Source organism: Falco peregrinus, chromosome Z (genome assembly GCF_023634155.1).
Source record: "Falco peregrinus isolate bFalPer1 chromosome Z, bFalPer1.pri, whole genome shotgun sequence".
Taxonomy (NCBI): Eukaryota; Metazoa; Chordata; class Aves; order Falconiformes; family Falconidae; genus Falco; species Falco peregrinus.
In genome coordinates, this window is record NC_073739.1 from 50591279 (window position 1) to 50721873 (window position 130595).

Here is a 130595-nt window from a genome sequence, read left to right on the forward strand (position 1 = left end):
CAGAGGCAGTCCCTACCCAACCTGCAGCAAAATCTCGTCACTGAACAGCGGGACCCAAACCTGCCATTACAGGAGGAGCTTCTGAACATGGTGGCTACGTGACAAGAGGAAGGAAACACACACATGTCTGTTCTGCAGGTCTTTGTTTTTTTAGAAAAAATACCTTTAACGTGGCTATTACATCAACTAAAAGGAGTGAAAATGCAAGTAAATAAATAAATAAATAAATAAAAATACGTATTTTCCTACAGTGAGAAGGGAAGGCCCTTGGATATAATTCAGTGATTATAAATTGCTGCCCTATCATTAAGTAATAGAATCCTCACTCAGATATACCATTCCTGTTTCCTTGTGTGAACAAACATTGTTATGTATATGTGACATTTCAGGTTTTGTTTTGTGGTTGTTTTTTTTTTTGGTGGGGAGGAGGAATGGGTTGCATTCAGGCATTTTCATTCCCTGATGACTTGGACATATAACAACCATCTGTTCAGATGGTTCAATCCAGAACATGTTGTTTTCAGAGCAATGAAAGAATAACAAAATGAATAGACAAAAAATCTAACATATTTTCTGGGAAGCATAACTTTGAAAACTTTTGTTAGTAGGGCAAAGAAATTTTCTGTAAGGTGGAGTTAGACCTTTTTCCTTTGCTTTTTCTGGTAAAAGCAGAACAGTATATGAAGAAAAAGCACAAGGAAAGGATTCACTACATAAATAATATGTTGAAGATGCTGTTAGCTCTAGTTACTAGAGGATTTACAGGTAAACCGCTCCATTACTTGAAGCTAATAAAAGAACCACATGACAACTGTTAATAGGACCAAAGGCTTCAAAGGGAAAAAAGAGCCAATTAAAAATCAACCCTATTAAATGGCAGGAATGCACCAACATCCTTAAGGGTTTATTTAACAAGACATTCTACAAGAAGAGGTGATCAGTCCTTCCCAATATACCACAGAAGCATCAAGCATCCTGTTAGTATCGGGGGGGTGGGGGAGTGTGATGGCACATGAATGTATTTTATTTTCTAAACAAATACTATAACTTCATGTGGCTTTTTGTATCTTAAAAAAAATTGAGGGTTTGATAAGAAGAATTGGAGGTCATTTCTGACTTTTGTGACTTTGGAATTCTCTGAAACATGTGCTTTCACAACAGGATCGGAGAAGGAACATCAAAATGCTTCCACTGAAAATAAATGAGATGAAATGTAATGATAAACAGGAAGAAGCTTAGAGATAAGGCTGGGATAAGTGCAGAGAATATCTTGCTGAAATAGCAGCAAACCCCTTGGCAGTAAAGGAGAGGAGAGAAGGAAAGAAAACTGAAAAGAAACGAGACATAATATACCAGGATAAATAAACGTACCATCTGCTGTAAGACAGAAAAGTATTAATCATCTGGCCTGATGGAAGGAGTAATAGCTGGGGCCCCTTAAGCACCTGCTAGAAGATGCTCTTGGTTGAATGAATGAGCAAAGAAGGGTATGAACGGAAAAAAAAAACAAAGGGAATTTTTCCATGGAATAGAATGAAATGGAATGGAATGGAATGTCAGAGAGTAGGGTGGGATGGGATAGGATGGGATGGGATATGCATGTTAGGAAGACAGAATACAGATCAATAAAGATACCATGAGAAAGAGGAGTTTAGGTGATGGAATGCCTACCTGTACTTCCAAATATAATGAAGTATCCATTGGGTCTTTGGCTTTGCTGTCTAGAATCATGGGAAACTTCATTACTTTTAAAATTCCTGAGAGATAATAAATGTTGTTGTGTTTTGCTGTTAGTTTTTTTTGTTTGCTTTTTTGTTGTTTTTGTTTACTGTTGTTCTTTACTCTGCATGGCTTACTGATTTCCTGATGCTATTGAGTCTGACCCAATACTCTGATGTTTTGCTTCAAGGTCTGTATTTATGTGGTATATTAGGTGTTCTCTGTTAAGGCATGTGTATAACGCAGTGTAAGCAACCTGCTCTGACCTTGAGCCTGGCTGTACTTTCAGCAGTAGGTGGATCAGGTGACCTCCTGAGGTCACTTCAAACCTGAAGTATTCTGTGACTTACCTTATTACACTGCGGTGAAAAGTTGGGCGCTGGCTGTGGATACATCCAGTTTAAATTGTGTCAGCCTAAGAATAGCTTGACTCCCCCTGGAGCAGGAAAGATGTGGTATGTAAGTGTTGGGGGGTATGCCTGCTTCTAGGGCTAAAAAAAATTAACTAGTTGTTCTGAGTGACACCTTTTAGAGTTCTCCCTTAAGAAGGTGATAAAGGCGCACAGAAAAGAATCCAAATATATCCCATAAATTAGAGGTGGCACCTGCAGAAGCGTTGCTGGAAACTAGTATGCAAATAACATCTGCGTAGATACATTGGTAAAAGCACTAGAGGCTTACTGAAAGCTAGATGCATTAATTGCATTATGCTTTCACCGAGGATCACTTATACAACCTGTCTTAGGTACTCAGAAACCAGTCACATGGCAATTGAGGTAAACCACCTCACCTTGTCCAAAGTTCACTATTGTCCTTCCCCTGACTTTGGGAAAGAGGCAGGGCTTACCTGAGAAGAGGAAGCTTTTTTTATGGATATTATCCATGGTCCTGTTTATGCTGAAAAGTCTGGTAACTGCCTAATCATGCCTCTTCTAGTCTTGGGCACGTGAACTAGCAGTTCTGTATGTCTTTTCACCACTACAGTATTTGCTGCATGCTGGTATGGTGAGTGAAGGTAAATATGGATGGCTGACTGAAAGAAATGGTGGCTCTACTTCAAGGTGGTTACAGCTTTTAAGTATGGAAACATGATCTGGGAGTTTGAAACCACTGCAGCTCTCTAAAAGTGCCTAACAGAAGGTGAAAGTCTAAGTATTTAAACAAAAATATTGCACTTCACTTCCAAATAAAGTTCTTGAGAGGTCTGACAAACACGATTTAGATGAAGCAGCTTATTGAGGGTAGAAAACATTCACTCCTAACTGTGATAGCTCAGTACTTTAAGCTTTATTTGATGTCCATATCTGTAGCCTTTGCAGTACATCAATATTCTATGCCATAATACTGCCTCCATGCATGCCAAGACGTGTCTTGGAGAGGCTGCTTTCTTTTGTATCTTACATAAAAAGTGTACGTTGGTGTGTTTGGTTCAGCTATGTATGCCCTTTTGTTGGGGCCTGATGCCAGAGAACATATTTTGAGGACACTGATTCTCCTTTTTTTAGTGACTTTAACTGTTGCATTTGTGTGGGTAGGTGGGCTGCTCTGTGGCTTGCAAACCTTTCCTCATAGCTGCATATGCTGGGACTGAGAGTTAATATTCCTTTTAGAGAATAAGGTAACATCTGAGATGACATGTTACAGGGCTGGGCAGTGGCAAAGGACCGCAAGTGCACATATGTGTGTGCACACATGCAGGAATGGGACAGCCAACAAGAAAAAGATCTTATAATCAATCTTGGCCTTCTCATACAACTACATGTATGCATCAATGCACTCTCATGTGTTTTAACTCTAAAGGGGTTACTACTGTTGCTATAGTAATCTCTGAAATAATGTTTGTGAGCCACAGGCTAGCTCAGCTTGTGGGAAGAAACAATATTTTGATACTGGTCAAGAAGAGGTGTTGCTTCATCTTAATTGGCAAAATTAGTGTTGGCTAAAAAAATTAATTGCCTGGAGGTTACAGTATGGCTGTTATAACCTATATGGAAATACACCCTCATCAGGTTTTCTCTCTTGGCTGTACACCTTGCTTTTGTTGTAGGTTTTTTGTGAATTAGTACCTCTGCTAAGTTACTGTGATTTTTTTTCTTAGCTGTCTTCTAACTAGCGAAGCTGCAAGAAATTTCAGTCTCTTGGTCTTGAAATATATTCCTCAGACATGGTGATTCTTCCTCAGGAAATCTTTCACAGTGCATTTATGTGGGCAGATTCACATGCAGTTTGTGCTGCTCAGAGTACTCATTGTTCTAATAGGTAGTTTATGAAACGGTACTTCTGGAACTAGTTGGGACTTGGTTTCTGTCTTGCTCACTTGCCTTACCTCCCATCAGGGAATCTGTTAATTGTTTAATGATTGTTATCTACAGTTCTGTTTGGGTGAGTCTGAGACAGTATAACCCTACTGAAAAGTAGCTGCAGGAGTGCTAAGGCAACTTGCTAGGCTTCCTTTACAGTGGGCCTGTTCTCAAGGACTGTTTTCTAGTCCTCAGGGAAACTGAATCAGTAACAAGTGTTTATACTGAAGTTGATTTTATTCCTCTATATTATCTGATCATGAGGGGCAGTATAGGACTTTTCATCCTTGTCAATCTGTATTTGATTACAGAAGCTCAAATTAAAAATTGTTTCTTTTTCCTCATGGTCCCATGCATTCTTACAGTGAAGCAAATTCCAAGTGAGTAGCAGCTATACTGCAAAAGGAAACACTAGCAGAGCTATCAAATATCCAGGTAGCGTTAACATAACAAGTAAAGGCTTTGCAGACAGGGGGTGGGGGTGGGGGGGAAGGGAAATGTAGGCAGGCCATTCCTGGGTGGGAATTCTACATAGCTATGCCAGCCAGAGGGGAATGGACTCTCAAGGTCTTGCCTCCTCTGTCAGATATCAGTAAAAAAAAAAAAAAAAAAAAAAAAAAAAAAGGAAAAAAAATATCATCCTTTCAACACATCCACTGGAATGCCCTCTGGAAGATTAGTAATCGGCTCATAATCTTCCTAATTCTTACTGCAAAGATACCTGCATTCAAATGGATAGGAACTAGAGCTGCATGGGAACAGCAGCATGCTCCTCTTCTCACAGGATTAAGACCTATAGATTCTTGTCCATGTTCCTTCAGAATCTGTGTTTTCTGTCTTGTTTGGGTTTTTAAACAAATGGAAAATGGTAAGAGGAAGAGGAATTTGCAAATCTTTAATGCTTACATTTCAAGGGAGAGGGGGAAGAATGATTAAACTGATTAAAGAAAATCGGGGCAAGTGGTAGGGTGGGGTGGCTTTGAGATGCCTTTTTGACTATTATTATAATGGCTTAAATGGGAGCATGCCCTGTGGCAGCCTGTCAAAGACCATGCAAAACTCAGTGATGGCTCTGCTATTCACAGGGCTTTTATTCAGACTTCAGTAGCAATTTTCAAGCCTTAGCTACCTGGGCCAGGAATGGTATGATGTACTTATCTCTACCATCATTATTTTAGCATGTATCTTTTTTCTAACCAGAGAAAGGTCAGTGATTGTTATATCCTTAAATCTGCCCAAAAGAATATAAATAAGCTAAAGAACTTGGTGGGGAGGAAAGATTATACAACAATATAAACGAAATCTATCAAGAGCTAATCATGACAAAGTGGTGTTGTGCTAGACCTTGGTCTTGAATTTGCTAAATATATTAACTGAAACTCTGACTCATGCAGTTATGTCTCCTACTGATTAGAGTAAGTACTTGTGACTACAAACTCTGCACATTGGTGTGATTTCCTCAGCATAACTCTAAAAGCGCTGGTGCTATACTCCATTAACAGTTTCTGCAAGAACATACGGGATCAGGCTAATTTTTTATTCTTTCCAGCTAGAACTGGCAGTGTGGAACTGCCTAGATGTGTGGCTGCTACAGAATGGTGTAATTTGCTCTCATCTTTTAGGACTATATTTCTAGAACTTGGAAACTTTATGGGTTAGCTATCCTACTCATACAGTATGTGCCTTATAGTATTCTGTTACAGAATAACACTGGTTAAAACTTCTTGAAATGCAGTTAGTCTGCTGCTCTAAGCAAAAGAACATCTCAAACGGATTGCCTTTGGACCTGAAAAACAGAAAGGGAGTCATGTCTTCAACAGAGCATGATAACTTGTGTAATCCTCGTGAGCAGTATAAAATTCTGATGTAGTGGTAATGTCAGTTTCAGGTGGAGCTGTGTGGGCAGATGTGACTGTGCTGTGAGTCAAATACAAAGCATGTATGTGCCTGTCTACTGCATTTGCCCTACTGGTGTGTTTCACGTGCTTCAGATCAGTCCCAGAGAAGCATATTAGTATCACTGGACTATCTTCCAACAAGTTGTTGGTGAAGAAACATACTCAAATGCAATGGGAGTATGGAAGAACAGTGTGTCTGTGATGCCTTAACTGATAAGAGTGCAATATTGCAGGACAGATGAAGATGTTAGTTTCCCCTCCCCCTTTTACTTAGCTTGGCAGGGTAAAAATAGCAGATCAAATACAGCAGTACAGTCTGTGTAAGACTAATGGGGACACACTGAAGTTCCTAGCCTACACTGAGAGGCTGTACCTCTGCCTCTTCTGAGACTGAAGGACCTTTCTTTCTCACATCTAGACTGCAATCCCGAATCTCGCAAAAGAGCTCTTAGTCTGTATTTGCCTCCTGGTTAGCTGAATCTGTTCAGGTCTTTCTTTCATCCCTCTGGTTCTAATCAAAGCTAGTATATCAAAACTACATGTATTTTTTAAGAGAGGCTGTAATGGACAAGCAACCTGTAGGAAGTGGAGATGGGCACTATGCCCCCTACTTTTTAGCGGAACTTGACCTCAGCTGGCAGGATAGGAAGGAGTGGAAATCGGTGATTTTTAGCAAAAAGCATGATGATACTGTGAACTAACAGGAGGATGAGGCACGGTGGCGGAATCTAACAGTACTCAGAGCTGGCTGCTTTGCAAACTTTCTCCCCGAGCGGTCGTCAGCGCGCTGGTGCAGCAGCACCGCAGGGCGCTGAAGGACTGGCTGGAGGTGCCAGGTTTCTCCTGGACTTCGTGTAGCGAGTGCCCGGAGCGGGCCGACAGCAGCGGGCGCGGCGGGTCCCCGCGCAGGGCTGCCGCCGAGCCCCCGGACGAGCTCCGCGGCGGGCGCAGGGCACAGCCAGCGCCCCCGGGCCCTGCGGCAGCCGGTGGGTCAGCGAGCAGGCTGGGAGCGTAGCGCACCGCCTCGGCAGCACCGATCCGGCCCTCGGGTGCCGGGGGGGCCGCAGGGACGCTAAGGGACCGCAGCAGTGCCTGAGGGAAGCTGCGCTGCTCTCGGGCCGGCGCGGCGGGCGGCCGCGGGCGGCCGGACGCGGGGCGGCGGGAAGGAGCGCGGCCGCACTGAGGAAGGAGGCCTCTGCGGGAGTTCGGGACGATGCTCCGCTCGCCCCGCAGGCCGAGCCGGCCGGCCTCACCTTCCGGCCGACCCGGGGGGCTGGGGGAGCGCCAGGGGCACCCCTCCCCGCCCCGGCCCCGGGTCGGCGCTGTGGGCCGGCCGGCCGGCGCTAAGCGCCAAGAGGCGGCCGGGGTGCCGCGCGAGCGACAGGGCGCGACCGGCGGGGCGGGGCCCGCGATGCAAACGAGGGGGCGCGGCCAGCGGAGCGGTGGGGCGGCCGGGGCGGGGAGGAGGTGGCGAGCGCGGCCCCGCACGGACGAGGCGGGAGGCGCCGGGGCCGGGCCGGGTCGGGTCGGGCCGAGCGGGGGCGGCCGGGAAGTGCGGGGGGCGGGGACCGTCGCCGGGCGGTAGGGAGCGGGACGGGGCGCGGCGGCAGCAGCAGTCATCCCGGCGCACAAGGCAACGGAGCGGGAACATGGCGAGCGTAGGAAACGGCACGGAGGAGAGCGGCGGCGGCGAGGAGGTAACCGGTGGACAGCCGGCGGGAGGGCTCCGGGCGGGCGGGCAGCGGTCGGTCATGCCCTGCCGGCGCGGCGGCGGGGGGAGGTGCGGGCGGGGACCCTGCTCCGCCGGCATCCCCATCGCCACCTGCCGCCGCGCCGGGGCCGGGCGGGCGGGCAGCCCCCTCCCCGCGGGTCAGGCCCGGCCGCCGGTGGGGCAAGGGGCCGCCGGGACTTGGGGAAAGTTTTCCCGGCGACGGGGTCGCAGGGAGCCCCTTTCCAGCCCCCCGCTGTGATTTTTCTCCCCTCATCCGCCTCGTCCTCTTCCCATTTTTTCTTTCACCCCAGCTCCGCGTCATCGCCGCGCTGCTCCGTGCGAGTTCGCCGCGCCGCCTCTCCGGTGCGCGTTCCTGCCCGGCGGCGGGCGGCGCATCCCCCGCGCAGGGCAGTGGCAGCGCAGGGGCAGCGCAGCGCAGGTGTGCGGGCAGCACCGCTGCCTGCTGCGCGGGTGGTTCGGCGCGGCTGCGGCCGCGGGATTCGCTGCGTGGCCCGGGCCGGTCGGCCGGCAGGCGTTACTGCCGGGGTGGCCGGGGGGGCTGCGGCGCCTCGTCGTGGGCGCAGTGTGCGCCGTCCTGCCGCGGGAGGGCTGGGCAGTCCGTGTGCCCGGGAAGTGGAATCGGGCAGAACCGCACTTGATGTGAGGTGCGTTATAGGCTGGAGTTCGTAATTTCGCTGTTGCTTTGTTAAAGGTCTCTTAAACAGCCCAAGCACGAATTCCTTAAAGTGATCACCTGAACTTTTACGTTTCCTTTGTATCCTATTGGTACCGAAAGACGCGGTGGCAGAACTCGTTGACAGCACCCCTGGGAAGGCTGGTGATAGTAAGGGGTCTCCTAGACTAGCTTTGGAAAAAGGTACTACTGCAAAACTGGAGGCAGTTTTAACTGGATGGTGCTTTTGAACACAGTAGATTGCAGTCCTGGCATACACATGTGGGAATATTGACTTGATTTCTGGCTGTGTAATCTAAAATGAACGAATTTAGCTTTGTGTACATTCAGCAGCTTCTTCAAAAGATTTGTAAGGCACGCCTGCAGCCAAACTTTGCTGAAGGCTTATGAATCATATGGTTACATCATAGTTGGGTTTTTGTTTTTTGTTGTTTTGTTTTCTTTTTTTAAACCATGTTGGGATGATTTTTGAAAACAGGGATGTAGTAAGTGCCCCGTTTCTGAAGTAAGGCAGTGTTTTATACAACAGGGCAACAGACAAATACACGTGTGGGACTTGGTATGAGGTGTAGTTCATTTGAGTCCTCATGTTTTGTATTTGGCAGTTGCAGAAGATGTTTCTGGAAGAGATGATAAAAACCAGCTTGTTCTTTTTCATGGTTGGAAGGTTGGGTTATATTGAGAAGTTTTATTTTGGAGCGTGCTATAGAAATTGCTGCTTCCTGAGGTTATGGTGTGGAGGCACAAGGGGAAGAGGATGTGAAATGCTTGAATTTTGCTGTATACTGAAGTGAATCAGTGCAAAATCATAGTGTGATCTCTGCAGAGCTGAGTATTTTGTTCAGATATAAAGAGTAGTACCAGTGAGAACAAGGTACTAAGAAGCTTGCTGTTTTCAGGAAGCAAGTAGTTGGAATTCACAGTTGTTACAACAGGTATTTAGCAACTTACAGCCCAGCTGCCCTGTGTGAACAATACGGAAGAATATTCTTCACTGAGTTTGCTATTGAGTGTCAGTGCTTTGTTAGAAAAAAAGAAGCTGCCATGCAAACAATTTGAAAGGTAGGCATAAAAGTACCTGAAAAAGGCTTAATTTAAGCAATAGACTGCAAAAAGTGCAAAGCTTTCTCCAATGAGCTCGAAAGACTTCGTGATCCTTGCAGAGACCTGTGCTTGATTTGCTGGAGTCTGAAACAGACCGGAATTATTAATGGAATGAGTGCTTGGATTTTTCCTGGTGAGATCCCAGAGTGCAGGAGGGGAGGGTGAACAGTGGCTTGATATTGGGGTGAGTCACTGCTTCTGTAACAGAAGTCTAGACCACTGTAAGCTGGGTTTGCCTATGGGTTTACCACATCTGTTTACTCAAGCTGGATGTGATTTCAGCACTTCATGCATGAGGTAGTTGGTTTTAAGTGTTTTAGGTGGGGTTTTTGTAAGTGTTAGCGGCGGTTATGGTGTTGGGGAACTGAAGCTGGGGAATGTTACTATTAGCTTTGCTCTTAAAGAGCTGTGTGCATCTAAATAATGTTTACATGAAGTATGGCAGATGGGAACTCTGCTTCCTGATTTTAAAAGTGTACATGCTTAGTACTATATGAACATAGCTTTCAGCACATAATTTTGCTTTGCAGGGACTTGGGAATACTCATCCCTGAAGCTTTGAAGGACATGCTAAGCTAAACCTTGAAGTTGTTTCCTGCTTAACAGGATATTGACCAGGAAGAACCCTGCTTCCAAAGTCCAAGGTTAAGGTAGCAGGTAGCTGGCCCCTGCTGTAGTCCCTGATGAGTAAAATTTCTGGTTTTCCTTATACTTCTTTCAGCTCAAGGAAGTGTCAGATAGTTTGTTTGTTTATATTTAATTTTTTTACTGATTTATGCCTCATTGTCCTCCAGCTTGGCTTTCCAGTGGGCATGGTGAGGAAGTGGTGTGAAGTGTAAATAAGTCTTTGGGTTTTTCCCCTCAGCTAATACAGCGTGGTAGTCCAGTGTTTAGGCATGATGTTTTGTTCTTTTTTTTTTTTTAAAAAAAACAACAACAAAACCAAACACCAACAGAAGTTGGAAACCTAAGCCTAAGAGGCTCTATTATTGAGATGGTGTTAGGGGTATGCTCATCTGGGAAAACAAGTGGTTATTAAACTTGGGATTTTCCTGAGCAGTGTTGCTTCCTGGGTGTTAGTGTGTGTGGTCATCCTCTACTAGGAAGCAGTTTCCTAGGTGCTATGTGATCAGAGTGAAAGTGGCCATCTGTGGTGTGTCCAGTTGTGAACTCAAAATGTGAGGTGCCATTGGCACTTAAACCACTATATGACACTGAATTGACCTGCTAAAAGTACTCGTATTAGTAGGAACAGGTTGCAAATCTAGGACAGGTATGCTTAACTTTAATGGCAAAGGAGCACTTCCAGCAATTGCAGAGTCTTCAAGCAAAACTTTAAGCCCCCACTCCCTGCTGCCCTCCCCCCCACCCCGGTCTAAAGATTACTTAAAATAGTGGGCCAGATCTGCTTCACATTAAGTTCACTCTGTGCTGCCCTGGTTTTTCAAAGTCTTAAAGCCAGCTTAATTGGTTACTTGGGGATTCCCTATCCATTAAAAAAAACCTAGCAAACCCAACCTTGGCTTTTGTGCATGCGAGTGTTTTGGCCAGACAAAGGATCATGGTAAAGAAGTATCTAGATGCTAAAAAAAAATGCCTTGTTTGGCCGCACTGAGCCAGACTAAGGATTATACACAGATCTGAAAGTGATTTGGTGCCCTTGCTGTGGTTGACTTCAAGGCTTGTATTAAGGACAGCTTGGCCAATTCAGCTAATCTGTGCCTCAGCTCTAAAGTAACATTAAGGAAAATTTAGGTAATGAAGACCCGATAATGTGTGCTGTATTCTCTTGAACCGCCCAAGCGGGGACAAACACTGTACAGGCTGGCTTTATCAGCCTGGACAGTTTATCTCCAGAACTAATTCCAAAATGAAACCAGCACTGTCTTTAACTCAAAAGCTGTTTAGTACTGGTTAGTACTCCAAGTACTCAAGCTTTTCATCCACTGCTGCAACAGCTGCTGCACTTGTAATCAAAGAACTTGCTGCTGGTATGCTTCTTCCCACCAGTAGTTTAATATAATAATGTACTTTAGAATAAATTACAGAAGTGTGCAGCACTGGCTGTTCTTGCTCTCTTGTTTAGGAGGATTCTTCACCAGTTTTGTTTGGTAATTCCAGCCTGGAAGAAGAGTTTCAGTGGTGAGAAATGGTGGTAGCTGCACTGCCCTGGAGACTTTGGGAAGCTGGAAACAGGCCACTATGATGCATTTTTCACCTGAAAAAGTGAAGAATATGTGGGAATACTGAGTTGGGAAGGGGTAGTAAGGGCAATTCCTGTCATGAAGGATGATTGTTTTAAAACATCCTAATCTAATTTGTTTGGTTTTGTCTCTCTAGAGAAGTAGATCTTGCCCAACTGGAGAATGTAATATTTGAACTTTTATTGGCTTATTCCGAAGGCTTGTGCTTTGGCATTTAGCTCATCTGTGTTTCCTGTTCCTGTTTTGGCCCCATCCTACTGTCAAAGTACATCTGCCTCTAAGATGATGGGCATGCTATTCCAGCAGCACAGATGAGAAAAGGACCATGGGAAAACTGAGTGTGACTACTAATTTCTTCTTTATTAAATAACACTTTGTTGCTGTTTCTGCTTCTGAGGTTCTTTATTTTGAATAAAACTTTGTTTTACCCATGGGTGTACTTGTTGAGGTATTATTTTTCCATGCAACCACCTATTCAAGGTAAGATGTGTATTCTCAATTTTATATTACCTTATTTTCTGAGATACCTAATTTTTATTGTTCACTTTTTTCTATTTCTTATTTGCCTTTCTAGAGCTTGCTTCATACATCTGTTTGAGCCCCTTGGTTGTCTGTGACCAAATTTGAAAGCCAGGTAGACTGAGAAAAGAAAATGCGGCTTAAGTCTTTGTTGGTTTCCTGGAAGGGAAAAGGAAGTATATGTAACTGTTCCAATTAAACTTTCTTATTTTCTTATTTCATTACAATGATGAAACTAATTCACTTTAGTTAGTTAGTGTGCTGTTCCTCCTCACACTAAGGGATAAAAGGTACAGGGGATATGAAGAAAGGTGGAGTTACTGTGGAAAGCACCAGATGCCTCCTAGGGAGGCAGGGCTGACCGATAAACTTGTGAATTTGTCTGTTATGATTTGCTTTTACTTCTCTTTTCGATGTTTGGTTTTTTTATGTGTGGGGTTGTGTGAGGTGGTGATATTTATTTTGTATATAGATGGAAAAAAAGTAGAACAAAAACTAAGAGTCAATTTTTTTGTTTTTTTCCTTAAGGCTTTGTTTTTTCTTTGCATATGGAGAAGCTTCTATTCTGTTGTGGAAAGCAGCATCTAATATCTTTTGTGAAGTCTTTGCACTGAGCAGTGGAATTTACTGTCCTTATGGTTATAGCTGTCTTGGTAACTGTAGCTGAAAGCTTGCCATGCACTATATGGAAAGACAACTCTATTTCATGTGTAAACTTAAAGGGGTATAGATTCTTCTTGTAGTTACGGTAGATCTGTGTGAGAATTCAGACTTAGTGGAAGCATGTTTAGTTCTGCAAACAAGTTCTTCCCTTGTTGATATCTTGGTGCCAGTGTGTTTGCAACAAAACTCTAGACCTGATGGGCTTGTTGGAACTGCTGGAGGTCAATGACTTGTCTTGGGTAAGGGTTCCTGTTCTCACGGCAAAGAAGTTGCATGTTGAAAGAGAAAAGGAACACAATTGCTTCTTGGCAGACCATGGGTTATATAGCAGCATAGCCCAGGATGACTCAACGTATGAGTAGGTGATAAGCATGCATAGTCTTATGCCTCCTGTTTTGTTAAGTAAGTCTCCTATAGCTTACCTAACCAAAAGGACTTGCAATGACAAGGGAAATTTCAAATAAGTAATAGGGCTTTCTCTTCTTGCGTGGCACCGGCAGACAAGGTGGAGGTAAGATCATAGTTGCTGGGGGCAGGCTGGCAGGAGTACAGCCTGATAGACCACATCGATCTGGTGGGCAGTGGTTTTCACACATGCTGTTTCCTCTGGATTAATAGAAACAATATTATACTTGTAGGAGCAGACATGGTGGATCACTGCTCTCATTTTGAAAAGAGAGCAAAATCATGCAACTGAAGACCTGAGAACTGGCTTTCAGAGGTGGATTTCTGCTGCTGTTGATGTGTGTTCTGATTAGAGCCTGGGCATGTCCAAGACCTTTGTGCCATAGGCGGTCAGAAATGTGAGAATTTGTGTGTGAGTGCTAAAAACTTCTTCTGCTTTTCTAAGTTCTCTAAGGCTCAAAAAAATGTTTCAGGTGAGTCAGTAGCAAATAAATATCATGGACCTGTGTACTTATTCCCAAACAGCAGGTGCTAAAAGTAAGATTTTCTTATCAAGCCGGTGAAAACCTGCCTGTCATCTTATTCTGTCTAGACATCTTATTCTGTCTAGAGTAAGGAAGCAATGCTGCTACCACATAGTAACGCAGGATAGTCAATACCTCAGATCTTGTTAGCAGTGATACTTTTTGTTATGATGCAGTGAGTGTGTCATGTCTTTATTCCACTTCTCATGCATTTACTGTGCAATAGATTAGTAAATAAACTTTGCAAGCCAGTGTTCGGGTGTGCAGCATTGCTTTGATTTCTTCTTGTCTACAGGAGTCAGCATCGAGCGCACTCTTGCTATCCAGAAATCCTTTTGTTGGAGGATGTACAATGACAGTCTGTCATAAAAACAGAGGGTCTGGAAGAACCCTGTTTCTGAAGACAGTAATTTCTGTGTTTGGCACCAGCTGGCCGTACTGGTTTTTCTAGGAAGTGTGGTGTATAGTAGCTGAGTAGTAATACTTGGCTGTACCTAGTAGTAGGTGGCCAGAAGAAAGAAGAAATATTCACATTAGCTTTAGTTGAGGAAAGTGTGATTGTAAAGGTAGAATATGTCACACTGTCCTTTATTTTGACCAAGAAATTATGGACTAGGAAGATGTTTTATCTGGGTTCTCTACCTTAGCACTGTTGATAACGCAATGCAGTGGGGCAGCTAGCTAAACTTGTTCTCTGTGTTTTTGTGGTGTGTGTTTGTTTTTTTTTTTTTCTCCTTTTCTGCAAACTTAGGAAGCTTCCAGGGCTGGAACAAATTACTTTTTTTCATTTATATTTTCTTTTTTTTAAAGAAGTATGAATAGTAATTCACTGTTAAATGGCTACTCTAATGTCCTGAGGCAAAACCTGAGCTTGCTGTTGAAAATACGGCAGACATACAGAATTACCAGTTGTGGCTTTATTAAAGAGTCCTTTTTTAATTTTTTTTTAAGGTGAAGCAAATTTGTGCAGATCTTTAGGGATTTTATAGCTTACCTGGCTAGTTGCTGCTGAAGAAACGTGTCAAAAACTGAAATATTCCACATTCTGTACAAAACTTTCCCACTTGAATTTGAGGAGATAATTTTTCATGGGAACAGTTACAAATAATGACTGAAAAGAGTCATAGTATGTGAGGTGAAGCTTCAGTGCTTCTTGACTTATTTTTTAATAAACTGTAGCATAACTGAAGGCTTTGTGATACACAGTTTGTTAGGGCCTTCCCGGCAAGGAAAATGTTTTGAAAAGGAATCCTATTAACTGCATTGAGGGGGAGCTGGAGTGAGTGTGTTTGATCCATTTTTATCTAAACACTAGATTATTATATCCTTAAATCTTTATCACATGTTAGTCATGTTGATTATAATGTTCTTTGTCAAGGGAAATGTGAAAAGCATGGCAACTAAACATTGGAGACAAAGCAGTTTAGATAAATTTAAGTGTGTGACTTGGACCAAAAGAAGAACTTTAAGGTAAGACTCAGTGGCTTAAACGTAGTATTAAGGAGTATCTAAATCTGTGCCTTGTCCAGATGGAGAAATCTTCGCATGAAAAACACGCGCAGCTCTGGAAAATCCAGTTAAATGTATCTCCCTGTGTACTGCTACTTGACACCACTGAAGTAGCTGGCTCTGTTAAGCTGCGTTTTACTGAGCTTAAGAAAAGTCTCTTTAAAACCTTGAGAAAGAGAGATTCAGCAGCAGCTGAGTGTCTGTGTCTTTTAATGTAATTTGGATTAAAGAGCTATATATGGCTATAGCTCCCTCTATCAGTGGAAAATATGTGGTAGCTCATGGCCAGTCACTTCTGGAAGATGCAATGGTTAGTCTGGCAAAGAGCTGCGACTTCAGCTAAATGTGAACTATGTAAATTCAAGTCATGCTGAGTAGAAGGGATCACACAAGTTGTGTGGTTAAGTTTCAGAGTGAATGTATTTCTCAGTAAGTGAACACCAAAGGACTGTTAAGGCCCAAGTGAAATAAATTATGGTGGGCTGTTTACAAGTCCATTTTGCTTGTTTGAATGGTGGGATTTTGATCTTTCATTTGAGTTAACTGATATGTTTGGAGTGGAATTGTAAAGTAAATGAAAGTTGTCCCGGCTTTGTACTTTTTTTGTGAACTGGAAACAGAAGCACAGTCTCATGCCAGTGTCACAAATCAGGTCCCAACGGACCTCCTGCAAGTCATGCTCTATATTTATTCTCTTGTTCTGCAGTTCAGAGTTCTACCATGGAGGACTCCTTGTAACTGCTTTCTGAATTGGCACTTGTGATTTTGTACACTGGAGTAGTTGAAAAGTGAGCTTGCAGATTTAAGTAGTGATGTGCCTGAGTGAAGAGAAGGGATATTCTTGCCTCTAAGGGAAAGTAGGCAAGTAGTTACTGGAGAGCTTTTATAGCTCTGTGTCCATGGTGCCTTGCTTTTGGGATTTCATGCTGAATCAACTAAGTTGTTCAGCTTACAGATGTGTCGTCAAAGGTAACTGCACTGGCACAACTGAAGGAGTAGGGGAAGAAAAGTGTGGGGACAAGGACTAGAGACTGGGTGGTAGGAAGGTGCTTGTATGCTTTCTCTGAATGGTTTTAAGAGTTGCAAGTGTGGGATGTAGTTTATGGTACTTTTAAACTAGTTTCTCTGCAAAAAGCAGTCTCCCTTCGCTAATGGGATTTGAGCAGTTGCCTTTAATTCTGTCAGTGAGTGCATGTCCGTGTGGTGCAGCAGAGAAGGGAGCTCTCCTGACATCCCTCAAAGACCTCACTTTTCCAGTGTTGTTAACATTTTGGGTTCGTTTGAGTCGTGATTTTTATTTTTTGTTAAACCCACATAACTTCCCTGGTGTGTGTTGCTTTTTGTTTGTGGAAATCCTCTGCTGTTACAAGGACAGGTGGAGTGCGAGAAGGGGCAGCTGAAGTTAAGATTTTTGATGGCAGCCCAGGATACAGGGCTTGGTTTCTTAGTTGTCTCTGAAGCATGTTCCTCTTGTCCTTGACTGAAGCTGAGCACAGAAGTTTTGTTTGGTCTGTTGTGTTTATTTTAGCTTTGGTCAGTGTTAGGGGTAGTAGAGCATGTGGTTTTACACTGGGAAGGTAAACTTTGTATGAGTTTTGTATCTGTGTAGATCATACCTTACAGTAGCAGTTGGTTTCTTTGGATGACATAGGTGAGTTCTGGAAACTACTAAACTTACATTTTAATAGTTGCAGAAAGTGGTCTAAATTGTATCTTTCTTACATAGAAATTTTACCCTTTGGTCAGTGTTTTTTGCACAGTCTGAAGAAGTAATTAAATTATGTGAGATTTCAGAAAACTTTGCAACAGCCACCACAAATTAGAAAACTTTCTAGTATATGATGACTGTGGGCTATAGTGAAAATGGATATGGATACCAGGAACGGGCAGAGATCACTTGTGACATAAATAGTTCCCTGGCAGCCTAGAATAGTTGTCTGGCTGATACTTCTCTTTTCATAGTTTAAAAGAAGTAGTCTACGCCTTGTGTGACGAGTTTGGCTTTTCTGTTTTTGTGTCTGTGAGTGCTGACGGGAGGAAGTGGTGTGCAGAGGTTCTGTGCTTTAGATTGGACCCTGTGGTCATGTGGGCTTTCCTTTTGTGCAGCGTGAGTCATGACAGCCAGTTCACGGGACACTTGCTGCAGTGTGGGCTTGTTGTAAAGGAAGCAATGCTCTGGTTGCCTGTGAGTACACAATGCAAAGTGCCAAAAGAGGGCTATAACCTTTCGGGAAGAGGAGGAGGGAGTGTGTGTGCCTGAGCAGTTTCCTAGAGGCATTGACATTCTGTAACCTTGCATTTGGGGTAAAGTGACCCTTTGGGCAGAAGTGACAAATCTGGTAACAACTGTATATTTATTCTGTCCTTGTTGTTACACTCCAGCTAGAACTTCCAAAGGTTATAAATTCCTCATGACATCAGAAAGCTGTACAAGGAGTGTAGGGGATGTGGCAGGGGGTAACTGCACCTTTCTGTCAAGCTTTAATGTGTAGGTAAATGTTACAGCTTATATATGGGGAAACACATGCTGCTTTCAGTGCACCTGTGTAGTCTATTCAGTGTCTCTCTTCTGGATCCTGCAGCTGTCTTGCACTGCCTGAAGAAATACCATGCCCTGCTTGGGGATAGACTGGATGAAGAATTAAAGCAGGGGGAGCCTTGACTGAAGAAGGAAAGCTATAGACACATGACGCATTAACAAAACTTCGGGGGGACATTAATAGGTTAAGTGTAACTTTATGTTAATGAAATTTGAAGGCAGCTGTTACTTGTGAATCTTTGTTGTTTGTTTGTTTTTTTTAATGTAAGGGTTATCCTCATAACTTCAGATGAGTGTTTTCTGTTTATGCTTGCCTGTAAGTAGCCTAGGAAGAACTAACACTCTAGCTTACTGCCTGGTTAAGTCAAGACCCGATTGTGCTTAGTGTAATTTAACATGACACTTGGTCTGAATGTGACGCTATATTTCTGTGTTAGGTCTTTGTCTGTCTGACTTGCATTCTGGTGGAAAGACCACAAACTCTCTAGAACACATTTACAAATTGGCTAGGAATTAGTTAGCTTCATTACTAGTATAAAGTTAAGTTTCAGTAGCCTTAAGATGATGCTTTTCTATTAATGAAAAAAATCTGATTGTTTCTAGGAGAGATGGAAGATGACCTGTGTCTGTTTTTCTCTGGACAAAAGTTATTGCTTCAATCCTGTATTACATACACTTCTAACTGTAGATAATGTTGGCTTCTAAAGCTCTGCTGCTCTGTTACTGCAGTTAGTACAAGGAGCAGAAGATACCCATAGAGACTTTCAAATTCTGTAATGAGATCAACGTTATCGTAAATAGGGTTGTGGGAATTGCTGTTACTGCAACAAGGCCTTCTTTTAAAGGAAATGAACCAGTTAATAAAAATCACTTAAGTTGCTTTTCACTATAAAATAGAACTTTGTGGTGCTAAATGTGTAACAACTGCTGTTGCATTCTGTACAGATGAGTAACCAGCTGTGTAGTCAAGAGGATCTTTTAATCTGAGGGAGGTTAATACCCAAGATGATCATATTAATGTCCCTTTCATATTTTCCCTTTTTTTGATTAGTTATAGGCAAACCAGCAAACATAACTGGCCCTGAATCATCTTTAATATGTGGTCAACATGTTTTGTTCCCCAGCTTGAGGTCATCTCTGAAAAGTATTGGTATCAGCAGTTCCAAGGTGGTGTCTCTGTAATGAGATTTATTTAGGATTATTGATTACATTGTAATTGGTAAGCAATCTGGAACGCTGACAAAATAGCCCTTTAGGAAACTGTAATTTGTAAGAGTTTTGATGCTTTTGTCTGGATCCGTGTGTAGTAAGTGCATGGTGAACCTGTTGCATAATCAGCATATTTTTTTTTAGCAGCTTTAGGAATCTGTGGAAACAAGTAAGCATTGAGCATCTGTATTTGAAAATGCCTGGAAGAGTTCAGGACAACACAATGTGCTCTTCCTCTTAGCTGTTTATATTTTACCCTTTTTCTTTTACAGGGCGGTGGTTTCCACTGTCTGCTTCTTTCTTATGTTGAGTCAAGACTGACTCTCAATTTGTAATTGCAGCTTGACTTACACTTTACAGACTTTGTTTGATCCATCCTGATATGTGCAAGATTCTTCTTTTTTAAAAAATTACAAAATTAGTGATTGATTTATTTTGTTTTCAACATAGTACATTGCATTACCAAGTCAGGTATGTTGTGGGGTGAGGACAGAGAGACTAGAACTGAAGTTTTGCTGCTTCCTGCTAAAAGCTACCCATGCGTAACATTAACTTGATTGTGGTACTAAAGACCTCATCAAAGCTTGGAATCTGTTGTATGCTAACAGATCTTTGGAGAAGGGCTTGGGAAATTCAGTAAATGTATTTTAATCTCAACTGCAAATACCTCAGCACAGTTTTTTTTCTAGAAAACCACCACCAAACGCTGACAAATCTCTTAGTAACCACTTCTGTCAGTCCTGGGCATAACTCTTGTAATGATGAAAACATACTAGTAATTCTGATACACCTTTAAAATTTTATCTGATGACAAACTTATAGAAAGCACTGCTGCTCTACTTGCTTGCACTTTCATAGATGACTGTTTCTCTTCATGGTACAAGTACAGCTGATGATACACTTCAGAGACCTCACATTCTGTTCAGATGTGCTATTGGTATGTCACAACACTAAGATAAAACTCCAAGTTTATTATTACTATTTAAAAATAAATTATTTGAATTCTGGTCTTGGTAGGTACCAAGCAACAATAATAGAACCTGTCCCTGAAGTACATGAATGCTCTAGCAACAGCACCCCTTACTTTGATTATGCAGTTGTTTTTTTACAGTGGATTGCAGTCTATCTGACTTGAGCAATTCTTATTTTCCTGGTGTTTTTTTTTAAAACCCATAAAGCACATTGTTGTGTGAATGAGATCAAGGAAGTCTGTGGAAGTATGACAACTGAAGTTGCATTTAAGTAAGATCTTTAGAAAGCCTCCTTGTATAAGCCATGCAATTCTCCATGGTAGGTAAGACACCTGTTGTCCTGAAAAAAATTACACCAGAAGAATTCCAAAGCCTACAGCCATGGTATCAATCATTATGCCATCAAAGTATAGCTGATACCCTTTCATCTAGTGAAAGTGATGGCATTTGTTTCTTAGCACTGGAATTGGGGAAAAAAATCAGTGACTGACCCTTTGTTATAAAACGGCCAGGTATTTTGGAAAGACTGGATTCAGTTCAGGATAACTCTTAAAGTTTCATGACTTTTACAAAACCAGAGACAAGATGGTTTGTGTTTTTGTTTTATTTTTTATTATTAGTTTTTTCCCCACAATTTATAGATTCTTTTGAATTTCCCACACTTGTTTATTATGAGATTGTGTCTGGCCTGTCAAGAGATAAGCACATTTCCACATTGCTTGAAGGGTAATTGCTGTTACTTCTCTTCTTTACGTTTTGTCTGATGGCTTAAAACCTTTGAAATGGTCTAGATTTATGATCCATTTTAGCATTAGAAATTTGTGTTTGCTACCTTTTTTTTTTTTAACCTCCTAGTTCTTTAGCTCCCTATTTTTGAGCACTGGTTGGTTATAGTTTTTCGCTGTCTCTAATGTTGATCAGCGGGGTCAACAGCTCAGTTAAGTTGCAGCTAACGGTGCTCCCACTAAAAAGTACATATTTGATTGGGGGATGGGTTATTTCTTTGCCTTCTGTTCTGAATAAACCTGTTCTTGACATCTAAGGATTTCAGTTTTTTTAAGACTTAGTTTAGTAGCAAATACTTAGGCTTACTAATGAAGTTTATCAGGGCAAAAATAGAAGTTGTAGCACTGAAATAATGAAAGAAACACAAATGGAAGGTGTTTTTACTTGCCATGAAATAACCACTTTTGCCTGACTTATCAGTGGTCATGGTGGCAGCATATCTAATATGGAAGCAGGAAGCAGGTGAAATTAACTGTTCTTTCCATCCAAGGCCGTTTGCATGGAACAAGTGATTTAAGGAACTTCTTTTCTTTCTCATTGGCTTCTAGCTGGTTTTCCAGGAGAATCATTCTCAGCCAGCAAACAAAAAATTAGAGAGTTCGGCTGTTGTTGCTTTCAGGTCTACTATAGGTGGGTTTGTTTGTTGTGTTGTGTTTGTTTTTTTTAGTATCCCACAATATCATAATGCATAAGGTAACATAAATGAAAACTGTCAGGTTTTGCCTCATCATTTACATCAGGAACCTGACATGGGACTGAAGGTGGAAGATTAGATGAGACTGTTGAATAGATCTACCCTTGTGAAAGGGGAAGAATTGGGATCCTCCCAGCTCCAAAAAGAGCACAGATGTGTTACCTGGTGTTTGTGAAATGGATCTTCTGATCTTACAACAATGTTCTTCTTGCTTCCTAAAGGTAATGGGGTTTTTTTTGGTAGGTTGTGTTGACTCAAATGAGTCCAAGTGAGCCTCCTACCTCCTTGTGCAGTAGGATTGTATCTCTTAAAGAGATACCATATTTGTTAGCAGCAAACTATAGTGATCTTTAGTCTAGACTGAACTGAAGCTTCTGTGAAGGTTAGCCAGTCGTGGAAAGTTAAACTTTGTGAGAGATGGCTACTTCTGAGCTAGAATGGGTGAAATGTCACTAGCTGTGAAATATTAACTTTGCCAGAATTGATAAGACCAAGTTTTTTGTATTTGAGTCGTAGGGAGGCTAGTGACTTTAAAGTTGCTCGGGCCTTGGCTGCATGCAGCAAGTTGAGAGAGTAAACATTTGTTCTGTTTCTGAGCACTGTTACTGTCTGAAAGAACCCCCAGCTTGTGTCTCTGAAACCTCTCGTGTCTTTACCTCTTCTATTGAATGAAAAAATTAACTGAAGAGTCTATTTGGAAGCTGATAGGAGTTTGCTAAATGTTTGTTGCTAATCCATATGACTGGAAGTAGGAAAGTCTTTACCAGCTTTGTGTTTCAACAGTGGTATCTTACCCATGTCCAGTGTCCTGGAAATTACAGATGTACCTAGTACTTATGCGCTATGGTTATCTGTCAGAAGAATTAAGTCTAGAAAAATGTAACAATTGTCTTACCAACTTCATAAGACTTTATTATAAATAGCATACTAAAGTTCTTTTTTATTTTAATGAGGTTTTATGTAATTCCAGTGAAACAATTCAATGATGAAGTTTTTGTAAAAAGTTTAACTAGCTGGACACAAAGGTCTTATAAGACATGTCTGCTGCAAGAAGAATTAATTTGGTTGAGTAATCTTTCTTATGGCTAGAGAGGACCAGCTTACAGTGTCTTCCCTTACATGGTGTCTATTTTGAGAAGAGTGGTTGTGTATTGTTGCTACCTTCTCAGTCGTCTTAGTCACCTTCACATTATTCTCAATCATTCTTGATACAGTATGAAAAGGAAGATGTATCTAGCCAAGTTGCATCTGCTTGTATCTATTTTTCAGTTTAGAATTGCTTCACAATTGGTTTTGTCCAATGAAGTTGATCAAGAATAGCAACATATGCCATCTCCTCAGAGATTTTTCCATGAGGAGTGTACTTTGGTGCATTTGTACTGGACTTTGAACTCCTGAATGAGCATGTGATTTGTTTTCTGTGTTGGGATTTGTTTGTTTTCCTGATGCCGCTCAAACAAATACAAACCTGAGTGACACTCCTTTGGGCTCAGGGATGTCTGAGGGTGTGTGTGTGAGATGGAGAGAAAAGATGGTCAATTAGTTTAAAAATTAAGAAAAAAAGCTTTATTACAGCAATGAAGTTCTATGCTGCTACCCGATTCCTCTGCCTTTTAGAAGTGCTCTTTGTGCAAAAATGACTGCAGGTCAAATAGCAGGAAGGTGCCAGTGTAAACAGTAAGAGAAACCACCTTGGTGTTCAGCCAACTTTAACTGAAACTGTACTCTTGCTTTTTATGTGCAAAATGTTGGATATTTCAGTCATGAGGGAGAGGTATCATTTAAAACAGCACAAGCTCAGCCAGTTGTGTTCAGAACAAGTGAGACTGATGTCAGTTTACTAAAGTGTGGCTGCCTTGTGCCCCATCTTTAAAAGTAGTTTCAGAAAAGCATTCATCTTGTTGCTCCCTCTGTGTATCCAATCTGACCCACAATGACTGACATTGCTGAATGCAATTCCTTCAGTTGATGTTCATTCTCAGTCCTGACCTGGTTTATACAGTGTGGCTACTATGCTGTTTAAGACTTGTCCAGCTTGCACACAGCTGAAAGCCAAGTAGGAATTGTCCACTTTATCAAGTGGGCAATTTGATTAGTTGCATTTCGTTATGGCAGGTAGTTCCATTACAAACATCTGTTCTCTGTTAAAAAAAAAAGGTGGATTTTCTTTAAAGACTATGTTTTCCTATGTCTTCTGATAATTCTGAGGTGACCCGCTGCATTGAAAGGCCACTGCTTTCCAGACTGTGATGGAGAAACCCTTGTTTTGTGGGTATTGACATCTGATTTTTTAGCTAAGTGACACTGAAGTTGGATTACTAACTGATCAGCAACTCGTTACTTAACCAAATTTCTAGCAAAGCTGGATTCTACTTTCCCAACTCCTGTTTTCTTTTTGGGATATGGAGGGGTTTATCTGACCAGGTCACTGACATTAGTAAAGTTCTTGAATGTGGCTACGTGGGTAAGATTTGAGTAACTAAGTGTGAACTACTGAGCTTGATCTTTGGCTTTTGACAGCTAAGGTGGTTCATCTGCCATGGAAAACATCTAGCAAAACACAGCTCCTCCAAAACAGCCACCAATCAGCCTACTCAGCTCTCTGGAAAACCACTGATAATTTATGCAAATATTCTTGAGAATGATTTTTAAAAAGCCAATGGGTTATATTTGTAGTTCAAACCAATGAGTTTGAAATAATACATAAGCACAAAAATATGTGCATTTTTTTCTTTTAGATAAATTAATCTTGTATTTTAGCTTTTATGTAAGAATTGGTTATACTGAGGAGAACGGAAGTTGTGCATTTCAATTCGGTTCTTGCTGCCTCAAGGCTGTTTCTGTCTCTGGGAAGAGGAAATGGTTTTCCTCTTTTGTAACAGCTACATTGTCTCCTTCCCCTTTTGAACTCTGTGTTTTTCATGTGTTTCTAGGATACAAATCATTAAGACCAGGATCCAGTGTCACAGAGGCAAATAAAATGTGTGTAGGTGATGGAGAAGAAGGGTTTGGGAGTGCCTTCTTCCTCTACTCTCCCATGTTGTTTTGCTGCCAAGACAACATTGAAACACCTTTTCTGTCATATGTTTGGGGATTTTTGACAATAAGTGTTAAGACATAGTTTAATTCCCAGGTTACTTTTCTGTTCTGCTAGTTTATAAAGTGGACTAATCTTTTCTGCAAGAAATGGCTATGTCAAGTCTAATGAATTGGTAACTAAAAGTTGCAATTTTTAAACTCTTCATAGTAGAAAGTACTCGGTATTCTGAATAAGTATTAGGAAGTGAAAAGCATCTATGTTCGTGAAATGAAAAGAAATCTGAATGTTATTTTGCTCATCAGTGCTAATTCTTTACATGAATACTTCATTAATTAGCTCAAGATAAGTGGCATATTAGTTTCAGGGTTCTGCTGTACTGCTGAGAATTACATTCACTCTTAACACCTGGAAAAATATGCGGTCCTAGGTGATGTTTTCTCATGCCATTGTCGATTTAGGCAACAGTTGAATTCTGTCCTTATGTGACACATAAGGACATTGATCTGATGGTTAGGACATAGGAAAGGTGTCCATTACAGATTATGCTTCATAGCTCAAGTTCTTAGAATTACTTTTTGGTTTTGTTTGTGCTTGTTGTACCTGAAGTTTGTAGATGTGTGTAGACATGTTACCTTCTCTTACTGCAGATGAGTAATAAAAACAATTTTTCTTAGCTGAATGTATTTATTTTTAACTGAGCAGTATCTCAAGCTGAGCTTTCACAACTTCTAGATGAGTGAGCTTGCACTGTTCACCTCCATCATTCTTTTTGCGAAGAAGTCATTTCTGATATTTCGTGCTTCAGTGGAGTGGTTGGGGAGTGGGTGTTGGTTAAAGCAACAAGGTCAAATCCAGGTATGTGAAAAAGATACTTTGTTACAAGGAGAATGAGCATACTTTTGCTGGGAAAGCAGCATTTGGAAACTACTTGGAAAGGAATATATATGTGCATTACTGTTTTGATTCTATGAAGGGGATTCTGACAGTAAATTCGGTAGTGTAAAAGCATTGGTGGCTCAAGTTATAGCACATACAGTAATGTCAGAACTACAGAGAAATGCTCCTTGTGTAACAAAAACGGTCTTTCATGAAACTTGGCTGGTGTCAAACCTAGTAGTTTGTGCTTAGCTGAACTGATACGCTGTGTGCTTTTCAGACTCTTAATTTGGAGACATGAAAGACAGTGTCTGTGGTTGTTCTTGCTGGTGTGCTCCAGTAGTTAGCACTCTGCCTGAAAGATGTGAATTTGAGATAGCAGAAAACAGGCATGATGAAAACTAAAGTTTACAAGAATCCAAAGAGGTTTTGCCTGGTACTGATTTTGTTTCTGTGAGTTTGTTTGTATGAGCCAGAGAGAGTAAGTACTTCTGCTGTCCTGCTTTTGGTGAATCAAAGATTGGAATTTTAAGTAGCTTTTAAAGTAAATCATGTGTTATAGTTCTTAAACTATTTCATGGGATCTTTTCTGTTATCTTACATGTTTATTGATATTTAAGAAGGCTGAATTATAGGAAAGTACAAAATTTTACAGTTGAACACTAAAACTTGTTTTCTGCTGGTTGCAGATTAATTTAGGGATTATGTGCTGTCCTGGTTTCAGCTGAGATGGAGTTAATTTTCTTCTCAGTAGGTGGTGCTTGCTGTGTTTTGGATTTGGTGTGATAACAATGTTGATAAAACACAGATGTTTTTAGTTATTGCTAAGTAATGTTTATATTAAATCAAGGGCTTTTCAATTTCTCAGGCCCTGCCAGCCGGAGGGCTGAAGGGGCACAAGAAATTGGAAGGCGACACAGCCGGGACAGCTGACCTGAACCAGCCAAAGGGATATTCCATATGGTATGACATCATGCTGAATATATATAAGCTGGGGCAAGAAGAAGGAAGGGGGGACATTTGGCATTACGGCATTTGTCTTCCCAAGTAACAGTTATGTGTGATGGAGCCCTGCTTTCTTGGAGATGGCTGAGCACCTGCCTGCTGATGGGAAATGGTGAATTAATTCCTTGCTTTGCTTTGCCTGCATGTGCGACTTTTGCTTCCTCTATTAAACTGCCTTTATCTCAGCCCACAAGATTTTTTACTTTTATCCTTCCGATCCTCTCCCCCATGCCACTGTGGGGGGAGTGAGCAAGTGGTTGCATGCTGCTTAGTTGCCAGCCAGGGTTAAACCGCAACAAGTTAACAACAGGAGTTCATATTGAATTTATTGTCAAAATGACCTTTCTGTCTGTCTTAGGATTGTTGCTTTCCATAATACAACCTTAACCTGTGTGTTTGATTTCTTTGATTTTTACATGGGCATCTCCTTATTTGAGACTGACTTAACCATACCAATCTCTTAAAGGGAGTGTAATTTTTCTTATTCTGATGTGTGTTCCACTGATTCTTATGGGTGAACATTTCATTGGCGTTATGTTCATTCTGAGAGTATTGATTAAAAATTGCATTGAACAGAAAGAAGCCTTGGAGAAATTCTGTTAGAAACAATTGCTGTCTTCCACTGATAACTGCTTTTCCTCTTGGTTACTCAGCTAACTCTTAACATACTATATGTTTTATCAGATATCTCTTAGAAGCTAGATCAGCATAGCATGTAAAAAAAGGGCTTGTCAAGTCTGAAGAGTTTGTCTTTACAGTTCCTTCCATGAAGAGAGGTTTTTAATATTCTCAGATCATAATTTTTTGTTCCAACTGTGTCAACTCTGCTGCAATTATTTCTTAATTAAATACCATTTTTGTGGCTTTTTATTTTAGTGGGGTTTTTTGTCTTGTTTTGCTTTTTTCCTGAGATTGTTGTGATGTTAACCAGTTCACAGTAACTGAGGTCTTGCAGTTGCTTGTTGCTTGTTGTGATGGTAGCACTGGGCTGTTCTAGCAATTCTTTTGCTAAAGTTTCAGATTCTACTTGAAAGACTAAGAAAATCCCAGTATTTTTATAATGCAAATGGAAAATGCTGACAAGAAGTGTGTACTGGGAGTCAGCTTGCAAGGCTGGGGGATTTGCTAATTTTGTTGCTGTTTATTGGGGAGATTTTCCAGCCTCTGTTAGCAGTTCTCAATTAAGTCAACTAAGGGAAGAGATGGTATATTGTCCTCTTGTATCCTTGAGTAATATTCTTAGGATCTTGCATACTGCTATAAAATCCTCTGAAGTTTTAAATGCCCAGTGATTTTAAGTTGTTGCTTCTGTGGGCCTGGAGTTTAAAACTTTTAGCCACCAGTTTCTTTGATTTAATTTTTAATGTATTCCTGGCTAAGGCTAATAAATATTTATGATGTTGCATAGAACAAAAAAAAAGAGTATGTACCTCGACTTTGTTCAAAAAATATATATTTTTTTAAAAAAAATTCTGTCCCATTTTGGTAATAGAACTGTATGGTGGCTACTGACTTGCAGAAACTGTCTGGAAGCTGGTTCCATTGTACAAACAAAGTTCATATGGAAGGCCTCTCTTCCATAGTCTTGGTATGAGTCTAGTATGAGTGTTGTAAATCAGTTCCTCCTTACACCTCCCCCATTCTCTCCCCATGGTCAAACTTTTTTCCCTGTATTCAGTATTATCAAGGAAAGAGATTTAGTCCATATGCCCCCACGCACTGTGTAGACTGTTGCCGTTTCAGCTAGGTCTGGGCAGTTTTAGCCAGAGGTAGTAGAGCGCATCTCCCTGGCATTAGGAAACTGCTTCTGAGCTTGTCAACCAAGTTTAATTAAAAATCCCTTAATTCTTGTAAAATTAATCCCTGTACAGAATGAAGTTAACTCTTGGTGACTGGTCACAAGTGGTGCTCCCCAGGGCTGTCCTGGGGCCAGTCCTGTTTAATGTCTTCGTCAGTGATCTGGATGGGGGGACTGAGTGCACCCTCAGTAAGTTTGCAGGTGACACCAGGCTGGGGGGAGTGTTGCTGTCCTTAGGGCAGGCAGGCTGTGCAGAGGGACCTGGGCAGGCTGGACCGACGGGCCGAGGCCATTCCTGTGAGGTTCAACAGGGCTCAGTGCCGGGTCCTGCCCTTGGGTCACAGCAGCCCCACACGGCGCTACAGGCTGGGGCAGAGCGGCTGGAAAGGGCCTGGTGGGAAAGGGCCTGGGGGTGCTGGTCCACAGCCGGCTGAGCGTGAGCCAGCAGTGTGCCCAGGTGGCCAAGGCGGCCAGCAGCACCCTGGCTGGTACCAGACACAGTGTGGCCAGCAGGACCAGGGCAGCGATGGTCCCCCTGTACCGGGCACTGGTGAGGCCGCACCTCGAACGCTGTGTTCAGGTTTGGGCCCCTCACTGCAAGAGGGACATGGAGGTGCTGGAGCGTGGCCAGAGAAGGGCAACGGAGCTGGGGAAGGGTCAAGAGAACAAGGCTTATGAGCAGTGGCTGAGGGAACTGAAGCTGTTTAGTCTGGAGAAGAGGAGGCTCAGGGGGGACCTTAGTGCTCTCTGCAACTACCTGACAGGATGCTGTAGACAGGGGGGTGTCAGTCTCTTCTCCCAGGTAAGAAGTGTCTGGACAAGAGGGAATGGCCTCCACTTGGGCCAGGGGGAAGTTCAGATTGGGTCTTTGGAACAGTTTCTTCACTGAAAGGGTGGTCAAGCATTGGAACAGGCTGCCCAGGGAGGTGGTGGAATCACTATCCTTGGAGGTGTTTAGAAAACACATAGATGTGGGGCTTAGGGACATGGTTTAGAGGTGGACTTGGAAGTCCTGGGTCAGTGGCTGGACTTGATGATCCTAAAGGTCTTTTGCAACCTAAACAATTCCATGATTATATGGTAATTTTCATGTGAACACAGTGAAGGATGTGTTTTACTTCCTGTTGGTTTGAGAAATTTTGATCTCTTAGTGGAGCCTTTATGTAGAATCCAGCCACTGACTTCCAAATGGGCTGCGGTGCTTCCCACAGACAGGTGTAGGCAGAAAGTGTGCAGGGTGGCATGGCTGTTGATAGAGGCTGTGTTTGCTGTCTATCACCTTCACCTAGCATTCATTTTTTGAGGGGAAGGATGGTATGGGGCTGAATTACAGAAGACAAAAATAATTACATGTACCCATATTTGAACAGAAATTTGGATAAAAGTATCAGGATAAAAACGTCTCGGTGTATGTGTACTTGATAGATATGTAACTGTCTTCATAGATCCCCGTGCTTTGCAATATCTTAGTATGTGGGCTTTCCAGGGAAGGGAGTTACTGTTAAATTTATGGTTCTTCAAATCTTTTTTTTTTTTTTTTTTTTTTAAACTGTGCTCTATTTAGTACCTGCAAAACAAAGTTGTGGCTAGGCAGGTGTAAATGTGGTATAGCAACAGTATTTAATTTTGGTTAGTATTATTTCACCATCATGTGTGGTCTCGTTTGTCTGTTGATTCAATGTGCAGCCTTACTAATCTTATGTTGATACTTCTGAGATAAGGCTGCGCTTCACCCCAGCCTGCCCAATCCAGTATGGACTTCAAATCATGGCTAGTGTTTCTAGATACTATTTGACTTAGTTTTCTGAAGTTATGTTGTTATCAGTGGGGAGAATCTAGATCGTTAATAAATTGGTAATAATCAAGGCAAGCAGTTGTTCCACTTTCCACCACTGTATTACAGCAGTATAGTCACTGATGAACATGCTATAGTAGTTTAAAGGTCTCACTTGCATGTTGTTTTTCATGAGGCTTTGCAGGTGAATTGTGGTTGGCTGTGAGTGGTTTCCGCTTTTATTGCTAAAGAAACTGTGGTCAGTTTTTCTGCAGTAATACATTTATGTCACTGTCTGACTTTCTTGGATTTGCAATACATGAATTGTCTCCAAGTTGTGTAAACTTAATTCTTTTCACACCTGCTCACATCTTGAAAATGATGCATCGTAAAGATGTGAAACACTATAGTGATCTACCAGAAAAAATGAAGATGATCTAATTCAAGAAAACAGTAATTTGGAGACATTTTTACTTTGTCAAATCTTGTACCATTTTTTTCCTTAAATTTGCGGAAAAGTCTGAATCAGTTTGTCATGCCATCTAATGGAAGTTTTACTTACATTTGTGTGAAATTCTTGGATGGATGTTCTCTGGAACTGCAGCATTAGCCAGCATTGTATACTAAGAGACTGTTGTTTAAGTGATACTTTTGGTACCGATGTTAATGTTAATATATTTCTTTTGAGTAGAATGCCTGGAAAAAAAAGCTGTGTTACCCTTTTTGTGGATTTAATTGCAGTTTGTATTTTCTGAAGATTTCTGATGAAACAAGGACATCCTGGAGCAGGACCTCTGGGACTTGCTGCAGGATGGACCAGAGTCAGGTGAAGGAAATGAATGAAGGACTGTTAAAACCTCAGTCTCTGTCAAGTCTCCCCAGCCATGTAAATAAAGGAAATTGTATTCCTATGCTAATACTGCTGAAGTGTAGAGGTCACAAATATGGCTGATATAGTTGCACATGACTTTAGGCTTGAAAGAGTTTTTGTACGGCCTATCATCAGTTATTTATTTAAATTAAGTAACCTGCTTTTCTGTAGACTGAAATGAACAAGCGCCTCTAGAAATTTATGACATTTCAGCTGTAGCAGCTGGAAGTTGCAGTGTTGGGATGAGCAGTTTAGGATGGGAACTTTACTAGGCTTTAACCAAATGTGCAAGAATGTGTCTATCCATGTTTTTGGGCTGCTTCTGAACTGTGAAGAATGGATAAACTTTATCAATGACTTGATCATTTTTTTTATTGATATAACACATTATGCATACCTATACACATTTGTATATTATATACAGCTTGAAGTCTTCAGGGTGCTCTCTGTATTTTGTGTAACACTTCACTTTTTTTTTCTCCTCTTTCCCCCCCCCCCCCCCCCCCCTTCTTGAACAGTCTTGATTTGGAAGTAAATTTTAACAGACTGCTGGGGAAAAGTGAATATGTTCTGAGTATTTCTGAAACCTTTCATATTTCGGTATGGATGTGGTGAATCCCAGAACTTCATCTAGGAGGAGCTGTTCTGAGTACTTCAATTCAGTCTCTTCCCTTACATTTTAGGATTATAGAACTTTTTTTGCTGTAATAGGCATGGAATGGAGTAGAGGATGACTGCTTCTCTTTTAGTGCCTTCAACTTTCTTCTATATATAGGGAATCCGTGAGTGTGTAGAGCCAACTACAAACTTGTGTGAGACAGTTAAGGACATGAAAACAAGCTTATCAAGTTGATTGCCTTCTAATACATACCCATTTTGCATGTGGTGGGAATGGTAAAGCATGGAGAACTTGAGAAAAACTGCTTTTTTTTAGCCTGGAAGAAGTCACCTTCAGCAATGTTTTTACCTCTATTGACAGTCTCTTCAGAGGCTGTGATTATTCCCAAGAATACTAAGTTTATAGTTAATCTTCTAATGTTTAGACGTGTTTCACCAGTGTGAATAGCAGGGAGCAAAATTCAGTAGCAGCCAGGCAGAGGTGGCCCTTACCTAAACAGGCTGTGAGTTACCTCTCCCTTTCTTCTTGTATGTAGCTGCTGCTCTTGGGTTTGAAAGAGGTTCATGTCACAGATATTTTTACAACTTTATTGTTACTGTTCTTTGTAAGTTCCTGACAGTTAAACGTACTGTGACTTTTGCTTGTCAAGTTTGTTCTCTTAGGAAAAATGGAGGTGTGCTCAAAAAGCTGTCAGTGTGTTTTGTTTGTTTGTTTTTCTGAATATCTCCTCTTGTCTCTAGAAGTGGCTCCAGGAGGCAAACAGTTTTCAGAGAAGCACTCTTCTAGAAGACTGATGATTTCTGTCAGTGTCTGGGGGAGACATGAGTAACAAGGTTTCTGTCCAGGGTGTTTGTTCCTGTTGGTTTCTGTTCAGCTTTTCAAAACTCAGTTCAGCTCTACTGAGATCAGGCTTCATTTTATTGGCCTCTGAAGTTGATTACTGTGTTCTTCACGGTAGGTCTTGTTCTGCCCCCTATAGTATCGTCAGCCAGCAAATTTAGCTTGAAAGAGAGCATTTGGGCAGTCTGTTAATAACATTTATTTAAATATATTCATGTTACTCCTTGGTAGTGGCAGCTGGAGGCAATAAAGAACATGCAATTGCAGTGGTTTAAAACTGACATAATAGTATATTCTATCTGTGAAGGATGAAGTTTGTCCTTTTGCAATAGTTAGGTTTTTTTCTTCAGAATAAATTTTTTTCCTCAGTTAAAAATACAAGTAAAGTAATGTTTTCTGGAGGGTGGATCACGGTCCCATAGTGTACTGCTGAATTTTTCTTGTCCCAGAGAAACAGTATCTAATGCATCATTATAATGCTTGATATTTATCAGCTGCATTTTCTGGTGAGTTTGCTGAGAAATGCAAAATGAATGAAGCGAAGGTCTGTCTTCTGAAGTGTTGCTTGAATGTTAGCTTCAATCTCGTGTTATCATGCTTGAGGTAATTACCACCAAAACACTAATCCTCCACCTTACTGCCAGTGAGTCTAACAATATTCCAAGTGTGTGGGTTGTCTTAGCTGAGTGGACAGTCTTGAAGTAAGCTGCAGTTGGTGTTTTGAGAAGGCACTTAAAGTTGTTTCTTCTGTTAGTGTTGGTTTTGGTTTGAAAACTTCTTTTTGGAAGCTTTGATGCAAGCGCTGTAGTGCTTGTATTGGTGGTTACATACCTTGAGGATGCTCTGTGAGATTTGTATTGTCCTTTGCACACCAAGTCAGTGTTATTCCTGGGATATGTTACAATTTGGAACAATTTGTTCCATCATGCTTCCAGTTTTTATGATGGAAAGAGTAGCCATAAATGGGAAACAACTAAGTCCTTGAACAGAAACTAAGGTAGCAGTCTTTGGCTTGGAAAATGGATGATCTGGATAATAAACCAAAGATTTTTTCAGTGTCTTAAGTGTCAAGGAAAGAGCAAGTGTGAATAGATTCTTCACTGTGTTTCAGTTGAAAAGCTAGAGAATGTTAAACAAAGGTAGTAGGAGCCAGGTTCAAGTAGAAATTATTATTTGCACAAAATGGCTGGCAGACTTGTGAAATTCCTTGCTGAGGTCATTACCTCTTAAATAAGAAGTGTACATGGGATCACAGGGAGACTGGACCCGTACTTGCAACAGAGATCTACTGAAAATCACTAGATGGACAAACCACTTGAAGGCCTGGAATCCCCTGAGTTGCCATAAGGCTGCAAAGTGTGGGGTGAAGGGAAAGATGCAGGAGGGAGGGCTGTTTGCCCTGTTGCCTCTGCTATGCACTTCTACAGACCAGTTTTGGAAACTGGATAGAAAAAAAGATGATCCTTGAATTGAACCACTCTTATGTCTGTGTATCTCTAATTTGAAATTTGAACCTAGGTTTGAATCTAGGTGGAAAGATATATCTTCCAGATGTTGACCAAACTGGTCACATAACTCCTGCTAATGCATGAGCTGGCTGTATATGCATGTCATCTATAATGCATCCTGGACCTAGTATATATACTCTAGCCAACCTGCATATCAGCTATACACTTAAAACACTTCATTTTTTATTTTTTTTAATGTGTAGATACACTGGTCAGCTAGTCCATCCTGGATGCATCAGATGGGCTGCACGAACTCCTGAGGTATAAGTCTGCATTGCTCTCTGTGATTTACATGGTGGAATTTTTGGAGTCTGAAAAGGAAGAGGTCTTTGGTTTAAGTTAGCTGTAGTCAGATGTACTGGGCCTACAGGAAATGTGTGTGTCTGGGTAATGCTTTGCACTGAAAGCGTAACAATAAGCCAGTAGACTGTGAATGTTCTGATTATTACTGTACTATATTATTACTGTATAATATTACTACTACCACATTATTCTGTATTATAATATAATGTGTTATCTATACTAATATGCTATTATATATTTTATTATTATATAATACTATTAATTTATTACTGTAAGTTGCAGAATTAAGTGCTATCTGGTAATGATAACATTCTGCTGTGTTACAGAGTTTCAAATCACATGCACATTTGATTCAGTTTTCTTTTCTTTTGCAGGAAAATTTTGAAGATGCTTTTGAAAACATCCCCGTGTAAGTAGAGTTGTTTAAAATGTGTATGCTTTTATTAAAACTACTTATACAGCAATGAAATACCATATGCACACCATTCCAGGGAAGCATAATTTTATATGCGCTGACTACATTTGCATTTTCCAGCACATTTAAGATCCCCAGGAGCTGGGAAATGGAAGTGTAATTAGGTTGATACATGTGATGAAGTATTTGTCAACAAATGTGAAAGTTGTAAAGGATTAAAAATAGCATATTTAGTAACTTCTGGTCACATAGTGATAGCTCTGAACATCCTGCATGGTAAAAAAAAAAAAAAAAAGACAGCACAGCATTAGAGGAAAAGCTTTCTAAAACAGTTCTAGACCCAAGAGCAGTAGCTTTAGACTGAATTTAATTGCCAAAATATCCATGGCCTTGGCAAATTATACATTACAGGTTTGATAGACCCTGTATTTGTATCTTACCTAGAGTAGTAAGGTCTGTTCTCCATGTAAAACTTTAGTTGAAAAATTAAACTTAGCACTTCCTGAGGCTCAGAAGGAAGGAAATGAGAAGTTTTCAACATGAGTATATCAGATTCTTATGTTGATTACTTTTTCTTTCTTTGACTCTAGCATGTATGATCTCTGCTGTATGATCAGTTAACTTCTCTTTCTGGCACTTGTTTCTCTCAGGACAGGGAAGAAAGTGACTCTAATATTTACTTTATGAGAATATTTATCCAACACTCACTCCTATGAGGGTGGTGTTTTGTTGTTTTTATTGATAGCTGAGCTGGGCATGAACGTTTATTATTGGCATGCAGAGATTTGAGTTGTTCTTCCTGAATCTCTCTTCTGTGCTCATAGCTGTCATATAGAGACTTTTTATAGTGTAGAAGTTAGACTGGTGGTAGTTTATTCTGCCTGGTATTGCTTCTGTCTGTAATAATCATTATACAGAAGAGTAAATGCAGGATGATGGAGAGAATATTAGTGGGACAGAAATAGTGTAGTTTACTTGTCTCTAGCTGAACGTCTCTAACTGTGGTTGACGTCCTGGCCCGCTGGCCAAAAATGCAATGCATGTGCTGTTACATTGTTGCCTGATTCTGGTATATGCATATTCTAAAACTAACTTCCATTTGTTCGGGTTTGACAGCCTTTAGTTCAGCCTGTTTCAGTAACATAGGACCACCCACAGTTCTTGTTCAGATGGTCCTACACAAGCCGAAGAGATAGTACGACGTGAGTAACTACATTGGCTAAGCTCTTGCTCATCCTTGCAGATGTCCTCACGACCTGCTTACCTCTCCTGTCACCCAGCTGTACTTGTGCCCTCCTTGCTCCTGGATGGGCAACAGATGGCTTGATTTTTCAGCAGGCCAACAAAACAGAATATTCAGTATTACACTGTAGCCTTTCCCTCAGTGGGTATCCTTCAGGTATTTTTGCACTCTCTAAGTATTAATTTTAATTGTTTTTTGAGACCACTGTGTCTGTACCAAATCTGGCTGATTGAAACTGGCCAATAGGTTAAAATATTAAGAGTGTGATTGGACAGTGGACATAATTATGTATGTTGTTTCCTTTGAAAATGAGGTTCATAGAGAGGCAGTTCTGTTTGTGTATTTGAGCAGTAAGAGCAGGATAATCTCAGCTGGAATACTTGATGCTGATAACTTGCTCTATGTTTAGACAATTAGCAGCTCTGCAGTTACAGAAATTATATAGAAATGTGTGTATTCTTTTGTATCTGTGCAGGATTCTTCACTTGATTAGACTCTATTCTTTTGAAGGTACAGCTGTTTTTAAAAAGTATGGAAGGAACTGAACCTGCCTCACCCCCCTTGGGTCTTTTTGTGGAAGTCTTATCTTCCTTCAAACTCTTTTGAGTGTAGTTTTCGAATGACAGTGGTAGTTTGCCTGAGGGAAAGCCTTTCCCAAATCTAGTGCCACGTGGTTAATTCTAGACAGGGAAAGGTCAGGAATAATGGTAGCTTTTCTGTTAATAACAGAGTAGTATAGTAGTCATATTATTCAATGGTGACATTGAAACAAAGAACAATGATCTTGAACATTATCAACAGCAAAATCAAAAAGTTTCTTTTAAAATTCTCCAATGTATCAATGTTTCAGTCTCTTTTATTTTGGATAAGAAAGTCGCATCATTACAGCTCTGTGATGATATACATAGCATAGGTTTGAGTGGCTTATTGCAGTTTGCTTATACCCAATTGAATTTAATTAAAATGGACCTTTTTATAGAGAATTGTGTCTACAAAGACTGTTGATGTTTACTTATGAGATCATAGCTGGTTCAGATTTTGTCAGATAACTTGTTGGTTTAGAGAATTTGGAAAGAATGTGTGGGAACCATGTCTTGATAGTATTTCATACATCATTCTAATTCTTCATGTAAAACATGTATAGAGTAACACTGCTCTGTGTATTGCTCCAGTAAATGCTAGCAAATGGGTTTGCTAATCTAGCTTGGCTTTAACTGGCTTTGTTCCTTAAATATTATCACTTAACTGTAGATACCAGGTTGTGCAGGTTAGATGTTAAAAGGGTAACTAGTTACCTTAATAGGGTAAAATCCTGCCCTAAATCTCTAGTGCTGGCTGTTGTATATGAGGACAGGTCCAGGAGGAAATAAGTCTTTGCTCCGATTGTCTAAATGGATTAGATTCTTTATCTAGACTCTTGTGATCATCTACTCATGGTGGAAACTGTAGGTATACACATCAGCTTTGAAACAATTTTTGTAATAAGCCTAAAATACTTGCTTTGTAGAAATGTGGAAAGACCATTAAATGGAGTTCCACCTGTAAATGAAGTTCTTTACTCACTGGCTCTAAAGCCAAAGAAAGGTAGATTAGTCTGCCATTTTGCTTAAAGCAAGCAGTAGTATTTCACCCACTATCCTCTCTGTCAGGGAGTTACTAAGTTTTTGAAGTGTGGGCTTGGTAGTAACTTTTGATACAGCATCTTCAACCTTACAGAGAGGATAGGTGGGATATATGTGAAAACAGATTTGCCATTACATGGTTGTGTTAACTGAGAATTCGTTTCGGATTGGCGTATTGTGTTGTAAAAGGAACCAAATAACTGGAGACAAATGGTTTGTTCTGTTTTGGAAATTCAGGTGTCTGCCAGGAGGTTTTGTGATGATCAGCTACTTTTTACCAAATACTTCCCTATGTTTCCACTGGAGTGTCTGCTTGCTTTACATTTAAAAGGAAATCTGTTTCACAAAGTAACCTAATGCTGTTAACTGCCAAGCATCTACAGGTTCAAAGACATACATGGATGGAACAGATTTATGTGTGTATTGTTCTTTTATTTAATTTTTGCTAAAAATGCTTCATCCATACCTGAATTCTAATGTGGAAAAACTATGAACTTTAACTTCAGTTTTACTGAACAAGATAATTCTCAACTTCTATGACTTTTTTCCTGTGTATTTTTGCTACCTTAATTTCCTCCCAAATTATTCAGAAATTCTTTTTGTGGAATGCAGGGATCCAGGTTTTCTGTTGCCAAAGAATGATTTTTGTAAGTTATATCTTCTTTGGTTTTACAAGAAGATTAAAAGAGGTTTGAGTTCTCAAAAAATTTTTAATCACCACAACTTACTGACCTTGTCACTGCTGTTTTGATTTCTCTGTATTTTATCCTCTGAAGTTCTTAATTTGTTAGGAACTTGTATGAAATTTGGATTTCCTCCCACCTCATTTGACTTACTGTTCTTTAAAATATCATCTTTAGGTGACATGAATAAGTTACCAAGTTGTTATGCTTTTCCATGGTACTGTTTGTCACACGGTCTTTGTCTTTGAGATAAAGGCAAGATGGTGTTTTCAATTACTGCCCCATTATCAGAGGCTTGTGTAAATGAATAGCAACATTTAGAGTAACTGTATTATGTACCAATCATACAGTAGCTGCCTGGACATGTTTATAGCAAATGTTTCTTAGTTGTCTTTGGGAAGAAACATAGTAGTCTGCTTGACTGCTGCAGGCGGTTCATGTGCAGAGGAAGTCTTCCTATTGTGCTCTCTGTATAGAAATTTCTGACACCAGATCCTGAGTTATAGCATCAGTGGAAACAGAGTGAGATGTCATTTAAACACATAAAAAAAATGAATTAGTGAAAAGGTGGAAGCTAGAATTCTGTAGAAAAAGCAAACAGGTGATTTTTGATGAATAATGGAATTCTTGAGATTTTCCATCTTTATGAATTTCAAAAGAAAGAGACATATTTCATTGCTATATTATCATTACTCTTTTGCATTTCCTTTCCCTACCCATAGCTGGATACGGTTAATCCTTGATCCTACCAAAGCAGCTCTGTGTGGTATTACTAGGGTGACAGATTAAGGGCCCGAAGTGTTTAAGAAAGTTAGAGCAGGTTATCCTTGTAATCTCAGAAGTGTAGTTAAGATTTCAGTTTTACCTGCACACGTGTGTGTTTTGCTGGTGAATGAAATTGAACAGCTGAGGAAATGGTCCTAAATTCAAATCTGAATTTGGAGAGAAAAAAGTGCTTGTCTCCATAAGTTTGAACTCAAATTCTGACATTGTCTTAAGATGGTGAGAAACAGTTGTGACAGTTTAAATGATCATAATTTTATTTTCTTATGTTTGGTCCTCAAGGTCAAAGGAAAAAATCCAGTAAAGATATTTTTGTATCCAGTAAATAGTATTTTCATACCTACGTAAATACAATGCAGTAACTACATAAATATGGCACAGTCGCTACTTTATATTGCTAGTTTTAAGATTTGGAACTGCAGTAGTGAGACAACAGCCTAATCTCACTAATCCTTCTCTACTCCAAATTGTTCCTGGATTATAAATTGTTTGAATTTAAGGGGTTTTAAGTGGGCAATAATTATGTCAGTCCTAAACTCTTCCATATTTATTGCAACTACACTGTTTGCCTCTGGTGTAAGATTTCTGTGTGTGTTTGTATTTGAGTAGAAGCCTTCAGGCCACATTGTGCATATTTCTATATTGGTATCTTCTGTTGACTTTGAAATGTGCAATTCTACCTGTGTCCATAGCTGCTTAGAAAGCAAGGAGGGCAAAAAACAGGAGAGGGGGGAGGGAAAGAAATAAACCAAAACCCAACCCAAACCCAAACAGAAGATCTTGGGGGCATTCTACACAAAACTACCTGAAACACTGCATCTCTTCCACATAGGCATACATGCGAGCTGTTAGTGAAAGGCTAGTGCACAGAAAGGTGCCACAGCCTGGTTTTCTGTGATCCAGTGTTCACCAAAACAAGTTTGTCTTAATTGAGTTCAAGTATTTGGGTTGCTGCTTGTGGCTTGCTTTTTCATAAAAAATAAACTAACGCTGTGGCTGTAAACTCCCATAATAATAATATTTTTGGGGCGGGGATTCCTGGGGACTGCTGGAGCCTGTCAATTATCATTGTGGAATTTCGATGTTGTGCTGGAATACATGATCTGCTGATCATATCTGTTTTCTTCATGTTTCTTTCAGGAAATTAATGTTTATCCTGTGCTTTAATGTATGACTGCAAATAGTGTTACACAGTCTTTAACTTGAGAACTGCCTTTTCTGAGTGACTTCAGAGACTTTGAAAGGGATGTAGACTCTTAATGTTTTGGATTGGTGGTACAACCTTAAAGTCATTAGCGCTTTAGTTAAGAAAAAGATGAGCTCTAACTCATAGATTAAAAAACCAAAAACTTGTAGGTTATGACTTGCTCAGATACTGTGAAGGAAGGTTGTTTTTTGGGAGAAAGGATTGAAAACCAAGTTTGCCACATTCTTTATTTTAAACTACCAAATGAACAAAAACCTCTCTGGTCTTTAATAATGTTGTGTTTGAATAGTTGTTTTCTTTTTGTCCCACCCCACCACCCTGTCCCCAGTGGTTGAAAACTGTCTGAGAGCATTTTGGGAAACAATATGAGTGGAAGGTGGCCTGAGTGTGTATCAGTGGGTTTTTCTTTAAGACAATCTAGGGAAAATCTGTCGGCAAACACCAATACACATTCAAAAGAAAGCTTGCTTTTGTCAGTTTACTGGAAATGTGCTCCTGACACTTTCTCAGTTTTTACTGGGGAATACTTTCTGAGGCCTCAGTTGTGGACTATCTGCAATTTATGCTGAGTCAATTACAGAACATTGTATGTTTTGTGTGTGAACTGGGTCAACTTTTATGTGACTGCTCAACCTTGATTAAAACATGGTTTACCTTTCATTGCAAAAGAGATGAGAGAGATCCTGACCCTCTGACTCTCTCCCTGGCCAAAATTTTGTTAATAAGTGACAATACACATAAGCACTGCTTCCACGTCGCATGGTGGAGAATACTGGTATCTGAACTCCTTGGTCTTTACCACTGTCAGGGGGGGAGGTAGGAACATCCTGATTTTAAAGTTGCTGTTGTCCCTAAGTTGCCACTATCCATCTCACCTCTGTCCTGCAAACCCTGTCTTACCTGATCACAGCCCTTGGTTTCCCTGGGTGTTTTAGAAAGCACTGTGCAACTCTTTCCTAGTATGTTGCTTGCATTTTTCAAAAATAAATCATTTAAATGGCTTAGTTTGAAGTATTGCTGCTTTTATAGCTTAACACCCATCTGTAATGAGCAAATGCAAATGTGTAATTTCCTGCATTGTGTTTTAAAGGATTTTTTTAAAGTAAATCTCAGTTCATGACAATAAACATAGCTAGGGGTAGGTACTGTTAGCCCAGGTGGTACAGCTTTAAAGAATACTTTTTGAAGGTAATGGTGGAGGATATAGTTTAATTTTCTGCAGCTTAGCTACCATGTGCTGAGCTTTCCCACATCTCATCTGAAGAGATTAGACCAAGGGGATGAAACTATCTCTGTTGCAGCTGTTTTGCTTCTGACTCCATTTTTCCTACTGCTGCTGATACTCATGAACCTGTTTGTTAGCTGCCTTTGTGCTATTGATTTATTTTGGTCATGGGAGTCTAGCTAAAACCTTGGATTTCTGGGGAAAAAATGTCAAAGGGTTAATAAAAAAATATGTTGAATTGAGTAGTGTCAGATAATGAAAATCAAATATGAGCTAGTTTTTTCAGTGCAGCTTGCTACCAACTCTTGTATGTTTGATCTATTTTTACTGCAGTTGCATTGGTATGCTTTTCTGACTTAATGGGAGCATTTACTTTTTTTTTTTTTTGATATTCAGGAAATGCTGAGGTAACTCCCTTTAAATATAAATTACTTTGCATTCCTCATGTCTCCATTTTCTCCTTGCAGTTAGGAGTGATGGATTAGAATTAGGCTGCAGCACAGATTGGGAAAATCTCCCAGCATCCTCTTCCTGCAGAGGCATCAGCTTCCAGCATTGACTGTAGCTGCTGCCACTCTAACTGACATTTCTTTTGAATTCGGCTATGGAGAGTGCCTGTGATGCCAGCTGCTGGCTTGCGAACTTTTATCCTTTTATCCTTTTTGCTTGATCACTCATTAATGAAACCTCATGGATATTGAGAAATAAAAACAGAATCAGTTTTCTCTTTATGCTTTTCTACTGTGGGTTTTTTTTTTTTTTGTGTGTGTGTGTATGTGCGGTAGAAAAGAACAGAGTGAAAGCAGCAGCAGTTATACTTGCATAAGGACTGTATTTACATACCTGAAGTTAACTGAATTAATCCTGTAAGTATATGATCTCTGCCTACTAGTCCCTGAAATCATGAATGTGGTAGATTTATGGGGTTTTATCTGTGAAAATTTACTTTGGCAGGTATGTTGAACACTTAAATGACAAAAAAAAATAATTTTAGATTGACTTCCTTGAAGAGGAGGAGAAAGCTGTATATTCACAATGGATTTATGAAATAATTGTTTTTTTCCCTGCACTTTGCAGTGGTGAACAATGCTTGCAGAGAGCAGAAGCTTCTGTGCTGATGTCAGTGCTTTATCAGCTCGGATGCTGTAGGTTGTAGAATACTGCAAGGTGTGTATTTTGGGATGCCATTCTTTAAAATGTGGTTATTTAAGGACAGTGTTGGACTTGTAGTTATTTTCTCCATTTAGTATGTCTTCTACTCCTGGTAGCTGTGCCGATTTAACCATTTGAGGTTATATAATTTTTTAAACTTAAATAATTCATTTTATGGATGCAGTTCTGTGCTCTCTAAGTACTAAATATTAAGTATAATACAGTGTGCTTTTAGAGATTTTAGTAATTTAAGGTCTCCAACATCAAGTATAAGTTCACAGTGTAATAAATTCCAGTAATTGGGTTTGAAGTTTAGGAAGTGTCTTACTAGGATCACACTGTCCTAATTGTCTCTTTGGATCAGAGCCAATATTTGTTTGACGCAGTGTTAGTCCCATAAACATCTGGCCTGATCTGGTGTCCTACTTGATGCATGATTTAGTTCTTGTTTTTTCCATAGCAAGATAAGTGGAATTTTTTATTCATTTTGTGTAAAACTGTCAGTAAGCTGTCATTACTATTTATATGTGCTAGCTCTTTCAGGAGGAGTTCTTTCAACCTATTTTCTTGTCAGCATTTCTTATTTAGACCTACTTTCTAAGGGAAATGTTGAACAGATTATTTTTTTTTTCGTGAGGCTCTTTATCGCTGCATATTGTATATTAAGTTTCGGCAGAATTGTTCTCTGACATATTCAGGTGCTCATTTTTTTACACAGTATTGCCTGTATTGACCTTACCTATATTATTTGATATAAACTATCAGTCTGATAAGAGGTACTCAAACTTGGTAAACTCAGTTTACTTGAAGAGATCTAATGTTAAAACATAAGTCTAGAAATACTGTTGAACCACTGAGTTCTATTAATAAATCTGAGACGGGGCTGTGCATTTCCATTAGTATCCAGCAGAACAGTGTAAAGCAGACTTTTCTTCTACCTGCAAACCAACATTGACACTGCTTTGTTTTTTCTTGCCCCTCTGTCAAACTGTGGTCACTTCTAAATACCTGTGATCTGATTGTTTTGCTGACTGTTTTTAGGATTACACGTGTCTTGCAATGCTGTGTCAAATTGAAGTAGCTTGATACGCCTGAATAGGATTATTTCACAATCATTTTAATGATCAGATAACTGTACTTGCATATTCACATCGGTAAATAGTAACACAGGTACTTGTCATGCATTTTGGTCCCACAATATGGCTGATTCATTATGGAAAATTTGTATCTTGCTTCCTGTGCATGTGCAATGCAGTTTGCTGTTGAACTTAAAGAACTTGGTGTCAGATGAAGCTGCTGCTGTTTCTTTTTTCCATGAGGCTGTGAAAACATCTGACTTGCAATAAATTGATTATTGGCTTACTGAATCTGATTGTCAGTCCAAAACTGAAACATTCATGAATACTCGTGTTTCTTTCCTTTAAACAAAACAAAAATGGCTAGAAGTGTTTTTTTCAGAGGGCCTGGTTAGCCAGTACAGTGAGTTACTTTTGATGTTATTTCCTGTGGCACTTGGAACCTCAAACATTATTAACTTTGCCCTGGTTTTCCTCCACTGTGTCTATTCGGTTGCTTTGTGGCATCTGTAGAGAGCTCTGACCTCACATAATCAGCGAGGATACAGCAATCAGTATTTTCTTTTGGTGCTCAGATACTGCATTGGTAATAAATATATAGGTAAGCAAATTCCACTTTTTCAATAAGAAAGACCATCAGGAAAAGTTCCTTTCATCACCTCTGCCTACCCCTTCAGTCATGGACACAGAGTAAATGGAAGCAAAACCTTTTGATTACTTTCTTGTATTCCATTACTAGATTCTCATGAAGCAGCTCTGGACTGCTTTCTAACTAGAAGACAGATAGTGCTGTGCATGCCCCTGAAGTCTGGGATCACAAGTAAGACTTGCATGCAGAATGCAAAACAAAGAAACATTATCAATCTCCTGACAGGTGGTGGTCTGACACTTAAAGTTTAAGGTCAGATGAGACTTATTGGAAGGAATTTTTATTTGTATATAAAGGGGTTTTTGTGTGTTTGAGGGTGTTTTAATGCATTTCATTCATGAGACAGTATTACAAATACTTCTACAGCTGTGAGCAGTAATAAAAAACAAGACAAAGTTGTCTCCTGTATCTGAATATATATCTGTGAAGTTTAGAAAAGCTAAAATTAGAGCTTCATTTCCTAAAAAGGAAGAGAGGGCAAACACCCCTCCTAAAATGCCAGCAGCTTGTCCCCCTTCCCCCAGCCCTCAAAGCTCCGTTCCTCACAGATCAGAAGCTATTGGTCTTCTGTCTCCTTGTCATTAGGTTATATGTGTTTGTTAATGTTTAATGATTGATCAATTAAAATACTTTCCTTGTGAAATTCCAGTAGTCTATGAAAAGCTGTCAATTTGAACCTCTTTTGGCAATGCTGAGGTAGAGATAAAAACTGGAAAGTTATCAGCTCATTTTCATGCATGTAATTTTAATAATTGTTGGTTTTCAACAGCAGCAACTGCCTTTTTTCCCCTCCACTCACTCAGCTACCTCTTCCCTTCTTGTGTCCATTTTCCTGAGAGCTCCTACTCCTTTTCTACACTTTTCCGCTCTGTATCAGCATTTCTGCCACAGCTGTAAGATGAGGGACAAGAAAGAACTCAATTACCCCCCAAACCCCCAAAGAAAACCCACTGCCATGAAAAGCAACAATAAACAAAACCCCCCAAAACAATGAAACAGAAGACCCAACACTATTAAAATAAAAGGAAAATGCCCTAGTGGTGCAATTACTTGATCATGCAAAGGATAGTATAGGCAGATCCCTTGGTATTGCAACAATAATCCAGGAATACACTGATACAGATTTACAGGTAACTGACTAAATGGTGCTATCTCAGAGTCAGGTAATGTTGACAAGGAAGGTGCAGCCTCACTGAACTGAATTGCCTTGGAGCCTGGTGTTTCCATCCTGTGCAGCTATCAGTTCTGTGGGCGGATAGGTGTCTCCCAGTTCAAGTAAAAGCTAGTACCCAGGAAGGGCTTGGGGTAGGACCAAAGCAGTTTGCCTGCCTCAGCTGTAGAATGTGATTTTATATACAGCATGCAAGAAAGTCCAAAGGGAGAGGAAAAAGATGAAAATGTGTGTTACCCTAGCAGTTTTGCCAAAATACCAGTCAGTGTAAACTACTATAGTTTAAACTGAATGGCTATTTTAAGGGGGTGTGTAGCTGTTGTGTGGTTTGGAGTGGGTTTTTTTATTATGTATGTTCTTAAAAAACCTGCTTGTTGTTGAATGGGTCAAAATATAGTAAGCTTGTAGAGTAATTTCTGCCTGTTAGCAAATTTGGCTAGCACAGCACTGGATAGTTTTGCTGCCAGTTGGATTTCCTTAAATGAGTGTTTAGCACACAGACTACATACAGCATGTGTTGGTGAAGTTCTGAAACAGTGAAGACACTACGCCTTCAAAGGAATAAAGTCTGTCTTGCATCAGCATGAATTTTTTTTCAGTGCTTCCCAAAGCTGGTATTTCCACAGAGTATGTAAACCACGCAATTTTATTTATCTGAAATTCATGCTTCTTATAAAAAGGGATGTGTGCATAATGAATGCATAATTTGCTGTGGAGGTAAACTATGACTAATAGGTTTACCATATGGGTAAAAAGTCAGCATTTGCTATGCTGATCAGCTGTAGTTTGTACGCTTTCTATATTAATGATGATAGACTAGGATAGGAAGTAATTTATCTAAGTTGGAAATAATTTCAAACTTCTAACTGTACGGCTTAAGATTTTTTTCTGTTGTGTGATTATAAGTGTTGTTGAAGTCTTGGTTTTAGATTAAATGGCAAAAAGAGTTCGCAAAAAGTTTTCTGTTCATGGTAGAAAAAACTGTTGGTCACATGGTCTTATATCTTTCCCTGATTATCTTTAAACTAGTGCATTTTGTTCATAAACTGGAAGTGATTGGCAATTTAAAAATACCATGATCCCAGCCCTTTAATGTAAAGGATTTAACACGCTTGTTAGCTGCAAGAAATGTGTAAATATGAGAAAGGTTACTCAGTTCGGTTCCACCTTTCTGAATTGCTTTCCAGGTGGAAGGAATACACAGCATTCATACAGACAGAAGAAGAAAATCCAGCCTCATGGAGGATTGCCTGGTGCCCCTTGCTTTTTTAGAGCCTGAGTTCTGTACCTGGCCAGCAAGATACTGAAAGATGTGTGCCAGCACTAGCATAGTTTGGGATTGAGGAGTGTGTGCCATTACTTACTTGGGTCAGTAGTCCTCAGAGAAAATGATACATGCTCTGCTTTCATGAGGGTTCGTTAGATTCAAACTTGATACAGAATTTTTTCCTGAAAGTGGGGCATCTCTGCTTATATTTGTTTTAAAGCAAAACCAAACCGAACAGAAGTCCCTGACTTGTGAGTTTTAGAAGTAGTCCCTTGTAATAGGAAGAAAATCTAACATAACTAGAAAGCCACTCTCTTTACTTTTATGAATGTTTCCTAATGTTCACTGGAGGTAAGTCTGTGGATCTTAGTACCAAGCTGTCAGCCATCCTTCGCTGAACTCTCCTGAACATAAAATGTAGACCTAACAGAACATGTCAGTAGGATTTAGCAATAAGCTTATTTCATGTTAGCCTTCGCTTCATGTCACACCACTGGTGGTGATGAGTATTTGTAATGTGGAGTGGTGCCACCTGCTGCTCTGTGGTTGGTTGGTAGTACTCCTAAAAAGTGTCTCAGTGTTTATTTGATGAGATTTCTACTTGTCCTGCAACTTGGTGCCTGTGCAAAGGATTGATAAAAGTGACAGCAAATAACGCTGTCCCTTAGCAAGTGATCCAAACCAGATTTTGGTGCATGACGAAGTGGAAAAGTGAAGTATTAATGCTGGCTCATATATGAGTTGAGGGATAAGATGAGAAAGACTTCTTCTCAAATGGCTAACTCTAATGGTGAGGAGTACTGTGCTTTCAAAATATGAAGAAAATTATTTGCAGAGGTATTTCCAGATAGCAGAACCAATAGCTGAATTTTCTGTAGGCTGGCTTAGATATGATGGATACACATGGGTGTATGTTACCGTTAATGTGAAAGTAATTCCTATTGGAAATTACAAATCTTTGCAGTTGCTAGCTGTGCAAATAGAAAGAAGGCCAAATACAGTCCTATAATAGATTTTTCAAGGACATAACCATTTCGCAGAGGTAGCAGGCCACTATCTGTTTAACATTAAATAGGTACTAAGGATTGTAGTTCAGTGATGTTTCCTTAAACACACAAGGTAGTGGTGTTCCTTACATGTTACCATGGACAGGGACACTAGTTGCGTTTTCTGCTTGACGCTTACTGGAAGAATCTGACAGTGTGCAAAGGCAAGCAGTTGAATCACAAGAGGAATATCGGTGAAGGATAAAATAATTGAAGAAAACAATGATTCTGGGCTTTTCATTGTTATTTTATGGGTCTAGGCAGAAGGAAAGTGTCTCTGTCATAGTAAAGGATGACTGTCCTTTCCCTTCACAAAGACTGACAAGAAAGAAGTAGTAGTAGACTACTATGGGACTTCCTATACTTGAATAGAAAATGACTGGCAGGGATTAAGAGCTAAGAACCTGTTCACTACCAGTTTCCTTGTTCTTAAAGGATGATGCTTGAATATTGCAGAATTAAGAATGGAAGTATCCTTGTTCTAGTGACACACTGCTAATCTGAGGCTTAGTTCAAAGTTAAAAACACAGCAAGAAGGATGCCAGGGACAGAAAGTCTTCATGCTGCAGTGACACAAAGCATCTGGGTCATTTGAGTTTAACAAGTGATTGGTGGTGTGTTGGTGGCATTTTTAAAATGTTTTGGATCTCTGCTAAATAGTAAGACCAGCCAAGAGGACATCAAGTATGGCACGTAAAGCCATGCAAGACGTAAACATGAAGTGATGATTTAATGGTATCTCTGTGAGCTGTAAACTGTGACCTTTGATACTGTAGTCTGAGTACAACTTTTGATCTTGGCTGGGAGAAGGTCTTCCAGGGAGACAGTGGGTTCCAGCTCTCGCAGGACTCTGTTGAAGGCTTGAGTTTATTTCCCATGAAAGTGTTTTTTTAGATATAATGCATCTTGTTTTCTTCATCCTTATCATCAACATAGCATCCTCTTTGTATAGCCCCACTTTTCAGAAGACCTTGCATTCACTCCATTTGTTTGTCAGATGTGCATCTTAATGTGGGTATCTTAAAAACTAAACTTTTATTGCTAGTTTTGCATTTCTGTGGGTTTTTTCTCCTGTAAGTTTTGCTTTGCTCTCACTAATAACTGCAGATAATTTCTAACTGTAGCCCAGTGAGACTGCTGGTAGTAAGTACAGTAGCTGTACAAAACCAAGTAGCAGGCAATTAAATGTTGTTTATCAGATGAGGCTGATTATTTTGGCTGTGTTGTAAAAGAGAAACAAATGGTTTTAGAAGTTCAAAACCTAAATTCTGTAGTCCCTATTTATGCAAAGCGCTGCTTGCACGTTTAGGTCTACCTAATGTTAATAAAGCAATGTGGAACTCAGCCCTAAATATATAATTTAAAATGTTGAAAATATAGTTAGGTTAAAGGTAAACTTCTCTGCAATTCTTCTTTTCTGAGCTCCTGAATCCTCTTTCAAGAGTTGGTAGATCTTTGTGCCAGGGGTGATTGTATTAAAAGCTGACTAAACCTCCTGCAGATACAAAGACAGTAGCAAGCACCCAGTTAACTTTAGCTATATACCTGGTGTGAACAGAGCCCTGGTGTGAACAGATAGGTGTTATTGCCTTACTCAATACATACTTAAATTACTGTATTTTAAGTACTAGAGAAGTGACTTCCCCCCCTTGTTTCAGATGAGCAGTTATGCTCCCTTTTTAATTAATCTTTAGGGGGGAAAAGGAAAGTGGCTTAAGCTGTAAACAGCTTTGATGTTTTGGGTTACTACTGCGCTTGCTTTGTGTACACCCTGAGGATTGTCATCCTAATAGTGAATATTCCATTACATCTCAGGGTTTTCAAGTCAGTATTCTTACTCTTTGTTTCCACTGCAGCTCCAAGTAGCTGATTAGAACAGCCTACTTAAGGCTACTAATAACTTCTTTTATGAGCATTGTATCTGCACTGTATTGGAACAGCTTCATGAGTAGCTCAGCACCAAGCCCAAGATACATAAGCTATTGCTGGAATTCAAAAGATTATTCTTTTTTCATAAAAGAAGTTTGAAATAGTAGTGAGAAGATAACCTCTTCCCAACACACAGCATTTTTTCCAGTTATCCTTAAAGTACATACAGTAACACGATGATGTTTTATTCTCCTTATAATGTGACGTTATCTTTGTGTAACACCCAATATAGCACATTTTTCTTTTCCTTTTTTTCATTTAGAAGCTAACTGTATTCACTGGGTCTAAAACACGTAGCAGTTTCACTGGAGTAGTAGTAATTTAGTCTACTCCAGGATAAATTGATGCATATGCTCATCTGAGGTGATAAAATGTGTGAACTTCCTTTCGATTCTAGGAAACTGTGTGGAGGTAGGGAGGAAAAAAAAAGAGATTGCAAAAGTAGGACTGAGACAGAAGGAGAACATGAGTCAGAAAGTGTGAGTCAGCATTGCTGACTGAACTGTTCATCAGTTTGTTAACTTGCCGTAGAAATTGGTTTGTGATGTTTTGGGAGGAGAAATAAAAATGTGCTTTTTCCGAGCCTCTGCATAGAAATATGCGTTGTCTGCCAGTGAAGATAGCCAAGTTGCTTCTGAGTCAGTGTGCTCCTTTCTTCTGACTGTTCTGGTATCAGGTTATGAATCTGAGTTGGAGCGAATGCTTCTGATTGTGTACCTCTGCTGCAGGATGCAGGAAAATAGGAGAAAATACATGCAAAGAGTGAGTAACAGGAGTGAGACTCTTTGGAAGAGGCTATGATTCGCTAACTGGAAATAAAAGTCTCAGAAAACTGGCTTCCCAAGTTTTGTATCTGAAGTGGCAGAATACTCTTACAAGCTTGATGTAAGGAACAGTAAATGTATTAATGTAAAGAACACTTTGCATTGTCTGCAGGCTTTGATCACACATAAAGGCAGCAGCACAAGAACTAGTCTGAAACACTGGAAGAGAACATGACAGCACCATGTTGGAGAGATCTGCTGCTTACCCATCTAATAGGAAAAGTAGTTTTGGCAGGGTGCTAGGGCTGTGTTTTAAGGAACCTTATTTAAGTTTTCTGAATATCCATACATACCCTGGTGATGCTGGAGTTGGTGGTATGATGGCATTTGGGAGCCGGGTGGGTAACAGTCCTCTGTGATAACAGCTGAAAAGTCAGCATGCCTGTAGCTGTGTTATACAAAATAAAGATTAGATTTTTCCTTCCAAATGAAGTTCCAGCAGTTGCTGATTGCAGGGTAAGGAAATGTGCAGTTTTACAGCATACAAATACAGAAGTTGTGTTTATTTCCACTAAGATGAGGCGTACTGAAGCAGTGGGAAAAAGAACATTGCCCTTACATCTTGATCCTTACATTCAGAAGAATGGTACAGTGGTGGGATACTGTAATACTGTAATGTTTATCTGCTGTTACTTTTCACATGAAGTGGTAGGAAACTTTTTTTACTCTTTTACTCTGTAAGCTGAACCCAAATATTGTACAACTAAGTGAATAAAGTAGTCATCAGTTGTTAAATTACCTGTTGTTATGAATGACTTGCCTTCCCTCAGATTCTTCTATGAACTATGGGATTATACATCTCTTGCTTGTGCTTCTCTTCCCTGTCTTACTTCAGATGACTGTCCGTGATCCCTCCATACTCTGTGTAGCAGGTCATTGCCTCCCATTGGGTTTTTTCTGTTCCAATAGTTCACAGAGTTCTTGGCCCACCTCAAAGTTAGCAAGCGTGCCGTGACGAGAGAGGACCAGAAGGTTCATCTGTCCTTTGCAGTTTTAAAGATTTTCCCCCCTGCTGCCCACTTAATACAGCAACTGGGATTTGTATTGGAAGGCGTTGGGAACAGGGCACTGCTTCAGTGATGGTCACACAGTCATAGTTGTGGTGCGCCAGTTTGAAATAGTAAAACCTCATTCTTGATGTCTAGTAGATCTTAGCTCTGATTACTGTTGTTTTTTGTTTTTGTTTTTTGTTTTTTTTTTTTAAGAATATCACTGCAAATTTGGTATTTAAAAAAGAAAATCCCCCCCCTTTTTTTAACTACTTGAGAAATTATTTGCAAGCAGCTAGCTGTTTTTCCTAGCTGGGAAAGCAGAGCAAATAGAATGTGTAATCTAACCAGGCCTGGACTGAGAGAAACATGGTTTCCTGAAAAAGAAATGTGAAAAGAGGATATAGAAGCATGGGAACACACAGTGAGGGTGGTGGTGTGTTATTGAGGGACTAACGCAGGTCCTTGCTTGTGTACCAAAAAAATCTCCAGTCTCTAAATCTAGCTAAAAATTAGTAAATTAGTTATTTGAAAATGGTAGCAGATGGTATTCATGGAATTGGCTAATAAAACCTAGTGTTTTAAAAAACTTTCAGTCAGTATAAATGAGTTTGAGTTTTTTAATTTACATTTTTTAATTAACAGTTCCTTAGAGGGCACGCTATTTAAGACATTTGAAGAGGACATGTAGACATACATTTCTCTACTGCTTGTATAATGTAAATGTGTATAAATATTTTAATTTGAACAGATTTGTTTACATATTTGGAGTCTGAATGCACCAAAATACAATTGCTTTCTTCATATTCATTTTGATAAACATTTTAATTCTACTTTACCGAGTAGGAAGTGTAAGACCTTAAATATACTTATTTCTGATCATTGTTTTAATGGGAAGCCTTTAACCAGTTGAGCAGATTCAGCGTGAAGTGCTAAATCCATTCTTTTGCCAAATAGGTGGGATGCTTTGTAATCTCAAGTCTGGCTCCCTTGATCCAGACTCTGGAAAGAATTATACTTTGGGAGTATGAAAAGGTGCCGAAGCTGAGGCTTTGTCAGGCATCCAAACTAAATGCTCAGTCAGGTTATTTTGTTTTCTGGATTTATAAGCTAGAATGTGCAAAATACAAAATGAGTTTGCAGTTGGCCTACATCTGTTGGAGTTTTTTCCCTAAACTAATGTGGAAGATGTGAGGAGATCGAGATACTCTCTTTCCCTCCTGTGTGGCTTTCTTGGTCTATAGGTTCATTTTTCACGAAGAAATGGTGGAAGGTGTCTCTGTGTTAGAATTGGAAGGCAGTTTGCATTTTGGCCTGTAAGTCAGATGAGATGTGAACATGAGGTGATGATTTGCATTTACAATTCAATCTCTGATGTTCTAAGGTTTTAAAATTTTTTCAAGTGACATCTGAGAAGTCTGTCAATTTCAGTGCAAGAAGCATCTTAAAGATAAAAAGCTGTGTCCACTGAAACATGAAGAAAGTTCTTAACCCTATATGACCTACAGCAAATTGCTGCTTTCTGATAAAAATTCATATGCTTGGTATACTGCTTTCCTTTTCCCCTCATCAAGGAGAAGCCAAATGGAAAGCATTAATAAGGTATTTGGGAGACAAAGGAATAAGTAAAAAAATCAGAGAAATTAAGCAAACCAGATTAAAAGGGGAAGCCAACAATTGTGCATGATCCTGTTGATTTCATAGTGAAAATGGTGTCTCATTTTATAACCATCTTGGAACAATGCTACTACTTGCCCACCACCACCATTTTTCATTGTGAGGTGTGTTTCAGAAACTTTTGATGTATGTATCGTAGGGAAAATTTGAAAAATAAATGGATAGATTTACTCATATATACGTCTGTCACTGAGTAGCCTGGATTATCAACTGTCTTGAAAAGACCAACCACACAGGCCTATATACCAAAAGATTTAGGACTTTGAAAATAAATTTAAACAAAAGCAGAAATCCAAACCTCTAATTTTTTATACAGTTTAATTGTAACACTGTTTTGGCAGTCAGTGAAAAAGGACACAGACCTCTAGTTAAAGAAGTGGGTTTATCTTTAGTTACATTTAAGGCAATAGAATAATAAGTGAAATAATACAGCAGGAATAAAACAGTGCCTCTTCTCTGCTGGTGTGACAGTGGTACTTTTGTTGGACAACCAGAGATCAGGGCCGTAGGCTGCATTGAGAATATGACCTTTCCTGCAGTGTGAATGTGAAAGCTTAGCTGAGTGGCTGATGGTTACAGTTGAAGCAGAGCTGCAAACGCTTCAGCTTTTGAGAACTGTACATTTTAGCTTCATAAAAATACATGAATCTTAAAATTGTGTACATAATAATCAAGTTGGATCCCAGAATGGGAGAAAATAAAGGTATGTAAATGTTATTTAAAATTGCTGGTAACAGTCTAGTGGTAAAACTGCTGGATTTTGACTGCTAGGCAGTTCACTACTTCATAATGAAGGGCAGCATTTGCCTCTTGGTGTGTTCAACAATAAATATCTAGTAATTGCCAAGTATTGAGTTAAGAGATTTTAGTTTTCTACAGAAGGTGATTTTCTTCGAGAAGCCCCACCCAAAAATGACAGAATATGAAGCTGAGGAAAGATTTTGGGATCTCATCTAGCTTTATCCCAGTTTTCTGCCCCAAAATGGATGCAAAAACCAGAGCTAATGTTTTTAAAGCTTTCGGGTAATGGAGAGAGGAGGAGGGTAGGAGCATTGATGATTCTGTGTAAAAACCTCTCCAGTCCTATTTCATGTCCCCCTTTTTCTTGTTTTATTTGTGCGTGTTTGCATGTGTGACTGTCAGATTTAGAGCAGCAGCACTCCACTGTTGTTTCTCAAATTCCTCCTTCAGGGTTCTTCTGTTCTGGTCAGCACTTAAACATTCGTCTCATTGACGTGATTGTTGCTTACCACTCCTTAACTTTACTTGGATAAATGCACATTGTAGAGCCTAAACCTGTTGTTTTAAAGCTGTAGACAGACGCTCTTTTCCAGATCCAGCTGTTCACATTGAAGGATGTGTAGTTTCTGTCTATTTGCCGTTACCATGAATGTCTGATTTCTCACCAGTTCTGTCCATGGAGCAATTTCAGTGCTCCCAAGTCTTTCAGACCAAACTGGCCAAGGTAGTGGTTTTGTTTGATGGCTTCCTTTTAAGCAGGTTCAAGTGATTTTTTTTTTTTCTTGAAGTGAATTAGGAAAAACAAAAGCTTTTGGCATAGCTTCAGGCTTTTGACAGCTATTTTTGGCATAGCTGTTTGCAGAATGAGTTGTCTGTTTACTGCTTTCTTGGGCAAAAATAGTGTTTTGTCATCTCTCTTGAGATTTAGATCTGAATACAGAGTCTGAAACAGCATTTGTATTAATATTGAGAATTTAGAGCTTGGGCACAGTGGTAAGTTTTGAGTATTTGTGCTATATAAGCAATAGTAAAAATTACTCCATTGCATACTGATTTGTAAAACAAACAAAAAACCCCAACAAACAACAAAAACTCAAAGCCATAAACATCACTTAAATAAGCAAAGAGGGCATGCCCATGTAGCATGGATAAATTAAGCACGTGACTTGCTTTTGTAAAGCTAGATTTTAAAGATTAGTAATAAAATTGCTATATAATACAGAAGGCCTTTTTATAAGGGGAAAAAAATCTTTCAATTTTGTATTTATATTTACAGTTTGACTAAACTAAGAATCTTTTTCTAGGGCATCCAAGATGGATCTCAAGTGTGCTCTGGAAGAATGTTCAATGGCACTGAACTTATTTCTAAACAATAAGTTCTCTGAAGCCCTGGAACTGCTTCGTCCATGGTGAGGTCCTGTTACTTGCTGAAGTTACTATGAAGCGATAGGGTAAAGTATGCTGTCTGGTAGCTGCAGATTAATTTAAGGCCTCTGAAGATAGTAGTTTTAATTTATTCCCTTCTGTCCAAAAGCATTTCTTAGTATCATTAGGTTTTAGCAGTGCACTTGTTTCTCCTTAAGACTGTTGCAAAACCTGTTAATGAAGCACTGAATTGTTCTCTTGGTGTTTATCATTCAAGCTGTCTTCCCTTGTGCAGGGGGGAAAACAGCGGAGCAAGACCTTATCCAATGTATCTTTCGTCAGAGAATTTGTACAATGGAACTAGTTTTGACAAAACAACAAAACTGGAACAAAACTCCGGAATACTCTGTTGCTTTTTATGTTATGTTGGAGTCACAGTAGTGTCTATCACTGAAACCCACCTTTTGATCTTCTGACTAGTTCAGCCTGTTCCCCTGTTGTCTTTGCTCCACTGAGAAGAAAAGCATGGCAGTGCAGATGTAGGGAAATAAAGAATACGGAAGGGTTCATAGCGTAAACCTGTGTTACCTGTGACTGTGTGGTGAGGCAATGTGAGTGGCTGTTCTTTAGGACTGGGATCTGAATCCTGTCCGCTGCTCTTCTCCTGTCTGTCTCAAAGATGAGGTTGAGGGATGTGTCAGTGAGAGGTATCTGTAGCTTTTGTTAGTAGAGTGAGGTGGAGTTCTTGCTCTGCATTTTGGTGATAGTAAGACAGGATTAAGAATGGTGGGTTGGTGGTGTTAGGTCAGTAGTATGGACAAGTAGAAGAATACCATTAAATGAAACCTTGGGAGGATGGCACATCTACGATGTGTTCGCTTTTAGCGCTGTGGAGAGCTCAAGCATAGGGGAGGTAGGCAGGAGTAACAGCTTTTCAAATTAGCTATACTTAGACCCAAGCTGTCCTCTCTGAGCACTGTGAGTGTTATTTGTAATAAAGCAATGCTTTGAGAAAGGCCTGCACTTCTATATGATAAAAATATTTGAGTAGTATAACATACTATGTTCAACACGCAAGAATTATGCATACCTGTATTACTAAATACATGTGCACACATATTACCCAAATTTTTTTGCATGGTTTGTATGTATATTTCATTTTGTGTTGTAAGAGACACCCCCCCTTGTTTCATATAATAGTGTTTTTATGTTCATATAATAGTGTTTTTATGTACAGTGTTTTAGTTAATGTTTGCTACGAAGAAAAAAAAATACTCTTAACTCCACACTTTTGATGCTTTGGGTCCCTGGCAGCTAAGACTTTGAGCTTCTTATATAGCGTATTCAGCTAGTCTGCGAAGGAGGACCTAGCCTAGCAAGGAAACAAAAACCTGCCTCTAAAAAAGAAAAAGCCCGATTGTTTTACTGAAAAATAACCTTTTAATGGAAGTTAAACTTAAGTCATTAAATAATGTAAAAAAACCAGGGGAAGTGTTGATATATTTAAGAAATAAACACCGCCCAAGGCTGTATCTTCCTTGACTCTGCCGAAGTTTCATGTCTTCAGAACTACATTTGACAGGTGGCTCCTTAATTTAATGGGAAGAAGAAAAAGTTGAGGGAACTGGAGAAGATCCAACAGAGGGCTAGCAGCGTGGCTAGGAGGCATATGAGAGACACATGACTGATTGAGAGAGCTGGGTTTGTTTTAGTTTGGCAAAAAGAAGGCTTAGACGTTAATCTAATAGTGGCCTGGAGCTATTGAGGGAAAGTTGCACAGACAGACATCCTTCTGCATAGTGGCAGGTGATAAAACAAGAAGCAGTCACTACAAGTTGAGGTTTAAGAGGTTCAAACTGGACCGTAGAAAAAAGTACATTGATAGTACAGTACCAGAACAGCTGCCACAGGGGTATGCGGTCTTCATTTTCTTGAACTTCTCGAAACTTGTTTAGACAAAACCTGAGTTTGTTTGACATAATGTTGCCAATAGTGCTGCTGCAACTACTGGTTTGAGTATATGAATGACCTCCCATAGCCACTTTCCAACAACAGGGGGTTTTGAGGTTGGTTTTTTTTTGATTGTGTAATTATGTTGTGAAAGCCAGGCTGGTTCAGTGTAGCCTTTTATGCAGGACTGAACACGTGTGTACTGTTATATGACACAAAACTGATTTTTGTGTCTTTGGATTAAGTAGTAATGTTAGAAGAACGTCCTTAATTCTTATGTTAAAGGAAAGCAGAGGAATGAGTATTTATGTCAAGGCTTAATTAGCTAGATTGAATAGATACCACCCACAGACTATAAATGGGATATAATTAAGTGTAAATGTTTGTGTAACCTGGTTTGAATATTTTCTGGAACTTGCTGCGACAGTATCCTGTGGAGGCAGAGGTGTAGCGCCCAGGGGAAGATGATACTTGATAGGTTAAGTTCTCATTACGTTCCTACTTTATTCTTCTGTCTTTTTACAAACTAATGCAAGTGTCTCAGCATTAAATTTTGTATTGTAATTTAAAATTTTGCTTAAATGCACAAGATTTGTATGTTTGCCCTAGGTCTAAAGATAGTATGTACCATGCCCTCGGGTACAGCACTATTTTAGTTATGCAGGCTGCTATGACCTTTGAACAGCAGGATATACAAACAGGAATTTCTACAATGAAGGAAGCTTTGCAAACCTGCCAAAGGTAAGCCCAAGCAATGAACTTTTGTAAGGTACTTAATCCACCAAGTGTTCTTTGTAAGGTGTCCAGCTGTCTATAAGCTTTCAAAGCAGGCTACTGTCAGTATGATAGTGATCTAAATTTGGAAAAGTGGAGTAAGTCTCACTATCCAGTTATTATGGGTGAGGATATATTTCCTAGTGTTGCAGAAACAACTGACTTGTTGGGTCTAGGCATGTATGGCCTCTAAAGTCAATTAAGTGGTTGATTGGCTATGTGGACCTACATGGAAGCTGACACTATACATGATTGAGCTGCCTGAGCTATTTCAACCTGTGAGGTTTTATTTTCCATAGTGATCAACGATTTAAAAACTCCATATTTTAAATTTTCTCTTTCATCATGAAAATACTTTTTTAAAAAAGCAGTTTTCAAAGATGGGCCCAACAGTCTAATAGAAAAAAGCTTGTACTTTGAGTTTTTTTCTAAAACCAGAGCAATTTTTGAATTAGTTACACATGTTAAGTGTTCAGCTTACCTTAAAAATAAAGGGCTACTATTGTCATCAAGAATGGTCTGAACCTTTTGCTTCTGGTCTTGCTTGGGTAGAAATGAAATAGGGTAGAAAATAAAAGTTATTAGTGACCTTTTTTCTTTTTGTTTTAGATTATTTTAAAAAATAGAAAATTAGTTGTTGAAGCTAAAGTGCTTAATATGCCTCTGACAAAACCAGAAGTGACTGCTTTATTCTACTATACCGGTTCTTCATACACTGGTTAGGCCATAATTTATCATGAATAGTCTCCAAAGATATTACCTCCAAATGTTGTTAGTTTAGACATTTAACATCACCTCCTTAGCAGTGACAAATAAAAAAAGGAGATGGGACAACATTATCAGATACTACCTGAAGAAAATAAATGGTCACCAGTTCCTGCCTCTTTCAGGTGTGCTGTCAATTTCATCTGGACTGTTTAGTATGTCTGAAAATTAGGTGCGCCCTTGTACTTCAGATAGTTTCCATAAGGGCCTCCATCTCTGCAGGATACAGACTTTTTACGCATAAGTGCTCTGGTCTAGTTTGTCACAAAAGTAATAAAAATGCAAGATAAGGGTGATCAGACACTCAAAGGTGAAGAATTGTCAGAACTACACGTGCCTTAATTGACCATTTTTTTGGTATGCATTACATTAACATCCTATTGTCAGGATCCTGAGCTTTTCAATGTGCAGAAGAAGTATTTATAATTAATGACTTCCTGGCTTACAAAGTACATTCTTTTTCTGAATGCAGAAGTGTTTCTTTAGCTTCTTCATAAAGCTGAGTATTTTAGTACAGCATTCCAAAAATGTATTTGTTACTATTTACAAACAAAACTAGCAATTTATAACGTGGACAGTTGAGATCTGTTGAAAGTAAAATGTGACAGTTTTGGCATCATATCTGGCATAAAATGCTGTAAAATACTGAAGAATGTATGTTTTCATTTATGTTGAAAACAGAGCTCCTTTTGGTTATTTTTTTTTATTTCTAATTCAGAGTTCAAGCTTAGGGAACATAAGAAAATAATTCATAAAACTTTGAAGTCCAGTTCAGATGACTGGCCTGGCATCAGAGACGCAGCTGATGACCACTGCAGCTGGTCAGTGGAAGTGAAGTGGAAGCTGTTGTACACTTAAAGTAGACTAAATGCATGCTTGGACTATCAGTTAAGGTTGGATTGCCTAGATACGTACAAGTGGCCATGATTAGACGACTCAAAGAATTGCAACTATTGGCAAATCATCACTTTACTGAGAATGTCTATAAATTGTGGTTGGAAATTGTTATGAATTAGAAATAATCAAGTTCAAGTTTGCACTGAAATGTTGTTCGTGCTGTGTGGCTTTTTCTTCCATGCATGACTGATTTAGGTTCAGGAAAAGGAGCACAGTGGTGGAATCCTTGTCCAATCTAGTTTCTAAACAGTCAGCGGAACAGCTGAGTGAAGGCAAGTGGTTTATAGTACTATTAAAATAGCAAAATGAAAAAAGCTTAAAAACACCATACTAATTTGTATGTAACTTGACCAGTGTCTTACAATAAAAAATAAAGAAATCACCTGTATGATATTTTTTTTGAATTTGAATGCAGAGCTTGTGAAAATGGGGGATTCAGCCGAATTTATTTTTTGTTTGGCTCTGAGTGTGTATGAGTTAAAGGAATACCTTTCACAACACATTGTAGGAATGAAAAGGTATTTCCTTTCCTTTTTTTTTTTTTTTAATACTTAAGACAACTTCGAAAAGATTAAGAACCACTAATGCTGCAGAATACATCCCTATCATTAATTATATTGAAATCTGAATATATTAAGTTTTGTGCTTGTAGTTTTGCCTTAAGGTGTTTTGGGAAATGCTATCAGTATATTGTTCATGGCTGTGAAAATGCTGATCTCCTATTTCTGATTTGGGCAGAATCAAGTATGCATTTTTTTCTAACCTGACACAAAAGAATCCTGTTTAACACCAGGCACATCAAACTCACAAAGAGTGCACTGTACATAGAGCAGCCTTGTGCACGCGGCTGGCCTTGCAGCATGAGTGTGGAGTAATTTGTGTCATGTGTGTTAAGTCAAGTATAATTTAGTGCTGCATGAGGACACAAAGTCTGCCTGGGTCTTTTAGTCTGTTAAGCATGACTTGGTCAAAACCAGGACTTAGGAAAAGCCTGAGCCACAGTGAGTTTACCATTCATCACTAAAAGTTTTTTCTAAGACATGGGGGGAGGGTTGGAAGGTGTAGTTGCTTGGGATCAATGGAAAGTACAGGAGATCAGCCAGCCAGAATGACAAGTAGCTTTTGCCCTAGGCTGAAGTCAGCTCTGGAGATCAAAGCTTTTGTCTGAGGAGAAGTGAAACAGAAGAATTCTGCTGGGATTTCTGCTACAGCTATTATTTAGCAGTTATCAAAACAGCAACAGCAGAATCCTGCTTTCTTTTCTTGGCAGCATTTTATTTGTTCCATTGACCTCAAGAAGAGAACTTGACACTAACTTTGCTGACTAAATAACTTTTCTCTCTTATATAGAGGAAATGCATGCTGAAATCTGCTATGCTGAATGCTTACTACAGAAAGCAGCTCTCACCTTTGTACAGGTAAAGTAAATTATTTTGTATCTCTAGCAGTTTAATGGGAAGATGTTAGTACTTGTAAAACATTGCTCCTACAGTAGATAACTGTATTTAAAACCCAAACTTTTTCCTAGTGAATGCATGTTATTTCACGGCAGTGATAGAAAATACAGTAAATACTGTGCTACCCAGAAAACCTTCTCTTTGTTTGTATGAATAATCAAAGATGTTATTGATACCCAGGAACCAAAAACCTAAGGTGTGTTGCAGTCTTGCACAGATGGTATGTTTGAATGACTTGCATCACATCTGATGATGTTCAGCACTTGTTTAGAAAGATTTTCAAGTATGAGGAAATGTCTTGCTTGAAAGTGAAAGTCGTTTTTTTCACGTGAGAAGGACAGTATGTTTCTCATCTAACAAAACTTCAACTGATGCACACTTATCTCCAATTCAGTATCACTCTCTATGCACTTTTGACATGGTGTCAGGAACAATACACTAATGAATGAGTGTAAAATGAGCATGCCTTAGCGTTGCTGAGGTAATAGTGCACAGAAAGATCTGGTGTTTGTCTTGTGCTTCTCGTTTAACTTCTGGTTCAGGGACTTCATGCTACAGTGTTTTCAAATTCGATTTGCAATTTGATTCCTGAAAACAGGAGGTGTTAGACATACTTCTTTTATGTATGTGTGTGTTAGAAATGTTTAATGAATGTATTTTAGATAATTGCTTCAGATAAAAATTACGAGAAAGAGGCAAGGCACAAAGATACTAAGATCAAATGGACCTAAAATGTTAATCTGGCAAAGCTTTATAAACCACTTAATACAGTACTTTCACCAGAAATGTGAGGAAATATTATTAGTGGAATGCCAGGCCTTCCTGGCATTTTATTTTTGATGGCTAGTACATTGTGGCTTTACTTTCATTTTCCTAGAGATTAATAAGGATATATGTTGGGTAGTAAATGTGGTTACTATTGATCAGCAATGGGAATTCATCTGTTCAGGGGATTCTTCGGTTTGTTTTCTGCCAGGTTCTGGGCTCACTTGTGTGTCATATCGGCATGTCACAACTTTCTAAAAAGATCCTGCAGCACCATCTGGTGGACAGCTTTCTTGTTTCATTTATATGCATTGGAAATTCCATTAGAAGTAACTCATCACTTCTTTTTTACCCCCTTCTTAGAATTTTTAACATGCATCACGGAAATGTTTCCTTGACTACTTAAAGCAAGTGTAATGTTCAGTCTTAGAGATGAGTCTGATAACTGGAAAATATTTTTAATATTTTGATTATTGTTAATTTAGAGATAAATGTAAATGTAGCTGGAAGATTTTTATGTATGTGTTATATGTTACAGCTCAAAGCACATTTTTGTACAATTACACTTTTTTCTTCCAGGATGAAAATATGATCAACTTTATCAAAGGTGGCCTCAAAATTAGGACGAGTTACCAAATATACAAGTAAGCCATTAGAAAACAGTTTCAGTGTTGGTATAAGCAGGTACAGTTGCATTAATGCCTCCAAAATAAATATTTTTATAGCAATCATAAAAATTATACTTCATATAATTTCTAAGTTCTCCCTTCTCTCCTTTTTTTCCTGTATCAAAAGAGAATGTCATCAAGTGCTACAGATGACTCAGGGGAACAAAAGCAAAAATGAAACTCATTACCAGTTTGAAGGAGGAGTAAAACTTGGAATCGGAGCATTCAACTTGGTATGACTTTTTAAGACTACAGAAAGGCCCTTGGGATAATTCTGTAGGATTTTTTTTTGCAGATACAGTACTGTAATCCTGCTTTAAAAATTACACATTTGCAAAATGGAGATACAGACTCTGAAGATTTTATACAGTATGAAAACAGCAGTGGCTTTTTGTGTGCATGCTTCTAGGATCTTTCTACTAACTCATTCATAGTTGTGTTTAATTCTCTTGGACTAATTTATGTATGTATTTCTTGAGAGGAAAAGCAGCTACATCTACCTGTGTGTAGCAGGAACATTTAAAATGCTGATGCTGTTAGTTACAGGATACCTGGATTGACTGCTTTTATCCTCACACCCCCACATATACCATTCTTTTGCTTCAGTGGCATACTGTAGGTTGGCATAGATAATTAAAAATTCAGAAGAATGAGGAGAATGAATGTCATGGCAATGGTGAGAGTTGTTTTTTGCTGGTATATTAATTCCTGTATCATTCCAGACTAGAGCTGGCCAGTTCCAAGTATGGTCAGAAGAACTCGGTCTGCACCTGTCTGTCTTTAAAACCCAGACAACTGGTAGATGTCTGTGTTCATAAGTGCTCTCACCTTTCCTGTTCTTCATGAAGTCTCCTCAGTAGGAAGCTTAACAGAAAAAGTCTTTGCTGGGCAGGATGTATTAGGGTGAATTACCTTCTTGTAATGCTTGTTGGAAAGGTGGTTGTGACCTTCAGAAGTTTTCTGCTGTGTAGGATGTAGAGAATGCAGTTACAAAGGGAACAGCAAGTGGATGTCATAGAGGGCTAAAGTATAGGAACAGTAAGTTAGTATTTCTAAAACAAGTATTCTTGCTGATCTGCTAATTCAGTGCTCCCACAGTACGAACAAGTAGAATTTTTGTGATACTATTGTCATTTGGTTGGGAGTAAAGGAATATGACAACTGTAGATTGAGTACTACTAAAATAGATAATACTTTAATTGCAATTTACCTACAATTTTCTAACTCTGATCAGATGAATACAGAAGAATCTGTCACAATCTGAAGAAGCACAGCTGGACTGTCTTGCTGTTTCCATGCTGGATGATCAAAAGTCTGGGTTTCCTTGAAGGTGTAGGCTGATTGTATATTGTTGATCATGCATATCTATTTTCAAGTTCTTTTGTGTTTTACTCTTTCATTAATGTTTAATGGCATTTGATATAGTAGCTGGCATTTTTGGTTTTAGTTTATGGTAGTTTTACCTTTTTTAAAAATGTATATAAATATTTATCTTACTCTTGCTTGAAATGTATTTCAGATGCTGTCACTTTTACCTGGAAGGATCCTCCGACTTTTAGAATTTATTGGATTTTCTGGCAATAGGGTATTGGATCTGATGCTTGTTTTTTCAAAGTAGTCTTTTCTCAGATATGACTTTAAAACCATTCAGTCTCTATATTTCACACTAAAAGTATAATGATCTATATTTTTTATTGGTTTTTTAGTTCTATTAAAAGATGAGAAGTGGGGTATATGATGCAGGCATAAAAGCATGTATGGTGATGTTCTGATCTTCAATAACCATGGGAAATGACCAGTCTGCTTCAGAGGGGGGTTTCAAATTGTGATTTCCTTTCCTTTCACTGATCCTTAAGGAGAGGAAAGGAGAGGATATCAGCTTTCTTTCCTAGCCTGTACAGTCAGAAATTAATGTTCTTCATACCAGTAACCAAGGGGAGTCTCACAGTTTTACACTTTTCTGCCCACAATTGCAGCCCATTTCTTTGGGAGTAGGAATTTCTGAATAGCATGTGTCACTGTGGAATCTGAGCACATATTTTCTCATCCATGAAAAAGTATTTATAATCATAGCCTTGTTTTTATAAACCTAGCCTTGTTTTTTAAGTATCTTACAGCCCTTTAAAACTCTTTCTGGTACCCAAAATAGATAAGAAAAATAATACAAAAAACCCAACAACCCAACCAAAGCAATCCACAGAATTATATGTAACTGAAGTTCAAGTTATTAGTTACATGTCATCATATGGTTTTATCGCTGTTTGTCCACAAATACGGTTCTGCTAATTTAAAATTAGATTTCAGTAGGGACCTGTTCATTCTCTTTCTTCCTGTGAAAGACCTGGTTCAGGCTGAAGCTTTTCCATAGTGCACTTTTTTGCCTTGACTGAAAAGGCAATAAAAGCTGAAAGGAAAGAACAAAGAACTTTAGAGTATCACCACATTTTTTTATGGTGCTTGAATTCTCCTGTAACTCATCAAATTGCTGTGCGGTAAAACTTCTGTTAAGTTAATGCTTGTTTTGAGGCAAAACTGTTAAAATCTGTTATGTTTCTGTAGAGCCACTGCTCTTGAGCAGGGAGGATCTGAGCTCATCTCAGCACGTCAACAACAGCTTGTCAAAGCTGTCATGCAAGGGGCATAAACTGGAAAGGGTGGGAAGAAGTTTGATATGTTGAGCTGAGTAAGTTTCCTTGAATCTGGATTCCTTTTTTCAGCACACACAGATTCCATTGTAGTTTCTGGAACCAGTATCTAGAAGTTGGTGTGCTGGTATGTCTAATACTTTGATCAGAACCTCAAAACAGTGGCTGACTTGATGGAAGAGAATTAAGGATAACCAGGTGTTTCCATGAAGGAAGTCTTGCTGACAGGTAGCACTGGAACAGCTGAGAGAGGTTCTCACTGAACCTAGATTTAAAGACATTATTCTAAAAGGCTCATAGCCAGAAAATCATAGGGAGGGGATGTAGATCTGTGTGTCTGCATGGTCAGTGTGGTGTTCCTGTTTTACCAGAGAACTGAAATGCATGGGTAATTTTATGTAGCTTAATCTTCTCTTTGCTGAGTGCTATCAGCTGTGGCAGAACTGTTTTGGTAGAAGGCTGTGTTGGATCTGAGATAAAAGTGCTGTTTTACAAAATACTTATATCTGAAAGGAAAACTGAATTTGGGGGAGCCAGAAACTATTAATGGTAACTCTGTATACTCATAGTTAATTCTGCATGTCTTTGTGATGCTTCTTAGGAGCTGGGCCTCTGCCAACTACGGGAAGGCGCATCTGGCAGCAGTTTGAGGGCCATTCTGTGTACTTTCACCCTGTTGGTTTATCATACTTACGTCTCCTTAATCCTTGGTGAGACCCGCTGTGAGCTGTTCGGTCATGCTATGCATTGATAAATATTTGGATTTTTTTGAACTCAGTTTCAAAACTGTGGCCAATTAGCTTTGTAATAGGAGATTACTGTATGCTTATGATATGAAACTAATATCTCTGACAAAGCTGTCTGCAGAAATAGTGAGGGTAGATATTGTTGTATCAACATCTCGTTCCATTTGCAGGGCTGTGTCAACATGCAACAGCAAAATATCACAAAACACTTCCAAATTCAGATAAGTCCTTATCCATAAATTAATGTCAGATGTTGTGAAAAGTTACCTCCAGAAAGAAGTCTGTACGCCCAAACAATTTACTTGGAATGTCAAACATGTAGATAATTAATTGCTTTTGCCACATGAGGGTAAAAATCACCTTTAATCTATATGTATCTTTGACATATATTTTCACATTCTTTAGTTTGGAAGTATTTTAGCCCTTGTCCCTCAGGCTCATCAGGAAATTAAGGAGAACTTCGATTTCTTTTAGTATTACCTGTACTTCATTACTGAGCTCAAAATTAGGAAAGGAGGCAGCTGAGGAATGTTTTCTTAACTTGCTAAAGCAATTAAAGGCACCTAAAAATATAATTAGAATATATAATGGAACAGTTTAAAGATTATTCATATATTCTGTTCTGTTTCTACTTAGACATTTACTATCCTAAAAAAAAAAAAAAAAAAAGCACTTAATACTTTCAGGACAATTCATTTTTATAGAAACACAACATGATGAAATAATTCTGCTTTTGTGTAAAAGCAGTCAGTCTTCTGTTAATCTATTCATCCAATAATATGATTTGGAAACCAAAATCTTAATCTAGGAAATTCATGTGTTTTAAGTACATTGAGGTTGGTTTGTTATGTTTTCTAGGTACAGGGGAAGCCAACCTTCAGGAAGCAGACAGTCTCCTTGAACCCTACCTCCAGAAATTTCCAAATGTATGTATTTTCAATGAGTTTTGTAACAGCAGTGTACTTCCCTGAGCTTAAAATAGTAACTGGGTATTTTTCTCATCTCCTTTCAAGGGTTCCATTATTCTATTTTATGCTGCCAGAATAGATATACTGAAAGGAAATTTTGAAAAGGTAAGTGATTTTTTTGTTTTTATTTGTTTAGTGTTCAACTTGGGAAAAATGCCCAATTCATCTAAGTAATTTATTTTAGTTGGATTGATAGTTATGCTCTTATCCCTGTTTGTGTTCAGTGTCAATACTGATTCCAGCTCTCGAAGTGAGACTGAAAGGGCAATTTATCTCATTTTACTAGTCAGGTGTTTTCCACTTGGGTGTTAGGTAAGAATTTGCTCTGTAATTAGACATGGCTCTCACGTGGAGTTGTAATTTTCATCCTTCTTACTTCACTACATTGTAGGCGCAGCTGAGGTTCCAAGAATGCATAGCAGCCCAGCAAGAGTGGAAGCAGATCCATCATCTCTGTTACTGGGAACTGATGTGGTGCTACACCTTTCAGCAGAACTGGCTTCAAGCATATCGGTATGCAGATCTGCTCAGCAAAGAGAGCAGGTGGTCAAAGGTAAATGGGCAGGTGGACATTGTTATGATATACCAGTAGCCTCTCTGCAGCTGAATTTATGTTAATTCACACAGTAAGCGTAATGTTTCTTTTCTTCTGAAACCAATAAGCAAATACACAAAGGCACCAAAATGGTAGGTTTAACTGGGTGGTTAAGGAGGAGTTTTTATGTCACATTCTGAAGCACCAGAACCAGCGCTTCAGCCCTTCTGAAAACAGAGGTACTTCTCACAGTTGTGAGAAAGAGGGAGAGGAAAACTGTTAACTTGCATCTCTAGTCAAGTTCTAACACTCACTAATAAAACTTGGCTGAAAAAACTGTGTGTGTTCGTTAAGTATAAACAGATGAGAGCATGCCTACTCAGCAGATGCTTTGTGACATGAAATGAGAAGGCTGCTGGAGGCAGGACTCATGAGAAATGTTGGGGTCTCTACCTTTTCCTTGTAAAAATGTTTCTCAAAGCATGAGCCAATGACAATGTGCAAATAATTTGTGATACATTGTTTTGTCTGTTGTTTGTTCCTTTCTACATTACTGTTTTATTATGCTTGGTGGAAAAGGGGATATAGCCAGTTCTTGACAAAAGGGGAAGAGAACAGTATGTTCAACGTGAAGTGCAAATGTTTTGAATAGAATTGTGGATGTTTCTTTTTCTCTGCAAAGTCCAGTTATTGAACTTTCTTTGAATCAGTACTCAGATATTTTCTTCTGGTTTTTTGGGCATGTCTCTACACTTAACAGATCATATAGTAACAGTAACAAGTTTTTGGAATAGTTATGTCATTTAGCCTCATCTCTTTCAGTGATTTGCATCATAATTTGTCCTGTTCTTTGTGGGAGACACCTTCAGCATTCTGACTAGCTTTTTTAGAATATTAATAAATTATAAGAATAATAAATAATTAAAATAGAGCATAAATTATGTGACAGAGAGAATGCTAGACTTACATATTTCCACCTGCCTGAGAATTACTGGAAACACGTCACTGCAGCAAGTGGTATGAGAGATTTGAGTCCTTAGTGTATTGACTGAACACAGCAAATTAGATGTGGTAATATGTTGCCATTTCTTTTCGAAATAGGCAATATATGTATTCCAGAAGGCAGCAATTCTGTGTATGCTTCCAGAGGATGATTTGCAAAGGACTGGTGAGGACATTGTATCTTTATTCAGGTAAATATTTATAAAGCAACGAGATACGCAGTCTTTCCCCCATATAAAATTTTTTGACATGAGTATCATTGTCTTGTGTGACAAACTGTCTACTTGCAACAATCAACTTTTCAGTTTTTCTCTTTGCTTTTTAGCATTAAAATCTTTAAAGTGCTGCTTTTCTCAGCAAACTTACATCCTACAACTGCAGTCTAAGTGGTGTGAAACCATTTAAGATGTTATACTTCAGAGGTGAAAGGCAAATTTTACTAACTGAAGTAAGATGAAATAGAAGTTACATAAAGCAACTACTGTTTTCCATTTTCCTTCCTTGTAGACAAGTGGATGGTCTAAAACAGAGAATTGCAGGAAAATCTATCCCGACTGAGAAGTTTGCAGTAAGGAAAGCTCGACGCTATGCAAGTCCTCAACCAGTGAAGCTGATATTACCTGCCTTGGTATTTATGCTTGCTTTCTTTTCATCATTTTCAAACAAAAAAGAAATAAGTATAGGTCATTATACAGGGAAAGAATAATATTATCAGGTAGTATGTGTCTGCATTTTTAAAATAATTTGTTTAAAGAATTATTGCATTCATGCAATGGAATTTTTGTGAAGTGTGCTTGGGGCTGGATCACGCTACCAACTACCAAAACCAGAGCCAGATTTTTGATGTGAAAGCTGAAACATACAGAGAATGATTGATGTTGAGGCTGGAAGTCAGCTTTCAGCTAGAAACCTGCATGGGTTTCTAGTCTATGTGTACATGTTACTTAGTTCATCGGGACTTCAGTCCTTGTCTTCTAAACTCAATAGGAAGTTAAGGAGTACTTCACCACTTTCTGTTCCTCTAGTGAAAATGAAGACTTGTGGGTGTGGGGTGGGTTGTGTTGGTTTTTTTTTTTCTTATATTGAGTCTGAATAGAATGTGCAGAAGTTAATGATACTTGACTAATGCTATTGTAGTTTCCCATGCTTTTAACTGCAGAGGCATTAGTAGTGCACAGTCTGTTTATGTGTGCACAGCAATGATACTTTGCATATGTGTATACTAAAATATTTGTACATGGATAATTTAGCAACAACTTTTGGAAGACAAAAACCATCATTTGAGAATGAATTTATTATGTTAAAGCTCACTGATATAGAAAGAGGAGTCCAAAGAAAACTAATCCATCAGTTTTAGAATTTATTGTGTATTCAATTACATGTTAAAGACACAGTACTATTCAGTTGTGAGTATGTATCTTGCTGCCAAATCCCAGCATAATTTAAGAATTTGTCCATCATGGTTAAGCAAGAATAAACATAGTGTATGGTATTACTGCAGTAAGCATAAATTAGACAGGACTACAGAGTTGAAATGATATATGAATGAAATAGCATAATGTAGTTGATAAGTGTCAAGAACACTACTTCAGACTTTGACAGAACCATTTCTCCCTCTGAAAGCCCACATAGTTACATCACAAATACAAGACATTGTTGGAATATTTCTGCTTGTATCAGCTTCAGAATGACATCAGGCTTCACATTTGAGGTGTGATAACAATTAAAGTACAGTAGAACAAATTATACTCTTTGTGTTTGTGATGACTAAAGATATTGGCAAAGTTTTGTACTGGTTAGCATGAATTCTCTCTGTGTATTCTCATACTTTTCATGTGTTACAATGTGATACTTAATGCATTGAAACAAGCATATTGCTTACTATTGTACTGAAGCATCTGGGAAGGATTTTTTTTTTAATTAAATTTTGCGGGAATTATATTGGAAGTGTATGTTGGATGTGTATTCTGGAACCACATTGTTATCTAGAAAGTTTTATCTGCTTCCAGCGTTGCTCCATATGGAAGGTAACTGCCTGTAGATTATAGCATCAATATACAAACACATGCACAAGTGTGTGTTTGGGTGCACACATATATATATATATACACTGTATCTACATGCGTGTGCCCACAGATACACACACAAATTTATCTGTTATACTGTAGAAAGTAGCTACTTTCATCTGCTGCTATAGCTTATATGGCAGAGGCCTCAAGCTGAACCTAAAATACCCATTTTTGCAGATGTGTTACGTGGGTGCTGGTAAACTAATCACAAGATAAAACCTGCTCAGTTTTGGTTTTTAAAGATTTATGAAAATCCATGACTGAATCCGTTGAAAAGGTGTCAAAACACCTTTACAAAGTAAACCCAGGTTAACTTTGCCCACACACATTCAATGCCATTTTGCCTCCCCTGTGCGTAGATACTGTTGTGCAACTTTGATTAAATGATTATTAAGGCAAATGTCACTGTCTTTTTGTAAAGTTGCATGTAACTGACAGAATTACTTGTGCTCATTGTGGGTGGTGATTTGGAGTCATACGAATACTCTCATTCATGGTCTTCTCAACAGTGAGTGTTGTGGCTTTGAAACCTGTCATATTGTTTAAAACAAGTTTTTGTAGGCAGCATTTTTATATACTCAAAATATTCCATAACAGCCTTCCAAAGGACACTCTTTAGTTAAATATTTATGAAATTCTGTGACTGTCTTGTTTTGGGTGTTTTTGTCAGGAAATGATGTATGTCTGGAATGGCTTTGCAGTTGTGGGCAAAAGAGCAGACCTCACTGAAAACTTACTGGTAACAATTGAAAAAGAAGAAGCTGCTCTACAAAATGAAACTAGTAAGTGATCAGTTACAATGAAATTAACAAGCTGGTAAGAAATACTGACATTTTTTCTTTGCTTCTGTCTGCTAGTGTTCTGTGAGGTAAGAGTTGGACACACTTGGACAGTGTGCTGTTAAATCTGAGTATGGAGATTTTGGAGCCACGTGAAAGCAGTCGTTCTTCAGTATGTTCTTTATCTGGCTTGATTGGTGCTGCAGAATACAGAAAACTCGAGGATGTGAGGTTATGAATTACAGAACTTTACTGATTCTTACTGTGACTTTGCAGTCTCAGAGCATTCTTGGAGCATAATATGCTAATTTTTTAAATGTCTGAAAAGTACTTTTTTCTAAACCAATTTATACCACACTTTAATACAGAGGACACATACTGAGCAGAGTATGACTAAGTATAAAGGAAACAAAAAATTACTATGCATGAGTCTGGTCTTTACTTTCTGGCAAATTAAAACATGTTCGCTAGCTGCAAAATACACCATGTTTAACAAATTAAATTTGACCATGGTTTTAGATCTTGCTGTATTTGAAGCATAGATGTTCAGGATAATGTTTAGAGAATCAGTCCATAACTTAAATGAACTTAGGTTCCGTTATTACAACAGGTTTAGTGCAGAAGTACCTGGCTTTATCAGGTGGGTGCTGTTATGTATCATGTGAGCTTCTTGGTATATTACTGAATTCTTCCAGAATGAATAAATACTATCTTTTTTGCACATGAGACTTTTTTTAATGGTAATTCACTAAAAATAATTTCTCTTGAACCCAGATTTGAATCACACTTAATTTAGCAAGGTTTGTTTTGTCACGTATTAAAACATTAATTATGGAATGTAAAAATATGCCTAATTATGATTTACATATAAACTGAGGTGATGCATCAGAAGTTATGCAAGGACATACAAGAAATGCATAGTGGTAAAACCTGGATAGTATAGCAAACTAAATGAGTAACTTGCAAGGCCAAGACTAAATTGGGCCCCTTAATTTTTTTATGCTGTTACTCACTTTTCAGTATCACAGAATCGATAGTATGCCTTCTAAATCTGAAGCGTTTTCCCTCTTTTTGTTGTTGTATTAAAACCAAAAAGTATGAATATGCAAGACACCTGCAAATAATGTTCCCATGATTTCTGTGCAGAGGGTTCTGTCGTAAGTTTTTGGGAGCCCAGTGCTGTATCATGCAGAGGCTCGGACTGTAAGCACAGATCAGTTGTAACAGTGAATTGTATTTCCTGTTAAATTCCTAAGCAGAGATGTACAATGTGCCAAAATAAAAGGAACAGAAATAAACCCAGTATGTTTTTCTTATGGAAATATGGAGTTTACAAGTAAGATGTAATCTGGAAGCATATTTGGGTTTTATGCTTTCTGTATCTTGTTTAGTAATAACTGTAGTCAAATATAGTTTTGTTCTGGACTTTGTATCTGTGAGCCTGATGTGCTTTTAAAGATAGGGACTCAGACAAGATAAAGGCTCTGATTACCAGAATTGGTGCTGAACTGAGACCCAAAGAAAGTGATTAAGGCTATTAGCAGAGTGTGGCAAAGATAAAATATTATTTTGAGACAGCTGTCAGCACTAGGTAGCTTTAAAGAACTGCTAAGGTGATGTAAAAAAGTGTTAATTATATACAAAGGTCATTTAGGGATTGAAACTACTTAGAGAGCTGTTGATACTTCATTCGCTTCAAGTGAACAGGCACAGCAAGGAATCTGTCAAGACAGAGCTGAAAATAGAGATGGTAGAGCAAACAGATGGAAGATATTAGAAATTATTTTGTTTTCCTCAGCATTTCCGGAAGTCTTATTTTTCCACAGTTGTCATCTCAAAGATGCAAAAAAGGAATTTATCATTTCAAGAAAAATTAATTTCTTTTGTGTTTTATAATCCTGATAATGATATTTCCTCTGGTATAGAGAACTGCAGGAAGGTGGTTCTTCCACATTTATTGCAAGGTTGTCTGTATTAAATTGGGCTGAGCAATTACTGTCTTTTACTGTCAGTGTTTTGGCATAATAGCTTTTCTTCCTGAGGGAAATACCAGGGAGATACTAGTTGTTAAAGGCTGGCAAGCTTTTACTGACATCAGTGCTCACCCCCAGTAATTTCAATGAATGAGTCCTTTAGGAGTCACGTGAAACCAACACCTTAGCCTAGCAAAACAGGCTGGAGGAAATGCAAAATACTCACCCACTGTGCTTCTACCTGTCACTAAAAGCGCAGTCTTGTCAGTTATTAACTGTCGATACTGTCTGGGTTTAAACCCAGACAGAAATAAGCCTGAATGTACTGGCAAAGCACTTCACTGATTCCTAAGATGCTTTAGCCTTGCACGTTTCAGAACTGTTTATGTAGGATTTTTTTGGCAGACTATTAAGTAAAAAATTAATGTGACCTTAGAGAGCTGGTAATTAATTGTAAACAACATGATCTGAAGGGAGTGTGTTTTGCTTCTTGAATTGTTAATGTATGTGCCACCATCTGTCTGTCCATATGTGTTTTCTTTCCTTTCTTTTCCTTCCCTGCACCCAGCAAATGCTTTAAACCAAGGCAATAAAACAGGACCACGCGTGTTAAGGTTCTGTTTCTGAATTGCTTCACAAAAGCTATTTCCTCTGACATTTTTAGTCCTATCTAACATAAAACTTTCTTGAATTTTCCAAATATTATACACTACTAATGAAGCTTCTTCATCGTTAAGAGATGATGGGAATACTAATAAACACGGTTTCTTGCATTTACTGCTGAATAATGCGTCTGAAAAGTTCTGCAGGACAGAGTTCTAGTGTGTTCTTGTGCTTTTCACATTGCTGCTGCTGCTACTGGATGTCTGCCAGTGCTCTGCAACAAGGGAGGCTATTAAGACAATGTAGTGTGGAGGTTTTGGTCTCATTGTAGGTTTTGCTTCCTGTTTTGGATGCTACAAGTACAGAAATCTTTACCTGTTTTCAGTTTATGCATGCTTTGTGCTGACTTCCAGATACAGAGGACTGGGGAATATCTGGATATTTAGACGTCTTAGCCTGTATCTTTAAAACAAAAGATACAGATGTTATGCACACAGCTTCATTAGTAGACAGTATTTAAAATTGTGCTTGAAGGTTATATGTTTTTTGAGGTATAAAATCTGAGAAGCAAGGTTCTGAGTCTGCATATATATTCCCTACTGAAAATCTATTTTTCCTCTTCATAAGATATCTTCAAATTGTTTGATTTATCTTGCTCTTACTTTTAGATTGCAATGAATATTATATGGATGATGTGTGCATGTTGCAGTTACTGAAGGGCCTCTGCCTGAAACACTTGGGAAGACTCATGCAAGCTGAACTGTGTTTCAGTAAAGTAATTCAAAGGTAAAACGACATAAATAGACTTTTAACCTCTGTTTTGCCATTTCGGCTAAAATTTCTGATACTTTTGTAGAAGCCATCATGTTAAATTTTGAATAATAAAACTTCAACATCCTGTTAAGGAGCTAAAATTAAAATACCTCTGAAAGTAGTTGCACAACCACAGAACTCTGCTAAGATTTTTCTACAGCAATTTAACACTATATATCTTCATATAAGTCTGATTTAGACTAAATACATCAAACTGATGGGTAACACATTTATCTAAATACATTTGGAATTAGTATTGTTGTATTTGCAGAACTATAAATACAAGTAAAGATAATTCACATGGATTTCTTGGGGTTTTTTTTAGGATTTTAGTACTTCAGTAGTTAATGTTTCTCTGTGTAGGTGAGAAGTTGGTTTTGTTGCTGCTCGCTGCTGTTACTTGTTTCAAATGAAAACTTGAGTTTCCTGTGTTACAGATTTATCAAATACTTCAGGTGTCAAATCCATATCTTCTGTAATAACTTTTTTATATAACACTGAGCTATGTACTGATTGTAGCTGTAAACTTTTTAGAATTTTTAGAGTAATTAGGCTGCAAAAGCAGTTTTTACATGTGCAATTTTTCTAATAAGTAATTCAGAAAAAAAAGTATTGAAGGAGAATTTGTAACATGTAATTCTATTGCTTACTATTATTTTCTTGCCATCTTCCCTTCTCTTGCAGTTTCTAAGATTTCAAGTGAGTTTAGTCAAGCACTTTGCAAGTTACAGGGCAGTGGGGTTTGATTGCTTACAAGTCAAAGAAATGTTTCTGAAAATCTTGCTCCAAAGGTAGTTGACACAGTGCAGGCTTTTAGAGATGAGACATCTCAAAAATTTTCAGACAACACTTCTTCATAAAGTGGATGTTTTGCATGGGGAGGAGGAGAGGTTTTCTGGTAAATTAAATATGTACATTCTGGTCAGCTTTACTCTCTCTGTTTCTTGGGCTGCAGCAGTGCATTAAGACATAAGCACTCTGCCTGCATTACAACACACTTTCTGTGCATCAAGGCTTGTCTTGGTGGATGAACTTCCTCTTTAGAAGTGTTTCTGTCAAAATGTTGAGAGCTTTTCCAGTGTGTGTTGTGAACTTTTCCACAATATTTTCTGCAATATTGGTTGATGTTACTCTATCTGGATAAGAATCAAAGAGGTGACTAAAAGACACAGGAAAGGTCAAGATGTGTGATGCCGCCTTTACCCTATTCTGTAGTGGCAAAATCAGCTTTCAAGAGTTCAGATCCAGGAAACCTATGGTAAAGTTTAGAACAAGAAAGAATTAATCTTGTGGAGGAGGGTCAGGTTAGGAAAAATGTGGACGAACTAGACATACATCCATCCATGGCAACTGGACATAACAAATGAAATTGTCATATATCCATGAGTGCTGAGGAAGCTGGCCAATGTCATTGTGACACTCCATTATCTTTGAAGGGTCATAGCAATTAGGGAAGTTTCTGAGGACCAGATAAAACAAATGTCACCTCTGTCTTCAATAAGGACAAGAAGGAAGTTCTGTGAGACTGTAAGCATGTCAGCTTCTCATCAGTCCCTGGGAAGGTGGAGTAAATAATTCTGGAAACCATTTCCAAAATCATGAACATCATCAGGAGTAGTCAGCAGGGATTTATGAAGGGGACATCATGCTTAACCATCCTTATATTCTTCTACAATGAGATTACTGGCTCAGTAGATGAGGGGACAGCAGTGGATGTTCTTCATCTTGAGTTTAGAAAGGTTTTTGACACTGTCTCTCATGATATCACAGGCAAACTGATGAAGTCTCAAATAGGTAAATGGGTGGTGAGGTGGGTTGAAAACTGGCTGAACTGCTGGGTTCACAAGGCTGTGATCAGTGGCATGAAGTCAGCTGGAGGTCAGTCACCAGCTGAGTTTGATACTGGGGCCGGTAGTTTGTAACGTCTTCATTAAGATTATGGTACAGAATGCAACCTCAGCAAATGTGCAGATGATACAAAGTGGGAGAAGTGTGTGATAAACCAGATGGGTGTGCTGCCATTCAGAGCAACCTAGATGGGCTGCAGCAATGGGCTGACAGCAACCTCAGAAGTTCCACAAAGGGAAGTGCCAGTCTGTACCCCTGGGAAGGAATTAACCCATGCACCAGTACAGGCTCAGGGCTGACTGGCTGGAGAGCAGCTTGTCAGAATATGCCCTGGGTATCCTGGGCATCACAGTCAACCCCAAGTTGACTGTGAAGGAGCAATGTGCCTTTGCAACAAAGGCAGCCAACAGCATCCTGAATTGCATTAAGAGCAGCATCAGCAGCAAGTCAAGAATGGCGATCCTTCCACCCCCTCAACACCGGTGAGGCACCATCTGGAGTACTGCATCCAGTCTTGGACTCACTGGTATGAGAGACGTGGGTCTAACAGGACCACAAAGATGGTTAAAGGATTGATGCATTTGTCATGTAAGAAGCTGAGAAAGCAGGGAGTGTGAAGCCTGGACAAGAGAAGACCTGAAAGGGTTGCCTGAATGAAGGGATTTTGTTGTGTTTTTTTTTTTAAAAAAAAAACAAGTGACAAAATGAGAGGTAACGGCACAAACAAATACAGGAAATACGGCACAAACAAATACAGGAAATACGGCACAAACAAATGCAGGAAATACGGCACAAACATAAGGATTTTTTTTTTATTGTCAAGTTGGTCAAACACTGGCACAAGTTGCCCAGAGAGACTGTAGAGTCTCCATTGTTGGAGATATTTGAGACCTAGGTGGACACAGTCCTGGACAGGTTGCTGCCATTGACCATGCTTTGAGCAGAGGACTGGACTAGATGATCTCCAGAGGCGCGTTCCAGCCACAGTGATTCTGAGAATTTCTTGTGTTGAGGAAACATTGAATTTTCTTAATTCTCTGCTGATTTGTTCAGGCAAGCTAGGTGTGTGGGAAATAGTATTTGTATTATACTGCCTAACCTAATGAATGTTGGTTTTATCTCAAGTTATCTTTTTTGGTGTTGTGGGGGGTTTTTTGTTTGTTTTTTGGGTTTTTTTTGTTTTAACTGTAAGTCACACAATAGGGTCCCAGTCTTGGAATTGTGTTCGTGGTGGCTTGGGTAACATACCACAATACAAAAAGAAAGTAGGAAAGAATAGATTTTTGCTCCTAAAAGGTCATGTTGGCAGTATTTTATATCCGCTCTTTACAGGTGTAATTAATGTGCACAGAGTTAACCAGTAGGGAAGGTTCCAGAGTGTTTTCTCTGGCCATGTGCTTTTACAGGCAGTGATTGCATTTTAAAATTGAGTGGTTGCTTGAGGAAAGGCTGCAGTTAATCATTTCTGTATTTTTCTGGTTTTCTAGTGAGAAGCAAATAAAATATGATAGTTATTTGGTGCCATTCACCTTGTATGAGTTGGGTCTTCTGTACAAACAACAGGATGAGAGAGAAAAAGCAGTAAGATACATAGAAGCTGCAAAGTAAGTGGAAATTTTTATTTGTATCAGCCTGTAGATGAAGAATAACTGGGTAACTTTAGCAGTGAAGGCATGTGCCTTTTCTTTCTGCCAGCCCCTTTGCAAAATACAAGTAGTTACAAGTCTGTGTTTGTCACTTGAGTTGTCTGATATAGTTGAATTTTACAGTTTCAGGAAACTGTCCTTCAGACCCAGTGGAGTAGACAGTATCACACAAGATGCAGTATAAAGGGAAAATGTCTCCTTTTCATTTAGGCTTCAGAGATGCTGAGGCTCCACTGCATGCATGAAATGGAGCAGGAGAGTCCAGAGTAAGGATCTATACCACCTGTGTCCCAGAGAGCAGCTGTGGGGCTTACATCTGCTGTGCTAAAGGTGTTAGTGGGAGTAGGTTGAAAGCCAGTACGCTTCTGACCACCTTCCTTTTTGCTTTTACATCCTGTCACAGAGGAGCAGTAGGGAGCTAAATTCACTGTACAGCAGTATCTGTAGATTGTAGTATGGGGTAGAATTTGCCCCTTGTGTGTACAGAAAAGTGTACCAGTTGTGCAGTGGTGTGGTAAGTGTGAGTTAAAAACAATCTCCTAAACCCTTTTTTAGAAACATAGCAGTTTTTTTCTTTTTGTTTGTTTGGTTTGCATAATGCGATTTCCCTGTGTTTTATTGTTCTGCCTGAATTGTGTTTCAAAGCTGAACACACACTGTTGGCTACTAGCCTTTCTTTATTGTAGACTTCTAGATTGTCTTTCCACAGCAAATAAGTAATTGGGAGGGCTGCTGTAAGAATCAATGTAAGTGAAAGAAGTAGTAAGACATGGACTCAGTTTATCAGGACATTTAATTGTTAGTACTGTGTAACTTTCTGCTCAGTTTGTGGATGTGGCTTTAAATGTCCCATAACTCCCCTGTGTATCAACCTCCCTTTCCTGTTGAAGGAATGAAGGCTGTTACCTTTGGTGCTTCAGTGCATGTATGGAGTAGAAACAATCCAGGCCAAAACCATTTTTCTTAACATAACTTTATTGTTTGCAGGAACAACTACAAAGAATACTCTATGGAGTCCAGGTTGCACTTCAGAATTCATGCAGCACTTGACAGCTTGAAAGTGTCACCTGCTTCAACACCTTGAATGAGGAGGGAAGCTTTTAATGCATAGCCTACGCAATCTTTTTGCAATCTTTTTTTAATCATGGAAAAGAAACAACTGATGATTGTATTCTGTCATCTCTGCTTTGATGTGTGTCATTCCATTAGACTGTTCTTTTTCTGTATAGTACATATACTGTAGCTACTTGATACTTTAAAGAAAAACTTATATTTTATTTGATAAAAATAATTTAGTATTTGACTTGAATGGGGGATATTTTAAAAAGTTGATGGTGCAATAAAATTTAATGCAAACACTTTATTTTTTTATATGAAAGCAGATGCTGGTTAGACAGTAGAACTGGTGATAATTTCTCATTTTTTTGAAGGTCTGATATTCTGTAGTACACTTCAGACCTTTGCCTCTGGAACAAAAATGCAATGTCTGCAGATAACCTTACACACATTTGGCATACCATATTCTGAAATTTGTGTTCCAGAGGAAAAAATTCATCAGCTTTAATTTCATTTTGGGAACAAAATGAACCTGTCTGAAGTGCAATATTTTTACACTGTCAGATAACGTTAAGCAGGGCTACAGGTATAATATAACGTCTTTGCAGGTCTGTTTCACTCAAATTAAGTGGTTACAGGGGATAATTTTTCAGCCATAAAAATGAAGGTCTTCTAGAGACATTAAGATATCACGTATTCTGCATTCTTGCCCTAAAGCAGAATCAACAGTCTTACGTTGTTTCTGACAGAATTGTTTAACCTGCTTTTCTTAAAAAAACTCCCAACAACTTTGCACTGAGAGACATCCTGGACTTATACAGGATGCCTTTCCTAGTAGGAAAGCACTGGGAAGTTTTTCCTGTCTACTCCAAATACTTTTTGGCACAACTGAAACAGTTTGCTTCCCATCTTCCATGTCATGGATCTGGAGAAAGATTGTTCTTTTCCTTTTATGAAACAGTCTTTTAATATTAAAAGATTAGCCCCCTTATTGATATTCTTTGTTCTTGGATTCCAAACCAAATAAATAAAAATTTGAATAATCTATTTATTTTCCTAATAATGGAAATAACTCATAGTAATGCAAGTTGATTGTGTATCCAGTTTTATACTTAGCATTAAGAAAATGTGCATATTCTAATCACAACTTTCTACCAAAAATGGGTAGTAAAATTGAGACACAAGTGCATGTATTTTTCTTTTAATATTAGTATATGAACATCAGTATGAAATTGAGTTTCCCAGTTCATTATATATGCAGATTCTGCTAGCTGTCTATTCCTAAAAATAAGAATATACTTGATTTTTAAATATGCACCCAATGACTTGTTCTTTCACCAATTATTGCAAAACTTGCCCATTTCTATATTTTATTAATGCCAGTATATTGACTTCTGCACAGTAAATTCATAGTAACTATGCTCTTGTATGTGAATCTGTGCCCTTAACTCCCATCCAAGAAAAAATACAACAAAATAAATAGGTGAAAAATGTGTCTTCAGTAAATGAGTAACTGAAAGTTTCTAATTAAGCAATCAATATAATGTAAATGCTGTAGTTACTCTTCTCAGGTGAGTCTTCTATGACTTTATAAATGACTTGAGTCATTTAATTGCATATAAATCTGCAATACAGTGGCATATTTACAGGTGAAGTAAGAGTTTGAAAATACGAGCTAAATAAACATAATGGGTCTTTCAAAGTAGAAACCTGATCCAAAGTCTGTTGTCTGCACTGGTTTGGATTTCTGCCTATTGTAAATGCATAACTAAATTATTTGTGTAAAATTATACACATGTAGATTTGGAGCTTAGGTACCTGAGACACTGAATAGCTGAAAAAATGCAGCATGCTTGTTTTAAAATATATTCCATTGAATGTAGCTAAAATACAAAAGATATTTGTCTCTTTGTCAACAGAGATTAGCTCTAATTACTTGCCCATTTATATGTATCTGATTATAAGCTGTGGGAAGCAAAAATAAAATTATGTATGTTATATTTTCAGACAATACTTTTAATACTGCTGGGTATTTATTTGTATGTTCAGTTTAGGATTATTTTGGTTTAAGCGGATTAGTGGGTTGTAGTAATCAACTGGGACCACTTGATTTTCTCATGAAAGGTGTTGAAAAGTTTTCAGTAAAACTTCTGTAATTTGATTAAAATAGTAATTCACTGTACAGAGGAGTTAGAACTGGGACTACAGACTCTCAGGATGGAGCATGAAGTAGTCTATGATATCTTGTTTTTGTGGGGAGTGTCAGTATTTTACGGGTGATTTGAAATGAAAATCACAATTAGCGAAAAGTAAACAATGAGCAATGTGTCATGTAGCAGTGTACTTTTTTTCACAGACTAGAATACTGACTGCACAGAGTAAAAGATACTTTTTTCTTCAGTTCAGCCTTCCAAGGTCAATATTAATGCCCTGTGTGTGTTATGCTGTCTCTTTTAAGATCAGCCTTTTTGCACTAATACAGAGAACGGACATATCAACACAAATTCGCAATACCCTCTGTAGTGTTTGAATGCCCTGAGGTCCCCAGTATAAGTCCTTTTTACAGCTTGTCTCCTTTTCTGTGCTGCTGTTCCAAATTTGTTTGTTAGAAAGCCTAATTGATCAAGAGTCTTAGCTATATTCTGGACTTTTTCTCCAATTTACTAACAGTGGAAATATAAATGTATGAGTGTGATTTGTAACCCTTCACATAAGGTAGGTCTTAGTAGAGTTTTAGAGATGCTTTTTCTTCCAAATGCTGCAGAAGTGCATGTCTCCCCAACACAATGCATCGTTGATGCAGTATTATTTAGTATATGATGTCCAAGTTAAGTGATTTGTAGCTAAGAGTTTAGATGAAAAGTCTGGCCTTTGTTTTTATTTTTCATTTTTTTTTATCCTGCTGTATACTGTACTGGGCCTTAAATGCAACTCTGATTTAGTCTTAACTACTTTTTATAATCTTCACCTCATTTGCTCTTGTTCCATGGGAATTTTGAGTAACGTGCTGAAACTTTGAAACTGAGCAGAGCCGAGCACTTAACACCTATGATGTTATAACCTCTCTTGATAATAGTAGGAATTGAAATATATGCAATAGCAAAGCTGAGTCCTTAATTTAAATATGTAAGTTTAGCATTGCTTGCTTATGTTATGACAAAAGGTCATTCTGATCTTTCTGATACTAGATGTTTGGGTTTTTTAAGGTGAGGAATAATAAAGAAGCCTGGTTATAAGACAAAATTTCTCATTGATTAAGAAATGTCTACTTAGAAAATATCATAGAAAACTTGTCTATGCATATCATTCAAATGCTTATTCTGTTGGTGAGAGATCATTGTATTATGTTTTTTAAGTCCTAGCTCACCACTTTTTAATAAAAACTGAAAGACAATGTATATTAAAAGAAAGCTAATTAAAGATTGTTTTATGCCTGTTCTAATACGCGTGGGTAGCAGCTGTAGTTAGCACCTTACAGCCAGGACAATGTACAATAATCAGATCCTGTTGTTTCTAAAACGGCTTGCCAACTAACATGTAAAAGAAGTATTTTCTTGTAACAAATCCAGCTTAGACTTTGCAATTATTTTATTACTAATACTAATGTTTAGTGTCCTTTTGTTTCTGTATATTCTTACACTGTGTAGTTCAACAGAGAATGTTTATATTTGCCCTGGTGGTGCGGTTCATTTACTTCTAAACTGTTGAGGTTTGGACATGTTCATATCTGGTACTTGAGTAAAACCAAGGTCAGAATAATGGAGGATGAAGGATGGTGAAATATATTCTGGTTTTAAGAGCATACAGAAATGTTCATTGAGATGCATTGGAATGGCTTCTACTTCAGAGGAATAAATCACATTTTATGCTTGTGCTACTGAGTGCTGAATTTGGCATTGCATTCTAGTTGTGCAGAAAGAACCTTCAACTGAGATAGACCAAAACAGTATCAACACAAAAGGTCTGATCTCAAGTTTAAACGTGCTGTCCTGGACATATAGGTATTCGTATGAAACCTATCTAGGCTGAGAGGTTGTACAAAACTGTCAAGCAGTAGGAGAGAATAAAGGGTCTTTTGAAATATAGACTCAAGTAGTTATATTACATTTACTTAATTTCTCACCGGAGAATATCACCTTTATATCACCTTTATATATATATCACCTTTATATCAATATCACCTTTAAATGGCATAAAATACAGGAGTGATTAATAAACTCATTCTGTTATCATTTATTTCATGAAATTCAGTGAGAACTAGAGTCCTAGGACACTTTTAAAATCCCAACATTAAAAACAGGGAGAAAATGGTCTTTTTACATATGTGTAGGGCTTGATTTTAGCGACATTTAGTAAAGTAAATGTTCAAAGTTACTTTTTTATGTGGCATAGTTAAACGTTTCCATAGTTGCATGTAATTTTACCTGATGCTTCTCAGCAAATAGGTCAACTTTAATTACCATGATGTGAATGATGAGAGTGGCGATTTTGCTTATCATAGGAACAGAGATAGTAGATAACTGCACTCACAGAAAGACAAAAGAATAGAGGTTCTTTTGTACTGTCCTGTATATTTGTTGCTGTAAGATGCTAATTGACTCTCAATGATTAGACATACCATATTCCAGAATAACACCTTTGCAGCTTGAGTGCTTGCCAGAGTATTGAATGAAGTACATTGAATAGAAGAAGGAGAAGGAAGACCCACAGAAGAAAGACAAAAGCACAAAAGTAGGAACTATATCTGCATTCATGCAATCATTTGACAGAAGTTATGTTACATTTATAAGTCTAAGCTATAGTCATCTGATCTGTTCAACACTTGGACTTCCTGCCTTCCAGCCAGGGGAAGGGTGTCAGTGGTGCTGTGACCTTAGCTTGGTTTGGTTGGTTGTGGGTTTTGTTTCTTATTTGTCTTTTTTAAATCTGGTCTTGTTATTTACTATTTTTTTTTTTAATAAATCCTGTAGGACAGCTTCATAGAGAAATTCAAGCATTGTGGCTCTCAGCTTCACAGTTTGTAGAGGAAAAGACTCTGGCCAAAATTAGAGCCTGTGGTTACATAGCAAATTCAATGTTTAATGAATGCAAAATAAAATATTCTCCTTTTTATAGAAGTGTAAGTGTGCAGTTCCAATCTGTGGAAAAGCACATATCAGCTAGTAATCACAGTTAGGAATACCTTCCTAGATTTAGTCATGCATTTAAAGAGATAATTTCTTCAAAAGCATTAGTACTAAGAAGGTTCTGTTGCCTGTGCTGTGCTTTTCTACTGTCAAAACCATAGCTGGAGCATCCGAACTGCGTGGGCCAGATTCAATGCGTACCTCAAATTTGGTACTCGAGTGTTGATGACTTGCCACTGTGTGAGAAAGTGTTTGCTGAAATCCAGCTAGAGGGGTTAATGTCTTTATATACTCAAGCACATAAATGTGGATCTTGGAGCTTTTTTTCCCTTGTAAAATAGGTGTAAACTACATTAAGGTAACCATTTTTGAAATGCTTAAATGAAGTCTTCAGTATCTAAAGTCAGGGTGGAGGGATATGTAAAATTAGGTTAATGCTACTTATATAGCTTATGTTAGGCTTAACTTGTTTCAGAGCATTAGGAGATATTCAGAATTAAACTTGATGTAGAAAAGAGGGCAGTATGAATTTAAGTATGGTTTTATTTTTAATACTGTTTTACTCAAGGGGATAGAGCTTATGTCCAAGCAAAACACAATGTCTAAATATAATGAGGTGCAGGTATAAAACTTCTATCCAAAACCCCCAACCCACTTTGATTAGATTATTTACCTCTCTATTAAGACTGTTTCTGTATTACATGCATTGGTGAACCTACTTACACAATATTCTACAAAGGAATCCAGCTACAGTTCAAAGTTTTATATGGTTTAGCATGTACATGCTCAGGCTTTACTTTGACAAGATGCTTGCTTAAATCTCATTCCAAACTCTGTAGTTGCATTAATACAATTGCTTCAAATCAGTTTGCATTAGTTTTTACAAAGGAACATTCAAAACTTTCTCATTGTCAACAGTGATGGGAAATGTTGGATGTTTTCACCCGCTGTTCAGTGTTTTTTACACTTGGATAGAAGACTATGAAAGAAAAGTTTAAACTTGTTTTGTGTATAGTACAAATAAAGTTCAAGATCAATTTCTTCTCACAGTCCAAAGGGAAAGTGCTCCTCCTGTATTTTACATTAATTTTATTAGACTGTCCATATTCTGTGGAAGCATGTAATTAACTTATTCTAGTCAATAATACATATATAACATAATCATTGTGTCTATTGGTTACAGAATAAATCTTTGAAGAGGTAGCTGCTTTAAATCAGGTTCTTGTGAGTTGAAAGAAAACAAGGCTGAAAGTGGAATGTGTTGTGGGGAGTTCACAGTCGCTATAGAAGATGAACAGTTAAACAGGATGCTGCTTAAGATGTGGTACATGCTGGAGGCCAGTGACAATCCATATGTTTTAGCATCTAGTGAATATGAAGCAACTTGCAGAATATGCTATGGATGTTTTTCTTCAAACTAAGATTTTAATAGTTTCATCAGAAGAAAATAAACAAATGTTGCCTGACGTTTGAATAAATCACTTGGTGAACTAATAACAGCAACAATTCCAGTAGAGGATGTAGGGGATGGAGCCTATCATCCTAGTAGAAAAAGCTAGAAAAGAGTTAATAGTAGAGAGGTACAGCTTTTTTTCAGAATGCTAGTAAAATAGTATTTTCCAAATTTTTAAAGAGCTGTTTTAGTTAATTTTCTGTCAATGGTCTTACAAGCTCTTGCTGTTGAATGTCCTGTGGAATTTGTAATGTTTGTGGACCTTTACACTTAATTTTGAAGCTTTTCTCCTGTATATTGTGGCACTTTTTGCCACAGAAAAGCTAATATGACTACAGCAATTACATTTTTCATTATGTAATAAATTGTTTCTATCCAAAAATGTGTGCCATTTGGGATGGTTTGCCAATACAATTATCAAAAAGAGACTGCCCATTTTACAGGCTAAGAAGGAGGTTTTCCTCCCTTGCTGCTTCCTGACTTAGGAAGGTAGTTAGAAGTTTTGGGAGACCAGAATACCTTCCATAAGCCATTGACAAAGACCTTGAACTCTTAAAGATAAAGATGCTTATACTTTACCAGCTGACTTCATGAGACTTTGTAATGCTAACACACTGTGACCTGGGTGATTTTCAAACTAGGTTATTTGCTTTTAAACCATTATTGAAACTGGGGGGGGGGGGGGGAGGGGCAGGCACAGAGCAATGACAGACAGATGGATGACATGACACACAACATCTCTAAGCACTTCTAAAAATCATACAAATATAAGTGGCATTATGGTTATATTACATGTGCAACTACTACACAAAGCTAACTGCATTCTTCAGCAATCAAATTGCCCCAAAGTCTTGTGCTGCTGTGCTAAGGTAACACCTGGGAGGGATGAGTGTGTCCATGGGGCAACCTGCTTGGTTTCTTTAGGTGGGGCTGGAGAGGAAGGCAGACTACAAATTTTTCTTTCTACCTTGCCTGATAATCTATTTTGACTATAAACTGTGTGCTGGGGCAGTGGCGGGTTGGGGGTCTTCCTTTCCAGTTCTGTCTGTTCATTCAGTAATCTGGTCTTTGTTATGATGGGTGAAAAGGTACCTTATACGTTACCTGTTGTAGGTGTACATTAAAACCAAACACCCCCCCTCCCCCTCAAAAAAACCCAGCCCAGTGGTAACTTTGCACTAGGGACCCTAGAATGAGCGGGGATGTTGCACAACTTCAGAACTGGGAAAACTCCGTTTTCATTCCTATTGATTTAATAAAAGCTCATGTATCTTTACTCAGTTTGTAGTATGGAATGATGAAACGGAATTTTAACTTCTGAAATACATTTTCTACTCCACTAAATAATTAGCTACATAGTAAAGTACATACCTCTTTCAAGGAAGAGAGTTTGATTGATTCAACGGATCAAATTTTGTAACAACAGTTACTATAAAAATGAGATGTACTAGTGCAATGGCTATGTGAAAGTCTTGTATTGTGAGATCTCTTCAAACAAAACTGTAAAGAAAACACTGATAAGAAGCAGAGTAAAAATGCTATTTGAAATAATAGCCACTTGATAGGCAACACGAAAAATCTTATTATTAAAATAATTTCTATGCAATTCTCTTTGGACCATAATCCCTGCCCTTTCCTGAGAAGTATTTTAAAATGAAATGAATTTGTAAAAAAAATATCCCCGGAGAGGTGTCCCCAGAGTGAACCGTACTATTGGCCAGTAATCCTGGCAAGAGGACAGCTGGATGTGTTGCAGTAACATACTGCCTGCCTTGTGAATTTGAAGTCTTTTGTGAAGAACGTGTGGTAGGCAAATTCATCTCATCCTGTTCCAAGTTTTAATTGTAGCTTGTGGTATTTTTATAAGAAGTTTAGCTCTTTCATCTGAAAGTTCTTAAATTACAAGACCGGTTGTAGCATGGAACTGGTAGCTCTGCCAATAGGTGAAAATTATTAGCAAGAATTAAATCCATTAGACTTTCATGAAGTATCTGTTTACATGCATGGTTTTCAACACTTGGGCTTCTCAACTTTCAGTCACAATACCTGAATAAGTACATTATATTAATAGAGGATTATTTCCTGGGGGGGACAGTGGGACTATTTCCCTGTGGGTGGGTTCGTTACCCGGTGTGCAGCACCAGGTCGCACACTGAGGTGCGACATTCCTTACGTCCTTATTCTGGTTTGCACGAAGCGGGGAGCTGGGTGCCAACCCACAAATGCCCGGGTCTCCGCCTGTCAAACCGCCACACTGTTTGCACAGTTTAAAAGCATACAAAGACATCACCCCTCGCTGGTTACCAGTTACCCAGCTCCTTCATTTCTCCATTTCCCATTTGTCAAATAATCCTCTCACTTCTCAGTTAGTTCACATGCTCAGTCTCAACTTCTTTTGGGCCTGGGGGGTTTCCTGAGTCGGTAGTCGGTGGTTGCGATCTGTCTCTGCCGGAGTTACCTTTCCCCTGGCTTTGCTGAGCTCCTTGCCCATGTGAGCTCCCTGCCAGCCCATCCACCCACTGGAGGGGCTCCCCTTGGGGAGCTGCTGTTCCTGAACAGAAGGATTTGCCGGTGCTTCACGGTGCGCTCAGCAGGACAGGCACAGCCCTTGGAACATGAATTCGCCCTGAACAACTCGTTCGCTGCAACTGTCTCAAAGCCAAACCACCAACAACGCATTCAATCAACACATCAATCACCTGATATCAGGACCTTCAAGCAAACCCTTCAGTCTGAAGTAGTTGGTTTTCATTTGGAATAGAAACCCATTGTTTAGACCAATCATAAACTGAAATAACAGATTGGGGGCAAATTTTTAGCTGGCAGGTGTTACTGTGACACCATTGAAGGAGCTGATGATTTTATTAAGGGAGTTGGTAGGATTGGACTATTCTATTTTGAGTCCAGTACGCTGTACCAGAGGCAATGCCAAGAGGCTGTTGAAAAGACCTATCTACCACCTGAAGAGTGAAGTATGTTCATCCGTAAATCAAGCATCTTTCCAGCATCATATTCTGTCACCTTATTCCCCCAGCACATGCACTTCTGCATTTGGTAACTTGCATTACTGAGCCTAAGTAAGTCATTGTCATAAGCATGCAGTTAAGGCATCCTGGAGGAATGGAGTACTTGAATAGCATTTTAGGTAGGGACAGGTCAAGTAATGTATCTTTCTGTGGTTTTGTGAAGAGGTATGTTCAATGAATTTTCACCAATACAAAAAAAGAAAGAAAAAGGTGATGTTTCAATACACTTTTGAGTGAGAAGTTAATAGGGTTAGTATTAGCTTTTGTTAGTCCAGTTTGCTGCTGCGATACAGCTAGGCAAGGTAAAATTGTCATGGGCTGACTGCAACAGTGCAAGGACTCAGCTGGCATGTCCCTGTAGTAGGCACATGCAGGAGTTTCCTGCTGATGAATCCATTGTACTGTTAATTGTTACAATTTTAAAAATCGTTTATCAGAAAGTAAGTTACTTAGATAAATGTAGCTGTAGGCTCTGTCTTCCAGCTGTTTCTGAGTGAACACCCAAGTGACACTTAAACTGTCCTGTTCTACCTAAATATTGGCAGCTGCTGGCCAAATCGCATGGTGACAGCCTGGGGCAGCAGCCCCACTAGATCTTGCAAGAAAGACTTTGCATTGTAACTCCTGCTTTAAATACCAGATAATCCACCATTATCCACCCAGTGCATCCATACAGATTCCAGTGTGCTTGGTGTGACCTGACTATCTGGTTGCACTAATTCATGTCCTAAGTCCAGTACTACTGGACCACTGTAAAACACTAGGTGATTAACATTACTGAAGAAGCTTTAGAAATATCTTGTGCCATCTCGTGAAAAAGGAAAAAAAAAACCAAACCAGGAGTTTCCAGTGCTGGGGTGGGACCACCTGGAGTCACACCGTGCTGCTGTGCCATTTAGCAGGGTTGCTTGGGGCAGTTTTTTCTGCCCCCACACCCCTGGACCATGCTGACATGTTTGAGGGACCTCGTGTTGGCTACCACCATGTACCTCAGGTACTAGACAACAATATATCATGAGTAAAAGCTTGTTCAGATCAGTTTATCTGTGACAGTATTGTTTTTAAAAACACACACCCACACACACACACACTGCCCCCGACATCTCTCAAATCTTTCTGGAGAACTGGGCTTCCAGGGGAGCTAGCAGCAACTGGTGACATCAGAGGCAGTTTCATCCAGAAAAGGCTGAAATTTTTAAAGCATAACAAGCTAGTGGTTCAAGGATCTGAAGTATTTTCAAATGGTTTCAACTATTTCCTCATCAGTCTTCCCTTTGTATAATGTTCCTGTGAACCATGAAAGGTCTGTGCGCATTTCTGCTACGGAGCCTGGATGAAGTTGCCTTCTCAGAAAGAAGTTCAGGAGGCCCCTTGGGACAATTCCAGTTAAGACATATGAAGCCACAGTGACTCTGAAATACCGCCTGAAATTCTGGATGTTGGAGAACAATCAGGAAAACATTTTATGCTACAAAACTAGCTGACAATCAAACAAGAAACTGATTATCTGAGCTCAAATTTGTTTATACTCCAGGCTTTTTGAAAGATCTGTTCAATCTCTTAACTCAGTAAAGTGGATGATTTGTTAAAGGATAAGCTTTTGAAGAAAGCCAGATGGAAGGGCATTGAACTACTTGCTGTGTTTGAAAGGGAATGGGTTGTTCTGTTGCAGCATGAGATTTTTTTGGTGCTGATGTTCTGGAAATTCGGCCATTTTAAGCTATATTACTTCCTTTCAGCTCATGTTGTTACTAGCTTGCACAAGTTACATTTTACTAAATTGCAGTGTGGTTAGAAAGTGTCAGATGAGGAGAACATGATTACAGAACCTAGAGGGAAAAAATTATTGAAATGCATTTTTGCATGGACTTTAACTGTAACGGATTCTCTTATGGAAGCATTTGTCCTTTAAGCACCTAAGATATTCTGCATACGATTTCAGGCCTGTAACAATACCTAGCATTGCTATAAAAAGCATTTCTTGTTAATGATCTCACGTGTCCAGTCTTCTACTGCATAAGCCTTACAGTGCAGCTTTTTACATCACCTCAGTTTTAGCTCTTAGTTTTCCAACCAAGATTTCCAGCTCCATTAGCCTGTGTTCAGTTTCTGGTTTAAGATGGTACCTGTTTGTCAGCCAAGGTCTTAGGATTTCAGAATTTCATTTTTTGTTTCTTTTCCCTGCATCTCCTTTGTTCGTTAATATTTATATTTTCTCTAATTTACATCATATGGTTTGTTTAAGAGCAGATATGAAAACAGCTATTTGCTAACAATCACAATACTGTGCCTGAGCCTTTAAAGGCCAAATTCCAGGCTCAGATATATGCATTTCAGTTCCTTCAAAATCCCTGAAATCACCTCTCATAGATTCAGGAAAAGGCTTAGTTCTAAACAAAGTAGGATAAACCCTCAGCAGTGGTGTTGTTACTCGACAGCACACATTATATACAGTAGAGTACTTGCACATTGACAGTACATTGCACATTCATTTTCATTCATGTACCTGACTGGTTACAAGTTTCTTCCTTCTAAAGCAAATTAGTGCACATCCTCAGATAGTGCTACTGAAGTTTTTTACCAACTTCACATGCTGCCCAAGCCGGGGTCTGCCCTTTTTCTGGGTTGAGGGGGCTATTTGAGCTGGAAGGTGCCATCTCCCATTACCACAATAACCTTTCTCCTGCTTTCAACTAATTTCCTGTGAGTTGCAACACCTTACCAGCTTGTCTCCTTTTGCACCAGGACTCTATCGCTTGGAGGCTTCTTTCTGCATAATTTAGATAGTGGTGTTCTTACCGTTATCTATTCTTTGTTTCCCAAGGTTGACTGCCTTGATTAGAAGTCCTTTCATTCATCAGTTTTGATGACTTGAGAGGGTGGGTCAGCTCGACCTAAACTTTGTGCACATACTTTTTCAATTTATAGTTAATCTGGGAGTTTAGGCAACAGTGGGAAAGAGTGTTCACTGCTGCTTATTTGTTACAGAGTGAAGATGCTTTAGTGACAGCTGATCCTGAACATGTGCCACAAAATAATTTCTTTTGAGGCTTGGAGTTAGGGGTTTGAGCACTATGCAATTCCATCTGAGCAGAAAGCACAGGGGAGTGAAGTGTCTGGCAGGAAAATAATAGTTACAGAAGAAAGTTTTGTTTCCTCAACCATATTCTGTAGGCACCTTGTCCAGCCTCTGTAGGAGACAAGAGGTCTTTCATCATTAGTAGATTTTGCCCTCCTTTTTGGACTGATGCCTTCTGTAGGTCTGGGAGTTCATACCTAGAAGAGAGATGCTGGGAGGGGTGGTGGTGTTGCTCAGTGATAATTTCCTGCTCCCCTCCTCTATACCCTTTGCCCACCCTCAGCAAGACTCTGTTACCTTCTCTCTCTTCTTGCAATTTGAGGGAGACTCAAGCCTCAATCAGCTGGTTTCTGCACAACCCTTCTCCTCTGCTAGGTAAATGGAGGGAGCAGATGGTGTACAGTCCAGCAACTCACAGTGAAGGGAAAGAGTGCTCTATGTTGAAGGCAGAAGCACCGGGGTACTGTGTACAGCATGGAAAGCAGCCCATGTCCTGGGCACCTGGCTTTGCCTGCTGTGGGTTCATGTTCCCTCCAGGGTGGACATGTGTAAAAGTGGCTCTGGTTACTGGCAGGGACACATTGTGAGCATGAGCAGGGACAGGTGAGAAAAGAAAGAAGGTACCAAACTCTGCAACATGTCCCTGTTAAAGAAAAAAAAATCCAAGAACCCTATGTTCTCTATCACAGACCTGGTTTTGGCAACAACACACTTGCAGGAGACCTCACCTCAGACCCACCAGACCTCAGGCTTAGTCTGTCAGGTAGGTTGCTGTGCACAGGTGGCACGAAGCGAACCTTCTCAGAGATGGGCATTCATGAGCATGTCTGCTGGCCAAGGAGCTCACACTGGGGACCTGGAGGAACCACCCAAGTGGTTTCTCTGGTGAGGCTTCCCTCTAAGCAGAGCACACCAGGTTTGCACTCTTTCCAGGCTTCAGCTGCAGCATTGGCACCCGGCTGGACGTGAGGTGCTCTGCCAGCAGGCACTGCGTTAACTGCGTCTCTTGTGCTCAGAGCATTTAAGCTGAGACAGGAGTAGCAAAAAATGACATTGTCAGCCTGCTCGGCTCCAGAGTGAGAGATAAAGTATGGTCAGAACCAGCCAGGTGGCCAGCAAAGAAAGCCTGCTTTTATGTTGAATGTGGAGCAGGCCACCACCAGTGAGAATAAGCTGGTCACAATCCCCCACCTCTGTGTCCAGGGCAGGGAAACCCAGCAGCGGAGCCCAGGGGTGTCCCAGTCCCAAAGAGTGGCCAGGACCAGCAAGGACACAATGTTCCCTCCTACTGTTCCCTACCCCAGACTTGCATGTGGACAGGGTTGTGATCAGGATGTTTACTGCTGCCATGAAATTAATAAGCATGCTCAGTGTGTGTGTGCAAAAATGCGGCCTTGAGCCTCTTCCATAAATTTCCAGACCTCTTAATGTGCTGCAGACATTCTTCATACATATGGTATAGATGCCACCCTACACTTATTGAACAGGGAAATTAAACCAGGTAGATGATGTAAAGAAAATTACTGCTTTTCCCACTTAAAATAACTGCACAGCAAATACTATTTTTAACATGTGGGAGGGCATTCCTGGTAGGACTTGTGGATGATATGGCACTTTTCCAGTGACAGATGCACTGTGTTGAAATTGAGCTCATTAGTAATTAGGCTTCGTCTGAGTCTTGAAACTGCTGTCTTCCAACCACTCACCAGAAAGAAATCAAGGCTGAGGGAAGTTGATTTGTCTCCTACCAGGGAGGTGCGGATGTCGTTACAAAAGGTTAGGCCTTGCCTGGGAAGGCACATTCAAAAAGCAGTTAAATAATTTAAGTTTTATAAAAGTGGTATGTCATTATTGGACAGAGAGAAGAAAACGTATGAAGAACATCTTTCTAAAAGGAAGAAAGAATTTTGATCCAGAGGGGCTTTAGTAGAGTTTTGTCATCAGACACACAGAATCTGAGTAAGCTCCCAGAAAAGCCACCAGCAATGGTGCTGCTGCAGGCTGCTGGGGAGAGGTGGTGCCAGTGGGACACCCCAGCACACCCCCTGCCAGGGCTGGGAGGCTGCTGCCCAGGCTCCGCACCAGTACTGGGGGAAATAACCCAGTCTCCCTGACCACGACAGGGGCAAGACCTGCAGGCTTATTGTGCTGCTCCAAACCTCAGTGGCCAGGCAGAAGATCCTGGGAAGGGACCCTGGAACAACAGCAATCACATGATTTGCAACCTCTCACATTTGTTTTTTTTCTTCCCTTCTTCTAAGTTTATTCTGTCTGCTATCCTTATCTCATCCCAGGTAAACAACCTAAATGACCAGATCAGCACTTTCCAGACTGGAAAGTCTTTGCTCCCCAGGAAGAGCAATGGCTGTCAGGAGCTATCCTCACCCTTACCAACACAAACAACAAAAAAGGAGTCTGAAATTGCAGATCTCTTTACAGGAGGTAATTTAAATTGGGAATACAAGATGCCATGGGAGTTATTTCTCAGGACATGAAAGAAAGGGCTGTAGCCCTAACAAGGTTAGCTGAAGTTGAGAAATTATGTGCAATGCTATTGAGGACAATGTTCTGATCATTGGAGAAGCAGTTGGAAGACTGAGGGCAGACAGCTGCAGGTTTTAGAGAAAGGCTATTCACAGAGGAGAAAGGCAGTCTCAAATGCAGGAAGCAAGACCTAGAGACTAAAGTCATAACGAAAATCCTATCAGTAACACCAAGATATATAAAAAAAAATCTCTCTAAAAACTGGTGTCGTGAGTTCATGGTTCCACAGCTGTAAAATGGTCATGTCCTTGTTGGTGGTGTTGGCTGCAGCTACATGAGGACATGACAGGGGGGACAAACCAAAATACTACCTGCGAGGTGTATTTTGACATGGAGGTCACATGTAGCACTGTAGACTCAGTATCTGGCACATCCAAAGCACAGAGCTGCCAAACAAACTTCTTTGGACACAGGGTGTGAAGGGTACTGATGTATTTGAAGTTACATCGGAGGGGATGATTGGAGACAGATGGAGATTAATTGTTTTCAAACATCTCAGACATTCTTGTGCATTGCTTGTTTAGAACTCATGCAATTCACACTTGAGGTCTGTGCCCGTTTTGGAGCAGAACTGAGATGGACGTGTAGACACTGAACCTGATGCTGGGACTGGGCTTAGGTCCTGGTGCATTCACGTCCCACTCCACCCACAGGAGAGAAAGCAAGTGTCACACAACTTCGAAAATCTGCCATTTTCCTACCAGGGTTTTCCAGGTAGGTGCCAACATGAGAAAGCAATGTAAACAAGGAGAGAAGAAACAGAGACAATAGCTGTGCATGCTGTGACTATGGAGGGCAGCATAGCAGAACCCAGAGGCTACATCTTCTGACTGCCAGTGCTTTGCTGTGCTTGCTACCTTGCACAAGAGCCAAGAGAGTTAACAGAACCATGTGATGTGCAAGAAATAAAGAAGACCTGCAAGAAATATTAGATAAAAAAGCACCAAGACTAGATGGGTATGCAGCTGATTTAATAGGGCATTCTGAGACAAATTACTTCCAATTGTAAATGAAGTTTGTTAATGCACTTAAGAAACAAAATGTTTTCCCCTAACTTAATGTAACCCACCAGGAAGAATGCCAAAGAAGTGCAAAGTGTACAACTCTATTTCATTATCTTGCTTTGACTATGATAACTTTAAAAGCCATTGCTATTAGATTAGGGGCCAACATTATAACATTTTCTCAGGACAGGTTTGCTAGAAACCGCTGCTCTCTTACAGCATAAAGTGAGCATATTAGCTTTGCTGTAGCATTACAATTTGATTGATGAGGAGTATCTCAGCAGGGGATTCAGGTTATCTCCTCAAAAAGGAAGCCAGTCACTCAGCCCATCACTCTCTCAACCTATATAATGGAAAAGCAGCAACTGCCCTTTTCCAGTGCTGCTCTGGGAAGCAGAGCACACTCACCTTGCATGTGTCAGAGCTGCCTGGCAACTTGCACTGCTGGCCCTGCAGGCTCTGCCCAGCCTCAATGAGCACCAGTGTGGGGCTCTGAACATGCTGACACAGCAGTTCACAGCACTGGACACCAGCTCAGTGTGTAGTGAATTATGCCTTTGGGCGGAGCTAAAAGTACACTGTGCGTGCAGTAATTTGGATAGTGTATGCCATTCTCAGCGCCTTGCAATAATAATCATGATTTATTGCCAGGAAGTATACCTGGTTTTTAGGTTGTGCTGGTCAAACCCAGACTTTCTGTCTGCGTGAAATGCAATGTATCTACATATATACCCATGGGGGTGATCGTCTGCAGAACCATCTCTGTCAGAAGTGATGTTTTTGAATGGCATGACACAGTCACCAGAATTTGGGTCATTGGCTCAGCATCATTGTTTTACATGTATTTCATGTACTTCTCTGTATTAACATGTACTTATATGGTATCAGTTGCTGTGGTGGATATACATACATTCATGCAGATACACACATACATACAAATTATGTATGCAATATATATGTGTGTATGTATATGTACTGTTTAAAAATCTATTTAAAACAAATGAATGATTATTCCACTTGGGCATAAATTTGACATAAAAATGTCAGCCTTAGAATTATGAATTTCTAGCCGCATGGAGACTACATGACTTCACCCCTGTTAGTGCTTGCTCTGTAGTTGCAGCACAGGCAGTAACACGGAGAGGTTTGTTGCTGACTCTCGAGTCTGAGCATCCCTCCCCTCAGATGGCCACAGGGTCACTGCCATATGCTTGGGCAGAGGTACTCATTGGCTACAGATGTAGTGCGATTGCTTTTGGTACAAAATGTCCCTGGTAGCTCTGATGGTCCTTAGGCTTTCCAAATTGAAATGGGAGCCCAGCTGGGAGCAGCGAAGGCTGATGATTTCTGCTCCAAAGGGAGGGAGATGAGCTCCACTGTGGAGCTGTTACTCTCTGTTGTGCTGGGCAGCAGACTCATCTGCAGATGGGGAGCATTATTTTGATGAGGTTTTATTTATAGCCAGATGACCAGATGTAAAGGAACACCAGGCTGGGCTCTAAGTCTTCTGAAGCTTTTACATTCTGATTTATTTTTTGTTTGTTTGTTTTTTTGTGGCTTCATTGGTTTCACTAGCATTTTCAGTTTTATACATATTTTACCTATGTGAATTTGAAATGAGAGTAAAACTCTCAAGGTCAGTGATGTCTCTCTCCATGACCTGTGTAAGGACACTATGCTTTGCTCTGGGGCTATATATATGCAATGCATCTCACACAAAAACATACTGAGAGGTTTTCTATATTGTAACAGACATTTCTAAACTTTAACAGGCAGTATTTCTCATATGCCTTTTCTTGTAAAGATACTCTTGGTTTCTTAATAGTACTTCTTACAGGCCCTATAGGAGTTGAATAAAATTTACCAATATAATTTTAGAAATGGTGACAGAGTGACTTTTCACCACCTAGCAAATTGTGACTTGGGATATTTCAACACGCTGGGTGTCTAGGAAATTATATGTTCCCTGCAGTAGCTGGGAGTCTTTTTTTGCAGTCATTTTTAGGTCTCTAAGACAAAATCTGAGACAAAAACACTGTCTCTAAGGCTTGGCGTATAAAGGAGGAGTAGAGGTATTTCTGTTGTTTAATCGATCCGTTGTCAGCTGTCCAGAGGTGTCCAGAAGCCTTTATGGCCATATGCTCCAAGAGTAAGTATGGCTGTATCATATATAACAGCTTCAGCACAGGTTTTTACCCCTCTCCCCCCCTCCCACCCCCGACCCCCACCTTTTTCTGGCATTGCTGTGCTGTGCCTTCCTCAGTAGGTGGCAAACTCCACAAGCGGTAGCTGGCTGGTTTTTCTTTGCCTACCTCAAATGAAAGAGTGTGTGCTGGGAAAGCTTTGCTTGGACCTCATCCAAATAATATTTGCTTTCCTTCACTTGCAAAAAAAGAGCCTTTATCGCTCCTAATTCAATCATTTTCTTTTCTGAGCTGATCTATGAAAAGCCTATAGCTGCTGCAATGGAGTGTTTTCTTTCCCTGTGTAGTGCTCTGAGATTGTTGAGCAAACAATGGGAAAATGCCCCTTTTTTTTGCTATTTTAAAAAGGAAACACCTCATATAAACTCTATCCATGCAACACAGGCCTTACATGTTGATACCATAGAACAATCATTAGTTAAAATAACAAAAAGCACCGCCGTTTCTTTCTGTATAATAAATACCCTCTGGTCCTACTGCTCAGTATCACTACTAACTGTGGGGAGAGCACTTGACATCCTTCATATCACAGAAGGAAGGGTGACCTTCAAGGAACTTAAGAGGTCCCTCCAACACATAACTAAAATGACTCTCGTGTTTCAGTAACCATATAATCTGTTTTCAAGTACTGATACAGAGTACGTAGCTGAGTGGTACAGTGAGCAGGAACTGCTTTGGGATCCCAGCAGGGTTTTCTTTTCATGGACCAGTGGCATTTCTACTAAGTATCGGTGGGCTTTACAGAGGAACTGGTATCTCAGGAGGCATTTAGAAGTAAACCAAATGGATGGCTGATGCATAAAGGCATTAAGTAAAGAATTTTAAACATAAAAAGGCTGTGTTAGGTTGGTCTGGCTCTTGTCAGACTCTTTAGAAGTATTTGTTATCACATTTACAGTGTAAGACATTGTGCACTTAATTTGCATATTATTTTGTGTAGTTGCTTGTTCTGTAATGTTTCTCACGCCAGGGAGAGTGAAGAAAACTGGAGAAATAAACATAAGTAGCAACAGAGAGATTTTAACATAAGATCTGAAAAGGAGTTGAGAGCTTCAGTAGTTGGGAGGACAGTTCAGTTGAAACTGTTGTTGCAGCTGTTAGGCTTACTTTTAACGACACTGAATTTAGACAGAAACAAAGTCCCTCTATTCCACAGCAAGTCCTCTGTGGGAATGTTTCTGGGTCTGTGAAGGAGAGATTTCTTGCTCATTAGCAAGGATGAAGTGTGCTGGGGGGGGAAGACCGAAACCAGTTGGACTGGTGAGGTACTGTGGTCTGACCTGGAATTTGCTCTTCTGAGTGGTCATGATGACAAGCTGTGCATAAAGGGGCAGGTTGCTTCTTTCCTCTGTGCCTCTGTGTATTTGCACTGCCAACCATGAGATCCTGAAATAATAATAAAAGTTGTTTCAAAATCTGACATCTGCTTTTTGAGCTGGAGGGCCCAATCCTGTGGTGTTCATAGAAACTGAGGAAAGCATATTGGCTTTCTGTGGGAGTGCTCTGTTAATCCTTGCCTCATCCTTGGATCAGGTCTTTACTCTCCTTTGTAACTCCTACCCTCCATGTATTTTTCATCCTCCCACCTGCAGCCTCAGCAAATCTGCTAACATAATCACCTTGTGTGATCCCCAATACAGTACCCTGTTTTCATTCTCCTCATTTCTGCTATCCCTCTACTCTTGCTCTGCATACTCCTCATATAATCTGTTGAACCCGTCTGAACTTGTGTTACTCTTAATCTTGTTATCCCAAAAGGTTTAAAGTGAGATTTCCTCTCCACAGTCTGGCCCTGTTGTTTCCTCCTCTTTTTTTTCCATGTGCTCTCTGCATGCACACACCTCCTCATATTTTCATCTATGTCTGCAGTTGGTGATATGGCAGCCATCTTTCCTGGGGGAAAACTGGCTCCTAACAAAGCAAAGCAAAACATTAGGAGATTGTAGCCTTCCTGAGTAGGCATAGACATTTTTATCTTAGCCCCTTTGGGGCTAAATGGGATATGAAGACTCATTTCAGTAAGGAAAAACATTATTGTATGTGGGGAGACAAGTCTGGTGTAGCATTAGGAGGAAAATGTGCCTGTTCTTATCAATAAGAGGGACTCAAAGCACAGCAATGGAGAAAGGTTTTGAAATAGCAGTCCTCAAGGTCTGCCTCTGAATGTCCTTTTAAGAAGAAAGAAAAAGCTTTAATTTTGTAATTCACCAGCTAGGGGGAAAGTGGAGAGCAGAGATGGTGCCTGGATATCATGGTTTGTCATGTCTGTAAGCATCTGCAGAGAGACTGTCATTTCAGGGTGATCCCTTGCAGTCAACTGTGGAAGAAGAAAGAAGGGGAGCTATCTCTCAGTCAGGTTGTCAGGCAAGATGAAGCAGATCCTTAAAAGCATGAGGAAATGGACATCAAAGCTTGTTGCAAAAACTTTGGGGATGAAATCCAGGGAAAGGTGGAAGCAGATTGAAGTGCATGTGCTGAGCTGAGTGCAGGGAAAGAGGCTGGTAAGGAGACATGTCCATTGTGGAGCTCATGCTGAAGAGAACCATGTCCCTTTGTGGTGAGTGTCTTGGGAAATAGAGTATGATTTATAGCGTGGAAGGAAATGATGGGGATGGTGGGAGGCAGAGAGACTGAACAGAGCTTAAAATATTTTCCTCAGGCTTTAGCTGTAATAGACATAGCTGGCCATTGATATCCAAACAAAAGTTCTTGGTTTCTTTCCCTCTCTACTCCTTGCTAGCACAACCCAAGGCCTGCCCCAGGGTCCCTCTGAGACTGCTGAGCCAAGGACCATGCTGACCAGCAGCACAGAGGGCTACTCAAGCTCAGCCACCATCACCCTGTGCGCCTACACTGGGCTGTGCATGTCCTTGTTTCTGGGGAGGCTCACAGTGCAGGGTCTGCAGCCTTAGCACCAGCCCACCCAGGCTGCACCAGTGCCGAGTCTCAGATCCCCTGCTGTAAGGGAGTAGCAGGCTGCAAGCATTTAGGTCTGCCTCTTCTCATGTTAAAGCTGCTTGAGCAACCTTAAAAGTCTAGAAAAGGGGAGAGAAAGGAAAAATCCTCTTGGAAGATGACTTTTGTTAAAAGTGTTGTAGCTTCTTCTTGCCTTTGCTATAGAAAGATGAATTTTTCTCCATCTGTTACCCCAAAACAGGCAAACGGCTGGTCTGAATCCAACTCTGTTGTCCTTGTGTGGTTACACAGGCTGGGCACCTGTGATCCCCAGCAGTACATGTACCCTGTGCTTTTAAGAAGTAGCTGATTGATGAGTGCTGCTTCAGAAAAAAGGCTTCTAAATATTCCTAATGCGTCAACAAGGTACCAAAAACATCTCAGGAAAAAAGAATCGCTTTCCCCTCCTGTTTCATTTTAACTATACAACAAAAACTTTTCAAAAACCAACATGAGTAAATACTTAAGAAAAGTGCAAAGTCCCACTGAGGGACCTTCCATGGGGATATATGGTACCAATGAAAAGGAAAAGAAGAAAGACCATGATCTGCTCTGCTGGCCAGAACAACCAGTACCTCACAAGGGGCTGACTCATCTGGGCCTCCCATCCCCTGTTGTGCATGCGTTGGGTTGACCTTTACAGATCACATTAATAGCCTGGTTCTGCCACCTCCCCAGCCTGTGCCTGTCGGTGGAACAAATTGAAGCAATCTGCACTGCCCTCAGAGGCCAGGATCTCCTTTCTTTGCATCCCGCCCTGTCTAAGCCAGCTTGTTTACCCAATGCAAGAAAGTTCGAGAGAAACAGATGGGTGTTTACTCATGTCCTGTGCAACCTGATGGGCTCCCTGCTGGAGAAAGGAAAAGCTTAGCCTGGGCTCCACAGGGTCTGAAGACAAAAACTGCAAGTAGCAATGCAGTGGAGACATTCTCTACCTCTCTGTGGCCATGTGGTTTGCAGTATGTAATCACACACATTTGTAAAATACTCTAATCCATACTGGAGGCTGTGTGATCTTTCTGGATTTTGGCACACACGTGTTTTTTCAGAACGGCTGGTCAGGTTAAAAGTATGTTGGGTTTGGCACGTGTGGCTCAGCCTCTGTGTGAAGAATGCAAAGTCCACCAAAACCCACTCTGCTGCATGCTTTTCCTGAAGTTGCATATCAAACTGTCATTTGTGATTTTCATCACCTGCAACTCTACAGTCTTACTACGACCACCTTTTCTGGCCTACATACTTGGAAACGTTAGAAACAAAAGCTGTTACAGGTGATGACCTTTTCAGCGGAATTAGGAAGAATAAAATTGTTCACAAATTTGTGTTTTGGCACAAAAAGGGAAAGTGTTTGTAAAACCTGTAACACTTCTTCCCTCCTTTCAGTATCTACTTGGCCTCATGCTTGGGTCTGCTACATGGTTTTATCAGTATAGCCCTGCAGAAGGAAAAAGGACCTTAAACAGATACAGTACAAAATCAGGCTTTGTCTTTTCTTTTAACTGTCATTTTCTCTAATTGTTTAGACAAATTCTTTAACTTATCCAGCCAGTTGGGTGTCAAATTGTTCAAAAATGTCCAGGATTTGCAATTCCTCCTAGGGGTTAGTGATCTGTGTGAATTGAAAGAACTGGAGCAAGACCCTACTTTGCTGCCAGAGAGGCCACACAAATTCCCTGTTGACTGGGATCTTTGCATGATACAACAGTTCAGCAGGGTTGACAAGAATCTCTTTTGATAGCATGTGCAAAATCCCCCTGGCCTCTAGCCCCCACTTTCAGCTAATGCCTTTTCTTGGGATGGCCTGCAGTACTGGTTGCTCTGCTGTGGGGGACATTACCTGCGAGTTGATATACAGTCCTGGCAGAGGGAAATGTAGCAGTTAGCATATAAGGATTATTCATTGTTAATTGCGGCAATGTAAAAAACAAATATTAAGGTCTAATATCAACTGTGATTTTGGAGCAATTAATATGTCACAACAGCAGTGAACTAGATCAAGTAAGAACAGAGTCAAGCTACCAACAGAAATAATGAAGGTGCCAAGGAGAGTGCATTTCACATTTCTAGTTTTCTGTCAAGAGCACTTGATTGTTGGCTTTTTAAAAGCATTGTTTTGGAGGCACTGGATAGTCTAGTAGGCCAGCTATCCTCTCACCTTCTTCCTGGTGTGTTGCATGAGGGGAATGAAATGGAAAAGAAGAAAACAGAAGGCAAAACATTAGTTTCTCCTGCGGACCTAGAAAACTCAGCTTGCTAAGGTCACTTTTGCTAAGACTTATTTTCTCAAAAGCAGCCTGCCCTGCTAGGTAGATGGGTCAGGTCCCTGCAGTTCTTCTGCACAGCACAGCTGAGATTGAAACTTGGCTGAAGCTGAGACATTTTGTTGTTTTCCTGTGTAGAATAATGAATTTTCCAGGAGCTGCATTCAAGGAATACATGTGAAAACTGTGGGCAATTTTTGAGTTTGTAGTGGCCATGAGAAGGCACCTCTCACACATGCTGTGAAAAATGCAATGGAGGTTGCATAAAGTTTTGTCCTGAAAGTCTCTGAAATCCCAGTGACATGGAGGGAATTTTACTGCCAGTGAATGCCAGTCTATGAGATGAAGGCAAACTGTCAATAATTTCTTGTGGTGTTTAGCTCATTAGTTCCACCAGTCAGTACATGCAAGCATGGCAGAAACAGCAAATCCTGCGTGAAAACAAGGGAAAAGGCAGAAAAAGAGCTTTGTTCTGATTTGCCTGAAATGCAGGAAAGGTTAAAATGAGAAGGTACACATCCCAGTTTGTCTTACTCCATCACTAAGGCATTCCCATGACAACTGTTTTCGTAACTGCACCTTCTCTGTCTCCTCATAGAGTTACAGTGTATTCAGCCCATCTTTACTATTTTTGGATTATTTTTCTTAGTTGTTCTGGTGCATCAGTAGAACAGCAGCTGTGGTAGCTCTTTCCCTGGGTAATCTGCATAGTTTTACATCTGTCCTCAGGAAGTGAGGCAGAGAGGATGCTAGAACATACAGTCTCGTTTCTACAGTGAAAACCAGCTTCTGGCAAGAGCCACAGAAGCTTTTTTTGCGGGATCAAAAGCGTTGTGCTGATATTTTTAGATACTGTCCATCCAACCCATAGGTCTTGCCTGCTGACTTTTTCCATCTTGCTGCTTTACAAGTGCAAAGATTAGTGTTCAGTAAAGTGCAGGGAATCTAGGGACTGGAATTCTAGATATAAAAGAAGCTGGAGGTCAGAAAACAGGTGATTAGAGACAGAAGTCTTCCACCTTTCTATATGCACTGTTTGAACTTGGGCAAGTCAGAGCTCACCTTCCTACTCATGATTGTCTATAGATGGGGATAAGTGTAATCCATCTGTGGTGTTACTCGTTGAAACATTTTACATGAGCTGAAGAGATATTTTCTTGAGTTAGGTCAACCATACCCACATCTAGAGATCTACTGTCTATACTTTCATAACTCAAATCAGAGTGAACGACTGCATTATTCAGAGCCACTGATTTGTTTCAGAGAAACTTAACCTGCTCCTTGTTTTCACGGTAAAATTCCTTTTTAAGTTGCCCAATACAGAATGCAGAAAAGCTCTTGTGCTGTGAAGTAATTGCCCAAGGATAGAACAGTTTCCAGTTTGCTCTATGGTAATAGAGCAATAAGAATGATCTCCTTAATAAGATCCTTCTAGGACTATGGGCTCCCACCCTTTAACTCATCACATTTTCCCCTGTTGTACCTCAAGAATTAATATTTTTTTCTAATAATTTCTTTCTTGCTTCAATGCACGAGAAGGGGAATCTGTCAAAAATGACCTGGATTGTTTATGTACTTAGATGCCTCCTCAGGTTCCTGAAATTATTCTTGATTCTGTCATCTTTCCTCCACATAAATTATCCATCCTTGTGGTAACAATAACTGGGTGTTTTATCCCTTCTGATCACATCTCTGACTCTCCGCACCAGTGAGGCAGAAAGCGCAAGCTCACGCTGCTTGGCCAAGAGGTCCCCTTTAAACTGCTGAATCACACTCCAGAAAAACTGCCGCCACGTCCCATCCAAGTGCTCCCTTTGACAGCTTACCTTGCAGCCAGTTTCTGCTCTGTTTGATCTTCCGGTATTTATTTCTGACCCTAAAATTGAACTAGTATGTACAAATCATAGCTCTGTCTTGCTCCCCCTAAGCTGGTGGCCATGTAAACCAGCCAGTGGCTCAAAGGTAGGAAGAGCAGCCGCCGGTTCTGCCCCTTCTGATGCTCCTCAGCATACCTGGGGCTTGCCAGTGAAGTGAGACATGTAAATATGTTGTTACTCTGTCAGACCAGTTTTGCTCTCAGAAATGTAACATTTACCATCTTTTGTCTTGCTAGACTAGGGAGAGTTGCTGACTTCACCCACTTTTTTGTCCTTTGCATTCCTTTTTGCTCCACAGCATATCAAAGTACTGACTGGACCTCAAACATCGTTCCTGGCTCCTTCACCACCATCATGATCACTCTAGCTTTGCCTTTGGCCATCTGCTGGCATCTGCAAATGTTGCCTTCTTATCCCCTCTCACCCAAACCACATTGCTTTACTTTTTATCTCTCATCTTCATCGTTTTTTTGCTGCGTTGAATTTAACCATGTCCTTCAATTTTAAGGCTCTCCAGCAGTGCTATTTGCTTTCTTTCAATGTCATCAGCTCATAAGCAGAGCCTACAGGCTTGCCTGAGTGCCTTTTTTGTACATTTTTGTTGTGCAATTCTGCCTGCATGCTTAATAATGCCAATCTTATGCACAGAACACCTCCCTGCTTTAATTTTTAGTTATCCCTTCATTCTCCAAAAGCTCATTGATGAATACCATCAGATATCGTTGCCTGCCTTAGTTAATGAATAAATTGGAATGTGGTAAAAAACATTAAGAGAACCCCCACTGTCTTTCACTGCTTTAACTACTGAATTGCTACGTGTTTTTTCAGATTTTGTTTGGCCCTCTTCTAATCCTTGCCCCCTGAATATTCTGTATTCAGCTTTTGGGGACTGTAAAATATTTGATAACAGAAGTGATCTGTCTGTTCTGTAAGAGAATCCTAGTCTCAGGAACAGAAAAAAGCTCAAATATCCTCTTTGCAGACTCATAAAAAACTGTCTGCGAGCATTTTGTGGAGCATTTTGTCTGGAATGTCTGAGCAGCACTCCCCATCTCCAGACGTTTGTAAATCTTTTGCTGTATTCTTTGGGTCATCATGTGATTTTAACTTTGTCTAATTCCTTGAGCTGCAGTCCCACAAGGTACTGATTATTCTGACTCCTCTTCAAAATATATTTTTTTGCTGCTTGCATATGGCTTTTTCTTTTCACTACTAATGACCTACATCATTGCATTCCTCTTTAAATCATTCTCCTTTGGTATGTGTGTGTAATGAATGTAATTTTTTTTTATAAAACCAGATTATGTTCCTTCATTTTTGTAATATGCGAATTTATATGCAATAGCTTATTTCCTGACTTTTAATGTGTCTTAAATTCTTGATGTTAGTGCAATAGAAAAAAGACCTGCTGTCAATCCTGAGTGATAAAAACCTGGAAACATTGTCTTTGGTGTCCTGAGGTGTGATAACACAGCTGTTCAAAACTTGACATAGGAGTCGAACTTCACCTTTTTATTTCCCCAATAAATATTTCAGACTGAAAAGGAAGACAATAGGGACAAGAATGGGCCGTATGAAAGCATATGTGCAATGAGCTACGATCTCAGTCTCTAAAAAGTGACCTCCTTAACAGTTGCTGTGTCTCACCAACTTGCAGAAACCATTTGCAAGGCACCTGGCCAATCATTTGTAAGCTGTGTGGCGAAACACTGCTTTAGCTTTGTAAGCAAGCGTACTTGCTTACGAAGTAAGAATGAGTTGCTGAGTCATCTAGTATCTTTTCTTCCATGTCCTCAGTTTCACTAAATGTTTTCCAATTAGTTTTGAATGAAAATACAAAACTAGTGACAAAGATAACCACTGAGCTTTACAAGAACCTGTGCTGACAGCAAGGTCCTGTCCTAGTTTTCATGGCTTGTTGCAGCGAACATTAGTTTTCCCATTTCACAGGTGGAGAAACTGAGGTACAAGAAGGAATGAGGTGAGCTGGTTAGGACTAACCAGCCAGCTTGACAGGATTTCTTTCCAGTCATGCCTGCACCACACAGCAGAGTACAGGGCAGTCACAGTGAAAAGAAAGATGGCTCAGGAGCCCAGACCAAACATAACCAGCGTAGCAAAGCTAGGCTGCCCTTGGGTTTTTAGCTTCTTCATCCGATGTAGTATTTACACGCTCTGCAAACTTTCAGATTCATGCCCAAGAAACAACACAGCTTTCCTGCTTCAGTCAGAGCTCAGCCACTGCTGTAATCTCTCAGAGCTGCAGTGAGAGAGAATGGAGTACCTACTGCAGAGCACCAGTCCACATATTTAGCTAAAACCCTTAGCAAAACTTCTCCACTGCCTGCAAGTTGTTTTGTTCCAGCACAATGTAAGTGCAAATTCGTTAAAAAATATTTAAAGATGTGGTCTTTGTCACTGTAAATCTTACAGAAAACATTGCAAAATCTTATGCTTTTTGTCCCCCTGTATGTTCCACAGCTTTCTGGACCAAAAAATGCTTTACAAAGGCATGTTGTTTAACAGTTAATTCTGGCCATGTTTTTTTAATCAGTCATGTTGCAGAAGACCACACAGGGAGCTAAGCAGTACAATTTAAAGGGCAAGCTCTTAGTGACTGAGGGACCGTAGAAGCCAGTGAGACCTCAGAAATGAAAGTTGGCTGGAAAAAGGTCTTGATAGCCTCTAATCGGTAGAGACCTCGACTTGGGCTTAATTCCCCTTTGGCTTGCAGATGGAAAATTTAAAACTAGGTGAGCTCATCTCACTACTGTGCTGTGATCGTTTTGCACCAGCACAACCCAAGTGTGGCACCAAGTGTGTTTCAGCATCAAGGACAGGCCTGGGGTAGCAGCAGTATCAGAAACCCAGTCAGGGTGGACGGGGTGCACAGTGGTCAGTTGCTCTGGTGTCACCACATCTGTTACCTGAGTGTAGACTGTGATGCATATACTGAGTATTTTCATGTATGTCTTAGTGATATTCCACTTATTTGAGTCTCCTTTTCTACAATATGTGTTACTGCCTGAGAGAATTAATTGAGATTAATACTCTCATGAGCTTTCACCTGTGACTGCCTTTCATCAGCTGTGCTGTTGGTTTGAATATATGTTAAAGTAACGTTCTTATTTTAGATGTCTTTCAGAAGCACTGATACATTTTGTTTGGTTTACTGTGCTTTTTTTTTTTATTTCTTTAAATGGATAATCCTCATCCTCAGTTTATCTGTTAGCTGTGCAATCTCTGCAAATTTGGAGTAGCAACTGATTGCCAAATTTCCTTGTCAAAATTTCATATGCCTCCTTTCCTTTGCTGTGGCATTCCTGGGATTTCACAATCCTGTTTCCTCTCTCACTTGGATATCTGATCTGGCTATGTAGTTGGAATGTAAAACACAACTGCAGGCAACTTATTGCTAGTCTGGTTATAATTTCTCTTGTGCTTTGTAGTTATTATTCATGACTCAGTTGGCTGCTCTTCATCCATTAGTAATGGAGATGCATCTTTCAGGTAATGAAACTATTCACAAGGCACCTGGCCAGCCATTTATAAGCTGTAAGGCTGGCAAACAGCATTTTTAGCTGCCTGAGGGATTTAATTATTGAATTCTGTCTTCCAAAGAACAGAAAAAGTCATTTTGCAGAAAATCTGTAGAGGAATCAGGAATCCTATACAGGTTTAGAAGGAATGTCATTAAATAGTTTTATATTCCCATGAACGCTAGTAATTTCTCCATCAGAAAGAGGTGTTTGAACAACTGTTTTTAATTTCTCTGGAATGGCTTTGTTCAAACACATTCTATAAGAACCCCTCAGTTTTCCTCTGCTGAGTTACATTCTTTGGTGTTCACCTTTGTGGGACTTCTATTCATCAGTTCTTGTGTCCTTTCTTAGGATTATTTAGACCATTTGCTGATTATCTAAGTATTTTATAATTAGTAACTTTTCAAAATACATACAGCTATTAATGGAAACACCTAAGGAACAAAGTCAATGTAACATTTAAAACAAGAGGTATATTAGGGTTCACTACTTTAAAGGCAGACTTGTACAGATACTTTTGCAGGTGAAATTGCAAAACTTGTGTTGGTGCATTATGGTATTTGTTTGATCGACCTTGCTTCACTTCCAGTTCTGGAAAATTATTGCAAGAAACAACTTCACAATTACAGTTTCACAAATTAACATTTGATATATGAGGTCTTTGTTGCAGCTTTTGAACCGCACACCTTGGTGAGAGGTAAAGTTTTAGTGTTACTCATCTTCCTGACTTTGGCCAGTATATTCTACTCTAAATTTGCCATGCAGAGAAAACATGCACCCGGTTGCCACGGTTAATATGCAGGATAATGACTTTGTAAGGTTTGACTGCTCGTTGTTTTCTGACCTCCTGCCGTTGTGTTGCCTTAATGCCTCCTGGGGATCTGGTACGAAAGACAGAATTTGCAGCCTACAAGCCCTGTATTTAGCCAGAGTTTGTCCTGTTCATCTACCATTCTTTGGTTTCTTCTTGTCAGAGTTGCATTTTCTATTAAGCAGTCACAGCCCAGTCATCCAGGAAGACTGGCAACATCATGTTGCAGCTTTCACTCTCTCAGCTCCCACTGTCTGAAGGTCTTCCTGGTTAGGCAGTAAGGTACCTTTTGGTCTGCACACTGGAGGAGGAGTTCTTGTTGGTATTGTTCTTTCATGAGACTTTCATGAGAATATATAAATATTATTCTTTCACGCATTTCCCCAATTCCAGTGTTAGGTGGGAGCTGCTGTGGGAACCTCTCTGTGGGAGTCCTCGCTTTGTTCATTGCATGCCTCTAGCAAGTGCTGCAATTGTACTGTAACTTTGTTTGGGTTTGTTCGTCAGCTGATGAAGCCCATGCTGTATAGTGCAGCTTAGACTTGTGCAGAGATACTTGTGCAAAAATCATTATTGAGCCTGTCAAAATTCATAGTACCTTTAAGGCAAGTAAAATGTGTCAGTTTCAAGGTCTGTCACAAATGGGTACCCTTTACATGGCAGACACTTTCACTGTGCAGTGATGACTCAGGAAGATAATGTGACAACTGGAGTTTTCATCCAGAAATTTTCAGGAGAACAAGGCTTCCGGTGGCAGTTTCTTGATTGTCTCTGAGCAAGCCTGAGATTGGACTTTGGAGGTATTTCCCCACTATGTGTTATTCACAGCTTGGCCTGTTATACCCATCTGGAAAAGTTCAGAAATATTTAAGGCAATAACATCTCTTCTTATTACAAAAATCAGGGTTGTTTGAATCTATTATAGGAAAAATATCACCCTTAACTAGTACTGAGCTCTATTTACAGCCAAGTCTGGATCTGCCCACAAAACACAGAACAAGAGTGGAGTGGGGCTGACATTCCAGGGATCTTCTCTCACAGTTGCTTTCTGTATCCTTCATGTTTCAGAGAAGCGTTGGTCCAATGTCCATAGCTCTGGCAGATGTACAGGTCCTCAGAGAGGTCACATGATGGGCACAGAAAAGACAAGGTACTCTGGCTGGTATGCAAAACCATAAATTTATGTAGTTATTTTTTACCTGTGATTTTTGTCTACCAGTTTGGTTTTACCTGTGATTACCTTTAATAGATATCCTTTGAAACTAAATACGACCTGGAGAATGAAGGCAAGCAGATTAACAAGAAATGGAGAAAGAAACTGTTGTTTCTTTTTAAAAGCAACTTGAAAATGGGGATGATCAGATAAACACTGCCAAAAGCAGCTAGATTTCCTGTTTTAAGTGATCCAGCTGCAATTTATTTAAGTTGTTGGTTTCTTGTTTATTTGTTTGTTTGTTTTTGGTGGTTTTAGTTTTTTTTTTTTATTCTTTGATTTCAGAGAGTAGAGAAGGTCCCTGAGTGCTGTGATGGAAATTTACTGCAACTTGACAATGATGTGTTTATGTGACTTTGCCTTTTTTTAAAAAAAACTATCTCCAGATGTAAAATGTCCACAAAAAAATAAAAAGATTTATTCAGAAAATGCACTGATTAAACCTGCTTTTTCTACAAAAGGCTAAACACTAGTACTAATAAAAAATAGAACTAAACCCCTGTTATTAATGGCTAAAGCTGGGAGCTACTTTTTCTTCTCATTTTCATCTTAAAATCATATTTTTCAAAGGTCTGCAAAAACGTAATGAAACTATATTGGATATGTGCAGGGTCTTCATCCCAGGCTCTGCTTCCCACAGCACCAACAGTGGGTGCTGAGGAAATAGGCTAGAAACAGGGACATGGCTACACAACACTTCAGCCTTTTTGTTCCCCTTCCTGCCCTCTGTGCTCTACAAGCCTTTGGTCATTCCCATTCACATCTTGCTGAGCCAGAAGTGGTTTCTGTGTACTTTGTAGCTCTGTGGATTTCTCCGCCATTAACCTGCACCAACTCCCCTTCAATGTATATAAAAAGTTGTGGTCCGTTCCACCCCGTGGCAAGCAGTTTCACAGTGTAACTACCTGGGCTTGCTGCAACACCCCCACCTGCCAGCTTTGTTTGCTGATGCCTGGTTCTTTCTGAAGGTGACACCTTTTTTCTCAGATGTATGTCTAGAACAAACTGGTTTTATTAGGATCTGTGTTGGTGTGTGAATTGTCATTTCACTGTGTAAAATGTTGATCAAACTGAATTTTGTGTTTGTGTGAAGACACATGCGTATATATGATAGACACAACAGATGGCAATATATACTGAAGAGAAAGCCCAAAAGAGGCCCCCGTTACCTTTTGCTGAAAACTTTGACAGATTTTAGCTGCTGAGTTTCAGATTTTCGATGTGTCACTTAAGTTGGAATGAAGTTTTATTAGGTTGGTGAGCTCCATCCACCATGTCTTAGACATTTCTGGTTATGAGTTTAGGTCAAGTACATTGTTTTAGCAATGCCTCTTGCTTTCAGAAGCTCTGGTTTCTCAGTCTCTTTGGCAAAAAAACACTAAACAGGGCAACTGTCAGTGTGCTCAAACACTGCTTATGGAGTAATGTCTCAGTGTATGTTTTCTTAGGGTTGACATTTGCATTTGAACTAGAACTGTCTTATTGCTAATGCTGCTTCTCTCTTTAACATCAGATAGAAGATGGGGACTGGTCACGTACAGAGTCACTGCTGGACTCTGCGGGCTGTACAGGGGCAACTGACAACTGCAAATTCAAGCTTATACCTAGCAGCTCCCAAAGGCAATGTGGCCATGGACTGCTGCTAAACAGACCACCATTGTATGTCCTGGAGTCTTTTTTTGGCAGGTTCAACAAACTGGAGAAGTGTGGAAACCCACCAAAGGGTATCTGGGGTGGTGGGGTGTGTGTGTTGTTGTTGCGGTTTTTTTCTTCTTTCTATCAATTGTATGACTCTGGAAGAATTTTGCCACAGATGGGAATGTATGGCCCACTACCATAACATTTTTTTCCATTAGCTGCAATTTTCAGTTCCCAGACCCAGTAAGAACTTTTCAGATTGGTTTAGCTCTTCCCAGGTAAGATACTGCCTTTGCCTCCTTTTGCCCTTCAACAAATGAAGCTGTCTGAGGTTTAACGTTCCCTTCTCCGACGTGCTTTTTCGAGAACTTTTTTACCTGTAAAAGCCATATGTTCCATGTCACACAGAAGACAATTAGCCAAGCCAAGCTGACTGCCAAGTGCCCTGGAGCCTGTGAGGTGCTGTGTCTCTGTGGATGTTTTCCTTTTTCATTTTTTCAGTATCTCCCTGAGTTTTGCAGGCATGTGGCTGTAACGTACAGCTAGTTTAATGAAGAGAGTGTAACACAGCTGGAATTTCATCTTCAGCTGCTCTAGGAATAAATCACATCCTAGGCCCCCTTATCAGCACAACACCACGAATACTGTTACTGACACAGAACAAATTGTTTTACCACTGCACCAGGCAAGCTGTGGGCAGTGATGTGAAACTGATACGCCCTTGCACAGCCCATGCTTGAAATCTCTGGAGTATGTATATGGATTCATCTGAATAGGGAAGAAAAGACAACCCTTGAAGACAATTTACTGTTACTAGTTTGAGTTCGCTTTGTGGTGTTCTTAATGTTTTGTTTATTCTGAGTTTGGGAAAAAGAGGAATGAGATGCATCAGTTCACAGGATTTATTTAATGACCTTCAGAATCATTAAATGTAGAATGTAGTAGGGTGCTTACTCAGGATTTTTTTTATTAATGAGAAGTCTGTGTCAAATTCTTTTAGTGGTGATAGATTTTAGTATTAGAATGGATCGTATTTGTTATTGTCCATTTTAGAAGAAGGTAATTCTGGGTCAGAATGAACTGGACTACTAAAACTCTCTGGCAACATCCCAACTATTTTGTTTCAAGAAAAAAATGTATTTCTGTGCAAGCAGAAACTTTCTTTAACCATTTTGACAAAAAATATATATGGTACTACATAAACCCCTTGGACAGGAGACCCACTGAAAACAATGAACCCCACATGAGCAAAGCAGCTCAGCAGCTTTTGATGGCAGAACATGGCCTTTGTGCTTGCTCCAGAATGGTAGCCTTCTCAGGGCAGGAACATATCAGCTACTAAAAAACACATCTCTGGTATTGATATTCTCTGATTTTACAGATTTTGAAGTATCTTTAATACGTTTCCCAGCGACTAGTGAGAACCTTCTGCTGCCTTTCTTTTCTCCCCCTTGTAAGCTTTAGTGGTCTAAAAATGCATCATGACAGATGCATGAAGGTGAAAAGCAAATCTTTGCATGTGAATGGATTTAACCATGGGCAAGGAAAGCAGCTGTTGCTTCTGGAATTGATATGAAGCTCCCAAGGAGACAATTAATTCCCTGTTCTGCCACCTTTGTAAAGCTGTGCCCTATAAATCACAGACTGCTTGGGAGAGAACCCCAGGAACTTTGCATTTCTCAAGGAGCTCTGCATTTCTCCAAGCCCAGACTTAGATCCAGTGGCTTGGACCTGTGATTGCTAGAAGCCACTGCTATTTCCTTGGAAGCAATGTCCTAAGACTACAAAAATAGTCCTCATGCTTGCCTGCTAAAAATGCTAAAGTTTCAGAAGTGAAATGGGAGTGGATTTAGCAAAAAAACCCACTAGCCATTATACCAGAGTCCTGTTTAACTGTGAGAGAGGTTTGGCAAGAGACGCAATTGTCCATGTAAGCTGATGGACTCTAAGGATCTTCTTGCTGAGACTGTCTAAGCACCGATATGATCGCACTGTGTATTGAATAGCACGTGCATTGGCATTTAGTACCTATTTAACAGCAGCTTCTGGCAACTCTAAGGGTGTAGTTTTGTCTCTCTGTTAGCCATGGCTTACTTTTAATAAATAACAGTTTACATAGGTATGTGTTCTGTATTAACACACATGTGTCCCTAATTGCATTCTGTACGTCTGCCAAATATTTACTTCTAGTTATTTCAATCACTGTTGGCTTGTTCTTCCTTTCAGTATTTCATTAATGTAGGATTAAAGATCAAGCTAACGCTGCCTGCTTAATGACTAGCTGAGAGCACAGAATGTGGTTTACTGTAGTACCTGTTGGATCTTACTTTAATTTTATTCTGTACACAAAGCTCAGAATAAACATTGTTAAGCCTTACAGAAAGTGAAATTTTTTGCAGCACTTAAATGCTTGTCCAGGGCAAAGCTTTTGTTAGTAAAGTGCAATGCACCAGAAATGATTAATGGAACCTTCACTTGATATGTTTTCTGGCTATTTTGGGGACTTAAGCATCTATCAGAACTCTCCTAAGCCATTGTATGCTGAGAGTTACACCAGAGGTCTTAACACTGTTTCTTTGTCACTGTTACCAAACACACGCCTTTGCATCTACTTCTCAAGAAAATAGTGAATGAGCAGTGTGATGAAAATGGTGGAGGAAAATCATACACTGGATGCTTTCTGAACTTGCATGGTTGGTCACCCTGAGAAAACTGCTAGTTTTCCGTAAAACAATTAAAGTACATTAAGATATGATCTGAGGAAGACATGTCTGGTATTTTATGGTTATCTGTGAATTCAGAATGGTCTGGGACACACTATAATTATACTTCATTAGCTGTCTGTGGTGAGAGGAGGTCTCAGTGCAGTTTGTGTAAACCTAGCTGTCTCGCTGTGCTAATCACAGAGTAGTTTCGTTAGCTCAGGCTAGATAATGTGACTTTTCACAGTTTGATCTTCTGGCAAGGTAAGTCATACAACACAATTAGATTAATAGCATTGCTGCAAGTGAAATGTATGTGCTTTTTGGCCCACGTTTAGGTTTGTCTCCCTGCTTATTTTGCTCTAACTTCCAGGGCTGCTATAGAAATAATGATCTGAATCTGATGACTCCTTCAACTTTGGGGGAAAAAAAAAAAAGTCTACTTGTGATTTTGGAAAAAAGAGACAAACCCATGAAGGTACTTTGCTGAATGTTTTTTAAAGGCAGAATATAGTTGGGATGATTAGTCCATGCAAACCTTAAACTGGATATCCTGTTAACAAGTTCTTTTTCTGCAAGAGGATACTATGCATCTGTGTTGAATTAACAGAACTGTCTTTCCTATTCCGTGGGAGAAAAGATCCATCCACTGTTCAGGAGCACAAAGGAAGGCTATAAACATGTTTAATTTATCATGTCATGTTATCAACATGTCACTTTATCAACCTACATTCTTCTTGCTCCAAAACAAACATCTTCCAGTCAAGTGAGGTTTTGTGTGTTCATGAGCAGCCATGCACTAAAGGAGTTTATGAAGTGAAATATGAGTAGTAAACATTTAATTATTTTGCATAGGAAACAAAAGCTTTGATACTATCTTTATTCCATTATTTTGTGGTGGACTGAAATATAACCCATAAAAGAGCTTTCAAATCAGCTTTTTAATCTATTTTTCATGCCTGGCTTTTAAAAAGAGCTGACCTCATCTCCTCAGCCTACCTCTGTGTTTTTAAGAAGAGTCTCTCTGGTTGTTTTCTTTCCCAAGAAGCATCAGAAGCAGTTGCTCTGCTCTGTGCTTGTTTTAGTGAAGGATTTCCTGGCCCACAAAAAAACTCACCTGTGTTGTCAGCATGAATTCTTTGATTGACAAGAAGACATTTCAAAGTGTTAGCTAAATCATTATTACAAATCAGGATAAAAAGCTGTTCACAAAAGCTTAAAAATAAGCTGAAAAGTCCCCAAAAGTCTGTTTTTAACATCTCTTTTGCCTCAGTTTTCAGTTTCTTGAGGCTAGTGGGATAATTATTTTTCTAGTTCCTGATATACCTTAAAACAATTTGTAGCAGCCAAGACCTGACACTCTTGTTTCTTGACTAGAAAAGTTTCTGCTGCAGTAAGACCTCTTTCATTCCCAGTTTGTCTCTCACTTGCACGCTTGCATCTTTTCAGAATTCTTTAAAGGAAATAAAAAAATGTGAATTTCCTATTTTTTTTTTTTCTTTTCTCCACATCCCCCTAAAGGAAATGGGTGTGGAAGGATGGGAACGAATTGCAGGGAAAATAAAGACTGCAAGCTAACAAACAGACTTTGGCATTCCTAAAAAAAATATTCTGGGCTAGCCCCTGACCCCAAAGTTTCCTTTGCTCATGGCAAAAATTACGGGAACACTTTCCTCATGGGGAAGGGGTAAATTTCTTCCAAAGTAAGCAAATGCTTCAGCAGTGTAACCAGCTAATGGTTATGGAGCAGCATTAGCAAAAGAAGTGTTTCTTTGCACTAAATAGTGTTAAGTTCTTAATTTCCTAAACAATATCTTTTGCTGTTAAACTGTCAATGATACAACAGGTGCCAAGTCTGTTGACACTTGCAGTTATTAGCATTTTGGTTTTGTAGAGAACTTCTCTAAATCCTGCCCCCCATCTTTCAGAAATATGCTTTTAAGTATACTCTTATGTTGTTTTACCAAGGCTGAGAATGACATGCTAATTAGTCATATGAATGGTAACCCAGGCCTCCTGATCTTATGAACATATTTACTACAGGGAGTCAAGAGAGATTGTTCCCATTACAGAATGAAAATACATTGTGCAAAGCCAGCAAGTATACTTATTCTGGCAATTACTTTGTTTATGGAGGGTATTATACATGCTCATATCCAGCCATCTCCAGCATTTGGCAGTGCTCTTAGCAAGAACTGATCTGGTTAATCCAGCAGGATGCAAACTTGGGGCCCCTTGAACTATGGATATTCAAGAAGTCATGCTCTCCATTAGAGAGAGGAGTGCTGAAATAGAGGTGGTCCCTTTAAATACATGTAAAGACATTTAGTATAGGCAATTTACTTGTGTTTACATGAGATGTTATCCAGAGGATGCTAAGAATTTAAACATCACTGTTCATTTATGCTTACCGGTAAAAGCTGATTGTAACCATCTGTCGTAAAACAGACTCAGAATGGGATGACCTCTGGATTTCTAATTCTTGCCTGCCTGAGCTCAGCCTATCAAAATGAGAGTGCATTAGAAACTCTGTTCTGTTGCTGGGTCCTGTCTGAATGCAAGATAGTGTAGGGGGGATCCCTGAACATGCAGTGCAAAATGAAAGTAGGCATTTCTGTTTGACAGTCTGTGCCCTTGCACCTAATTTTTAAATGCAATTAACAATCCATTTGGCAGGGGTTGTGGCACTGGCAGGATTTCTGCTTTGCTTGCAGAACAAGGTGCTCCTAATATTTCTATTGAATTATCAAAAAATGATGAGGCTTGGATCCCATGATAAACTCTGAATGGGCAGGACTACATTTATTTCGGTGCGGTTCCATTCAAGTGCAAAGATCCACTGGACAATAATAATTTATTGCAGGACTACAGGTTGGATGCTTGGCCCACAGGATAGGCAGCTGTTTGACTAGCATTCAAAATGAAGGTAACCTGAGTTTTCTAAACAGAATATTTTTGTTCAGTAAACAGTTTGAAATATACAGTCTGTTAAAATACTGACTGACCTTGTTGTCAAGTCTCTGTTGGTGTGACATTGTCACCTGAAACCCTTAACACCTGGTGCCAGCAGTCTGGAGGTGCTAGACACTCAGCACCTCTGCAGATCAGAGTATCTCATGTTGACATCCAAATTCAGGACCATGAGCTGCCATGTACATGGGAGTTTCAGGGCCTTGTTCGGCACCGGGAAGGCTGAGGGGGGCTCACTGCGTGAGACTCCTGTGAAGAGGAAGGTGCTAAAAATGTCAGGAGGTGGGTTCAGTACTGACAAAAATGGCACTCCAGAGGATTCTATCTGTGACGTGTGTGAAGACAGGGAGTGAGAAAGCATGGGCCGAACATGGTAACACAGAAGGGACAGGATATCAGTTTGGGTTAGGAATATTTTATTACAACTTCAGTGAGACCTTCCACCTCTCTTTTTTGCTTGAAACACCATAACATGCTGCTCTTAGTATAACCTGTTTGGGCGACTCAACATATAAACCCTGGAAACAGAAGAATGAAATGTGTTTTGGCTGACACTGTTGGCTTATACGTAGATTTTAAAAAAACAGGGGTTAAGCTAAAGGGTCTTTCATCTATTTGCTGTGATTATTTCCTCTGTATTCAGTTGAAATCTGTGAATCCTAAGAGATAAAGGCTGGTCCTAAAGGGTAAAATCACTGATATTGTTATCACAGCTCTCGCTGGCTTTAGTGGAGATGGTCTTCCACCAGAATTTTATGGTTTTGTAACTTGCCTGCATGCCTGTTAATAACATTCCTGTTAATTGTCTCAGCTGTCTTGCACACAATCCAGGCCAGCTTTGGGAACAAAGGCACAGTATTAGAGACAAAGAAATCAGTGTTTTCACTCAGACAGACAATTTCTTTTGTCTGGTATCTTGTTGGTCAGTATCCCACATAGTGCTGGAGAAAAAAGGGAAAGGCACGTGGGGTAAGTGAGGGTGATTTTATTGCCAACTCTAGCTTATAACGGATGCTGAAGTTGAAATTTACTTTCCACTGAACACAAAGGTCTGGTTAAGAACTTGCCCTTAAACTTTAGATAAGGCTTATAAATGTCATTGGCTGTACTTCCATGAAGGCTAGAAAAGTTTGACTAAGCAGCTCTCTGCTTCTGGAAACTTCCTTTTGGGGGTGAACTCAGCTATGTTGGGGAGATACAATAGGGAGACATCAAGGGTGTAAAGGATGTGTTTTTGTTAAAAATACTGAAACCTTCCAAAATTTGCCAAAGTACAGTAAATATAAGGCTATTATTGTTTCCCTCATGTATACCAATGCCCTCATCTCCTTCCAATAGTTTTGGGATTCTTTTTTTTTTGTTCTAAATGCCACACACTTTTACCTTATTTTTTTCAGACCAGATGCACAAGCAAGCTAACAGCATATGTAAGTCATTGTCTTCCTCAGCCACCAGCAAAACATCACATGCTTACTTGTACATCTGAGCTAAGTGTTTGAAGGATGAGGTTTAGCTGACACCTTAATTCTCTGTGAAAGTGCTATGGCAGGATTGTGAATGAAGGGAGCCGGCTTGATAAAAAGCAAGAAATACGCACTGTCAGCTGTTTCCTTATTCTCCATTCTTGCCCTAGTCAGACCTATCAGTTTACAGGACACTGCTTTCCTCTCTTACTGGGAAGCTGGACCAGACCAGGTCATGCCTGAGAAAGGTGTGCTGCTCACGGACGTTCACAGGGGCCTCGTCTGCTAGGGCTGGGATTCCTGTTGGCAGCCTGCTCCTCAGCCTTGAGCCCCACAACGTCCCACTCAGCTCCCACCATGTTCATATCTACCATTGGCCTTTAGCTCCTTATGCACCCGAGTCAAGGTCCAGGACCTCCCACTGTGGTGTTGTATAGCCACACGGTCGGGGGCCAACACAGTACATGTAGGGAGAGTAGGTCTGTCCAAAGCTGTTTACGTGAGTGGAGTGCTGCCATAGCGCCATAATTCAGCCTTTCCCAGGATATATGCAATACACAAAGTGTTTTCCACCAGTGCTCCTTCATTCTGATTTTGATTTTAGGGGTACATACACTATGGATGCATGCATTTGGTCTAAACAGTCAGTAAAAGAAGGATGCTTGAGCAATGTTTGGATGGCCTTTCCTGGAAACTTGGCTCCCACTTAAATGGCTCCAATGTGGGAGTCTCCTCTCTCGCAAACGTATCTCCCCACCTCTGCAACACAGTAGCCAGGTTCAAATCTCTTATACTGCATGCGTGGAAATACAGAACAGTTTTTTAAGAAAAAAAGTAAAAAAAAGGAAAAAAGGGCAGACTTCTCTTGGGTTATATTTTCAATCTCATTTACCTCAATTACTGTTTTAGAAACCAATCTTTCTACCTTTTCTTAGGATGAAAGAGCAATTAGCAGAATACAAGAGCCTCGAAGTAGTGAAATTCAGTATGTTACAAAGACCATGAGCCAAGATCATATCCATCACCACAGGTAAGAGGCCTTTGATACTGCCTGTGTAATTCCCTTCCGTGTAATTACATATGTGACCTGAGCCTGTGATTTAAAAGGATCAAACTACAGTTTTTGGCTAGGCTCTTAATAGGGTTTTTGTTGTTGTCTGCACTGGTTGGTTTTAATAAAGCTACTGGCTGCAAGACTGAATAGTTCAGTAAATTCCACTGGTGAGGCTTTTGGCTTGTCTTAGTTCAAACTCTGAACGTTGGTGAGGAGGAGTTTGGTATACTTTATAATAGTGATCCTATGATGCATATTTAAATTTCTGCTCTTCCCAAGTAATTTCAAGTGCAGCCTACACATTTGTGATATTAACGCCCCTTTTTTTATTTCTTACTTTCTTTAATTAAAAGGGTATTTAACAAGATGTCTTTTCCAGTTTTTGAAACTTCCTCAGATATCCAGTGATGTTGCTACAGGTGATGACAGGCTAAACTGTTAGGAAGTAAGAGTTGTCAATTCTGACATTCACAGAGGAAAGGATTCTCTTTCCTCAAAACCTATGAAGAAAGAGTTCAGTTTTGCAGAACTTCTGTCTCACTAGGCACTGTCTTCGGTCTGGATGGCTAAAGAACAAATCTTTCTGTAAATGAACCAACAATCAGACATTGGAAAACTCTATATATGCTCACAAGATAAGTTTTTTTGGAGGGGATAGGGAGAAGATTTTAATAATGTCAGAGCAGTGTCTTGTTTTTGTGGATTAAAGTAGAGCTGCCTGCTTTGAATAAAAACTCAATTCTTGCTAGTTTTCAGTTCTAAACCTCTAGCTGTTTCGGCTGCATCCTGAAAGTAGGCTGGTGACTATCTCTTTTTTTGTGCTGAAGTTGCTGAGGAGTGCTGAGGCCACCTCCTCTTCTGACCCTGCTTCAGAGCCCGTGACCTCTGGACAAAGATGGTCACAAGCCGCTGAGTGGTGGGAACAAACAGATGCCACTGCAGCTTTCAGTGAGTGTTAGCGTAATGCCTCAGCTTGTCATTTTTGCCTAAAGCAGGGTATATCCTTCAGGGCAAAGCTCCATGTTGACATGGCTGCACATCAGCAGGTGCTAAGTGATCTCACTCAGCACTAGCCACGGAGTATTTGCTCAGCATGGTGGTGCCCTGCAGGTGAAGATTTCTTTGGGCTTGTGGACACAGATGGTCCCAAATAACTGATTAGCCTTGGGTTTTTTAGGTAGGTTATTTTCTTGAGATCATTCAGTCTGAATCTAAACTCAGTCTGGAAAGTAACATTTGCAAAAGCTCTCAGTCTTTTTGTCTCAGTCCCTCATGGCAATTAAAACTTAGGTGCCTGCATCCTTTATGTTCATAGCTGTGTTCCTGCATGCTGTACTTCTGTTAAGGCTGAATAGGTCTCTAGTCACTCTGCCCAGTCTTTGGGGGAGATGCTTCCTCTTCTCTCTGGTTGGATGGATAGGTGAACAGAGTAATAGGATATTTCAGTCTAAGACTGACACTTGAGATGTGCCCAGCTTATCCTATGAAATCCATACCAAGATGAGGTTGGATGAGACCCTGAGCAACCTGATCTGGTAAAAGATGTCCCTGCCTATGGTGTGGGGGGGTGGGCTAGGTTATCTTTAAAGGTCCCTTCCAACCCAAACCATTCTGTGGTTCTATGATTCCATGACATTTGTTGGTGGCCTCGAAATTTCACAGCTGGCTCAATTTCTATGCTCTCGTGCTCTTGTTTGAATCTAACCTTGGCTTGTGAAAGGTCAGAAAATGGGAGAATTTTCTTTTTCACTCATTCATATTTCTGTTTTTCCACAACAGTCACCTCTGTCTGGAAACACTAGTGTTTCTGGCCAGCACACCACATCCCTCAAGGTACTTCCTCTGTGCTTTTTTACTCAGACGTAGTCTGGCTAATTTCAGTTTCTGTTTGGACAAATTTCCAAGTGAAAAGACACCTCACACTATCATTCACCAGTACTCTGTAAAGAACCTTAGATGGAAAGAGATTTATTTCCTTTCATTTTTTATTACTGGGTTCACCCTCTGACCAATGCAGGGAGGAGGCTGAATGACCTTTGCTTCCTTGTCTAGCTGAAATTTTGAAAAAGAGAAACTAAAAAAGAAATCAGAACTAGCAGTAAATGTTGATCCTATTCAAGGAGAAAACATCTGAGCATCCATATTTTAGTGCAGAGGTTTAGGAAACCAAGATATTATCTAACCAGTTTACAAAGTAAAAATCCAGGAATGCTCAAGTAAGAAAGAGACACTGAGAATAAAAACCTAGGCACTTCCAGGAGAAATGGAAATGGAGCTACATCTGGTCATTTAAAGACTTGAAAAAAGCAATGAAAGAGGAAGAGAAGGAAGAATTTGCTTTATTAAAAAAAAAAAAAAAGAAGCTACCAGCTGCAGATGTGACTACATGCTGAATTTTTAGAAAAGTCTTTGCTCTTGGTAACTTATTCAGGTCTTTTGCGATGTGTGATTTACAACTTCCCTTTCTAGACATGGAAGATCATGAAGTTAAGACAACTCAAAATGCTATTCCAGACCCTTTCTCAGTCATACAGAAGTTCTTTCTTGAGAACTTTTTCCTTCTCCTTGTATTATCTACTGTCTTGCTAAGAACTATTCTAAAAATAAAAAAAGAGGGAAAAAACCATTCCTTGCTTCCACTGACCTGACTTGACTGCATTACTTGCCTAATTTCTTACTAAATTCTAGCAGGGTTTTATCTGCCTATACATCTATGTCAGGCTGAGGAATTGTTTCTTTGGCCTCAACAGATGATGGGTTAATGCTAGCATGTTATTCTGTAAGAACAGCAGAAAAATGGTATGCCTTGGGCTGCATGAGATGGAGCTGTAGGCCATACCTACTGCCTGGGTTTCAGATTCTCCTTTTCTAATGCAGTCTTTGTTCTGCACTTCTTTTCTTTTTGGCTTTATCTTACAAACCTTCCAGGTTGCCCATTTTTTCCTACTTTCCTGTGTACTTTCCACCCACAGGTCTTTATCTGCCCAGACATCAGTGGATACTGCTTGGGCCACAGCTGGGCTTTGGTGTTAAGTCAGAAAGATCGCAGGAATACCCACATGTACAGTGGGGATTTCCTGGAGAAGTCTGAACTTTGCTTTTCCAGCTGATAATTTCATTCATAGCCAGCAAGGATCAGATCTGGTACTGTTATAATAAAAATAACATACCTTCATAGATTTTTTCAAGACCTCTCCAGGTGCATCCAAGTAGGATTTCTTTTCTTTCTGTATCTCAGAAGGCTCCTTCCATTTTCTCTAATTAAACTCTCACCTTAATAATACCTTGGCTGAGTGCCAAGGTATGAAAATTCTTGAAAAAATAATCTTTTTAGAGGATTATAGCAGATTAAAGCACCATCCTGTGCTTAAAGACTTCAGCATACCTTCTGAACAGTTAGGGATTGCAATGGTTTCAGAATATGCTGTCAAATTTATTAAAGCATTGCTGTAAGTAAAAACATAGACTTCAGAGGGAAGTGAAATTCTTTATGAAGATCAAAGGTTTTCAGTCTGGGTGCTGTGTGTAGCACATGCGAGGATAAGCACAGGATGATTTCAATATTCTAAAATGTATGGGTTTACCAGAGCTACTTGGTCAGGAGTGGTGTCAGTTATGTGTTAGTCCTACCTTATTATGCTTCCAAGAAGCATTCTGCCTTTGCAGAACTTGCAACTTTCTGAAGAAAATGAAATAATATGGGTGATAGTGTTTGGAAACTTGTTTTTGCAGATCTTTCATAGCCAGTGGCAGTGAGAGCTAAACAAGGAGAGTCAGTGAAACTTTAGAAGCGTTAACTAAGATGAAAATCCAGTTGTGCCAGCTGTGGCCTAAATCCATGTAAGCCAAAAAAAAAAAAAAAAAAAGGCCCCACCCCCAAAAGGCCCAGTTTTCAAAAACTCTGGGTAGAAATCTTCAGAGCTTTGTTAAGTTTGCTTTGATTGATCTCAAGTAAAACAACTAAGGAACCTGAGTGCACTGATATTATTTTAGTGGAAGTAATATTCTTAAAAGCCATTTGGTTTGTATTAAATTAGGCAGTAGCTTCACTGTGAGAACAATTCCCTATCTGCCAGACAGGGCCATGTGGTCTGGGGGTTTTAGTGGAATGACTGGAGCAGGAGCAACAGACTTCAAAAAAAGGGAAGGAAACCATGGGCATCTTGAACATGCATTTTGAAGCCTAGTTGTGAGCATTGTTACAAGGAGTCGGTAGACTGCCAGCATGCAACAGTCCTTCATGTAGTTTGTTCTTTTTTTAACCTGTGGTGTCCGATGTAGTCTTTGCCCTTCCTCTCCTGTACTTCTTAACATGAAAAAAATTGCTTTTTCTATCCCTTGTTAGGTGTATTAAAGATTAGGCCAGCTCTTCACAAGCTGGAATCTAATTAATTCCTCCATTACGGGGACATCGATGCTCTTCCAGTGCCTTCATTGAGTTCCTGTCTCCAACTGTGCCAAATTCATTACTTTTGTGGTGCTCAAGACCTCTCTGCCCTCTGTGAACATGCTGGTTGCCTCAGGAAGGGATGGAAAATGGTTCATCCTGTGCTTCACATGTGACACCTGTGTGACAGACCAGACTGTCCCCACTCTCAAAATCAAAAATGCTGATGGTCATCTTAGCTGCTGCCAACCACTTCATACTATGCTACCTGAAGATTTGAAACACCCTATCTTTTTACCCTAAATAAACAGCGTATGGCGGCAGCCTGGAAGGCAAATGGGAAGAACTGATACCTTTATAGATGCTGGAAGCACAAGTATAAATATTCATAACTACAATTTCTAGAATTGAAATTCTGTGATGAATCTTAAACATGCAAGCATGCCTTCTAACGTTGCAGAAAGTGTTCTGCAAGAATAGTGTTAGCCATAATTTCTCTTCCTGCTGCACTGTTATGTATCTCTACCATCCTGATCCTATGAGGGACAGGCCAGCTCTGATGGTCACATGGTCCCACAACCCTGCTGGCCATGCACCCTGTAGTGAGGCTGCCCTGGAAGGCACAGAGAGAGGGCTCCGCTGCTGTGGGGCCAGCTCTGCTTATTCCCTCTCACATCTCTGAAAAGAAAGCCATGACTATGAAGAGGTATTTTTATGGTTTGCAGCATGTATGCCTGTCGTATGGCTGTAGAATTTGAAGGAAACCCTAGACGTGGTGATATGTTCTAGATGTATTCAGGACAAGGACTGCAGGGGCTGTCAACATGCTGAAATCCATAAAGATGTCCATTCACAGTTCCTCTGCAACAACTGAGAGTCTATCCAAAGATACAAAGAATTCTGAGAAAAACCAAGCTGTTTAAAGATAGAATAGTGTTAAATATAGATTTTTCCATTAAGCTACTCATTTTAATAAAAATGCTACTCACCTTTGTCTCAAACTTCCATTTCAGACAATGTTCTGATTTCTGGATCTGCTCGAGATGAAGGAAGTTCTTTTGAGCCTGCCTAGTTGTAGGACTTTGTATTTGTTTAATTTTGGAGAATGCCATTCTTAACTTTGTTTAGTGCCTCTTCTGCTGTCAAAAACTTCAATATTTTGTCTTTGTGATCAAGGGCATTGCTATTATGCATACTCTGCATGTATTTTCCAATGAAGCAGCTGGTAGTGACACAGTGCATTTGATCTCATGACAGCTGTGCTCCACGTAAGACAGTAATACATTACAGTAATTTCTTCAAAAGGTTTGTGTAAGATCAATAAAGACTATAATGCTAACACTTGTTGCATTGCAATATATGGCTTTACTCCCTGAAACTGTATCCAAACCTGAAGTGGATTGTTTTCAGACACGTTGCTTGACATTACATGAGGCTCAGTTAATAATTATTTCCTTTATTTATTATATGTGACACAGTGCTTTATTTGCTTTTAATTGAAATATCAGACAACTTTTTTTCACAAACATGTAGTGTATATATTGAGTTGCAATTACTGAAAATAGAGAATATTTCAAAAAATTATGTCAGTTACTGACTACGGGTTCAGCATGCACTTGGTTTTTATTCCTCATGCCCTTTCCTATTGTATCTGAATACCTATAGAGTGGTCACAATTCCCAGCCCTCTTGCCTGCAGGACACTGTTATAGAGCTGTGCTCCATTTTTCTTTTGGAGAAGGAAAGGGAACCACACAGCAATGTTTTCAGATCTGCATTGTTCAGAATTTGAAAAAAGAGATGTGACCTGTAGTATACTCTATTACAGTGACTGTCCATGAGACTTAGCACTCTTGATGAGCATTTACATTATTGCAGTGAATATTGGGTTGGACTAGATGATCTTTGAAGGTCCCTTCCAATGACAACCATTCTGTGACTTTAAACAAACACAGAAAGAGCTCCTAATGAGCCTATCTGCACCAAATGAGGAGAAATGTTAGTTGTGCCATGATATATGGCATATAATTTTGGAAGAAACTCCACAAAAGCAACTGATGTGTCCCCATTTGATCACGCAGGGCTTACTGTAAAGATGAATTACATGCTGTACCAGGGTTCCTGTAATAATCTCAGATATTAAGGACACAGCTATAGACTGTGTGGGTAAAAAGGCTTTGCAGGTATGACAGATTTTGTATAAATGCTGACTTTACCCAAATAATGATTCATCTAAATTTCCAGCCTTATAAACCCCCCTACTTTTATTTTCTGTGGCATACACAAAAATATCACCTTGGCTCTTTTTCTCTCCTCTGTTCTTTGCCAAAAGACTACACTGTTTTAATCAAAAGGCTACACTATTTTAAAGTGCAATCTTAGTAAACGTAAATAAAGCATTTTCCATGATATGTGAAATAAACAACATTGTTACTCTCTGTAATATGTCCCAGTTGAGAATCTGTGTGGTTTATAAGCATACACCTCGACTCCTTAAGAGCAACCATGCCTTGAAATAGCTTTGATACAACTTGGTCATCAATGGATCAGGTCATTTAACATGACTGAAGTGAGTGGAGTTTTCACTTGATATGAAAAATGAGAAACAAATAGCTTTCCAGGAAGCCTGACTAAAGCTTTTGAGCTGAAACCAGTATTCAGAATTTCTAGCTTCAGTTGTTATGCTCAATCTGCCAAGCATTTTGACACACTGGCACATCTCTGCCATGCTCATTACCTGTTAGAAATAATTTGAAGGGCAGCTGTGCTTGTGGAGAGGTTCTCCCTGCTACTTAACCCAAACTAAACCTCTAAACGCAATCTGGAGTAAATAACAGTGATTTTTCTGCTAGTTTAAGGCTTTGTAGTAAGGTAAATACAGGCTTCCTTGTATTCAGTAACTGGCTGTTGTCAGTGGGCTGGATCTGGGTAATGTCCCTTATTCCCTGAAGATTAACAGCTTGCCTTTCTAACACTTTAGTGGAAACGTATGCAGGTTAAAACTCCCTCTAGGTCACAGCTTCTTTTTTTCAGACAACACAGCAATGTCATGGTTCATAAATTAAGAGGTCAATTGTTTGTCACTGGAGCTGAAAATATCTCCCTAAAGGTTAGGCCTCTGAGAGATTCTTTAATATGCTGGCAAGTTTCTGACACTGGTCTTTTGAAAAGAATGTTTTCTGATACTTATCAGGAAAGAAATGTCAACAGTGTGATGCTTTATCATTTTGGACTCATTAGTGTAGAAACCTTTGCTGTTTGGAGTGTCACTTGAGGTTCCTATTGTTGATTACAGGGAGACTTAAACCTATGTCACATAAAACTCAATAGCACTGATAAAATGTAATTTCCAGTCGTCTTCTTTCCCAAGGACAAGAATGGTTTTGTGGAATACAGCCAAAACCAACACTCTTCACTCATGCAGCTGTGCTACCATATCTAAAGGGCTGCATCATCACATGTCTGTGCTTGAAAGGAGGTAGGTGCCATCTGAACCCAGATCTCCTGACTGCCAGAGCACAAACCACAGAGTTCTTTGTGAAAGTCACCAAAACTGGCCATGACCGTGTTCCAAACTATAAGGATATGTAGGACATGTTACAAGGAGTCTGCAGGCTGTAATGTCTCTGCGTAGGCATCTTCCTCTATTCAGTTTGCTGCTGCAGCAACCTTTCCAAAACAACACTGCTGCTCAGTGACTGAGTGAGGGTTTAACCAAGCAGAGGAGCTTTGTCTGGTGTCTTGGTCTCAGATGAGGCTTTTCAGTGCCTCAGAAGTGGAGGGGGAAATGGATGTACTCCCTGCAGCAAGGACCTTCTCTATTGTGTTATATACACTAATGGCTCTGCACTGTGAAAATTGAGCATGTTTCTTGACCGTACCTGATAACCAACAGATCCTGAGTCTCCTATGGCAGAACTCAAAGGAATATCTTGTATAGTATTTGCTTGATAATGCTCAAGTACTTCTGGATAAAGGGAGGAAACTAGCAGACCATTTCATTATGAAAGTAATCTGTAACTTCTTCCTTGTAAAGTCTGAGTTATTGTGGATTGAAGATGACAGGCTGGAGCAGCAGCATTACCCTCCTAGTTGTGTCAGCAGTGCACAGTGCTGCAAAGAAGCCCCAGCCAGTGACTCTAGCCACAAGCATGCAGTAGTCCCAGATCATCCTTGTTTCTTCTTCAGGAAGTGTGCTGGTTTTCTGATGACATGAACGTGATTATCATGTTCTTATAAACTTTTTTGGAGAAACCACTAGGCAAGTCTCCATGCAAGCCTAGAGGATTAAGAGCCTGTGCAGGATCAGCTCTCTGTCAAGGTATCTGCCCATACTTTCCTGTTCATTCTTTGACCTTGTGTTGTTGGTCTTGCTTGCTTATGTTGAGGAAGAATAAAACTTAGTGTACTCAGGCGCCTTCCCACATTTGCACTAGCCAGGAGGACAGTGAATCTTTATGGACAGAGTGTATATAGGCTGGGGAAGGAAAAGACGGTAGATATGATACTTCCCCTTTTAGGCATGCCCTTTCACCCTGTTCTCCTTAACCTGCATTAGAGACTGAAGAGTGGACTGCTGAAGCCAGGTGCAGTTGCGCACAGAATAAGATCCCTGCCATGTATTAAATACCTGGGAAATAATTGTATCTTTCCCCCCTCCTCCTCAGTTCAACAGGTCCTTCTGGTGTACAGCCTTCAGATTTGGGATGAACGCTAGTCTTTCATTACTCTGAGAACAACATCCTCCTTACAGGAGTCTTGACTGAATCTGCAAATCCCATGTGCTTTAAGTCATTGCTTATGAATCCAAGTTGAAATTAAATAGAAGAGATGGGGTGCATGTGTGTGTGTGTTCTTGCCTGTTTTGTGCCTCAGGTACACTTTTTTCTTTTCCAAATAAAATCCTAGAAAGAAAGGGACTGATTATGACTATACCTTGTTAAAGAAAGCTTACAGAAAACAGTTGCCTGATTACCTTCATACCAACAGTCTGGACTGCATGATTTTAGCTAGTAATTTAGAAGGAATATATACCATGCTTGTTTCATTCACAGGAAACTGAACTATTCTCTTCCCTGTGCGGACAAATGTTGAAATAAAGAGTATGTGTACAAAAGACATGTCTACTCAGTTCTCTGGCATTTCTCAATAAGTCTTTGGTAATTTTAGTCTATTCTTTAGATCATGTGACCTTGATAGACCAAAAAAATTAATTTTAGTTAAGGAGTACAGTAAGAAATGAGATGCTAAGTTCATTGCTGGGGCAATCAAACTGAATTGAAAAGAGCTTCTGCAATTATGTTATGGATCAATGGCTCAGAGAAATTATACTTTAAAATAAACCACCACTTTTTAAATCAGCCTGTAAATACAGTTGTGTTGTTGATCCTAACCAGACCACTGTACAATACAAACAGGCCATTAATCATGATGAATTAGAAGCTACGTTCCAGCAAGCACAAACACAAGCACACAAGCTATCTCACAGCCATCTACATGACTCAGAGGAGATAAACTCTCACTCCATATTTTTTCTGAAACTTGACAAAATCTGACTATTCGTAGAGATCTGAAACCCAAAACAAAATACGACTCTGATACTAGTGTTGTACCTCGAGGATATTTTTTTTTTGCCTTGTGTTTTTCCATAAGGAAATATAGCCCAGATTGTATCACATTACACATGGTGCAGCTTTGAGTTAATTTTAATTTTTAACAGTCATCTGTTTTCTTCATCTGCCTTTTAGTCATGCCACAGGAACATCTGCTCGTTCTTTTCTTCCATACTATTGACTTCAGTTTTGCATTTTCGTGGTGCAGTTTTGTTCCCATATGAGGGTCAAAGTCAGCTTGCTTGTTCAAAAAGGGGCAAAGGGAGGCAACATGCTACAGAGTTACAGTCATGCTGGATTTGGCCCCTGCTTACACTGGGAACTCAGAATTAGTAGCTTTTCCCCATGCAGTCCCTATTCCATTTGTAACAATGCCCTGTGGCTGGGCTGAAAATCTGTTTGCCCTCTATGCTTGGAAGTGCTTTTAGTCACTGTACCAAGACAGGCGTAAGGTGGTGTGTCCCAGGTAATTCTGTCCCTGCATGGTGACTTTGCAATACAGCCTCTGTGCTCTGAAAATGTGGGCTGTCAATTTTACTCCTCTGGATGCACCAACGAGACACTGTGTG

General features: G+C 39.7%; 1 protein-coding gene across 9 annotated transcripts; it reads left to right on the forward strand.

Moving 5' to 3' along the window:
- Positions 1–7462: 7462 nt before the first annotated feature.
- On the forward strand, positions 7463–82978 carry TTC39B (tetratricopeptide repeat domain 39B). Of its 9 annotated transcripts, XM_027792733.2 has the most exons (21): positions 17641–17738; positions 17833–17973; positions 33984–34041; positions 34458–34492; positions 55087–55191; positions 57707–57838; positions 59729–59805; positions 60884–60951; positions 62335–62399; positions 62551–62656; positions 63943–64008; positions 65670–65778; positions 66673–66740; positions 66828–66887; positions 67174–67335; positions 68419–68510; positions 68827–68947; positions 71059–71170; positions 74412–74529; positions 77892–78008; positions 79038–82978. In XM_027792733.2, exons 5-21 carry the CDS (start codon positions 55097–55099, stop codon positions 79132–79134), a joined length of 1665 nt encoding a protein of 554 aa, XP_027648534.1. In that variant the 5' UTR covers positions 17641–17738; positions 17833–17973; positions 33984–34041; positions 34458–34492; positions 55087–55096; the 3' UTR covers positions 79135–82978. The 9 variants fall into 9 exon arrangements, with proteins under 9 accessions (XP_055646613.1, XP_027648533.1, XP_027648528.1 ...); XM_027792732.2 differs by lacking the exons at positions 17641–17738; positions 33984–34041 and adding an exon at positions 17346–17435; XM_027792729.2 differs by lacking the exon at positions 33984–34041.
- The last annotated feature ends 47617 nt before the right edge of the window (positions 82979–130595 follow it).

Bases quoted from the DNA above. Each gene is read 5' to 3' on its own strand.
- TTC39B (XM_055790638.1), top strand. From the start codon at position 7,567: ATGGCGAGCGTAGGAAACGGCACGGAGGAGAGCGGCGGCGGCGAGGAG. The intron at 62,400-62,550 runs GTAAGCCATTAG...CTGTATCAAAAG, and splicing joins ACGAGTTACCAAATATACAA to AGAATGTCATCAAGTGCTAC. The intron at 67,336-68,418 runs GTAAATGGGCAG...TTTTCGAAATAG, and splicing joins AAGAGAGCAGGTGGTCAAAG to GCAATATATGTATTCCAGAA.